At 42.7% G+C, this 106,134-nt stretch overlaps 1 long non-coding RNA gene across 2 annotated transcripts; it reads left to right on the top strand.

Annotated features, from left to right (window-relative positions):
• The first annotated feature begins 23,624 nt into the window (after positions 1–23,624).
• On the top strand, positions 23,625–68,255 carry LOC122933878. Of its 2 annotated transcripts, none has more exons than XR_006388564.1 (3): positions 23,625–23,703; positions 30,594–31,245; positions 67,702–68,255. It is a non-coding gene; the product is annotated as an uncharacterized LOC122933878 (long non-coding RNA). The 2 variants fall into 2 exon arrangements; XR_006388563.1 differs by lacking the exon at positions 67,702–68,255 and adding an exon at positions 48,026–49,334.
• The last annotated feature ends 37,879 nt before the right edge of the window (positions 68,256–106,134 follow it).

Genomic DNA, 106,134 nt, shown 5'->3' with positions numbered 1-106,134 from the left:
AAAGGGGGACCACTGAAAAGCTTCGAATAATCAACCCATCTGTACTTTGTTGAATGGGCTGTGTCGAAAACCAGCTGCTTGCTTATTCAACAAAGAATGCATGTCTATTATTCACCTTCTGCTGGAGCCTAGAGTTAAGTACCATCTGTGCTGCCATGGCAACATGGCGTTTACATCGAGGGATAGTAGGGACGTATTTAAAAAAAAAACTAAAAAAAAATAGCTTACGTAGAAATTCGTCTTTTCCTAATCAATTTGCCTTTAATTTTACCCATAGCATGAATATAAAATAAAATGAACCCAAGACGTGCATCTTTTCAAAATGTAATTATGTATATTTGTAATGGAAGCTTATTATTACTGTAAACATGTGGTTAGGTTTTTCCAAAACATCAATTCTAATAATTATACATTATTAATGCAGCACATTAAAATAATCACTTAGACTTAGCATTTTTATAACATTTTATTGTCGGGATTGATCAATAAAAGTGCAAGGCGTAATTTAATCTGAAATGTTTTTTGCACTACTTTCATGTCTTCAAGTAGCTTTTAGATGATCTATTTTCACCACCGGAGACGTATAAGCGAAGCAGCTACATGAGTGGTCGTATAGTAAGCAGGTGTCATATATACTAACATTAGATAAGAACTATAAGCCACACCTCACATTGTATGACTCCTGGATCTGTTTGGCTACATGCATATGACAGTGAAAAACGGACGTGTGATGGACGTTTTTTTTGTTGTTTTTTTTTTTTAGCAACCATCACATATCTGTTTGAAGACCAGTGGTAGTCTATGGGGTTATTCATACAGCAGTTTTTTTGATGGCCAGTGAATAACGGACGTAAAAAAAAATAGAACATGTTCTATCTTGTCCGTTTTTTGCCGACTGCCCCTATACAATTGAATGGGTCAGTTTTTACCATCCATTTTTAACTGACTTTTTTTCGCCGCCGTGTGCATGTAGCCTAAGTAAATCACGTTGTAAAACATTGATACTTATGGCATGCGTACTATTCTTACTATCCCATATTCTCCAATTTATTTTTTTATGGCCCTACAGCTACATGTTGTGTTCTGTTAAACATAACACTATTATATAGAAGGCGAAGATAATATATAGTATAAAAACCATGTCTATCCTCATGGAAAATTGAAGATTATTCTAGTATGTTATATATGTTAATGGAATTCGAGTACTCCACTTGATTTGGGGTTTTCAGTACTCGGTCACACATAAACCTGAATATCATCCAAAAGGATCTAATGTTACATTCAATTAAAATGTAACATAAACGCAGACCCACACTGTGACCCAAAAGTAACCTCTGTGTGGACGCAATGACAGCAGAAGCTACATGTAACATCTCACTTCTCGGTCCATAGGGAGAGCACAAAGCAGTGTCATCATCTAGGTTAAAACGCTGGAGTCTTTGGATAAGCACTGCAATGTTCAGTTGTGTTTCCTGACTGGTGATAGAAGCCATCATCTTGTTCAATACTCTAGATTCTTCATGGTTTCTAATGGTCTGGATGCTTATTTCTAAGTACAGATAGCGATACTGTACTGATGTTTCATAGGTGAAGCTCAAACTATTATGACGGCTGCTGATGGGTAATACAAAGTTGACAATATTTGCTCCTCTTCTTACGGACTACTATACATTGGGCCAACCATGTAGCCTCCAGAGAATGCAGAGGGAAGCTAGCAGGAGACAAAGTGGTTTTACACTCTTATCAGGTTTTTTTTACCCTGCAAGCAATTTATTCTAGTGATACACAGGATCTGAACTATTGGTTTCCTACTGATTAGTTGCCCTTCTCTTCTGCAAGAATTAGGAAATAAGTTACATTAGACATTCATTTCCTGAAATTGGAAGATGAAATGCTATAAAGCAGTGCAAGAGATGACATATTTGCAAATCTATTTTGAGTACTGTATGACCCCAACTACTAAAGCAGCTCTCACAAAGGCAGACATACCGTGCGCACAACTTGTGCAGATGCAGGGGGACCAAGAAGTTTGAGGTCCAAATGTCAACGTAAAACTTGCTTCATGCTGTCTATTAGATACGTGTGAGGGGCTACATTAAAGCATACTCAGGCCCACTGTGGGGGGGGGGGGGGGGGAGAGCACAAATACTGACTGTGTACAGGATAGGGCCATTTCTAGCAGTGGGCGAGGGGTGTGACTGCACTGGGAGCCACGTCACTACCCCAAGGGGGGGGGGGGGGGGGGGGCAACGGGCAGGCACTATTAACAAATGAGCACTTCCATTACATCTTTAAAGGACAGGACGTCCACTGAGCATATGAATTTGTGCTTTACTCACCGATCCCTGGTCCTCTTCTGCAAATGCCAGTGCTGCTTAGGTCCTAATAGTGTATATTGCCAGGACGTAGTTCACACTATAGTGCTGTATATGGCATCGAGAGACAGTTCTGCTATGCAGGAAAAGCCAAAGTGGTGGTCGTGGCACTTGGTGAATGGTGATTTTTTCCCCCCTGGTTTGAGGTCTGCAAGGGTGCCTTCACAAGTGGCAGAAAATTCTGTGACTGAAAATCAATTCAATTTACCTTAACGGGAATCTGTCACCTGCTTTTACCATTTTAAGCTGGCACCACCGCTATGTTCACTAAAGTACCTTATTTCCTGCAGTCTTCTTTTTACTTATTTTCGTTTGGTAGTTTTGATATAAAAGCAATTTTTATGTTATGCTAATTAGGGTCCAAGGTGCCCAGAGGGGCGTTTTTTTCACTCTCCGGTGCCCAGTGACGCCCCCCCTGCAGTGCCCAAGACAGCCTTCTGATCATCAAAACACCTCCCACAGCCCGGCAAACGGTTCCGCCCCCTCCCCACGTCATAATCTACCTTATAGAAATGCCCCATCCTTCTTCCTGTCTGTGGGCAGAAAACTCGCGCAGGCGCAGTACCGCCTGCGGCCTGCACCTGCGCAATCATCAACCTCCTGAGGGCAACAGCCTCAAAAGTCTCACCTGGCATGCGCCGAGCCCAGTGATGTGACCTGAGCGCTGTTGCCCTCAGGACATTGATGATCGCGCAGGCCGCAGGTGGTACTGCGCCTGCGCGAGTTTTCTGGCCGCAGATAGGAAGAAGGACGGGACATTTCTATAAGGTAGATTATGACGTGGGGAGGGGGCGGAACCGTTTGCCGGGTTGTGGGAGGTGTTTTGATGATCAGGAGGCTGTCTTGGGCACTGCAGGGGGGCGTCACTGAGCACCAGAGAGTGAGAAATACGCCCCTCTGGGCACCTTGGACCCTAATTAGCATAACATAAAAATCGCTTTTATATCAAAACTACCAAACAAAAATAAGTAAAAAGAAGACTGCTGGAAAGGTAGATTATGACGTGGGGAGGGGGCGGAACCGTTTGCCGGGCTGTGGGAGGTGTTTTGATGATCAGGAGGCTGTCTTGGGCACTGCAGGGGGGCGTCACTGGGCACTAGAGAGTGAAAAAAAACGCCCCTCTGGGCACCTTGGACCCTAATTAGCATAACATAAAAATCGCTTTTATATCTAAACTACCAAACGAAAATAAGTAAAAAGAAGACTGCTGGAAATAAGTTACTTTAGTCAACGGAGCGATGGTGCCAGCTTAAAATGCTAAAAGCAGGTGACAGATTCCCTTTAATGGGGCTTGCATAAATCCATGTGCTTGCTGCCCCATTTAAATGAATGGAATAGATTTTCAGTCACAGAAATTTCTGCCACAAAATCTGCCACGTGTGAAGGCACCCCAACTCTGCATTTAGGGGAAAGAGGGTTTGGGTAGTGGTTATGGGCAGCCAAGGGTCTGCATGACCTGGGCCCAGCCTAGGTTTGTATGAATTAGGGGTCTGTATAAACTTGGGGTCTGATCTGGGGTCTGTTTGATGCAGGGTAAACTGGTTGCATCAGGTTGCAGAACACCCTATGCCAGGGATGGCCAACCCGAGGCTCTCCAGATGTTGCAAAACTACAACTCCCAGCATGCCCAAACTGCCTACAGCTATCAGCCTATAGCAGGGCATGGTGGGGATTGCCTGCCCTATGCAATCTAAATGAAGATAAGCAGAGGTAAGACCAAACCATCCATTCATTGTGATTGTGTTGCAAGCTGATAAGACACAAGTTATGTTATATACATATGTAAATGGCTGGTGGGTCGAGTGTTCTGCTGATCTTTCCTTTGTTAGATGCATGGTATTTTACAAAATGAAGATCATCAGCTGCAGAGGTTAGAACATGCCATTAATTTACTTCTGTATATAACGCAGTCTGTATCTCATTGCAGGGCACTGCTGCAAGCTCCTGGACTAGTTACAGCCTCCAGTTGCCTGAAGGGAGACAGCCCCCAGAGCCAGGCAGCATTATTGTATGTTGTGAACCTGAACAATACCTGATTGTGGAAACACAGATTTAGGATGTGTCTTTGCAGTTGTAAACATGCACTGGGGGGTCAATGGATTGGTGCTGCTGAACCGATATCTACACTTGTGGCTATGACATCTCCCATACAGGGCACACAAAGATAAGAGGAGATTCTGGTTCACTGTAGCACACCCTCATAAGCAGTACATTGTAGGACCTTATATAGCAGTAATGAGCAGTGTAGCTGTGAATCCAACACTAGGGTAAGATAAGAAACTTACTAGCGCCTTCTGCAGTGTCTCTGCATTCCTGTGCCTCTGCCTCCTGCATCTCACTCTTCCTCTACAGGATGTCTATGGACAGCATGTAAGCAGATCCCTCAATAAAACCATATCTTATGATTTTTAGCAGTGGATTGAGGAAACATGATGAGTGCAGGAAAGAGGGAGAGGAGAAGTGGCTCTTTGGTGGAGAAAGAGGTATTTTCTCTAATAAAATGTATTATAAAGTTCCTTATATTCACTTGAACTATTAATTTATGCAAAGACGGTGAAAACATCAGTGCCTATTAAAGGAATGTAATAACTCAATTATTTAGTGGATTGATGGAGACACTTACCTAAGTGGGAGAATTGTATGATTTGCTTTTGGAGAGCAGAAGACAGAAATCCTCTGCTGTCTGTGTCTCATAACAAAATGCAAATAAAACATATAATAAAATATTCAATCCATGTATTAATCGGTTTGGTTGAATCTGTAGAGATCTCTAATTTAGCAGAATTTTAGTGTATGGCGTTTCAGCCTGAGATGTGATATGCAGAATAAACCATTATGCTTGCGTTGATTAGTGCTTTGTAAAGGGATGGCCTGCCATGGTTCCATTTTACTTTTCATCTTTTGTATTCTGAGAAGCATGCCATTTCACTTGCTTCACTATTATCTCAACAATTTCAATGCTGGAAAATATTGCTGAAAAACATGTTTAATTAAATTGTTTGAAAAACAAGAATGTAATTTAGTTGTGACTCTAGGGTCAGAGCCATTAACTTCATTTTTGAAGACAGCCACCATTTGTAGCTTTTGCAGTCACTTTTAAGTAGCGGTAGGCTGACGAGAATGATTAAGGGTCAGATGCTGTTTCTGTTTTTGCATACATTTTTTCTGATGGTGCATAGTGTAAGTATTTGTGCGTGGCATATTGTGAAATCAGCATGGGTGGTGTCTGCTAATTTAAACTTGCCTGATCAATACTTGAGTGGCACTTCTGACATCTAACATCTATGTCAGATAGAATTCTCACTGCACAGTAAGCTGTTTCTCCTTGTCTTGCTAAGGAACATGTCCAGCTAACATTAAGTAATTTGTTTCATTCAAAATGAAGTGACAGGTCCAAGTTATTTTAAAGAGGTTGTCCAAATGTTTTCTTACTGATGACCTATCCTCAGGATAGGTCATCAGTGTGTGATTGGTGAGGGTCTGACTCCTGGCACTCCAGCCAATCAGCTGCTTGAAGAGACCATAGCGCTCCAGTGAGCGTCACTGCTTCTTTTCATGTGATTGACATCATGTTCATTGGTTACATGACCTAGGCGCAGCTCAGTCCTATTCAAGTGAATAGGGCTAAGCTGTGATCCAAAGGACAGCCACTATCCAATGGGTGGCACTGTGCTTGGTAAACTACTAGGAGGCCGCGGCACTTACCAGAGAATTAAAGAGAATAAGGACTGACACAATTGGTGGATGTACTCTGTAGAGGTTATTTTACGGGTAATTAAGGATGGAATGGTATATCTATAGGATCTGTCTAGGGTTCCTCAAAACATTGTTTGCCATTGAAAATATTGCTGTTCTATTAGGTTACGGTGTGTGTGTGCATGTGGTGGGGGGCATTATCACTTAAAGGGATCAGCCCATCTCATACATTTAGGGAATATCGCTAGGATATGCCCCTAATGTCTGATAGGTGCTAGTCCCACCTCTGGGACCCACCTATCTCTAAAATAGCGCCCGCAAAAAAAAGGAGAGTGGACTGTGCTTGTGCAGCCTCCCTCTGTCAAATAGCCAAGCAGCGCATTTGGCTATTTTCAGAATTCCCATAAAAATGAATGGGAAGCACACTGTGCAGGTGCAGCCACCGCTCCATTCACTTCTAAGGGGCTGATGGAAATAGCTGGGCTAGCGCTCTGCAATTTTCACCGGTCCCACAGAAATGAATGCAAGACGGCCACGCATGTGTGGTCCTCTCTCCTTTTTGCAGGCTTCATTTTAGAGATAGGTCCCAGTCCCACCTATGGTACCCATACATATCAGACATTGGGGGCATATCCTACTGATATTCCCCGCAATGTATGAGGTAATACAACTCCTTTAAGCACCACAACCTTGGTGCAACTACAGCCTTGGCCTCTGTAAGAATGCCAATGATTATGGTATATAAACTATGTAATAATAAAGTGCCACTTTCTTGAGACAGGGTCACTTCTCATGTCATCTCGTGACCAGAGTCCTTTAAAAAAGAAAAACTCTAGTAGAAAATGTATTATAACAGCTTCTCTAAAGGAGTGAAAAGTTTACATTAAGAAAGTGCGTTTCAGTTCCATTTTGAAACTTGCTGCCTAGGAATAGAGTAATCAGAGACTGAAAAACACCCTGCCTTAAGCTGGACATAGACATTACATTAAAGGGGTTGTCCGAGTTATTTTTTTGTTCTTTCTATGTTCTTAACTAAGCAAATGTAACAGCTTTCCAATTCACTCCCTTTATCTCCAGTGGCTGGTTTCTCAGATTTCACAGAGGGTCACATGACCTGTGATGTCAGCTTCTCTCCCTGCTCTGATAAAGTTTCGTTTACAAGCCTGTAAACGAGACGTCACTGTGCTGGCCACGCCCCCTTCACTACCGTCTACTCTCTGCTAGGATTCTTAACCCCTTCAGCTGCACAGCAGTGAGGAGACAATGCTGGGCACTGGAGCTGATATACTAGAGAGAGAATTGCACAAGAAGGTAGGGGGAAGATTCTGTGTGTATTAGCAGTGTCATTATACAGCTGGGACTTGTAGTTCTACACATGCAACATGCTGCAGAGTCTCCCAGCACTCAGAGCAGCTCTTGTATCCACTCCCTTAGCAGTGTCATTATACAGCTGGGACTTGTAGTCGTACACATACAACATGCTGCAGAGTCTCCCAGCAGGAAGACATGTCACTGGGCAGCTCTTGTATTCACTCCCTTAGCAGCGTCATTATACAGCTGGGACTTGTAGTCCTACACATTCAACATGCTGCAGAGTCTCCCAGTAGGCAGACATGTCACTCAGGGCAGCTCATATATTTACTCCCTTAGCAGTTTCATTATACAGTTGGGACTTGTAGTACTACACATACAACATGCTGCAGAGTCTCCCAGCAGGCAGACATGTCACAGGGCAGCTCTTGTATTCACTCCCTTAGCAGTTTCATTATACAGTTGGGACTTGTAGTACTACACATACAACATGCTGCAGAGTCTCCCAGCAGGCAGACATGTCACAGGGCAGCTCTTGTATTCACTCCCTTAGCAGTGTCATTATACAGCTGAAACTTGCAGTCTTACACATACAACATGCTGCTGAGTCTCCCAGCAGGCAGATATGTCACTCAGGGCAGCTCTTATATTCACTCCCTTAGCAGAGCAGGGGGAGGGGCAGAGATAGTTTTTATTGCATGTAAACAAAGGGCCAGAAAAGAACCAGGGAAATAAGGAAAAATATATCAGATTTTCAGTGCTATATTATTTTTTTTCATAACTCTGACAACCCCTTTAATGTTGTCCGAACCCGTCAATTTTGAAAGAACCAGTTGATCATCCTATGTATATGGGGGCCTCCTGTCTCTCCACCAAGTTCAACTTGCCTGATCCTTTTCTTTCTAAAGAGAGATAAGTTAGTGTCTGTCAGTAGCTTACTTCAATTTCCCCATTTGGAACACATACATGCATGAGTATGGGGGGGGGGGGGGGGGGGGGGGGCGGGTTGGAAGGAATAACTGCTGGCCACAAAAGCATTGGTCATCATCTGCCTCATGTGCATGGCGATCCTTAGTCCTGCTAGTATAGGTAAGAAATGTCTGCCTCTGCCTGTGTTTTGCTTACAGAGGATTACCCAAACTGGATACATTACAGGACAACACCTTGAAGATTTCTTAGGATTAACATCAATTTTATTCAGCTCTACTTGATACCTGACTGTCCTGGCTTTCTAAGAAGTGAAAACATAAGAAGCAACAGGTCTGTAGAAGGCTATGTTAATACTTAAAGTGTCTCTACAACCCACTGACAATATTTAATATATGATGAAGAATAGGGTATAATATTATAGGTGCCCTCCTTTTACTGCCCTCTGCAATGGATCAACTGTGTTACAGTCCCCTCTGTTTAGGGTCACCAACATATTGGACTACTCATTTTCAGTCTGACATACTCCCCTTCCCTTTCTGCTCCTGGCTGGCTGAGTGTTGATTACCAGTGCTTTAGTTGCTCCTCTGTGTTCCCTGCAGGGTCCTGTCCACATTGGCGCTGGCAACACCTTCTGAGTCCCAGAACCAGCACTTACAGGACACTGCTGACGTCATCCAGAAGCAAAAGGGACCCCCTGTCCCTGCTTCCTGCACAGTGACTAAGTCTCTACCAGAGCGACCCCCCCCCCCCCCCCCCCCCACACACACACACAACCTAGTGGCTATTTTGTGATAACACTGGGGGTATCCAAGGCAGAGGGTACAAAAGGAAGACACCAAATATTATTCTTCATTCCTAATCATATGTCAAATCTTGTCCCTGGACGAGAAGGTAGCTTTACAACATTTCAGTAGTCAAATAGCACACATTCTTGTTCTTCCAATCATACTGTCATCTAGTGTGAGCAGTCTACTTAGGAGTATCTTAGGAGCATCATACTGCATGGGGGACACTAAGGGGCCAGAGCGCCCCACCAACACCCCCTCACGCCCCAAAGCTAGTAGCTATTTTGTAGTAAGACAGAGGGTATCCAAGGCAAAGGGTACAAAAGGAAGACACCAAATGTTATTCTCCATTCTTAATCATATGTCACATCTTGTCCCTGGACCAGAGGTTAGCTTTAAAACAATTCAATAGTCAAATAGCACACATTCCTGTTCTTCCAATTATCCCCAACGAGCACCTTTTGTCAGAGAAATACAGTGGGTGGAATTTTAATTACACACATATTGTTACAGGTCAAGGCTTTATTACTGCTTTGAGATATTACTAATTGACATACAGTAGCACTGTAAAAAACACTGTTATTAAATAAAAAAGAGGCAGGTTCCTATCTTTGTATATGCAACAGTTGTTGCTGCTGTGTACAGAGAATACGGTAGATCTTTTAACCACCTAACTGTTTTCCGGAGTCCAGCTCTGGCAGTGGGAAAAGTAGCGAACTGTTCTGCCTAAGCTGGGCTTGTGCAGTAATGGAGGGGGAAGGGCTGTTTTAGATGCTGCTATCTCCTGAATGGTAGCAGCTAGAAACATGCAACTGGTCTTGTTTGAAAGCTGACATTCCAGAGGAGAAATCACTTTTAGAAATAAAGTCAGGAATAATGGCAGGTTAAATCAGTTTTATTTATTTTTTTATTTCACTTTCAGCTGCATTCACAGCATCCTGATTTCTATCAGTGATATCTTCCCCTGTACCGAATGTATTGCTGTCATTCTGGTTTTGTCTGAAAGCTGGTACCAAACCAGAGATATGAGCAGTTAAAGCAGCCCCCCCCCCCCCTTCAGTCTAGAGGAGAATGAGGGAGCAGCTGCAGAGCTGATGGGCTGCAGGAGGACAGAAAAAAATGTAAAAAATATATATAGAAATGTGGTATTATCATCAATGTACTGACCCACATAGTAAAATTACATTATTTTTACCACACGGTGAACACCGTAAAAAAAAATTCCACATAAAAAGTCAAAATTGCTGTTTTTTTTATCCTTCCCCCTAAAAATAAAATAATAAAAGTTATTTAATACACTATATAACCCAAAATGGTTCCTAAAAAACCTACAACTAATCCCGATAAATAAAAAATATTTAGAAGAAAAAATTAAATAGTTATGACTGCTAGAACACAAAGGGGGAAAATATTATTGGTCCTTTAAGGCTAAACTTAATGATGTCACGCCAACAAGATTTACTGCAGACACACATTAGAAATCTACTATAAAAAAGTGACATTTTTCGGAGGGTTTTTCCAATTTTAACTTGACTATTAGGAGGTTAAAAGGGTTGTCCGAGATTTCAATATTGATGGCCTATCCTCAGGATAGGTCATCAATATCTGATTCACAGGGGTTCCATTCTCAACACCCCCCGATTAGCTGTTTGAAGAGGCTGTGGCACACTGGTTAGTGCTGAGCCCTATTCCTGGGCCAGTAATGTAACATTCATCAACACATGGCTTACGCGCAGGTCAGTTACAATAAAGTGGATGGGGCTAAGCTGCAATACCAAGCACAGCTGCTAAACAATGGACAGCACAGTGCTTGACAAGCTGCAAGGAGGCCACAATGCTCTGGCTTTGTCAAACAGCTGATCATCAGGGGTGCCCCCACCAATCTGATATTGGTGATGTATAGTGAAGATATACCATCAATTTTAAACACACACGAAACCCATTTAAATACCACATCAAAATGTTAACTAGCCACAACGTTAAATGGGTTTTCTTGTATCCAGCAACCTACCTTAATTAATCATATCTTGCAGAAGAAAGTTTCCAATATATTTACTGTCTCAAAGTGCCATGGATCAGTCACTCTGAAACTGTCATGGAATGCTCCTTTTTAGAAAATTGTACATCTTCTGACATCACGCCCTTTATCAGGTTTCCAGCTTGGTCTATGGTCCGGGACATTACTTCCACAGTCCAGGATGGAGGAGGTGCTCTGAATTGAGCCAGAACAAATTGTCTTCATGGTGCATGTGAAAACTTTTGAATCTTCCTCATCTGCACATGTTCCAGGGAGACAAATAGTTCTGGTCCTAGCCATAGCATCGTCCTCCTCCTGAACGTCAGAAGTGGCATCCTGTCACCACCAGACATCTGAGAAGCTCTGACAGACGTCCTTCAGAACCTCCTCCTTGAGGTTCCTTTTGTTTTGCTTTCATTTTCTCATCTTGTTAGCCTCTCTCAGCTGTCATGTAGTTGCACTGATTGCATGCCTTTAAATCCCTCCCCATACTGCATCACTTTGCAGTTTATATTTACTTCCTGAAGTGTGTGCATGCTGATGCTACTAGTGAGTCTTCTACAGATAAGTTTTGCTCGTTCATTTGTGTTGTGGATCCGTATCAAGTGTAGGGAGCCGGTGGTCATGTCCCCTCACTATTATAGGGTGTTCAGGTGTTATACAGTCGAGGTACGAGGATATGCGATCATCTACCATTGGGATTTTTGCATAGGCTGAGCAGTTAGGGAGAGAGCCAGGTCTGATGCAGAGCTCTCCCTTTTGTTCCTTAGTTTTGGATCCAGTCAGTCGGATCTTCATTTTGTGTCTTCTAGTTTTCTGTACACCTTCCGTGACATTATAAACCGCCAAAACCGTCTCAAGCATGGATCCGGTTTCACTTTTGACTGAACGCATGCAGGGTCTTTCATTGGAGGTAGCAGATCTCCGTAAGACTCTTTCTCAGTTTTAGGTGACCGGTTCAGCTGACGCTCATGGAATTTGTTCTGAGCCTAAAATCTCGCTTCCGGATACGTTCTCTGGGGGTAGTGAGAATTTTGTTTGTTTTAGAGAGGCTTGCAAACTCCATTTTCGCCTACTTCCCCATTCCTCATCACCAGGGTGGGGATCATCATCCCGCTGCTCAGGGATAACGCTCAGTCCTGGGCCTTTCCGCTGCCGGTGGGGGCACGGCCCCTCCGTTCAGTGGATGAATTATTTTTAGCCCTGGGTCAAATATATGATGATCTGGATCGTATTGCTCTGGCTGAGTCTAGACTACGTCTTTTATGTCAGGGTAAACAATCCGCAGAGATATACTGCTCAGAATTTCGGAGATGGGCAGCTGATACTGGTTGGAATGATGCTGCACTCCGAAGTCAATTTTGCCATGGTCTTTCAGAGGGATTGAATGATGCATTTGCCTTTCATGAGAGACCTACCTCCTTGGACTCTGCCATGTCTCGGGCCGTTCGTATTGACAGGCGTCTTAGAGAGAGAAGAGAGATCACTCCTTCGTGTCATACTCAGTCCAAGGACAGTGCGGCGGTCTCATTCAGTGCACAGGGGTCTCAGTCGCTCTCAATCCCTTCTGAGCAGGGGCCCATGCAGCTGGGTTTGCTTGCCTCTGACAATAGAGGATTCAGCTCTCATAGGAAGGTTTGTTTCTGTTGTGGAGGTATAAATCATTTGGCAAATGTTTGTCTCTCTAGGAGATTCAGGCAGTTTTTTGAGAGTAATAAAGAAACAAAAAGGAAAAAATCCTCTAAAAACGTTCCATCTGTTACTATTGGCAAGGTTGATGCGGAAATTGAAGGTTTTCCGTTTGCTTGTAGTTCCCATTTTGTCCTACCTGCCAGGGTAGCGCTAGAGAGCAAGAACATTTTTTATGAGATTTTTGTAGATAGTGGAGCAGCTGTCAATCTCATTGATAGTCAATTTGCTATAACTCGTGGTTTCCAGGTATGCACTTTGGGAAAGGATATACCTGTTTTTGCTATTGATTCCGTTCCACTTTCTCAGAAATCGTTAAAGGGCATAAATCACAATATCAGTTTGATTGTGAGTGATACTCATGTTGAGGATGTGTCATGTTTCGTCCTAAGCGGGTTGCCTACTCCTCTAGTGTTGGGGCTACCCTGGCTCACTAAACATAACCCCACCATTGATTGGCCAGCGAGGCAAATAAATGGTTGGAGTGACTTTTGAGAATTGCCTCACGACATCTGTTTCTGAGGTTTCTACTAAGACTGTACCATCTTTTCTCTCAGAATTTTTGGATGTGTTCTCTGAGAGTGGTGTTCAGGACTTGCCTCCGCACAGGGAGTACGATTGCCCTATTAATCTCACCTCAGGCGCCAAGCTGCCTAAATCTCATTTATACAATCTCTCCCAACCTGAAAGGGTCGCTATGCGTGCTTATATCTCTGAGAGTCTGAGAAAGGGACACATACGACCTTCGAAGTCACCTGTTGCCGCAGTTTTTTTCTTTGTTAAGAAAAAAGATGGTTCTTTAAGACCATGTCTGGATTTCAGGGAGCTGAACAGTATCACAATTCGCGACCCTTATCCGCTTCCTCTGATCCCGGACCTGTTTAACCAGATTGTTGGGGCTAAAGTTTTTTCCAAGTTGGATCTAAGAGGGGCATACAACCTGGTCAGGGTCAGAGAAGGAGACGAATGGAAGACGGCCTTCAATACCCCTGAGGGCCATTTTGAGAATTTGGTTATGCCTTTTGGTTTGATGAATGCTCCAGCTGTCTTTCAGCATTTTGTGAACAGCATTTTTTATCATTTAATGGGGAAATTTGTATTAGTGTATCTAGATGACATTTTGATTTTTTCTCCTGATTTCAAAACTCATAAGGAACACTTACGTCAGGTCTTGCTCATCCTGCGGGAGAATAAATTGTACGCTAAACTGGAAAAATGTGTGTTTGCAGTTCCAGAAATTCAATTTCTGGGGTTTCTTCTCTCCGCTTCTGGTTTTCGCATGGACCCTGAGAAGGTCCGCGCTGTGCTTGAGTGGGAGCTTCCTGAGAATCAGAAGGCGCTGATGCGTTTTTTGGGTTTTGCCAATTATTACAGGAAGTTTATTTTGAATTATTCCTCTGTTGTTAAACCACTCACTGATATGACTAGAAAGGGGGTAACTTTTTCCTCCTGGTCGGTAAAGGCGCGTAAGGCCTTTTCTAATATCAAGGAGAGTTTTGCTTCCGCTCCCATCTTGGTACATCCTGATATTTCTCTACCCTTCATAGTTGAGGTTGATGAGGTGGGTGTGGGTGCGGTCTTGTCTCAGGGTCCCTCTCCTGCCAAATGGCTACCGTGTGCCTTTTTCTCGAAGAAACTCTCCTCCGCAGAGAGAAATTACGATGTGGGAGATAGGGAGTTGTTGGCCATCAAGTTGGCTTTTGAGGAATGGCGCCATTGGCTAGAGGGAGCCAGACACCCTATTACCGTGTTTACTGACCATAAGAATCTGGCCTACTTGGAGTCAGCCAAGCGTCTGAACCCGAGACAGGCCAGATGGTCTTTGTTCTTTTCAAGGTTTAATTTTGTTGTCACATTCCGCCCTGGGGTTAAGAATGTCAAGGCGGATGCCCTGTCACGTTGTTTTCCGGGAGGTGGGAATTTTGAAGACCCGGGTCCCATTTTGGCTGAAGGTGTGGTGGTCTCTGCTCTTTATCCTGAATTGGAGGCAGAGGTTCAGGTAGCCCAGTCAGAGGCTCCTGATCTTTGTCCTCCTGGGAGGTTGTTTGTGCCTCTCGCTTTAAGACACAAGATTTTTAAGGAACACCACGATACTGTCCTTGCTGGGCACCCGGGGGCAAGAGCCACAGTGAATCTCATCGCTCGGAGATTCTGGTGGCCGGTGCTTCGTAAGTCGGTTGAGGGTTTTATGGCAGCCAGCGAGACCTGCGCTCGTGCCAAAGTCCCTCATTCATGGCCATCAGGTCCTCTCCTTCCGTTACCCATTCCTTCCCGTCCTTGGACACATCTGTCCATGAACTTCATTACGGACCTTCCTCGGGGAAGACTGTGATTCTGGTGGTGTTGGACCGTTTTAGCAAAATGGTGCATTTCATTCCTTTTCCTGGCTTGCCCAATGCTAAGACGCTGGCGCAGGCATTTATTGATCACATTGTCAAATTGCATGGTATTCCTTCAGACATAGTCTCTGATAGGGGCACACAGTTTGTTTCCAGATTCTGAAAGGCTTTCTGTTCTCGCTTGGGGGTTCGGTTGTCATTCTCTTCTGCTTTCCACCCGCAGTCGAATGGTCAGATAGAGCGCGTCAATCAGAATCTGGAGACATATCTGTGCTGTTTTGTGGTGGAGAATCAAGAGGATTGGTGTTCTTTTTTGTCCCTTGCTGAGTTTGCTTTAAATAACCGTCGTCAGGAGTCCTCTGATAAGTCACAATTTTTTGGTGCATATGGGTTTCATCCGCAGTTTGGGACATTCTCTGGAGAGGGGTCTTCTGGTTTACCTGATAAGGACAAATTCTCCTCGTCTTTGTCATCTATTTGGAAAAAGATTCAGGATAATCTAAAGAGCATGAGTGAGAGATATAAGCGTGTGGCGGATAAGAGACGTGTACCTGGTCCGGACCTGAATGTTGGTGATCTGGTGTGGTTGTCTACTAAGAATATCAAATTGAAGGTTCCCTCCTGGAAGTTGGGTCCTAAGTTTATTGGGCCTTACAAAATCTTGTTCGTCATCAATCCTGTTGCCTACCGTCTTGATCTTCCTCAGACTTGGAAGATCCATAATGTTTTTCATAAGTCCTTATTAAAACCTTATGTCCAACCCATTGTACCCTCGTCTTTGCCTCCTCCTCCGATTGTGGTCGATGGTAATCTTGAATTTCAGGTCTCTAGGATTGTGGATTCTCGTGTTGTCCGCGGTTCTCTCCAGTACCTCGTTAATTGGGAGGGTTATGGTCCTGAGGAGAGGATGTGGGTCCCAGTAATGGACATTAAGGTCACTCGTCTCATCAGGGCTTTCCATAGGTCCCATCCTGAGAAGGTGGGCTCTGAGTGTCCGGAGTCCACTCGTAGAAGGAGGGGTACTGTCACCACCAGACATCTGAGAAGCTCTGACAGACGTCCTTCAGAACCTCCTCCTTGAGGTTCCTTTTGTTTTGCTTTCATTTTCTCATCTCGTTAGCCTCTCTCAGCTGTCATGTAGTTGCACTGATTGCATGCCTTTAAATCCCTCCCCATACTGCATCACTTTGTGGTTTATATTACTTCCTGGAGTGTGTGCATGCTGATGCTACTACTGAGTCTTCTACAGATAAGTTTTGTTCGTTCATTTGTGTTTTCCTGTTTGCTGGATCCAAGGTGACCCTGACTCCCTCCGTATCAAGTGTAGGGAGCTGGTGGTCGTGTCCCCTCACTATTATAGGGTGTTCAGGTGTTATACAGTCGAGGTACGAGGATATGCGATCATCTACCATTGGGATTTTCGCATAGGCTGAGCAGTTAGGGAGTGAGCCAGGTCTGATGCAGGGCTCTCCCTTTTGTTCCTTAGTTTTGGATCTAGTCAGTCGGATCTTCATTTTGTGTCTTCTAGTTTTCTGTACACCTTCCGTGACACATCCCTGTTCATAGACCAGACTGGAAACCTGGTAAAGGACCTGATGCCAGTGAATGTACAGGTAGGATTGTCATGTGATCAGGTTCCAGAACAGCCAATCCATACAACTTTGAGATGGTAAGTATATTGGAAACTTTCTTCTGCAGTGAAGATATGAACATACCAGGGGTACTCAACTAGTGGACCTTGGTAGCCAGCTGTCCAGACTACTCCTTTCAAAAGTTGAATACAGTAGTGAAGCAGGGAGCTCCTGGCTCCCTGTTTGACTGTTACCCTACTGCTGAAGATTCAGCACTGGCAGGTGTGATGCAATGATGTCATTCCCATGCTGTACTGAGCCACAGAAAGCACAGAGTGAAGGTCTGCTCCACACAGCTGACAGTATTTAAATTAGAGGCAATGCGGGGCATCCCTTCATGGGCTGGTCACACTCTGCAGTCTTTGGGGGAAACTGAAGGGGCACTTAAGAGGGCATGTGAGGAGGCATTTAAGAGAGCATCATATTGTGTGGGGGCCACTTAAGGGGGCATGACAGTGATGGAGCACTTGAGAGGGCATCGTTGTGAGGGAGCCACTTAAGGGGACAGCACTGTGAGGAGATACAAAAAGGCATCATACTGTTTGGGGGGGCTACTTAAGGGGGTGTCACTTGAGGGGGCACTGAAGAGGGCATCTGTCACTACCAGAGCTTTGAGACGTTCTCAAAGCTCTGTGTCTCCACCCCTGTGATGATGTCACTTAGGGTTGGAGGTTTTCTCACTGTTCTGTTTCTCCGCCCCTGTGATTAGGTCTTACTCCCAGCTGTCTCTCCTGCGTTTGATTTCTCTGCCTTTAAATCACCCCTCCTCCTATTGCAGGGCGTGGATTATATTTCTCTTTTCAGTTGTAGCTCTGCCTTGAGTATCTTCACACCTTTAGCTACTAGTTCTCTGGACCTGTGTTCTGCTGCTGCAAGCACTCCGGATATTGCCAGCGGTCCTTGGATCCGTCTTCTCTGCGGCTGCAGCTCCATCAGCTAAGTGTGCAGACTTTGTTATGTACCTGGTGATTTCCTGACTGGATCCGAGGTGGCCCCGGTTCCCTCCATATTCTGTGCAGGGCATCGGTGGCCGTGCCCCTTCCACTATTGTAGGGGTTACAGGGCTCATCAGTCTAAGGTACGCGGGCATGCCTCGCTCCACCATTTGGATCCGGGCATGTGCTTTAGCAGCATAGGGAGAGTGTTGAGGGTCTGACAGGGGTCACCCTTTCTCTTCCCTAGTTTGGGGTCCGGTCAGTAGCTCTTTTTACTGTGTATACTCTTGTTACCCTTAAACAGCCGTGACATTATAATCCACCAAAACCGTCCTTGTTGACATGGATCCGCTTTCTGACCTGGTTGACCGCATGCAGGGTCTTTCTTTGGAAGTAGCGGATCTCCGTCAATCTCTGACTCAGCTACAAGCATTGGGCTCTGCTCCGGCTCATGGAGTCTGTTGCGAGCCAAAGGTCTCACTTCCGGAAACGTTCTCCGGGGGCAGTGAGCATTTTGTTCGCTTCAGAGAGGCATGTAAACTCCATTTTTGTTTGTGTCCCCACTCCTCTGGTAATGAGGAACAGAGGGTGAGGATTGTCATCTCCCTGCTCAGAGGTAATGCTCAGACTTGGGCTTTTTCGCTGCCATCAGGGGATCCTTCCCTGTGATCCGTGGAGAGGTTTTTTGTGGCCCTGGGGCAGATATATGATGACCCGGATCGTGTTGCTCTGGCAGAATCGAACTTACGTGTTCTATGCCAGAACAAACTGTCTGCGGAGCTTTATTGTTCTGAATTTCGGAGATGGGCAGCTGATTCAGGCTGGAATGATGCTGCACTCCGAAGTCAGTTCTGTCATGGTCTCTCAGAGGATTTGAAAGATGCCTTTGCTTTCCATGAGAGACCAACATCCTTAGAGTCTGCCATGTCATTGGCGGTACGCCTTGACAGGCGTCTAAGGGAAAGAAACAAGACCTCTCTGTCCAGTCATTGTCAGTCTAGGGGCAATGGTGCGGACTCATTCAGTATGCAGGGGTCTCATCCTGTCTCGCTCCCCTCTGAGGAGGAGCCCATGCAGCTAGGCCGACTTGCCCCTGATAAAAGAGGATTTAGTCCTCAGAATATGGTGTGTTTTTGTTGTGGGGGCATAGGTCATTTGGCAAATGTTTGTCCGTCTAGGAGATTCCTGAACTGTACTAAGAGCGATAATAAGAGAAAAACCTCAAGAGGTGGATCATCAAGTTCTGCTTCATCTGCTACTTTGGGCAAAGTTGATGTGGGAATTGATGCTTTTCCTCTGACCTGCAGTTCCCGTTTTCTCCTGTCTGCCAGGGTGGCGCTAGAGAGCAAGGTCATTCCTTGTGAGATTTTTGTCGATAGTGGAGCGGCCGTCAATCTTATTGACACTCAATTTGTAGCCTTGCATGGTTTTCAGGTTTGTACATTAGAAAAGGATATACCTGTTTTTGCTATTGACTCTGCCCCACTCTCGCAGAGATCTCTGAAAGGCATTGTTCACAATATCCGGCTAGCTGTAGGTGACACTCATGTGGAGGAGATATCTTGTTTTGTCCTTAACGGATTGCCTTCTCCTCTAGTTTTGGGGCTACCCTGGCTCACTAGACATAACCCCACTATTGATTGGCAAGGAAGGCAAATAAATGAGTGGAGTGACTTTTGTAGAGAGAATTGTCTCACAGCCACTCTTGCAGAGGTGTCTACTAAAACTCTGCCATCATTTCTCTCTGATTTCTCGGATGTGTTTTCCGAGAGCGGTGTTCAGGAGCTACCTCCTCACCGGGAGTTTGACTGTCCCATTAACCTCATTCCCGGCGCCAAGCTGCCAAAGGCACGCCTCTACAATCTCTCACAACCGGAGAGACTCGCAATGCGAACCTATATCTCTGAGAGTCTCGAGAAGGGGCATATTCGTCCCTCAAAGTCGCCTGTTGCCGCGGGTTTTTTTTTTGTTAAAAAAAAAGATGGCTCTCTGAGACCTTGCTTAGATTTTAGGGAGCTGAACCGTATCACGATTCGCGATCCCTATCCCCTTCCTCTGATCCCGGACCTCTTCAACCAAATTGTTGGGGCCAAGGTGTTTTCCAAATTGGATCTGAGAGGCGCGTACAACCTGGTCAGGGTCAGAGAGGGGGATGAATGGAAAACGGCCTTTAATACCCCTAACGGGCATTTCGAGAATCTCGTTATGCCTTTCGGCCTGATGAATGCTCCGGCCGTCTTTCAGCATTTTGTTAATAGTATTTTCTATCATTTAATGGGGAAATTTGTATTGGTGTATCTTGATGATATTTTGATTTTTTCCCCTGATGTTCAGACTCATCAGGATCATCTTTTTCAGGTCCTGCAGATACTGCGGGAAAATAAACTGTATGCCAAGCTGGAGAAATGTCTTTTTATGGTATCAGAGATTCAATTTCTGGGTTTTCTCCTCTCTGCTTCTGGTTTTCGCATGGATCCGGAGAAGGTCCGTGCTGTGCTGGAGTGGGAGCTTCCTGAAAATCAGAAGGCATTGATGCGCTTTCTGGGTTTTGCTAACTACTACAGAAAGTTCATTTTGAATTATTCCTCTATTGTCAAACCCCTTACTGACATGACAAAAAAGGGGACGGATTTTTCCTCTTGGTCGGAGGAGGCGCTTGCAGCCTTTTCTAAGATTAAAGAGAGTTTTGCGTCTGCTCCCATCTTGGTGCATCCCGATGTTTCCTTACCTTTTATTGTTGAGGTGGATGCTTCCGAGGTGGGTGTGGGTGCAGTTTTGTCCCAGGGCCCCTCTCCTGCCAAATGGCGACCATGTGCCTTTTTCTCTAGAAAACTCTCCCCGGCAGAGAGAAACTATGATGTGGGAGATAGGGAGTTGTTGGCCATCAAGTTGGCTTTCGAGGAATGGCGCCATTGGTTGGAGGGGGCCAGGCACCCTATCACCGTTTTTACCGACCATAAGAATCTGGCGTACCTGGAGTCGGCCAGGCGTATGAATCCGAGACAGGCCAGATGGTCTCTGTTCTTCTCCAGATTTAATTTTGTTGTTACTTTCCGCCCTGGGATCAAGAATGTGAAGGCTGATGCTCTCTCTCGCTGTTTTCCGGGAGGAGGAAACTCCGAAGACCCGGGTCCCATTTTGGCGGAGGGGGTAGTTGTTTCTGCTCTATATTCCGATTTGGAGGCCGAGGTCCAGGCTGCCCAGTCTGAGGCACCTGCCCGTTGTCCCTCCGGGAAGTTGTTCGTGCCTCCTGAGCTACGTCACAAACTCTTTAAGGAACATCATGATACAGTTCTTGCTGGTCACCCCGGGAGTAGAGCCACGGTAGATCTCATTGCTCGGAGATTTTGGTGGCCGGCTCTTCGTAAGTCTGTGGAGGGTTTTGTGGCGGCTTGTGAGACGTGCGCTCGCGCTAAGGTCCCTCGTTCACGACCGTCAGGTTCCCTTCTCCCGTTACCCATACCTTCCCGTCCTTGGACACACCTGTCCATGGACTTTATCACAGATCTTCCTCGTTCCTCGGGGAAGTCGGTGATCCTGGTGGTCGTGGACCGTTTTAGCAAGATGGCTCATTTCATTCCTTTCCCTGGTTTACCCAATGCTAAAACGTTGGCGCAAGCTTTTGTCGATCATATTGTTAAATTGCACGGCATTCCCTCTGAGATTGTTTCTGATAGAGGCACGCAGTTTGTGTCCAGGTTCTGGAAGGCTTTCTGTTCTCGCCTGGGGGTTCGGCTGTCCTTCTCTTCTGCTTTTCACCCGCAGTCGAATGGTCAGACTGAGCGCCTCAATCAGAATCTGGAGACATATTTGCGCTGTTTTGTGGCAGAGAACCAGGAGGATTGGTGTTCATTTCTCCCTCTTGCTGAGTTTGCTTTGAACAACCGTCGTCAGGAATCTTCTGATAAGTCACCATTTTTTGGTGCATATGGGTTCCATCCGCAGTTTGGGACATTCTCGGGAGGGGCTCTTTCTGGTTTACCTGAGGAGGAGAGATTTTCCTCGTCTTTGTCTACCATTTGGCAAAAGATTCAGAGTAATCTCAGAAAGATGAGTGAGAAGTATAAGCGTGTGGCTGATAAGAGACGTGTGCCTGGTCCGGACCTGAATGTGGGTGATCTGGTGTGGTTGTCTACAAGAAATATTAAACTGAAGGTTCCCTCCTGGAAATTGGGTCCCAAGTTTATTGGGCCTTATAAAATTTTGTCAGTCATCAATCCTGTTGCCTTCCGCCTTGATCTTCCACGGGTTTGGAAGATACATAATGTTTTTCACAGATCTCTCTTAAAACCATATGTCCAGCCCACGGTACCCTCCTCTTTGCCTCCTCCTCCGATTTTGGTTGATGGCAATCTGGAGTTTGAGGTTTCCAGAATTGTGGACTCTCGCATTGTCCGCGGTTCTCTTCAGTACCTCGTTCATTGGAAGGGTTATGGTCCTGAGGAGAGGATGTGGGTTCCGATGTCGGACATTAAAGCCACTCGCCTTATCAGGGCATTTCATAGGGCTCATCCTGGGAAGGTGGGTCCTGGGTGTCCGGAGTCCACCCGTAGAAGGGGGGGTACTGTCACTACCAGAGCTTTGAGACGTTCTCAAAGCTCTGTGTCTCCACCCCTGTGATGATGTCACTTAGGGTTGGAGGTTTTCTCACTGTTCTGTTTCTCCGCCCCTGTGATTAGGTCTTACTCCCAGCTGTCTCTCCTGCGTTTGATTTCTCTGCCTTTAAATCACCCCTCCTCCTATTGCAGGGCGTGGATTATATTTCTCTTTTCAGTTGTAGCTCTGCCTTGAGTATCTTCACACCTTTAGCTACTAGTTCTCTGGACCTGTGTTCTGCTGCTGCAAGCACTCCGGATATTGCCAGCGGTCCTTGGATCCGTCTTCTCTGCGGCTGCAGCTCCATCAGCTAAGTGTGCAGACTTTGTTATGTACCTGGTGATTTCCTGACTGGATCCGAGGTGGCCCCGGTTCCCTCCATATTCTGTGCAGGGCATCGGTGGCCGTGCCCCTTCCACTATTGTAGGGGTTACAGGGCTCATCAGTCTAAGGTACGCGGGCATGCCTCGCTCCACCATTTGGATCCGGGCATGTGCTTTAGCAGCATAGGGAGAGTGTTGAGGGTCTGACAGGATGCATCATTCTGGGGCCACTCTGGGTTACAACTCTATGAAGTGGGCACTCAAGGGGAAATCACTTTGTGTGGGCCCACTTAAGATGACATAATACTGTGTGGCAGGCACGTGGAGGGCATCACTTTATATGGGGCCCATTTAAAGGGGCCTAGTTCTGTGTGGGGGCACTTAAAGGGTATTCTAGTGTGAGCAGTGCTGCTCCTAAGATACTACTTAGATTCTTAGGAGCATAATACTGCATGGGGGACACTAAGGGGGCATCATACTGTGAGGGGAGGCAATATGGGGCATCATATTCTTTGGGGGCACTAAAGGAGCATCATGCTGCCTGAGGGGCACTAAGGGGCATCATTACTGTCTATGGGGGGCATTCTTATGTTATTGGGATCTTAATGGGATTGGGTTGGATTAGAGGCAGAGCACTGTCCTTCCATACATTTATTTTTGCGGCTCAGACCTTCACCCTGCTGCAGACACAGGTCTATGGACCTTTACAAAAAGTATGTGAGTACCCCTGCCGTATGTATATATGAGATTTCTGAAAATGCTAATATTTTACATAATTTTTGCATAACTTGTTCATTTAAATGTTAAGATTTTTTTAAATCCATTTTGGATAACACATAAATATCTAGTTGTGTAATTTGTTTTTGGAGCATTGTGAATTTGGCTGCTTTTTCACATTCCATCTCTTGCCAAAATTTCACAGTACGTAGGCAAGCCCTGAACATGAGCAATAACTTGCACATCCAGCAAACAGCTGCTGGAGATAACCACTCTTTGTGGAGATTAGCAGTGTTGACATGGTCTTTTCCAATCCTGAATCAGTCTTGAACTGTCTATGAATTAACACAAACATCGAGGTAGGTTAACCCTTTTTCTTTGGGTAAATGTGGTATATTCATTCCGCTTATATGGTTGTACAAAAACTGGTTTATATTTTCCAAATATATGTGTTTTCCTTGTCCACAGATTGTGAGTGCTTATTCACTTCAAAGGACCTGAGCTTTAAAACAAACTCAATTCATGGACAGGTGTGCTACAGTTTTTCAAATAAATCAGCCATCTTCTTCTAATTTGCTGTTACTCCTTTCATAATCATTATTTTTTATTGGATACTGTCAGACTGTGTGGGGACGCAGTCCCAACTGGTACTACCCAGTTAGCAATTATTTAATGACTTCTGAAAGTAATAATACAGGAAAGGTACAACACAGAGTTATAAGAATATATGTTCCGTATTACAAGGGGGAATGCAAGTACAAGTGTTTGCTCCAACGCATGCAAGGCATGTTAGGGGAGGTGACAAGCCCTCTTTTACAATATAGGAGCAGTTTACAAATATATTACATACAACAGCCTGTGTTCTAGAAATCTATACTCAGAAAGCCTGATGGGATGCAATTACATTGTCATGTGCGGTAAGTTTGATAGTCCCAACGGTCCTTGTAGCTTATTACCAGAATCCAATCCTTATAAATTACCGTACTACCATAGCACATGGTTGATTTTATCGTACTATACAATATTTAAAATTCAGCAACTAGAAAGAATGCAAAGGACAAATGTGATAGTGTATCAAGCATTGATATCCTCCTCAAGAAAATCAATGCTTCTCCTCTTAAAACAGATTGGGTAGATCACATGAAGGTCAAAACTGATCTGGTCTGGTTCTGTTCCCCTTTTAATGGAAGAGAATGGAATTTTTGAATAAAATGTGAAGATTATACAGATATAATAAATTCTAGGTAACAATAATGGTTTCTTAAAAATTATCAATTTAATAACCGTATTCATTCACAGTGGGTGTACAACCACTGTGTCAGTCTTTGGGCTACTCCTAAGGCTGTTATCCTGGCAGTTCCATGATTTTCACTCTTTACAGGGATTGCACATGAACATTGCCGCCAGGGGAATCACCAGACCCTATCTCCTGGAGAAACAGGTGCAGAGCACAAACTGTAGTCAGGGACAGGCTGAGGTCAGGGCAGGCAGAGTACGAGCAATCCGATAAACAGTCCAAGGTCAAGGCAGGCAGCTCAGGTTAAGTACAGAGATCAGGCAGATGTCCAATCAGGTACAGAAGGGTCAATTCCAAGACACAGTCAGAAGTCAGTATACAGTACATATAACAGCACACCTTAGCAGGACACTAGCCAGGCTCACTGGGAAGGAGAGAAGAGCGAGAGGAAGGTCTGTCACAAAAATATTTACTGTTAACCAGGCAATCCATTGTTTCATTCTGGAGGAATAGTACTTTTAATCCATATGCACACGAGGAAGGGGCTGGCAAATTAAGCAGGAGCAGCAAGGTACACAAAATGTCTTGAGTCCGGCCTTGATGCACTAAACTGCTCATTTGCATTTGCATTAAAAGAACTTATTCTCCAGAGTGAAGCAGCAGATAGCTAAGTGAAAGATATCATTACGTTCAGCTGAGCTAGCCCTACAAGGTATTGTGCCTGATTCAGAGGCATACCAAGGATGTATGGAGCCCAAAGAAGCATAATTATGAGAAACATATGATTTTTTTGTTTTTCCTAATGCCCCGGGATAATGCACACAGTGATGTCACAATGGTGGAATAACATACACAGTAAAGTTACAGCACAGACATAATGTTCACAATGATGTCACAGTACAGTAATAAGGCTCACAGTGATATTACTAGTGTGATAATATAGGCATGGTAATGTACAGAAATGAGTCAGTGATGCCACAACACAGAAATAATGCAAAAAGTAATGAACTCTTTATTGGTCATATACATCACAAAGTGCACATATGTCTGAGTGGAGATGGCCCTCTTAGTTATTGATGCCCCATAGCTGCTGCTATGCCTGCTACCCTGGAAGTTACGCCCATGGCCTGGTTTAACAGTGAACTTCCTGGTGCCAGATTCCATTTAAGGACCTTAGATTTGTGTTAAGTTGTACTACTTTAACACTACATATTATATTAAACAGTTGCAGGCAGGAGATTTTGTAATTACAGTGCCATTCATTACACAGCCTACACAATAAGCATAAAAAATATAGTCGGGGAAACAGATTTCCATGCTAGAAACGCTAACCTAACACATGTGGTGGGAGAAGCCTTTGGTTTTTGTGCTGTGTTTTCTGGGATTATTCTCAAGTGTTGCTTTCTGAAACTTTTTTTTGACACTTAATATCATGTGCAACTAGATGACTTGCCTGTAAAACAATGCATTTACCACCTCCCACAGAAAAAAGAAGTTATCTAATGAAAAATATGGAATATGAAAATATTTGTTTTAATAAAATAACGTTTAAGAGGTTGCCCACTCCACCAGTTGCTTCTGCTGACAATAACTGATCACCAGTGTTTCCAGTAGGCTGGATCTCTGGCTCACACAACTTAGTATAAATCAGCAGTACAGATGAATATAAGAAACTCTGTATTACTGTATATCTTAGAAAATAATGTCTTTTTCTATCAGTTCTTTTAATACCCCTTCATAAACTAATAATCTCCAAGATGGAGAAAACGACTGTCAATTTACAAATTGCATGCTGCCCATAGAAATCTATAGAGAAGGGGGTTGTGAGCTGAGAGCCCTTCTCGAGACAGTTTAGGAAGAGTGGGGAGAGCTGATATGTGGAAAAAGAGACATTTTCTCTGATATTTTACAAAGTCTTTTATATTTACCTGTAATATTAATTCATGTTAGATAAGTGTGTAAAGTTAGTGACCATTTAATGTCATGATCTTGCCTAACCATGATCTGGCGGTATCTGTCTCTGTACCCTGCTGAGTCCATGTAGTGCTGGGAGCTGGAAGTGCGCCAGTCATATGGTTGTTCCTGGATGGTTGTCATACCAACCAGTCTAGCCCTGGCTGGTCAGCCTATCAGAGAGCCCGGACCCTGACCATTCAGGGTTCTGGCTCATTGTCCAATCAGAGGGTTCGGTGGGGGATTTTTCTCAGGCACTGACTCTGGGTCATTGTTTTGTGATTTTGCATTTATCATGGCTCCTGTACTTAGTGCTCATACTCTATACCTCCTTAGATATCCTCTATATTCCAACTTGGGTTGGCTCCTGATTAACCTCTTGTTTACTAATTTGGCTTCTATTTTTTTGACTCTTGCTAGCTGACTGTTTTCCTTTTGATCATCCGGGTAGGTTGGCTACCTGTGAGTTTGCATCCATTTTCTGTCGCCATACTCCACAGATGTAACCTTGGTCCCTAAAAGCCAAGTACCTCCAGCCTCACAGCAGCCTCTGATGAACACCTAGGGGTATAGAAAGATGTGTAGCGTTTTTTTTTAGTTTGCTTTCAGTGGTTCTGGATGATGACCTTTAGCAGTTTAGTATTGTCTTTCTGGTAAACCCTCTGACGAGATGCTTCATAAGCTATAACTAAAAGGAATTGTCTAAGGGAACATCATATTCTTTGCCTTTAATCATTTGTAAGATTTGTCTAATTTGTTGCCTAATTTGTATATTTAAAATATTTTCCTGTAATTGTAACCATACACTCTGGTGCAGAAATATAGAAAAAAACTAATATACAACCTATTGTATGGCAACTGACCTGACTTTCTGGCCTGCACATCCCTGGCTGTATTTCTTAAACCATATGTGACATGGTGAGCAGCAGTATTAATTTTTCATGTGCTTTCTGCCCCTTTCAGTTCCAAGAATCATTAAGACCTAGAGAGTAGCCGCAAAAGTAACTGTATTCATAACGGAACTGCAGGGCATAGACTCTGGGTCATCCATCAACCACATCTGTTATAACTGTAGACAGCAACAATAGACAGACATTATACTGCTTAAGCTTCAGGGCATAGCAGCCACAATTTATTTTCTAATACACCATTGTGGTAACTTGAACTGTCCAAAGACAGAAGGCAAATGGGCAGCATACAATCAACTGCAACTTCCTTCTATACTATGTTTTAGATATATAGTATCTACACAGAGAGAGAACTGGAGTTTCCATTCAAGTTTTTCTTTCTCATTAAAACATGGCTATTAAAAATGCCTCCAATTATGAACTATTCTCCGAGTTGCCTTTTTCTGCTAATTTTATATTAATAAGTATCTTAACTGTAACAGATGCTGGATCGCCACTAATCACAACTATTCATGTGCCTATAGGGGTTGCCACCAAGCTTTACAACTACCCTATGAGGTCTGATCCCCTATGTTCCATGTCTCTTACTCTTGTTGTGGTGACAGTGGCACTAGTTATGGCAATATACAGTATTCATGAGCCAGGACTCTAGATTAATAAAATGACCCACAAAGAGGCAACTTAAATGGTAAGCTGTATGTTAACAAAGTATAAAAAATAATTATCATCGGTAATCCTAGTATGCTATATCTGTAAGTGGTTAAGCTATAGGGTTCATAGGTATATTTCAGACCCTTGTACATGATAGAGCCCAAGTGCCCCTCTACCTCATAAGATGACACCAGTGTTACAAATGGCACATGGTAAGTGGGATACCCTGTAACATATTTTGCATTGGGGTCCAGTAGTTACTCCATCTGTATGGCTTCTCCAGTTCGCCATAAAAAAGGCTATTAGACATGTAAAATTTAAGAAAAAGAACTGGATCGCACATCCTCAATACTCTGCTTTTATCTAATAACTGCTTCTCAGCATAATAAACATCGCTTCTCAGCACAATTGATCGTGTACCTACCCCTATTCTGCATGCTGTACATGAGGCATTAGTATGCAATTTGATCAAAAAGCATAGGCCCACTCACTGCGACAAGGTTACCTCTTTGAATGGGACCCTATTCTAAATTTGGTGCAGCGCTGCACGGCGACCACCGACGCGGCAGCACCGCACCAGCAGGCAGAGAGACCCAGCAGTCAAACAGTACCCTCAATGTCTTGCAAAGCCACCCTGGCACTGGGCCTCACCAATCCACCCCCACAGCACCAAAGCAATAATGGCCGCCGTGCAGCACTGCATACCCTTCCTGGTATCAGCACTCCTCCCCATTCGGCCCAGGTGCTTATAATTAGCAGGAGTCTGCATAAGGGTATACATTCCTACCTCTCAGTTGGAGTCCCTATGAGTATGTAATAAGGTGAGTTCCACACCTGTTCACATGATGCAGTACTGTACGGCAGCTATTGTTGCTTCAGTGCTGTGCTGGTGGGGCCCAGTGCCAGGGTGGCTTTGCCAGACAGTGGGTGTGCTATTTGACTGCTGGGTCCCTCTGCCTGCTGGTGCGGTGCTGTGGCGTCGGTGGTTGCCGTGCAGCGCTTGCGCCAAATTTAGAATAGGGTCCCATTCAAAGAGGCAACCTTGTCATGGTGAGCAGGCCTATACTTTTGATCAAATTGTATACTAATGCCTGATGTTAGCATGCAGCATAGGGGTAGAGTCACGGGGCGCCAAAGGCGCACTCGGTCTCCCATCAGCCGCAGACCTGCTGCTTAGCTTCGGGAGCAAGGATCTGTGTTTGGCCTCGTTCCCAGGGTGGCTTTGCTAGCTGGGAGGCTCCCTGCTCCTAGGTCTGCCTTGAGCGCCGAGCTGATCACTGAGCTCGTCTTGTCTGTCTGTCGGTCATGTGATGCTGACCATGTCACATGACCCTCAGACCCCACTATAAATACAGGCACCCTGCTGGCCACTAGTTGCCTATTAATTCTAGGTTCCTGGCTATTACTCACCTGATCCTGTTCCCTGACGATCCTTTGCCTGCTCCTCCTGTACTGCGCATCCCTCCTGGTATTGTGACCTCAGCTCCCTTCTGACTACTCTTTGCGGACTCCTCTGGTACTTCTCTACTCTCCTGGTATTTGACCCCGGCTTCTCCTGACCATTCTTTGCTTAACCCTTTGTACTGTGTAGCTCTCTTGGTTCTGACCCGGTCCGTTCACATTCCGTTATTTGTCTTGTCAGTCTTCCCAGCACGTATCCTAAGTTAGGGACTGTCGTCTAGTTGTCCCCTGTCATTAGGACTTGCGAGGCAAGCAGGCAGGGCCAGGGGTGAGGGTGGAGCGCAGTGGTCACTATCCTTCCCCCTGTGTGTAGTGTACGTGACCGTCACAGGTAGGTATACGATAAATTGCGCTGAGAAGCGATGTAAATTATGCTGAGAAGCAGTTATTAGATAAAAGCATAGTATTGAGGATGTGTGATCCAGTTCTTTTTCTTATATTTTACAAAAAAGGCTATTAGTCCTAGAAAAAGTAGAGGCTCTTCCAATGTTTTTTTTGAGTGGCATTGAATAGTCAAGATCACTATATTTGGACATTGTCTCCTGCACCAATTTAACATGATAATGTTTTAAGAGCATTAACATCAGTAGGAATCCGTTACTGCATTGTCAGCGGGGTGTAGGAAAATAACAGTTATTGTTACTATTTCTCAAGCGCTGCCTCTAGCCCTGACAGTATATGATTTATCTTTTGCACCGGAGGAAGGAGATTTATAAGAATATTGACCTGTTCACATATAAATTAATGGAGCATAACTTTTGGGTATTTATTTTTAGCTATACCACAGAAGCTGCCCTTTAAGATGATTCTAAAAAGACAGACATTTTATTATCTAAATAGCAGTCCTTAATTGAGCTATCATTAAAATATCACCATGACATATTGTCTTGTAGATTCTTTTTATCTACTTCAATTTTCTGTTACTTTGTATTCGCTAAGTTTATAACCTCTGCATAGACTCTTTGATCACAAATTAGTTGCAATATGCAGCAGTTATTCAGGCATTCGTGTTAAGACCTCTTTTACCTTTACATTGCAGAAGTCAGCTGGATTTGAAAGTCAAGTCCCGTAGAAGGACAAGTGTTTTCATGGTTGAGCATTAGCACACCCACCATAACAGAATAAACATCATAAGCAGCTGGGGCCTTTTGTGATGTCATCGTTCCCGGATGTTGAGGGGCCCTATTGTGACATGTGCAAATTTTCAAAGGGGATGCCATACTGATTTTCTAGAAGCTGCCACTTTGATTTGTGCTTGGACAGGCTTATCAATCCAATTTATTAGCATTGTGGTGAATGCAGTGGATGACAACAGCAGAAGCCAGCAAGGAAGCATCCTATTCTCCATACAAAATTGGTTGCAGTTTCACTGGAGCACCAGGCTGGATCCTGCTTTCGGAAACCTGAACCAGGTAGAGCAGGTGCAGTGGTCCTTGGAAAGTGTGATACAAGCACATCACAGGCAATGTACAGACAAGCTCGATCTCCATCTCCCTGGCCGGAAAATGTATAGCACATATGGTGTCCCATGGAAGGCTGGGCGGCCTAAACAGTAAACTGATGTGATGCAACAAGAAACAGCAAACTGAAATGTTTTACCACCATCAGAGGTCACTATAGCTCCCTCATGAAGCAATAAAGGGGTGTACTAGTTCACTCATCAAGTCCAGAGGGCATCCCATCAGAAACAGGTGAGGTGGCTTGTCTATTCTGCACTTGCCAAAATATGTTGCTACAGTATTCTAATCTACACAAAAGTGCCATTTCAGGCCAGGCCCCTGCCCCTGTGGATGTGTACCTTCTGCCAACACACACACAAATGTGCCCTAACATGTGGATGTGCATGGTTGCACTCTCTAGACCGACAAGTAAATCTGTCTTGTCTGCCTCCAGTGAGCTAAACAGCTGAGGCTCTTTGTAATATCATTGTCCATGATGCTGAAGGGCCCCATTATGACACGCACAGTGTACCGTATAGGCAAATTTTTTCATTGGGGTGCCATACTGATTTTCTAAAGCCGGACATTCTGATTTGCACTTGGACAAAATTGTCAATCTAATGAATTAGCACTGTGCTTAATGGGTTGGACTGCAACAGTGGCTCCAGCATTGAGGAACCCTAGTCTACATTAATGACTGGTGGCATCTGCACCAAAGTACTGGGATGGATTCTGCTTTTAGAAACCTGAACCAGGTAGGGTAGGTGCAGTGGTCCAGGGAAAGTGCAGGACCAGCACAGGAAGTGTATCAAACAGATAAGCTCATTTTCCATCTCATTGACTTACAGGTGAAACTCAAAAAATTAGAATATCTTGCAAAAGTCAATTTTTTTCAATAATGCAAATTAAAAGGAATTGCATTAAAGCAGCTTAAAATTAGAATTTTGTGAAAAGGTTCAATGTTCTAGGCTCAAAGTGTCACACTCTAGTCAGCTAATTAATCCATACCCCCTGAACAAAGGGTACCTCAAAATTGTGACTTTGGGGTTTCATAAGCTGTAAGCCATAGTTTTCCAACAAATAAAGGCTTGAAATATCTCACTTTGCATGTAATGAGTCTATCTCATATACAGTCCTGATCAAAAGTTTAAGACCACTTGAAAAATTGCAAAAAATAATATTTTACATTGTTGGATCTTAACAAGGTTCCAAGTAGAGCTTCAACATGCAACAAGAAGAAATGAGAGTGAGACAAAACATTTTTTGAACATTCAATTAATTGAAAATAACGATTAAACTGAAACAGGCTGTTTTTCAGCTGATCCAAATTTTAGGACCACATGCCTTTAATAGGCCAAATCTGTGCAAAGATGTGGATTCATTGTCATTTTCCTTCAGGTAGTCACACGTTGTGATGGCAAAGGCAAAAAATCTCTCCCTTTTTGAACGTGGTCGGGTTGTTGAACTGCATAAGCAGGGTCTCTCACAGCGCGCCATCGCTGCTGAGGTGGGACAAAGTAAGACAGTCATTTGGAATTTCTTAAATGATCCTGAGGCTTATAGAACAAAAAAGTCAAGTGGAAGACCCAAAAAAATGTCATCAGCACTGAGCCAGAGGATCCAATTGGCTGTCCGTCAAGACACTGGACGATCCTCGACCCAAATTAAGGCCCTTACTGGTGCTGACTGCAGCCCCATAACCATCAGACAGCATCTGAGAAAAACATCTTCAAAGACCTCGTCTCCTTGAACGCCACAGAACTTTTAAACAATTTTTGAAGTGATAAACAATAATTGTAGTGCTACTAATTACTGAGTTCATGTTTGGAATTTGAATTTCTGTTTTGGGGGGGTTTAGTTTTTTTTGGGAGGTGTGGTCCTAAACTTTTGATCAGCTGAAAAACAGCCTGTTTCAGTTTATTCGTTGTTTTCATTAAATTGAATGCTCAAAAAATGTTTTGTCTCACTCCCATTTCTTCTTGTTGCACGTTAAAGCTCTACTTGGAACCTTGTTAAGATCCAGCCATGCTAAATATGATTTTTGCCATTTTTCAAGTGGTCTTAAACTTTTGATCAGGACTGTATTAGTTTCACCTTTTACTTTGCATTACTGAAATAAATGAACTTTGCACGATATTCAAATTTTTCGAGTTTCACCTGTAAAAATCCAAAGAATATATGGTATCCCATAGAAGGGTGGCCAGCACAAACTCAATACTGATGTGAGCCTGAAACACATGAGCCAAGAAGCAACAAACATAAATGGTTCTCTAATGGCAGTGGCCCCTCAAGCTCTCTTCTTGATGCAATTGGGCTGCACCAATCCACTATTAAAGTCCAGAGGGCAATGCCTTCATAAATAGGTGAGGTGACTTGTCTGCTCTGCACTTGCCAAAATACACTGACTGACTGCAGCAGTATTCCAATCTGCACAAAAGTACCTTTTTGGTATATGTCCCTCCCCCTCCGGACAAGTAACCCCAGCTGACATACACACACACAAATGTGCCCTCACCTACTTTTTAGCATGGTTGCACACCTCAGCAATGTATAAAGCAATCATGGCTGCCACCAGGAGGTAGGCAACCAAGGCTTTTTGGGATTGCCAGCATCCCTGGATGCTGAGGGCCCCATTTTGACAAGCACAGTGTTCCATCTATGCCAGGTTTTCATGGGGGATGCCATACTGAGTTTCTAAAGACTGCCACTTTCATTTGCATTTGGAAAGACCTGTCAATCCAATAAATTAGTGTTGTGGTCAATAGTTTGAACTGCAATAGCGGCAACCAGCAAGGAGTCATCTTTGTTTTAATTTACAATTGCTTGCAGCTGCAGTGGAGCACTGGTCTGGAAACCTGGATCTGGTAGGATGATTGCTGAGGTCCTGCAGTATCACGTTGTCAGCACAGCATATGCCCTCTGGACTAAAAATCTAAAGAATGTATGGCATTTAGTGTTGGTCGAGCACCAAAGTGCTTGTGTGCTCGAGTAGAACACTTCCCAATGCTCGGGTGCTCTACACAGCACCCGAGCACAATAGAAGTCAATGGGAGAACCCAAGCATTAAACCAGGCACCCCCTTCTCTGAAAACGAGATGGTGTCGGGACTCTAGTTCGGCTTAGGAGTCCCTGCTCTGACTCCATATGTAGCTATGTTCATATATGGTGTCAGTGCTTGGGTACACCCAGGGTATGTAAATCTAATTTAGCCTCTATTTCTGAAAAGTTTCTGATGGGATTCAAACTCACAACCTTCTACATTACAGCCACTAATCTTAACCACTACACTATAGGGCTGCATTGCCAGTTACTTTATAATAATAATAATAATAATAATAATAATTAATTACTTCTGCTATATAGGAATACTTACTAGTAGTAAGTATTCCTATACAGCAGAAGTCTCATATATATAAAAAAAAAATTGTAACTGGCCATGTAGCTCTATACTGTAGTGGTTAACATTGTGGGCTGTAATGTAGAAGGTTGTGAGTTTAAATCCTGTCAGAAATAGAGGCTAGATTTAATTTAATATAAATATATTATGGCTAAAACATCAGTAGTAGTTTCCCACATATTATGCATTCATATATATCAGAAACCAAAACTAGGTTACATGAAAACACAAAAAGCAACAAGTGACATAAACCCCTCTAGCAAAGCTAGCTCAGCAACATGGAAAGACATATAACAAAACACTGAGACTAATTATCTATAAATATATTTATATACAGGGTGGGCCATTTATATGGATACACCTTAATAAAATGAGAATGGTTGGTGATATTAACTTCCTGTTTATGGCACATTAGTATATGTGAGGGGAAAACTTTTCAAGATGAGTGGTGACCATGGCGGCCATTTTGAATTTGGCTATTTTGAATCCAACTTTTGTTTTTCAATAGGAAGAGGGTCATGTGACACTTCAAACTTATTGGGAATTTCACAAGAAAAACAATGGTGTGCTTGGTTTTAACGTAACTTTATTCTTTCATGAGTTATTTACAAGTTTCTAACCACTTATAAAATGTGTTCAATGTGCTGCCCATTGTGTTGTATTGTCAATGCAACCCTTTTCTCCCACTCTTCACACACTGATAGCAACACCACAGGAGAAATGCTAGCACAGGCTTCCAGTATCCATAGTTTCAGGTGCTGCACATCTCGTATCTTCACAGCATATGCTGTGCAGCACCTGAAACTACGGATACTGGAAGCCTGTGCTAGCATTTCTCCTGTGGTGTTGCTATCAGTGTGTGAAGAGTGGGTGAAGAGGGTTGCATTGACAATCCAACACAATGGGCAGCACATTGAACACATTTTATAAGTGTTTAGAAACTTGTAAGTAACTCATGAAAGAATAAAGTTACGTTAAAAACAAGCACACCATTGTTTTTCTTGTGAAATTCCTAATAAGTTTGAAGTGTCACATGACCCTCTTCCTATTGAAAAAAACAAAAGTTGGATTCAAAATGGCCGACGTCAAAATGGCCACCATGGTCACCACCACCCATCTTGAAAAGTTTCCCCCCTCACATATACTAATGTGCCACAAACAGGAAGTTAATATCACCAACCATTCCCATTTTATTAAGGTGTATCCATATAAATGGCCCACCCTGTATTATTGAAATGCATGTTAAAAAACATCCAAAACGAGATGACAAACGTATCGATACAAAGTGTGGTACACCCCTGGGAGATATAAATTATGGGTATGGCATAAAGAGGAATGTATGAAGAGGATACTAAAATTGACCTACTGAATGGGCATCCAACCATATAAAGTGCAGAAGTATGAGAAGTATGATTTTATCGATAGATAGATTTTTTTTAAAAAGTAATTACTAGGGATGAGGGAACTCGAACTGTATAGTTCGGGTTCGTACCGAATTTTGGGGTGTCCGTGACACGGACCCGAACCCGGACATTTTCGTAAAAGTCCGGGTTCGGGTTCGGTGTTCGTCGCTTTCTTGGCGCTTTTGTGACGCTTTCTTGGCGCTTTTTGAAAGGCTGCAAAGCAGCCAATCAACAAGCGTCATACTACTTGCCCCAAGAGGCCATCACAGCCATGCCTACTATTGGCATGGCTGTGATTGGCCAGAGCACCATGTGACCCAGCCTCTATTTAAGCTGGAGTCACATAGCGCCGCCCGTCACTCTGCTCTGATTAGCGTAGGGAGAGGTTGCGGCTGCGACAGTAGGGCGAGATTAGGCAGATTAACTCCTCCAAAGGACTTGATTAATCGATCGATCTGCAGCTGTGCATCATTGAGCTGCTGAAATTCAATTGCTCACTGTTTTTAGGCTGCCCAGACCGTTTGTCAGTCACTTTTTTCTGGGGTGATCGGCGGCCATTTTGTGTCTTGTGCGGTGCTGCGACCAAGTGCATCCAAGCTGCGACCAAGTGCATTTAACCCTCAATGGTGTGGTTGTTTTTTGGCTAAAGCCTACATCAGGGTGAAGCTGTCACACCAAGTGCATTTAACCAGCAATAGTCTGTTTATTTTTTGGCCATATACTACATCAGGGGCAAGCTGCACCGGTCACCAAGTGCATTTAACCCTCAATGGTGTGGTTGTTTTTTGGCTAAAGCCTACATCAGGGTGAAGCTGTCACACCAAGTGCATTTAACCAGCAATAGTCTGTTCATTTTTTGGCCATATACTACATCAGGAGCAAGCTGCGCCCGTCACCAAGTGCATTTAACCCTCAGTAGTGTGGTTGGTCAAGCTGTCACACCAAGTGCATTTAACCAGCAATAGTGTGGTTATTTTTTGGCCATATCCCAGTCTAATTCTGTCACTAAATCCATACCGGTCACCCAGCGCCTAAATACTAGGCCTCAAATTTATATCCCGCTAAATCTGTCGTTACCGCTGTACTGTTGTGGCTGGGCAAGTTATTTAGTGTCCGTCAAAGCACATTTTTTGTTCAGGGTTGAAATACAATTCCCAATTTAGCAATTTCATTATTTAGTGGGTTCTGCTATATCAGAGCTATTTGAAATCTATCCCTAAAAGGGTATATAATATTCAAGGTGCACATAGGGTCATTCAGAATAACTTCACACACACACTACTGTGCATTTCCAAGTCTAATTCTGTCACTAAATCCATACCGGTCACCCAGCGCCTAAATACAAGGCCTCAAATTTATATCCCGCTAAATCTGTCGTTACCGCTGTCCTGTTGTGGATAAGCAAGTTATTTAGTGTCCGTCAAAGCACATTTTTTGTTCTGGGTTGAAATACAATTCCCAATTTAGCAATTTCATAATTTAGTGGTTTCTGCTATATCAGAGCTATTTGAAATCTATCCTTAAAAGGGTATATAATATTCAAGGTGCACATAGGGTCATTCAGAATAACTTCACACACACGCTACTGTGCATTTCCAAGTCTAATTCTGTTAGTAAATCCATACCGGTCACCCAGCGCCTAAATACTAGGCCTCAAATTTATATCCCGCTAAATCTGTCGTTACCGCTGTACTGTTGTGGCTGGGCAAGTTATTTAGTGTCCGTTAAAGCACATTTTTTGTTCAGGGTTGAAATACAATTCCCAATTTAGCAATTTCATAATTTAGTGGTTTCTGCTATATCAGAGCTATTTGAAATCTATCCCTAAAAGGGTATATAATATTCAAGGTGCACATAGGGTCATTCAGAATAACTTCACACACACGCTACTGTGCATTTCCAAGTCTAATTCTGTCAGTAAATCCATACCGGTCACCCAGCGCCTAAATACTAGGCCTCAAATTTATATCCCGCTGAATTTGAATACAATACATTGGGCCAAATAATATTTTTGTTGTTGTGGTGAACCATAACAATGAGGAAAACATCTAGTAAGGGACACGGACGTGGACATGGTCGTGGTGGTGTTAGTGGACCCTCTGGTGCTGGGAGAGGACGTGGCCGTTCTGCCACATCCACACGTCCTAGTGTACCAACTACCTCAGGTCCCAGTAGCCGCCAGAATTTACAGCGATATATGGTGGGGCCCAATGCCGTTCTAAGGATGGTAAGGCCTGAGCAGGTACAGGCATTAGTCAATTGGGTGGCCGACAGTGGATCCAGCACGTTCACATTATCTCCCACCCAGTCTTCTGCAGAAAGCGCACAGATGGCGCCTGAAAACCAACCCCATCAGTCTGTCACATCACCCCCATGCATATCAGGGAAACTGTCTGAGCCTCAAGTTATGCAGCAGTCTCTTATGCTGTTTGAAGACTCTGCTGGCAGGGTTTCCCAAGGGCATCCACCTAGCCCTTCCCCAGCGGTGGAAGACATAGACTGCACTGACGCACAACCACTTATGTTTCCTGATGATGAGGACATGGGAATACCACCTCAGCATGTCTCTGATGATGACGAAACACAGGTGCCAACTGCTGCGTCTTTCTGCAGTGTGCAGACTGAACAGGAGGTCAGGGATCAAGACTGGGTGGAAGACGATGCAGGGGACGATGAGGTCCTAGACCCCACATGGAATGAAGGTCGTGCCACTGACTTTCACAGTTCGGAGGAAGAGGCAGTGGTGAGACCGAGCCAACAGCGTAGCAAAAGAGGGAGCAGTGGGCAAAAGCAGAACACCCGCCGCCAAGAGACTCCGCCTGCTACTGACCGCCGCCATCTGGGACCGAGCACCCCAAAGGCAGCTTCAAGGAGTTCCCTGGCATGGCACTTCTTCAAACAATGTGCTGACTACAAGACCCGAGTGGTTTGCACGCTGTGCCATCAGAGCCTGAAGTGAGGCATTAACGTTCTGAACCTGAGCACAACCTGCATGACCAGGCACCTGCATGCAAAGCATGAACTGCAGTGGAGTAAACACCTTAAAACCAAGGAAGTCACTCAGGCTCCCCCTGCTACCTCTTCTGCTGCTGCCGCCTCGGCCTCTTCTGCTGCTGCCGCCTCGGCCTCTTCCTCCGCCTCTGGAGGAACGTTGGCACCTGCCGCCCAGCAAACAGGGGATGTACCACCAACACCACCACCACCTCCGTCACCAAGCGTCTCAACCATGTCACACGGCAGCATTCAGCTCTCCATCTCACAAACATTTGAGAGAAAGCGTAAATTCCCACCTAGCCACCCTCGATCCCTGGCCCTGAATGCCAGCATTTCTAAACTACTGGCCTATGAAATGCTGTCATTTAGGCTAGTGGACACAGACAGCTTCAAACAGCGTATGTCGCTTGCTGTCCCACAGTATGTTGTTCCCAGCCGCCACTACTTCTCCAAGAGAGCCGTGCCTTCCCTGCACAACCAAGTATCCGATAAAATCAAGTGTGCACTGCGCAACGCCATCTGTAGCAAGGTCCACCTAACCACAGATACGTGGACCAGTAAGCACGGCCAGGGACGCTATATCTCCCTAACTGCACACTGAGTAAATGTAGTGGCAGCTGGGCCCCAGGCGGAGAGCTGTTTGGCGCACGTCCTTCCACCGCCAAGGATCGCAGGGCAACATTCTTTGCCTCCTGTTGCCACCTCCTCCTTCTCGGCTTCCTCCTCCTCTTCTTCCACCTGCTCATCCAGTCAGCCACACACCTTCACCACCAACTTCAGCACAGCCCGGGGTAAACGTCAGCAGGCCATTCTGAAACTCATATGTTTGGGGGACAGGCCCCACACCGCACAGGAGTTGTGGCGGGGTATAGATCAACAGACCGACGAGTGGTTGCTGCCGGTGAGCCTTAAGCCCGGCCTGGTGGTGTGTGATAATGGGCGAAATCTCGTTGCAGCTCTGGGACTAGCCAATTTGACGCACATCCCTTGCTTGGCGCATGTGCTGAATTTGGTGGTGCAGAAGTTCATTCACAACTACCCCGACATGTCAGAGCTGCTGCATAAAGTGCGGGCCGTCTGTTCGCGCTTCCGGCGTTCACATCCTGCTGCTGCTCGCCTGTCTGCGCTACAGCGTAACTTCGGCCTTCCCGCTCACCGCCTCATATGCGACGTGCCCACCAGGTGGAACTCCACCTTGCACATGCTGGACAGACTGTGCGAGCAGCAGCAGGCCATAGTGGAGTTTCAGCTGCAGCACGCACGGGTCAGTCGTACTACAGAACAGCACCACTTCACCACCAATGACTGGGCCTCCATGCGAGACCTGTGTGCCCTGTTGCGCTGTTTCGAGTACTCCACCAACATGGCCAGTGGCGATGACGCCGTTATCAGCGTTACAATACCACTTCTATGTCTCCTTGAGAAAACACTTAGGGCGATGATGGAAGAGGAGGTGGCCCAGGAGGAGGAGGAGGAAGAGGGGTCATTTTTAGCACTTTCAGGCCAGTCTCTTTGAAGTGACTCAGAGGGAGGTTTTTGGCAACAGCAGAGGCCAGGTACAAATGTGGCCAGCCAGGGCCCACTACTGGAGGACGAGGAGGACGAGGATGAGGAGGAGGTGGAGGAGGATGAGGATGAAGCATGGTCACAGCGGGGTGGCACCCAACGCAGCTCGGGTCCATCACTGGTGCGTGGCTGGGGGGAAAGGCAGGACGATGACGATACGCCTCCCACAGAGGACAGCTTGTCCTTACCCCTGGGCAGCCTGGCACACATGAGCGACTACATGCTGCAGTGCCTGCGCAACGACAGCAGAGTTGCCCACATTTTAACCTGTGCGGACTACTGGGTTGCCACCCTGCTGGATCCACGCTACAAAGACAATGTGCCCACCTTACTTCCTGCACTGGAGCGTGATAGGAAGATGCGCGAGTACAAGCGCACGTTGGTAGACGCGCTACTGAGAGCATTCCCAAATGTCACAGGGGAACAAGTGGAAGGCCAAGGCAGAGGAGGAGCAAGAGGTCGCCAAGGCAGCTGTGTCACGGCCAGCTCCTCTGAGGGCAGGGTTAGCATGGCAGAGATGTGGAAAACTTTTGTCAACACGCCACAGCTAACTGCACCACCACCTGATACGCAACGTGTTAGCAGGAGGCAACATTTCACTAACATGGTGGAACAGTACATGTGCACACCCCTCCACGTACTGACTGATGGTTCGGCCCCATTCAACTTCTGGGTCTCTAAATTGTCCACGTGGCCAGAGCTAGCCTTTTATGCCTTGGAGGTGCTGGCCTGCCCGGCGGCCAGCGTTTTGTCTGAACGTGTATTCAGCACGGCAGGGGGCGTCATTACAGACAAACGCAGCCGCCTGTCTACAGCCAATGTGGACAAGCTGACGTTCATAAAAATTAACCAGGCATGGATCCCACAGGACCTGTCCGTCCCTTGTCCAGATTAGACATTAACTACCTCCCCTTAACAATATATTATTGGACTCCAGGGCACTTCCTCATTCAATCCTATTTTTATTTTCATTTTACCATTATATTGCGAGGCTACCCAAAGTTGAATGAACCTCTCCTCTGCCTGGGTGCTGGGCCTAAATTTATGAAAATGGACTGTTGCAGTGGTGGGTGACGTGAAGCCTGATTCTCTGCTATGACATGAAGACTGATTCTCTGCTGACATGAAGCCAGATTGTCTGTTACGGGACCTCTCTCCTCTGCCTGGGTGCTGGGCCTAAATTTATGAAAATGGACTGTTGCAGTGGTGGGTGACGTGAAGCCTGATTCTCTGCTATGACATGAAGACTGATTCTCTGCTGACATGAAGCCAGATTGTCTGTTACGGGACCTCTCTCCTCTGCCTGGGTGCTGGGCCTAAATTTATGAAAATGGACTCTTACAGTGGTGGGTGACGTGAAGCCTTATTCTCTGCTATGACATGAAGCCTGATTCTCTGCTATGACATGAAGACTGATTCTCTGCTGACATGAAGCCAGATTGTCTGTTACGGGACCTCTCTCCTCTGCCTGGGTGCTGGGCCTAAATTTATGAAAATGGACTCTTACAGTGGTGGGTGACGTGAAGCCTGATTCTCTGCTATGACATGAAGACTGATTCTCTACTATGACATGAAGACTGATTCTCTGCTGACATGAAGCCAGATTGTCTGTTACGGGACCTCTCTCCTCTGCCTGGGTGCTGGGCCTAAATTTATGACAATGGACTGTTGCAGTGGTGGCTGACGTGAAGCCTGATTCTCTGCTATGACATGCAGACTGATTCGCTGCTGACATGAAGCCAGATCCTCTGTTACGGGACCTCTCTCCTCTGCCTGGGTGCTGGGCCTAAATATCTGACAATGGACTGTTGCCTTGGTGCCTGACGTGAAGCCTGATTCTCTGCTATGACATGCAGACTAATTCTCTGCTGACATGAAGCCAGATTGTCTGTTACGGGACCTCTCTCCTCTGCCTGGGTGCTGGGCCTAAATTTATGAAAATGGACTCTTACAGTGGTGGGTGACGTGAAGCCTGATTCTCTGCTATGACATGAAGACTGATTCTCTGCTGACATGAAGCCAGATTGTCTGTTACGGGACCTCTCTCCTCTGCCTGGGTGCTGGGCCTAAATTTATGAAAATGGACTCTTACAGTGGTGGGTGACGTGAAGCCTGATTCTCTGCTATGACATGAAGACTGATTCTCTGCTATGACATGAAGACTGATTCTCTGTTACGGGACCTCTCTCCTCTGCCTGGGTGCCGGGGCCTAAATATCTGAGAATGGACTGTTCCAGTGGTGGGTGACGGGAAGCCAGATTCTCTGCTATGGGACCTCTCTCCAATTGATTTTGGTTAATTTTTATTTATTTAATTTTTATTTTAATTCATTTCCCTATCCACATTTGTTTGCAGGGGATTTACCTACATGTTGCTGCCTTTTGCAGCCCTCTAGCCCTTTCCTGGGCTGTTTTACAGCCGTTTTAGTGCCGAAAAGTTCGGGTCCCCATTGACTTCAATGGGGTTCGGGTTCGGGACAAAGTTCGGATCGGGTTCGGATCCCGAACCCGAACATTTTCGGGAAGTTCGGCCGAACTTCTCGAACCCGAACATCCAGGTGTTCGCTCAACTCTAGTAATTACAAATTTTTTACAATTACTAAAAAAATATAAAATATATAAATTTAATTTAGCCTCTATATTTTAAAAGTTTATGCTGTGATTTGAACTCAGAACCTTCTACATTACAGCCCAGAATGTTACCCACTACACTATAGAGCTGCATGGTCCATTACTTAAAAATGCTGACACACACAATGCAAATTGTCATGGGAGATTCCATACTAATTTTCTAGAGACTGGCACTCTGATTTTCACTTGGACAGACCTCTCAATCCAATGAATTAGTGCTGTGGTGAATAGGTTGGATTGCACAGCAGAAGCCAGCAAGGTGGAACTCTAGTCTTCACGCATAGAGTGGAGTACCAGCATAGTACATGGAATATACATACAGGCTCGTTCTCCATCTCACTGAACCAAAAATCCATAGATAGTATGTTATTTACACGGAAGGTGGATGGCACACACACTAAACTGAAACACAAGGACCAAGAAACAACAAATAGAAATGGTTCCCACTGGCAGTGGCCATGCTAGCTCCCCTCTTGAAGCAATGGGGGCTGCAGCGACTCTCCAAGTCCAGAAGATCAACCCATCAGAAATGGGCAAGGTGGCTTGTCTGTTCTGCACTTCACAAAATACACTGCAGCAGTATTCCAATCTGCAAAAATGTGCCTTTTTGAATTATGACCCTCCCCCTATGGACGCATACCATCAGCTGACATATACGCACCCAGAAATGTAAAATCATCTGATGTGCATGATTGCACACCCAGCCAACAAATGAAGCTGTAATGGCTGATGCCAGGGAGGTAAGCAGCCGGGGCCCTTTGTGATGTCATTGTTCCTGGATTCTAATGGGCCCCACTGTGATGCGTTCAATAATTTTCATGGGGGATGCCATACTGATTTCTAGACGCTGACACTATGATTTGCATTTGGACAAACAGGTAATCCAGTTAATTAGTGCTGTACAGAATGAGTTGGATTGCAATAATGGAATCCAGTAAGGATACACCCTAGTCTCCACACATAATTGCTTGTGGCTGCTCCAGTGTGCTCATTATTTATCTCCCTGGTCCAAAAATCCACAGAATACATGACATCCCATGGAATTGGACGCAGTGCAGACACTAAACTGATGTAAACCTACAACATAAGCCAAGATTGAAAGCCACAAATGGTTCTGCACTGGCAGTAGTTACACTGGTGCTTGCCTTGATGTGATAGGGGGAACAGGGTTAGAGTAGGGTTCCTGTGGATCACCAGAGGAATTTTTTCTTGAGGCCTAATCCCTTTATCATCGATAAAGTTTAATAGGTTTTGAATCAAAGAAATAGACCCTCGTGGCAATTGATGGACTCCAAAGGCAGACAAAAGTTTTTTGTTTTTTTTCCTGGATCATTGGGGCCCATTATGGAATTGGTGCCTGGGCCCACTGTAGGATCCTTGGGTCAGTTCAGCCCTGTTTTCTGGATTTGGGTGGTGCCTTTTGGTCTCTTTCACATGAGCAATACGGATTGTGTCAGGATCTGTTCAAGAAATAAAATAGTGCATGTTCAATCAGTTTTTTCTGCTTTCATTCTGTGTGTTTTTCCTGTCTGGATTATATCAGGATTGCATGCGTACAAGAAATGCAGTAGTTTGTTATTAAAGTAATGGTTAGGCCTCATGCACACGACCGTTGTGTGCATCCGTGTCCGTTGTTCCGTTTTCCGTGATTTTCTGCGGACCCATTGACTTTCAATGGGTCCGTTGAAAACTCAGAAAATGCACCGTTTGTCATCCGCGCCCGTGATCCGTGTTTCCTGTCCGTCAAAAAAATAGGACCTGTCCTATTTTTTTGACGGACAACAGTTCACAGACCCATTCAAGTCAATGGGTCCTTGAAAAAACACGGAGGCACATAAGATTGCCACCCGCGTCCGTGATCCATGTCAGTAGGCTACTTTAGCACAGACAGATCCGCAGATCCTTCTGCATACAGCTTGTTCAGAGCTGAGTTTTCACATTGTGAAAACTCAGATCCGACAGTATATTCTAACACAGAGGCGTTCCCATAGTGATGGGGACGCTTCAAGTTAGAATATACTAAGAAGTGTGTACATGACTGCCCCCTGCTGCCTGGCAGCACCCGATCTCTTACAGGGGGCTGTGATCTGCACAATTAACCCCTCAGGCCCCCCTCCCTCCCTCCCCAGTATTAAATTAATGCACTGGCCACCAATGAATTTAATACAGGGGAGGGAGGGGGGACCGCACTGGCCACCAATGAATTTAATACAGGGGAGGGGGGCCGGGGGGGTCCGCACTGGCCACCAATGAATTTAATACTGGGGAGGGAGGGGGCCACACTGGCCACCAATGAATTTAAAACTGGGGAGGGAGGGAGGGGGCCACACTGGCCACCAATGAATTTAAAACTGGGGAGGGAGGGGGGTCTGCCCCCTGCTGCCTGGCAGCACCTGATCTCTTACAGGGGGCTATGATATGCACAATTAACCCCTCAGGTGCGGCACCTGAGGGGTTAATTGTGCGGATCACAGCCCCCTGTAAGAGATCGGATGCTGCCAGGCAGCAGGGGGCAGTCATGTCCACAGTTATTAGTATATTCTAACTTGAAGCATCCCCATCACCATGGGAACGCCTCTGTGTTAGAATATACTCTCGGATCTGAGTTTTCACGATGTAACTCAAATCCGATGGTATAACATAGAGGCGTTCCCATGGTGATAGGGACGCTTCAAGTTAAAATATATCATCGGATTGGAGAAAACTCAGATAGGGACTCCTGACTTTACATTGAAAGTCAATGGGGGGCGAATCCGTTTGCAATTGCACCATATTGTGTCAACGTCAAATGGATCCGTCCCCATTGACTTGCATTGTAAGTCAGGATGGATCCGTTTGGCTCCGCACGGCCAGGCGGACACCAAAACGACTTTTTTTTAAACTTTCCTTCATGTCTGTTGATTCTCTAAAAATCACGGAAGACACACGGAAGAAAAAACGGACACGGATCACGAAACAACGGAACCCTGTTTTGCGGACCGTGAAAAAATACTGTCGTGTGCATGAGGCCTAAGGAAAAGGAAAATGGTAAGGAAAGGTAATGGTAAGAAATATGCCATAGAAATGCTTACTGCCTGTGGTTTTCACCTCTGGAATTCACCTATCAGAATAATCGGAGGTCTCTGTGAAGGCTGAGATTGCTCTGTATTGTACAAAATTGTATAGAAAGAGCCAAGCAAGCAACGTTCAGCTTAATTCTCATAAATTCCCACTCTCCAGATGGATTTGAGTCTCAAAAGAACCTCCCCAAGGCCAGTATTACATTAAGCGATTATCCAGGCGACTGTCAGGAGGAAAGTGCTCCTTCCTGGCAATCGCCTGCTCGTAAGTAGAGGAGACCACTGCTATTACATGCAGCCATCTCCTCCACAGTATAGGGATGAGCGATCATTATACCACGCTCATCCCCATGCTGACTATTTATTTGCAGGAAGCAGACTGTGATTACACAGCACGATATTCCGCCAGCAAACAATTCTTTTTAAACATGCCTAAAAATCTGGATTGCCCAATGAACGAGCATTTGCTCGTTGATCGGGTAATTGGTGGCTCATCGCTGCCAGATCATCGCTAAAGAGTGTTCCTACGAATGCTCGTTACCAATTGACTGGCTGTAGTAGTACTGCCTTAACCTATCAAGCATTTATGGCATATTCTGTTGATTTGCCATAAATGGTCAAGAAGAGAGTGCTTCTTTAAGACATGAGTGTCTTATTAGACGGTTATAATAGGGTCCACGTTTTCCTGCAGCTTGCTACTGTGTTCCAAAAGTAAAGTGCTTTTCATAAAGTTCAAATTAAGAGAGATAAAACTTTCAGGTAAGATACCTAAAAGTGTTAATAAGGGCCATTCTAATTTTAAAACAAGTATACAATTATTCTCATTTACATTGCAAAACATTAGCGGGTTTACAGCTCTACTTGGGCCAATTAAGTCATTGACGTATAATACAAAGCATCCTGATCTGAATCAGTCTCAGCTTAAAAGTCAATACATGTCATTGTGAAGTCAGTTATCAGCTGAAACCCAGCAAGTATAGATAGCATGAATAGTCCAAGGCCTGTATTTGTTAGATTAGTTATCCTACAACCGCAGTGAGTATCTGAAACCAAGGTACAGCAAACATATCATCTCATTAACCTCCAGATGCTTCTTAATAAATTAGTCACATCTCCAGCACTCCATGCACCAGAAACTGAAGTCTACGCCAGCTAGGGGCTGCTGTATGCTTCATCTAAAACTTATGCTAGTTTCTGGTGTAAATCAAAGTAAATCCAGCCTCACCCCCTCGCGCTAAGTCTACTTTCACACTCGCATTTTGTGCGCATCCATCATGAACGGATCCGTTCAGATAATGCAACCGTCTGCATCCTTTCAGAACGGATCCGTTTGTATTATCCTTAACATAGCCAAGACGGATCCGTCTAAAACACCATTGAAAGTCAATGGGGGACGAATCCGTTTTCTATTGTGCCAGATTGTGTCAGTGAAAACGTTTGGCTCAGTTTCATCAAAGCAAAATGGAGACTGAACTGATGCATTCTGAGCAGACCTTTTTCCATTCAGAACGCATTAGAATTCAAACTGATCCGTTTTGGACCGCTTGTGAGAGCCCTGAACGGATCTCACAAACGGAAAGCCAACACGCGAGTGTGAAAGTAGCCTAAGCCTGTCCCTTGTCTTACCCCTTTTCTAAAGCTTAAAAGCTTGGAAAGTTGCAAATTATGGTGCAAATCTGGCGTTCCCCATAATTTGGGACTTTTTTACGCCCCAATAGTGGCATAAATGCCTTAGCAAATGTCGCTCAGTAACTCAATTCTGTGAGTCAGTACGGTTACAGTGATACCAAATTTCTAGTTTTTATTTGCATATTCAAATTCTGATACCCATAACTTTTTTACATTTCCAGCTGTCTGAGGGAATAGCTATATAGATTTTATGTTACGGCATTTACTGTACTGGATAAATACTTTAATATTTTAATGAGGCAATAATAATGATGGTTTTTATTTTTATTTTTACTTATCTTTTTGCTTCCCTAGGGACTTGAGCCACTTCCACCATAGACTGCAATGGTTCTTAATAGAAAGAGACATTGTAACAATGGCAGTTGGCAGCCGCCAGCGTGCAGCACATCCTGCTATGTACCTCAGATGAACTGCACACAAGGCTCCTCCTCTCCGCTGCAGGCTCCGGACCCGCTTTCCTGCACTGTCGCAGGCGGCGACAGCTTCAGTTGCACCTTGCAGGAGCCGCACGCGTCCTGTTTCTTTAAGGGTTCGTGCACGTTCCTGATTCCGCCTTCTCTCTAATCCTGGCCAGGCACCACCTTTATAAGGGAGCTTTCCCCTTCCTTCCCCTTCCAGCTTGTAGTTCCTGTGCCTCCTGTACCTCGCTGCCCTGAAGTGTATGATTTGGATTGTCGACCATGCCTCTGTCTGCTGTTCAGCCTGTTACACCTGCTGCACCTGAGCTATTTAGCTCTGCTGTTCTATAAGCTCCAGCTCTGCTTAATCACTAACTTAGCTCTGCTTCATCTGACTCTGCTGTTGCGCTTCTTCCATCCAGCGACAGCTCGCTCCACCTGCCTGTATCCCCAGTGCTTGCATTGGGTCGTTCTGGCCTGCTCGGCCAGCTGCCACTTAACCGGGACCACTCTTGTGGTAACAACCTGGTGTCTCCCCTGCAGCTAAGACCAGCTTCTGCATCTTGGAGCGGGATAAAGGGTGAAGACCAGGGGAACACTTAGATTCCGCTCCCAAGTTTGGCACAAAGCCAAACCGGTAAGTGGCACAGCAGGTCCACCCCCGTTGGAGCATTACAGACATTTGGTAACCCACTCCCTGTAAATGACCACTTAGATAGCTATGGTGCCCGCTCATCTCCTGATTGGGTGCCAGCAGTCATGGCTTCATCACATAAAATCCATGTTTATTGCATATGTATATAAACATTCACAGTTTTAGGTGCTCCCTAAAAGCACATCTTTTTAGCTTAGCTATTCCCTGATCTAACTCTTCTCCATTAACTGTCCCCCACACCATCCTTCAGGATCATTCTTCTGAACCTGATCCATTGCCAAATATCTACAGCCCATGCACTCAGAAGCACTATAGATATTGTCTGGTGACTGGCTCATGCAACCTTATATCCACTCCCCTACTGTGTTAAGATGGCTGGACCATTTTAAAAATCAAGCACTTTTTGTGTCACCCCTATTCTCCCATAGATTGTAAGCTCTTGCGAGCAGGGCCCTCATTCCTCTTGTTATAACTGATGACCTGTTTGTTGCTATGTTATTTATGACTCTATTTGTAGATTAACCCCCTAATTCCAAAGAGCTGTGGAAAATATTAGCGCTATTGTAATAAAGAATATTATCATTTTTATTATTAGTATTATTATTATTATTAAAAAATTCCATAAAAGCAAAGCATAGCCCATAAATCTGAAGCATTTTGAAAAGTTATAGTTTTGTTATCATAGCATGAAAAAATACACTGGACATGGCCCATAAATACTTACATTGGGAGGAGATTTGTTCAAGTCTGAATTTACCCTTGTGATTGTGAATTTCACTGTCTGGCCCTGTCAATCAAAGTGCAGAGGGTGCGGCAGATGCAGAGAGAGAGCAGAGTCTCTAAGTGTAATGGCCAAGCCACTGTTGCTCCTAGGGGCTCATTTGCATATTTTAAAACAACATTTTATTTGGAAATGAAGACAAATGTGAACATGGGACCAACATAAACGCCTTCAGCTGCCACATGTAACAGGTCAGCCAGTTTCATAGGTACAAATCTGCTGACAAATGCCCTTTAAAACAATATAAATATGTGTACATTGGTGAAGCAATATGACTATGTATATACTAACAAAGATACATCAGATCTGTTTTTAAATGTAAGCCTAATGGAAATTGTGTATCTAGTGTGAGGATTCAGTATGACTCCCATGTCAAAAGTTTCTTTTTCCAATGCACTCCCAATCTAGAGTTGCAGACTCTCTCTATGCCCTTGAAAGAAAGGGATTTTAAACTGCCTGAATTATGATCTCTAAAATGTTTAGATACTTTAGGTAAGTCTTTAGTCTGTGATTTTAATTATTAACTCTCTGTATGCATTCTCATATTCTTATGGTACATCTGATACATTTGTAATTTCTATAGGCAAGGACAGACACAGACAGTGAGCCCTGACCTACAACCCAGCCCACTTTCCCTGCCTACTTGCAGTACAAGCCCTCGGTAGCAAGTACCGCACCTGGTTGACAGTGTTTATACCACTAAGGTGCAGAGACACACAAACACCAAGAGACAAAACGGCATTCAAACAGGGTCATATGTAAATAGATCAGAACCAGACAGGCTATGCATTACCAAACTAAAGAAAGAGAGGGGTCAAAAGACAAGTTGAGATCAGAACCAGAAGGATAATGCAATACTAAATGAGAGACAGAGAGTGGTCAGATGACAAGCTGAGGTCAGAGGAATCAGCAATCCAAAAAGCACAGGAACCAGGAACACAGCTAGTGAGTCAGAGACTATCACTGGCACTGGTGTATGGCCAGGAAGCACTGAGTCCCTGGATCAGAACCTGATAAGTCAATGACTTGGTGCTCCATTAGTCAGAAACACTAGCACATAGGAATAGAGCAGCTAAGCAATCAGCCCGACGCTAACTTCCCCAGCACACACCCGCTGCAGGGAGAAACAGAGCATTGCATCCTGTTGCTAAGGATTCTGTTGTGTCACAAGAGGGTGGGCAGATTGTGCTACTGGTGCCCGGACTGGTGAGTTTGTGACAACATTCTTAGCAGATTATCATTTGAATTACATAAGTGGATTTACAAGTTATATGAGTTTTAAGCTACATTTACACAAACATATTTGGTTTCCATGTCCATTACGTTTTTTTTTTGTGGATAGGATGCGGACCCATTCATTTCAATGGGTCTGCAAAAAATGAGGGCAGCACACCGTGTGCTATCTGCATCCTTATCCTCATTCCGTAGCCCCACAATAAAAGATAGAACATCTCCTATCCTTGTGCGTTTTGCTGACAAGGATAGGCATTGTTACAATGGATCCACAAAAAAACAGATGTCATAAGGAATGTCATTTTTGGGTGAATTTACAATTTGCGGACCGCAAAACACATACGGTCGTGTGAATGTAACCTTAATAGTATAAATTCTATATGATTAGTTGTAAACTCCTGCGTTTTTATTAGATACTTGTGTTTATCTAGTCACACCACATGGCTAACTTCCATGATATTTCATCCATGTCCCTGTGTGGTGTGTGTTTTGATATTCTCTTGGTGAGAGTGTGAGTCCTCGTTTGGTGGTAAAATGATAGCCTTTTTCTAAGATTTGTCATGTGATAGTATCTGGAAATATGATTGTCAAAGATTTGCATACTTTATTAACTATATTAACTAAGTCTTCACTATATTGGGTACTATCATCTGTTATTATGTTGACTTTTGTTTGAGGTGATATTCTGTGACCATAGCTACTCTTCACGTGTTCTAGAATTAGTTATGGTCTTGACTCTATGTAAAGCAGATGTGGGATATCCCTGTCGTATCATTCTATGTTTTATCTCCTTAAAGCCTCATGCACACGGCCATTGCCCTGCCATGGCCCTATTGCGGCCCCGCAAACAGCGGGTCCGCAATATGTGAGCACCTGCTGTGTGCTCCCCGCATTACGGATGCAGACCCATTCACTTCAATGGGTCCACAATCCAGGGCTGCAGTGCCCCACGGAGTGCTTCCATGGTGTTTCTGTCCGTGCCTCCGCATGTTCTATTTTTTTGCAGTGTGAACGGATCACGGACCCATTCAAGTTGAATGGTTCTCGATCTGTACAGGCCGCCGCACGGACATTGCCCATGCAATGGGGGCCGCAAATTACGGTCTCCAATGCACGGAACGGCCGCACAAGGGCCGTGTGCATCAGGCCTAAGCCTCATACACACGTCAGTGTTTTGGTCAGTGATTTCCATCAGTGATTGTGATCCAAAACCAGGATCAGACCCTCCACAGACATAAGATATAAAGAAAGATCTGCACATGTTCTGTGTTTAGAGCCGCACCTGGTTTTGGCAGAAAATCACTGACCAAATCACTGACGTGTGAATGAGGCATTACGCTGTTGATGGTATATTGTTTCCAATGTGCATGCACACTTAGCTGTAATAAACTCCCCTATTGGTAAATTGAACATCGTATGTTTAGGATCACAACTGGTAGTGTATAATATTGTATTACCCAAAATGGATTTTCCATGCAGACAAGTTATTACTTTATTTGTCTCGGAATTTCCTACAAAGTGACATTGAAAAAAGATATTTCTACTGCAAATGATAATATGTAAAACATATGCAAACCTTTATAGTTTAAGTAATCCACAACGTTAGGTATGTGATTGCCCCTGCCTTGCCTAATAATAAGGCAGCCGTCTATATACCTGCCATACAATTTAAATTAGTTGTAAAAAGGATTATCAATGTACATATGTTATTTCCAAAAATTACATTTTTGGCAATGATGGGGAAAGCTCAGTCCCTATTGGGGACCCTGTATTAGCAAGTAATAATCATTATCAAGCTTGAAATGGTTGTTAGTTAGAGTGGTTGTCTGGGTTCAGAGCTGAACCCGGACATATGCTCCCCTTCACACATTTAGTCTGTATCAGTGGAGCATCAGAGCATTTCTTGCTCCGACGCACCCCCCTTGCCCTGCTGTTTGTCTACTGCCGGTGATGTACCTGGCTTTTTTTCAATATGCTAGGGGCAGGTTATAGACAGTATACCGATACTACGACATGGAGAAGATCATGAGAAACTATTAAAGAGGAAGGAAATTGGATTGGAAAACTGGATACATTGGTCTCGAAGGGATTAAATCTGGATTGGAATTGATTACCTTTTGTTTAATGGTTAATGTACATTAATTGGGTGCAATAGGGCATATTCATTACCTCTCAGGTTATTAGCATTTGTATTAGTGTTTGTTGATTGCTTGTTTTTGCCTATTGTATAATCATGTGTATACCTGTTTGTCTAGATGTATTGATTTTAGGGAATAGTGAAAGGGAAGTTCTTTATTTTACAACTCCCTGATTTGCTTGCTTTTAAGTGTTTTTATGTGTTTTTGCTATACAGGTATGGATTTTTTTATATTTAAATAAAGGTGATTATTATACATTGTTGGTGTGCACACAATTTATTGTCTACCACCTTTTCTTGTGTGTTTGGTCTGATCAATACAATAACAAATTGCCAGAAGCCAAAAACAGTCACAATCCAGAATATCCAGGCCAGAGGAGTTTTTAATAACAGCAAGGGAACAGCAGGCAGATCCAGAGGACAAGAAGTTCACCAGCACCTGCACATGTAAGAGCCAGCCTTTTATAGTGAACAAGGAACAGCTCACACCGGTGTACCTGCACGCTGGATGGAGCTGCTGGCTGTGTGTCCTGACGATCTGGATCCCTGGCACGTCACATCATTGGCCCAGGGCTCCAACATCACAGCGGCCCACCCGGCTGATTTTACTCCCCCAGAGGGAACCGTAACAGTCTTGTTACCAAGGATTTGGAGTTAAATGGAGAACATTCTAAATGGAATGTGTGAGTGAGTGTATAGCACGGGACCTTGAACTTAATAGCACGGGACCGTGAACTTAACCCCTTAAGGACTCAACCCTATTTCACCTCAAGGACTTTTTTTGCAAATCTGACCAGTGTCACTTTAAGTTCTCATAACTTTAAAACGCTTTGACTTACCCAGGCCGTTCTGAGATTGTTTTTTCGTCACATATTGTACTTCATGACACTGCTAAAATTGGGTCAAAAAAGTTATTTTTGCATAAAAAATACCATATTTACCCAAAATTTTGACAAATTAGCAAATTTCAAAGTTTCAGTTTCTCTACTTCTGTAATATATAGTAATACCCCCAAAAATTGTGATGACTTTACATTCCCCATATGTCTACTTCATGTTTGTAGCATTTTGGGAATTATATTTTATTTTTTGGGGATGTTACAAGGCTTAGAAGTTTAGAAGCAAATTTTGAAATTTTTCAGAAATCTTCAAAATCCCACTTTCTATGGACCAGTTCAGGTTTGAAGTCATATAGTGAGGCTAAGATAATAGAAGCCTCCCAAAAACCCCATTCTAGAAACTACACCCCTCAAGGTATTCAAAACTGTTTCAAACTTTATTAACCCTTTAGTCTTCCACAAGAGTTAATGGCAGATTGAGAAACAATTTCGAAATTTCTATTTTTTGGAAAGATTTCCAATATAATAAATTTTTTCCAGGAATAAAACAAGGGTTAACTGCCAAACAAAACTCAAAATGGGTTGCCCTGATTCTGTAGTTTGCAAAAACACCCCATATGTGGTTGTAAACTACTGTTTGGCCAAACGGGAGCACATAGAAGGAGGGGAACACCATATGGGTTTTGAAAGGCAGATTTTGCAGCACTGGTTTTGTTTATACCATGTCCCATTTGAAGCCCCCCTGTTGCACCCCTAGAATAGAAATTTCAAAAAAGTGACTCCATCTAAGAAAGTACACCCCTCAAGGTATTCAAATTTGGGTTTACAAACTTTGTTAACCCTTTAGGTATTCCACAAGAGTTAATGGCAGATGGAGAAACAATTTCAAAATTTCTATTTTTTTGAAAGTTTTCCAATATAATCAATTTTTTCCAAGAGTAAAACAAGGGTTAACTGCCAAACAAAACTCAAAATGGGTTGCCCTGATTCTGTACTTTGCAGAAACACCCCATATGTGGTCGTAAACTAATTTTATTTTATTATTTGGCTAAACGGCAGGACATAGAAAAAGGGGAACGTCATATGGTTTTTGGAAGGCAGATTTTGCTGGACTGGTTTATTTACACCATGTACCCTTTCAAGCCCCCTGATGCCCCCCTAGTGTAGAAACTCCATAAAAGTGACCCTATCTAGGAAACTACAGGATAAGGTGGTTGTTGTTTTGGGACTATTTTAGGGGTAAATATGATTTTTGGTTGCTCTATATTACTCTTTTTTGAGGCAAGGTAACAAAAAATTTTAATTCTAAAATTGTTTCTATTTAGTTTTGTGGAACACCTAAAGGGTTAACATAGTTTGTAAAGTAACTTTTGAATACCTTGAGGGGTGTAGTTTCTTAGATGGAGTCACTTTTTTGGAGGGTCTGAGAGATGGAACAAAAAGATTTAGATAAAAGTTATTTTTTATTAATTTTTTCTAACTAACTTTTCCCTTCTTTCCCTGCCTAACGGTGCCTCTCCCTCACTGACCCTAACCTACCTGGATGGCGATGGGTGCAGGAGGGTGATGGATGCCGATTTTAGGGGGACGCAGGAGCTGGTGCTGGACGGTGCTGCACAGTGAGGGTGCTGGACAGGAAGAGGAGGGGAGAGAGGAGCGCAGGAAGTTTGAATCTCGCGCCTCTCTCCCCTGCACCAATCAGCACCCTGGACAGCGGTGTTCAGCACCAGGGCCAGCACCGCCTCTCCAAATCTTCGTACTGCGATTGGTGGTGTATAATCACGCCACCGATCGCAGTCTTTTTCCGGTTCATCGGGTCACAGGAGACCCGAATGGACCGGAAACGCAGAAAACCGCAGGTCTGAATTGACCTGCGGTTTTCTGCGATCGCCGATACGGGGGGGGGGGGGGTAAAATGACCCCCCCCCCCGCGTTGTTGCAGGGTGTCGGCTGAATGATTTCAGCCAGCATCCTGTTCCGATTAACCCCCGCGGTGCCGGGATCCCGATTTAAAGTTAGGACGTACCGCCCTGAGTCCTTAAGGACTCGGGAAATGGGGCATACCGGTACGCCCTGCGTCCTTAAGGGGTTAAAGGAAACCTGTCATCACTTTCTAAGCCTATTTATCCACTCACTTTTCTATAAATATGTTTTAATACATTAATAATGATATTAAAATCAATTCTGAACGAACTATGAGTTCAGAGAAAAACCTAAAAATAAATGTTCCCGCCATAAATGTAAATGCACCTTAGATGAGTTCTGTCTTCATGCTTCAGAGCAGGGCCGGCTCTATCATAAGGCAGCCCAATCGGCTGCTTGAGGGCGCAGAGAAGGGGCGGCGGCGCCGGGGCGGAAAACAATTAACTTGCTAACTTACATTTACCTCGCTGAGCCTGTGTGCTGAGCAGATACTGGCACATTAGGGGGAAGTGGGAGAGGATGACACTATGATATTGGCACATGGGGGGGCAAGAAATGGACATGAATCATGAGGGGCAGAAATGTGAAATGATGGGGGGCAAGAAATGGATATGAATCATGAGGGGCAGAAATGTGAAATGATGGTGGGGGCAAGAAATGGATATGAATCATGAGGGGCAGAAATGTGAAATGATGGGGGGGGCAAGAAATGGACATGAATCATAACGGGCAGAAATGTGAAATGATGGGGGGGGGGCAAGAAATGGATATGAATCATGACGGGCAGAAAAGTTAAATGATGGGGGGGGCGCCAAAATGTAGATTCGCTTGTGTTGACAAAAATCCTTGCACCGGCCCTGCTTCAGAGATAAGTCCTGTCTCCTCCATGCTTCAGAGTGCAGCCACGCCCACAAACGAATAAGACACACCCTCTACGATTGCTCATCTCCACCCCTTCTCTTCCAGTATACATTATATGATCAGTAGTGGTGTTGATCGCGAATATTCTAATCGCAAATTTTTATCGCGAATATCGGCACTTCATAAACGTGAATATTCTAGATTTTCATCAGAGAGTTAGGTGACTGGTTCTGCACATGCGTGGGATTTGGGACGTGAGTTCGGGAGGAGGGTAGGATCTTTAGATTCTGTCACTCTTATAATGGGAGGTGGGGTTAGGAATGGGAAGTGATGAGGTAAGCATTTAATTTACATAGCTTGAAAAAAGCAAAAGTGGACTGTAAAATAAGTTCTTTGAGGTGTTTAAAAAAAATTAAAATAGGATGGTTAGGGAGGGGGAGAACTATCTCAGGATGCCGATGAGACTTATGGTTAAAAACCGGTGACAGGTTCCCTTTAATATTTAAGAGGGTCTTGGTAAGTGTACTAGACGTTTTAGGGTAGTTTGACACTAGCGTTTTTCTTTTCCAGTGCTGAGATCCGTCACAGGAGCTCAATACCGGGAAAAAACTGATCAGTTTTATCCTAATGCATTCTGAATGGAGAGCCTTCCGTTCAGGATGCATCAGGATGTCTTCAGTTCAGTCCCTCTTACGTTTTTTGGCCGGAGAAAATACTGCAGCATGCTGCAGTTTTCTCTCCGGCCAAAAATCCTGAACAGTTGCCGGAATGCTGGATCTGGCATTAATTTCCATTGAAATGTATTAGTGCCGGATCCGGAATTAAGTGTTTTCCAGTCTGCGCATGCGCAGACCTTTAGAAATGCAAAAAAAAATAGCTGGCTTAAATGGAGACCAATTTCTATGCCTAAAACAGGTGTAGAAAATAATGAATGAGATGGGCCTGCCGGCCTGTCCCCTTCCCACACCACGCCCACTTCTTTAGACCCGCGTTAGCAGGAAAAAGTCACAGATTGTAGCGCAAATAACCTTTGCGCCCCAATCTGTACCAGAAATACCCCTAATATATATTTTTCCTGTGGGAAATTCTAACAGTGTAATAGATGAATACATGTAATATGCTTTTCTGCTATTAATGACTATTGCCAACTGTTGAATAATAGGATGAAACTGTATTGGATATTATGAAGGTATGTCTCTTTATTATAGTGGTCGTGTACAGGAACCTCCATGTCCCATACATGTATCATTCTAAACTATCGGAATATATCTTCTGACCTAGTGAGTTTGTGAGATTGTGCTTCCTGTAGCCTTGGCAACACAAATGCGAGGAGAATAGACGGGAAATATTATCATTTATACCAGGGAAGTGTATGAGGGATGCCTATTGGATCTATGGTATTACATTGATAACTACATCTAATAGTAATCATCACTATATCTAGTGATCAGTTGTTGGAACCCATTCTCCATATTGTAGGTAGAGGTATATTGTCAATGGTATACAGTGCCTTGCAAAAGTATTCAACCCCACCCCCCCCCCCCCCCTCCCCCACTTAATTTTTTTTGTGCTTTGGTGACTCACAACCTGGAATTAACATGGATTGTTTAAGGATTTTTTTATCATTTAGGCTACTTTCACACTTGCGTTCGGAGCGGATCCGTCTGGTATTTGTCCTATAATGCAAACGATGGTATCCGTTCAGACAGAACCGTTTGCATTATATTTCACTTAAAAAGTCTAAGTACAATTTGTATTCAGACGGATCCGTCCAGACTTTACATTGAAAATCAATGGGGGGCGGATCCGTTTGAAAAATGCACCATATTGTGTCACCTTCGAACGGATCCGTCCTCATTGACTTACATTATAACTCTGGACGGATCTGTTTGCCTCCGCACGGCCAGGCGGACACCCGAACGCTGCAAGCAGTGTTCAGGTGTCCGCCTGCTGAGCGGAGGACAGACGGTGTCAGACTGAGGCATTCTCAGCGGATCCGCATCCACTCAGAATGCATCAGTTCGGGGGGGCGCTTGTGAGAGCCTTCAAACGGAACTCACAAGCGGAGCCCCGAACGCTAATGTGAAAGTAGCCTAAATTTACAGAACATGTCCACAACTTTGAAGATGTTTGCTTTTTTTTTTTATTGTGAAGCAAACAACAAATAGGGCAAAATAACAGAAAAAAATAAATAAGCATAACTATTCACCCCCCTAAAGTCAATACTTTGTAGAGCCATCTTTTGCTGCAATCACCACAGCTCCTAGTCGCTTTGGATAAGTCTCTATGAGCTTGTCACATCTTACCACTGGGATTTTTGCCCATTCCTCCTTGCAAAACTGCTCCAGCTCCTTCAAGTTGGATGGTTTGCGCTCGTGAACAGCAATCTTTAAGTCTGACCACAGATTTTCTATTGGATTGAGATCTGGGCTTTGACTAGGCCATTCCAACACATTTACATGTTTCCCCTTAAACCACTCAAGCGTTGCTTTAGCAGTGTGTTTGGGGTCATTGTCCTGCTGGAAGGTGAACCTCCGTCCTAGCCTCAAATCAAGCACAGAGTGGTACAGTTTTTTTTTAAGAATATCCCTGTATTTAGCACCATCCATCTTTGCCTCAACTCTGACCAGTTTCCCAGTCCCGGCTGCTGAAAAACATCCCCACAGCATGATGCTGCCACCACCATGTTTCACTGTGGGGATGGTGTTCTTTGGGTGATGTGATGTGTTGGGTTTGCCCGAGACCTAGCATTTTCTTTGATGGCCGAAATTTTCAGACCAGAGCACCTTACTCCATACATTTTGGGAGTCTCCCACATGCCTTTACACAAACTCACAATCTGCCTTTTTGTTTTTTGCTGAAAGTAATGGCTTTCTTCTGGCCACGCTGCCATAAAGCCCAACTCTATGGAGCGTACGGCTTATTGTCGTCCTATGTACAGATACTCCAGTCTCTGCTGTGGAACTGCAGCTCTTCCAGGGTTACCTTAGGTCTCTGTGCTGCCTATCTGATTAATGCTCTCCTTGCCCGGTCCATGAGTTTTGGTGGGTGGCTGTCTATTGGCAGGTTTGCTGTTGTGCTATGTTCTTTCCATTTGGTTATGAAAGATTTGATGGTGCTCCTGGGGATCATCAAAGATTTGGATATTTTTTTATAACCTAACCCTGACTTGTACTTCTCAACAACATTGTCCCTTACTTGTTTGGAGAGTTCCTTGGTCTTCATGGCAGTGTTTGGTTAGTGATGCCTCTTGCTTAGGTGTTGCAGCCTCTGGGGCCTTTCAAAAAAAGGTGTGTATATGTAATGACAGATCATGTGACACTTAGATTGCATACAGGAGGACATCATTTCACAAATTATGTGACTTCTGAAGGTAAGTGGTTGCACCAGAGCTTTTTATGGCCTTCCTAACAAAGGGGGTGAATACATGCGCACATGCCTATTTTCTGTTTTCTATTTCTAAACAATAGTTTTATTTATATATTTTTCTCATTTCACTTCACCAACTTAGACTATTGTGTTCTGGTCCATCACATAAAATTCAGATTAACAAAACATTGAACTTAAGGCTGTAATGTAACAAAACACGAAAAAAGTCAAGGGGGTGAATACTTTTGCAAGGCACTGTACACTCACCTAAAGAATTATTAGGAACACCTGTTCTATTTCTCACTAATGCGATTATCTAGTCAACCAATCACATGGCAGTTGCTTCAATGCATGTAGGGTTGTGGTCCTGGTCAGAATGGGAAAGAAAGGTGATTAAGCAATTTTGAGCGTGGCATGGTTGTTGGTGCCAGACAGGCCGGTCTGAGTATTTCACAATCTGCTCAGTTACTGGGATTTTCACGCACAACCATTTCTAGGGTTTACAAAGAATGGTGTGAAAAGGTAAAAACATCCAGTATGCAGCAGTCCTGTGGGCGAAAATGCCTTGTTAATGCTAGAGGTCAGAGGAGAATAGGGCCGACTGATTCAAGCTGATAAAAGAGCAACGTTGACTGAAATAACCACTCGTTACAACCGAGGTATGCAGCAAAGCATTTGTGAAGCCACAACACGCACAACCTTGAGGCGGATGGGCAACAACAGCAGAAGACCCCACCGGGTACCACTCATCTCCACTACAAACAGGAAAAAGAGGCTACAATTGCACGAGCTCACCAAAATTGGACTGTTGAAGACTGGAATAATGTTGCCTGGTCTGATGAGTCTCGATTTCTGTTGAGACATTCAAATGGTAGAGTCCGAATTTGGCGTAAACAGAATGAGAACATGTATTCATCATGCCTTGTTACCACTGTGCAGGCTGGTGATGGTGGTGCAATGGTGTGGGGGATGTTTTCTGGGCACACTTTAGGCCCCTTAGTGCCAATTGGCCATTGTTTAAATGCCACGGGCTACCTGAGCATTGTTTCTGACCATGTCCATCCCTTCATGACCACCATGTAACCATCCTCTGATGGCTACTTCCAGCAGGATAATGCACCATGTCACAAAGCTCGAATCATTTCAAATTGGTTTCTTGAACATGACAATGAGTTCACTGTACTAAAATGGCCCCCACAGTCACCAGATCTCAACCCAATAGAGCATCTTTGGGATGTGGTGGAACGGGCGCTTCGTGCCTTGGATGTGCATCCCTCAAATCTCCATCAACTGCAAGATGATATCCTATCAATATGGGCCAACATTTCTAAAGAATGCTATCAGCACCTTGTTGAATCAATGCCATGTAGAATTAAGGCAGTTCTGAAGGCAAAAGGGGGTCCAACACAGTATTAGTATGGTGTTCCAAATAATTCTTTAGATAAGTGTATATGTTTTTATATGTATTGTAACACTGTGTCTGGAAAGGTACTGCAGAGGTACTTTTGACAGCTTCTGGAGAGTAGGCCAATATAAAGTGCACAGTGTAAATTTGAGTGTGCCATAGTATACAGATTTGGTTTAAAAAATAATCAGGCAAATTGGGGTTTATAATGTTAATTCTTTGAAAAGAAGAGTGTAAAGAAAATGTATTTACACATGTAGAGTTTGAAATCTCAGTTGCCAACAAATCCCCCTGAATGCTAATTTTCAGTACAGTATTTATTAGTTGCTTGGATTATCTTCCATCAGAAAGTAATATTTTATTAGACTTAGTAATTATAGAAAACAATTTTTATAAGTTTTGGTTGTTTTTCTTATTTATTTTGGCAGTACTATGTCATTGAAAATTAAAGGGTTTGTCCAGCCTTTACCGTGATAAATTATCCTTAGGTCTGGCCATCATTAGCTGATGGATGGGGATCTGACACCCCGCACTCCACCGATTAACTGTTCGGTGTAGATGCATCGCTGGAAATCAGCACTGGAAATATGCAGCAATAAGCCTTGTAGTGGAGGGAGTTTGTTACTACAGCACTGCTCCCCACTTCAGTTGGATGGCCATAACTTAGTAAAAGCTGGACAACCCCTTTATCCTTTTGAAGCAATCAGGATACTGTCACGGACGTCTGTTGTTTCTGGTGCTTGCCACACCTTCTTTCCCCAGGTGTGTCTATTATGGTCATTTAACCGTCTCTATTTATTGTTGTTTCTCCCACAATGATGATGTGCGGTTATAGCTTCTGCTGGAGTTGTGGATAGCTGGTGTGTGGATCTCGGCTGAGTTCCTGGTGCTGCCATAGCCACTTGAAGTCCAGTGTTTTCTTTCACTTTTGAATTTTGTTTGGGTCATTTTTGTTAAGGCCTCAGGGAGACTCCTGTTCGTCCTTTCTTTTGGAGGAACAGGTTTTCTCAGTACTGACATTAGTACCAGGGTCCTATAGGGTCCTAAAGGGTGAGTTAGGTATTAGGTATTCCTGTGTATGAACTCACCTACCTCTGGGGTCTGTTTATACTGGTAGTCAGTCAGGACTTTTTATTAGGGTTTTACTGGGAGGTGCCCATCTCTTTTCCCTAGTTTCCGGGCCTTATACCCCCCCCCCCTTCCTCTTTTGCTCCTATGTTGGTGTGGTGTTTCCCTCCCACACCTGAATGTGGCAGATACACGATAAGACCTCTTATAAATTGATAGAAATCCCACTGTCAATTTACAACTGCTAGCATGAAAGATGTCAACTGAAGGGTAATCTTCATGATAATAGTAGGTATAAAAGTGGGATTACAGTATAACAGCTCTATTGTTCTCTTGCATTGCATTGATTAGTGCAATGTGTGATGCTCCAAGGAAGGCATGCTAAAAGTCCAAACAAAGAGGAGGTTAAAGAGCCAGGGCAGGAAGTGGAATACAGAGAGTGACTTCAAAAAATATTTCCAGAAAACGTTCCACCCGTTTTTATTACATAGAATGTATATATAAAAGTCACATGCAGGCTGTAAATATGTGATAAAAAAAAACAACATTTTGATGGATGTGTCCATTTAAAGCATGTGCAGGATAATGAGGCAGTGCATCATATGGCAGCAAACACATCCTGTGATGCACCGTAGAAACAGTATATGTACTGAAACTGTGGTCTTGCAGTTTAACGTTTGCTATGGATGTGTACATATTATACCTCACAGCAGTAGTCTACAACCTATGGCTGTCCACCTGTTGTGAAACATAACCATAGCCAGAAAGCCACAGGTTGGAGACCACGTCCTTGAAGAAAGGGGAGGGGACTTGATGAATAGAAAATAATAAAAGTATTCTGGACAGGACTGTAATACCTTTCGCTTCAATCTTGTTTCAAAATTATACTAAAGGCAGATAGAGTCAAAGAGAACCAACCACTATATCTGGGAACTGAACAAGATACAGCTATCTCAATATTGCATAAGAGAGTGCATTTACTCAAGGGTAGTACTAGAAGAAATCACAATTTGAATCTAACATTTTCTGTTAATAGAATTCACCAAAACTAGCTCGGCCGCCAGTTGAGTGCTTCCTATCCTACTGTAGGTATAGATAAGTTCAGTAAATGAGATCATATAATAAGTAGATACAGTGGCCCCTCAAGTAACTATATTAATTCCAAGTCCATTGTAAGATGAAAATATTGTAACTTCTGAGCAAAGCATTATGGAAAACGTGTAATTGGTTCTGAAGCTGAACAAAATGTGAACCTAAAAGAAGATAAAATGAAGATCAACGAAAAATAAGCAGATAACTAATACAGATGAAGCAAGTCTATATTTATGAAGGTCATAAGGAACTGGTGAAAGCTGGGAGGGAGAGCACTTTCTAAACTGAGGAGAGGAGCATTGGAGTGTTCCAGAAAAATTTACTGTAGCTTAATTTGCAGTACCCCATAGGGTAACTGCTAATGTTTTTCTATATAATATGCTGTTATATATTGTATATTGTATAGCCATGTATGGATGGCACAGACAGGGTTAACAATCCTGGCTCAGCCCTTATAGGAGGTTAGATGTGGCCTGGCACCACTCCTAACTTTAGATCAGTCTAGACTGGAGTTCAGAGAGAGAGAGAGATAGAGAGAGAAAGAGAAAGACAGCTGTAACTTATGCTCCCTAATCATAGGACAAAGGATAGAAGTGGAGAACTTAGAGTCTGCATAGTGGAACATTGGAGTCAGTAAGGTAACCTGCTACCAAAAGCTGGACACAACCTGGCCTACTACTATTACCCACCATATATACTACTGGAAGAGACTTGAGACAGACAGACAGAGGGGGAATGGGGCCATAATTCCCATCTTTGCCTAAATCTATAAATTATTATCTGGGAAGAATTGCACTGTGTACAATTGGAATTGTGTTTTGCAATCCTTGGATGTACTGCAACTCTTGTTTTGCACTTCAGTAAAGAGAGACGTTTATTCTACTACATCTGGCCTGGTCATTGACTCCTGCACTATGCGCTGGCCAATGCACTCTACATGCCCTTCCTTACACCTATACAACACTTATTATAAAGGGCACCCAAACTACCATGAGGTAGGAGCCCCATAACCAAGGTGTGCCCCGAGGGAATAAAGAGTGTGCCCTCCTTTCACTGCACTGACTGTAGGGAGCAACGGTGTAAGGAAAGCCACTGGGATTCACTGTCACAGCTTAACCACTACTACTCCCATCCTCCAGTCCAGCTCCTTCTGGGTTAACGGCACCTTCAACTGGTGTCAAAAAATGTAGCTCAGAACTGTAAAGAGGAATTCATGGACAGAGAAACCTGTCATGTCACCAACATGGTAGCCATCTTGAATTCTGCTATGTTCAATTTTACTTCGGTTTTTCAAATGGGTGTGTGACACATAAAACTGGTTTAGTATTTCACCAGAAAAAAATAATAATGTTTAAAGGGGTTGTCCCACTTTGCTGTTTCAATCTTACCAGCAGTAAATGTCCTGATAACTTCCTGGTTCTCAGGCAGTTGAGTGAAGGCCACGCCTCCTCATGACTCACCCTCAGAGCTCAGTCCTTGCTCGTTCATGTGGATGAGTCATCCACATGGAGCCTGCAGAGTATGTGAAGCCCATCCCCCTGCTGGGGAATCACTCAGTGACCACTGACCAATGCTAGTGAACTAATGGAGTAACTTGTGGCTGTCCTGCATTCTAATACACTTTTACACATAAAACCTGTGTTACAAACCCATTCTGTGCAGCAAAAACAATAAATCACTACAGCCCAAATGCATGTTAGCTAGTAGCCATATGATCTGTGCTAGATATAGATAGATATATTCACTGACTTATTACCCAGCTTTCCCGGTGTACAATATTATTACAGACTTATTACCCAGCTTTCCCGGTATCAGATATTATCACTGACTTATTACCCAGCTTTCCCGGTGTACAATATTATCACTGACTTATTACCCAGCTTTCCCGGTATCAGATATTATCACTGACTTATTACCCAGCTTTCCCGGTATCAGATATTATCACTGACTTATTACCCAGCTTTCCCGGTGTACAATATTATCACTGACTTATTACCCAGCTTTCCCCGTATCAGATATTATCACTGACTTATTACCCAGCTTTCCCGGTATCAGATATTATCACTGACTTATTACCCAGCTTTCCCGGTGTACAATATTATCACTGACTTATTACCCAGCTTTCCCGGTGTACAATATTATTGTACACCGGGAAAGCTGGGTAATAAGTCAGTGATAATATTGTACATCGGGAAAGCTGGGTAATAAGTCTGTAATAATATTGTACACCGGGAAAGCTGGGTAATAAGTCAGAAGTCAGTGATAATATCTGATATCGGGAAAGCTGGGTAATAAGTCAGTGATAATATCTGATACCGGGAAAGCTGGGTAATAAGTCAGTGATAATATCTGATACCGGGAAAGCTGGGTAATAAGTCTTATAGACTTATTACCCAGCTTTCCCGGTGTCTGATATTATCACTGACCTATTACCCAGCTTATATGGAACTCGGCCACATATCAGTGTATTACCCTATCTCTTCACCATTCTTTATATGACATATATTGATAATCCCCACCTCACCAATCTGAGAATGTACCAGCGCATACCTAGCTCTGCTACATATCCATTTTATGTCAGTCCTACACCTGTACTATCTCTCCACCATTCTTTATATGCCATATATTGATAATCCCCACCTCACCAATCACTGAGAATGTACCAGCGCATACCTAGCTCTGCTACATATCCCTGTTATGTCAGTCCTACACCTGTAATATCTCTCCACCATTCTTTATATGACATATATTGATAATCCCCACCTCACCAATCACTGAGAATGTACCAGCGCATACCTAGCTCTGCTACATATCGATTTTATGTCAGTCCTACACCTGTAATATCTCTCCACCATTCTTTATATGACATATATTGATAATCATATAGTTGCCCCCCAGTGTCACTAAAATTCCTATATTGTTGCCCCCAGTGTCCCTAGAATTCATATAGTTGCCCCCTGTGTCCCTAAAATTCAGATAGTTGCCCCCAGTGTCACTAAAAACCCTATATTGTTGCCCCCAGTGTCCCTAGAATTCATAGAGTTGCCCCCTGTGTCCCTAAAATTCAGATAGTTGCCCCCAGTGTCACTAAAAACCCTATATTGTTGCCCCCAGTGTCCCTAGAATTCATAGAGTTGCCCCCTGTGTCCCTAAAATTCAGATAGTTGCCCCCAGTGTCACTAAAAACCCTATATTGTTGCCCCCAGTGTCCCTAGAATTCATATAGTTGCCCCCTGTGTCCCTAAAATTCAGATAGTTGCCCCCAGTGTCAGTAAAAACCCTATATTGTTGCCCCCAGTGTCCCTATAATTCATAGACTTGCCCCGTGTCCCTAAAATTCAGATAGTTGCCCCCAGTGTCACTAAAAACCCTATATTGTTGCCCCCAGTGTCCCTAGAATTCATAGAGTTGCCCCCTGTGTCCCTAAAATTCAGATAGTTGCCCCCAGTGTCACTAAAAACCCTATATTGTTGCCCACAGTGTCACTAAAAATGCCCCCTTTATTGTCCAATACTCAATATTCGGTGGTGAGTGGGCCACTAGATCTTATACTTACCTTTTATGAAATATCCGGAGCCTCCGACGTCCGTCCTCTCGCTCCGCAGACTCGCCCGAACTGTTCGGATGTTCGCGCATGCGCTGCGCTATCTCCGACACACAGGATAAACAGCGCATGCGCGAACGTGCGCGTACTCAGAGGAAGGGAGAGGCGGCACGATAATTTGTAGGGCCGTTGTGCGCAGGCGCGGCACAGCGATTCGGCCGGAGGAAAGTGGCTGTATCCCAGGGAGACAGAAAACAACAAAGGAATCGCTTTTCATGATTTTTTGCAGGAAAGGTAGCTTTTGGTTTATAACATGAATAGGAAGATTTGTTGTTTGGGGGTAAATAGATTAGATAAAAGCTATTTTATGAAGTGGGACAACCCCTTTAAGTAGTTATTACATGACTCTCTTTCTAACAAAACTGGAACCAGCCCTGTACCTCACATGGATCCAGAGTGGCAATTAATGAATATTACTGAACAGATGCCACCACCTCAGCAATGTTACTGAGGCGGACAGAGAAATATAGAAAGGTGGGGTTCTTCAGATGCATTTTAATAAATAACTAGCTATACTAAATTTATTAATGACATGCGTTACAAAGTGCAGGTTTGAAAAACAAAGAATATTTTTCATGGGAAATATGTGTTTTTTCTTCTGTACAGACAATGTGAAGGATGGACTTATTCCAAGCAAACCGTATTGGAATAGAAAAATTCCTGGTGAATGAAGCACACGTGTCATCACAGAAGAACCAACTCCACCCAAATAGTCCTCCCATTAACCAAAGCGCAATTGACAAACCTCTTGGTTTTACACCTATTCTGGAATAGAGCAATAGTTACGTTGGACTTTTCTTTCTATTTCTTACCAATCTATCTTACATCTAGCAGAGGCAAACCAGAAGACAATATTATACTTGATAAAATAGAAAATGATGTAGTTCCCTAATAGTTTAGCTCAGATACACTTTGATCATAAAAGATGTGTAGAAATACATATTTGTAAGTACTGCACCCTGCCTTATGTGCATTTAGGAAAGCTAGCTGCCTTTAGTAAGGGCTACATTTCCTAATGGGCAATTTTAGATGAAAAGGGATAAAAAGTAATCCATCCAGATGCTGTAGAAACATACATTGACGTCAAAAGGAAAGTCATAAATCGTACAAAATGTCCTTTGAGCTAGCGAGAGATTTGATTGAGCTAGTGAGAGATTTGAACAAGGGTTTAGAGGTATTTGGAAATTTCCTTAGTTATTCCCAGGTCAGTATATCTACCCTGTATTAACAAGTCATACACTCTTTGTGGTAGGTTTTGTTTACTGCTTCAACAGTAAGTAGCTCAAACCCAAGGTCACATACCAGTCAAATATAATGAAAGTTAGCAGTCTTGTTTGCTTTTAAAATTGGAAATCTATCATTTCACTGCTCACCCTAGAAATAAACCACTGAGGCTTTTAATAGCAGTTTGCTCAAAGTCGATCTTATTATGTCGGAGTGAGAAACCAAAAATAAAAAATAAACACCAGTTATTTTTTCAAATAACTCTCCTGTTATCTTATTTCTAGTGTTGGTCGAGCAGCAAAGTGCTCGGGTGCTCGAGTAGAACACCTCAGGATGCTCAATGGAAGTCAATGGGAGAACTTGAGTATTAAACCAGGCACCCCCTGCTCTGAAGAGGGGAGGGTGTGTGGTTCACAGGAAAAGGTCAGAAATTGATGGAAACGCCACCGAAATGGTTCAGGAACAGCATGGTGAGGATGTCTGGATGCATCTTGGACTCCCAGGTCGCTGCTGGGAAAGATGTTGTCCGAGTAGTACGCCACTTTTACAGACTGACAATAATACGCACAAAACCAAAGATAAAATCGATTTTAGAGGAACAATTGTTAGGAAACATTCTTTCCTGTATATTTACTTGTATATAAAGTGCAAGTGCTGCCAAAAATTACAAGGAAGAGGCCAGGGCTCGAGTCCTGCAGGAACGCGTGGGAACGGCGTTCCTGAACTTTTTTCTTAGCATAAACGCCGTTCCCTTTCAGCAGGGCAGCGCATTGTGCCCCTCAACACTGTCGGCGCCCCGCTCTGGCGCAGCATGAAGAGAGGGACTGACAGGAGGGAAGCGCCTCAAGTGTAGCGTGGCCGAGCTCTGTCCGGTCCGTGGTACAGGAGCTTTTGTTTCCTGTACCCAGCCGGACTGACAGGAAGTGCTCACTTAGTGTGCACTTCCTTTCAGTCTGGCCGGGTACAGAAAACAAATGCTCCTGTACCATGGATCGAACAGAGCTCGGCCACGCTACACCCAAGGTGTTTTTTTTTTTCAAAACTGCTATTATTGTGTTAAAGTGAAATAATAAAAAAAAAGTATACATATTTGGTATTTCCGTATACGTAACAACCAGCTCTATACAAATAACACATGACCTAACTGCTCAGGTGAACACAATATATTTTTATTTTATTTAAAACAGTGCCAAAAAATATGACTCTCAGACAATGGAGACACTAAAATATGTAGTTTTTTCCTAAAAAAAAAAGCTATTATTGTGTTAAAATTTAATTTAAAAAAGTAGACATATTAGGTATCTCCGCATCCGTAATAACCATCTCTTTAAAAATATCACATGAACTAACCCGTCAGGTGAACACCGTAAAAAAATAAAAAACTGTGCAAAAAAAAAAGCTATTTTTTGTCACCTTAAATCACAAAAATTGCAACACCAAGCAATCAAAAAGCTACATGCCCTTCAAAATAGTACCATTCAAACAGTCACCTCATCCCGCAAAAAATGAGACCCTACCTAAGACAATCGGTCAAAAAAAAAAAATAATGACTCTCAGACAATGGAGACACAAAAATATGTTTTTTTTCTTCAAAACTGCTATTATCGTGCTAAAGTGAAATAAATAAAAAAAGTTGTCATATTAGGTATATACGCATCCGTAACAACCAGCTTTCTAAAAATATCACATGACCTAACCCCTCAGATGAACACCGCAAAATAAATAAAATAAAAACAGTGCCAAAAAGAGCCTTTTTTTGTCACCTTACATCACAAAAATTGCAACACCAAGCAATCAAAAAGGCTTATGCCCCCAAAAATAGTATGTTTTTTTTCTTCAAAACTGCTAATATTTTGTTAAAGTGAAATAAATAAATAAAAATATTAGGTATCTCCACATCCGTAACAACCGGCTCTATAAAAATATCACATAACTTAACCCCTCAGGTGAACACCATAAAAAAAATTAAAAATAAAAACAGTGCCAAAAAAGCCACATTTTGTCACCTTACATCACAAAAATTGCAACACCAAGCAATCAAAAAGGCTTATGCCCCCAAAAATAGTATGTTTTTTTCTTCAAAACTGCTAATATTTTGTTAAAGTGAAATAAATAAATAAAAATATTAGGTATCTCCACATCCGTAACAACCGGCTCTATAAAAATATCACATAACTTAACCCCTCAGGTGAACACCATAAAAAAAATTAAAAATAAAAACAGTGCCAAAAAAGCCACATTTTGTCACCTTACATCACTAAAATTGCAACACCAAGCAATCAAAAAGGCATATGCCCCCCAAAATAGTACCAATCAAACATTTACCTCATTCCACAAAAAATGATACCTTACCTAAGACAATCGGTCAAAAAAAATAAATAAATGACTCTCAGACAATGGAGACACTAAAATAGTTTTTTTTTGTCAAAACTGCTATTATTGTGTTAAAGTAAAATAAATAAAAAAAGTAGACATATTAGGTATCGCCACATCAAAAAAAAAAACAGCTCTATAAAAATATCACATGATCTAACCCCTCAGGTGAACGCTGTAAAAAAAAAAAAAACGGTGCTAAAACAAACAATTTTTTGGTCACCTTGCCCCATAAAGTGATATAATGAATGATCAAAAATGGTACCAATAAAAACGTCAACTCTTCCTGCAAAAATTGAACCCCTGCAAAAGAAGATCGGCAGAAAAAGAAATAAAAAATGTGGCGTTCAGAAAATGGAGACACAAAAACATAATGTTTTTTTCTAAAATGCTTTATTATGTAAAACTGAAACAAAAAACAAAAAAAGTAGACATTTGATATCATTCCGTCCGTAACAACCTGCTCTATAAAAATCGCACATGATCTACCCTGTCAGATGAATGTTGTAAAAAATAAAAACAGCGCCAATTTTTGGGTTATTTTGCCTCACAATCAAATGTAATATAGAGCAATTCAAAATTATATGTCCTGTACCCCAAAATAGTACCAATAAAACTGTCACCTTATCCCCTAGTTTCCAAAATGGGGTCACTTTTTGGGAGTTTCTATTGTAAAGGTGCATCAGGGTGGCTTCAAATGGGACATGGCATCTAAAAACCAGTTCAGGTAAATCTGCCTTCCAAAAACCATACGTCTCTCCTTTTCTTCTGTGCCCTTACATCAGTTTATGACCATAGGCGGGGTGTTTCTATAAACAGCAGAATCAGGGTAATAAATATTGAGTTTTGTTTGGCTGCTAACCCTCGATGTGTTAAAGAAAAAAATGGATTAAAATTGAAAATCTGCCCAAAAAGTGAAATTTAGAAATGTCATCTCCATTTTCCTTTAATTCTTGTGGGTCTACAAAGTTTGTAAAATCGGTTTAGAGTAACTTGAGGGGTGTAGTTTCCACAATGAGGTAATTTATGGGGGGGGGGGGGGTTCCACTATGTAAGCCCCACAAAGTGACTTCAGACCTGAACTGGTCCTTAAAAAGTGGGTTTTGGAAATTTTCTTAAACATTTTAAGAATTGATTCGAAAATTCTAAGCCTTCTAACATCCTAAAAAATTAAATAAAATTTCCAAAATGATGACATATGGGAAACATATGGGGAATGTTAAGTAATAAATATTTTATGAGGTATCACTTTCTGTTTTATAAGCAAAGAGATTGAAATTTTGATAATTGCTAATTTTTTCTAAATGTTTGGTAAATTCTAGATTTTTTTCTATAAATAAAGGTGAAATATATTGACTCAAATTTACCACTTTAATAAAGTACAATGTGTCATGAGAAAACAATCTCAGAATGGCTCAGGGAGAGTCATGGCTCTGCTCGCAAGAGCTTACAATCTATGAGGAATTGGGGGTGACACATAAGGTAGTTTATTGTGAAAAGTAGGATTTGAGCCATTATTGAACTGACAGGAGTGGTGGTGGCCGATCTGCTTTGGGTTTGGGACTAATAGATGATCGGGTTCAGGCCAGAGCAGTTGGTGGGGGAGAGGTTTAGTCGGGGAATAGTCAGTTTAGGTAGCTTGACAAGCCTGCCTGAAAAGATGTGTTTTTAAGGCACGTTTGAAGGTGGAGAAGTTGTGAATTGACTTAGTAATCCTAGGCAGAGTATTCCAGAGAGTAGGTGCAGCTCGAGAAAAGTCTTGAAGACGGGAGTGAGAGGTACGAATTATGGAGGTTATTAATCTCAGGTCGCTAACAGAACGGAGAGGACGAGTAGGGTGGTAGATGGAGATGAAGGAGGAGATATATGGAGGTGCAGCACTGTAGAGAGCTTTGTGGGTGAGGGTGAGAAGTTTGAACTGTATTCTGTAGTGGATGGGCAACCAGTGAAGTGACTGGAACAGACTAGTAGCATCAGTGTAGCGGTTGGATGGATAGATGAGCCTGGCTGCAGCATTTAGGACAGACTGAAGGGGGGAGAGTTTAGTGAGAGGGAGACCGATTAGTAATGCGTTGCAGTAGTCAAGACGTAAATGAATCAGGGCAACAACAAGAGTTTTCGCCGTTTCCACCATAAGAAAAGGGCGGATTCTGGCGATATTCTTGAGGTGCGGACGACAAGAGCGTGTAAGTGATTGCATATGGGGAACAAAGGAAAGATAAGAGTCAAACGTGGCCCCAAGACAGCGGGCATGTTGCACAGGAGTTATAATAGTGCTGCAGACCGAAATTGAAATATCAAGTTTAGGTGAGTTAGTAGATGGGGGAAAAACAAGAAGTTCAGTTTTTGAGAGGTTCAGTTTTAGATACAGAGAGGACATGATGTTAGAGACAGCTGACAGACAATTACTGGTGTTTTGGAGTAAAGCAGGGGTGATGTCAGAAAATGGCCCGGATGTGAAGTGGTTAAACAGGAGATGTCGCACAGATAATGTTGCTGTCCGCAGCGTCTATGAAAAAGTACACTGAATGTCACAGATAATTTTAGGATGCGCAAACGTTATACAGGAGGTATAGCGCAAGTAATGTCGCTGTCACCACCGCCTAATAAAAAATTACACTGAATGAATGTCACTGATATTTAGGATGGGCAAACGTTATACAGAAGATGTAGCGCAGGTAATGTCGCTACCACCAGCCGCAAAATATTTAGACTGAATGTCACTGATATTTCGGATACGCAAACGTTTACAGGAGATGTAGCGCAGGCAATGTCGCTGCCACCAGCAGCAAAAAAATTAGACTGAATGTCACTGATATTTCAGAATCGCAAACATTATACAGGAGATGTAGCGCAGGTTATGTAACTGTCCCCAGCGGAAACCGTCTACGGAAAAAGTACACTGGATGTCACAGATATTTTTAGGCTGTGCACACGTTACACAGGAGATGTAGCGCAGATATTGTCGCTGTCTGCAGCGGCCAAACAATTGCAAGCTATTTAGTGCAGGTTGCGCTAAAAATATATATTGCTGCCAGATACAGCAATAGTCCTTAAAAGGACTTTTGGGTCTCTAACAAGTTTTTTCAATAAAATATTACTATTTCACTCCCTACACTATCAGTCCCTTCTTCAGCACAGCTCTCCCTGACTAAGACTGAGCCGAACACGTGCCATCTGGTGCTATACAGCAACATCTCTACAGCATTACAGTGAATGGCAGTACTTACATGCACGTTTATTTGCTGCATAGCAGCCAACAAACATACGGGGAGGAGACTCGAGCATCGCGCTTGAGCACACGTGGTGTTCGGCTCAGCATCGCGATGCTCGAGTAAAATTTGTGTTCGGAAGAGCATGCTCGCCCAACACTATTTATTTCCAGTTTTGCTGGAAATACATTGCATTTGAGTTAAAGGGGTTCTGTCATCAGATATGTTGCAATAAAATAGTCTCACCTGAGACTTGTGCGTTTGACATTTGAACATCATGGTCTTGTTCCCATCTTCCTAGGTGCCCAAATTCTTGAGAAAATTGATGTTTTTAATATGCAAATGAGCCACTAGAACCAACAAGGGTGGTGCCATTGCACCTCTTTGCTCCCAGAGGCTCCGCTCACTGCCCTTCATGTCCCGTCTTAACCACTTATGGACAGGCCCAAGCAGTGAAGACTTACACATGCCTGGCCTGAAGTCTCGCAGAAGCTTGTATACCACGTGCGCTAAACAAGCTCCCATGAGACTTCAGTGCCAGGCATGACTACATCTTTACTGCCTGGTCCTGTCAGTGGTGGGGTTGTGGCATAAAGGGCAGAGAGCGGAGCCTCTGGGAGCAACAGGGCTCTGTTGCGTGTTATGAAACAAAAATTTTCTCAAGAATGCAGTCACCTAGGAGGATTGGACTAAGAACATGATGTTCAACTGCCAAACGCACATGTCTCAGGCGAGACAGTTTTATTGCGACATATCTGATGACAGAACCTCTTTATTCTGAACCGTTATACACATAGAATAAAAACATACTACTAATACTACTACTATAGGGGGGTTTGCTAAGCTAGATTTGCCTTACTTGTCAAGTGGGCGTTACTTAGAGGGAAGGGGCATGGAATAGAGGAAAGTCGGCATTGCTTATAATACAACAATGTGCCCCAAAACTTTGCTGCAATTTTTTCTTGCAAAGTAAGCCAAGCTATGCGCTATGTAAAGTTAGCCTACCAAGGGGTTATCTGCTTCATTACTATTGATAGTCCAAGGCATTAATAGGATAGGCCATCCATATCTGATCAATGGGGCTCCAACACCCTGTGCCCCTGACGATCAGAGCAGGGGTGTAGCTAAAGGCTCATGGGCCCTAGTGCAAGAGTTTAGATTGGGCCCCCCTTCCCTCAGTGCTTTGTGGCCAGGGGCAGGGAAGCACATTGCCTTTGTGCTGCCTGAGGCAGAAATTAAAACTGCACCTCTGCCCCATGCCAAATACTTGACCTACCCCCTTACCTCCAGTCAGAGATCTAACTTGAACAACATGCACTTTCTATAATACTGGTGTCTTCATATGCAGCACAAGGGTCTTTGGGCCCCCTCAGGCTCCTGGGCCCGGTAGCGACTGCTACCTCTGCTACCTCTGCACCCCCTATAGCTACGCCCCTGCATCAGAGTAGATGACAGTGGAAGTATACAGCTTCATCCATTGTGCAGCACTGTTCCCATTCACTTTGATGAGTAGAGCATTGCAGTAACCAGCTCCATCCACTGCACAATAGAGAGCGCTGTGTCATTTCTGCACCAAGTTCCAATATCAGAGCTATGACAGCACAGTTGATTGCTGGGGGTATGGAGTATGGGAACGCAGCTAATCAGATATTAATGAGATATCCTGAGGACAGGCCATAAATAGCACAAAAGTGAATATCCCCTTTAAGATGCACCAAATTTCTAATATACCGTTAGACACTTTGATAAATTTGGCTCATTTTTAGACTGTCTAGTCAACATTTACACTGTCTAAAAACTAGACAGCATTTGCCCCATTAAGCTCAATTGTAATAGTGAATCCAAATAATAAGTTTTTAGTCTCTGTAAAGCTAGGTAGGTGCTTTCCTGCTCAAATTGTGGCCTTTAGTTTAGAATGACAACCTATGTATAGCATAATGGGTATACAGACGTAAAGGTGGCAAAATGGAACCCTTTAAAGTATGTCATTGGAGACTCGGTACAGAGTAGTGGAGTAATGTCTGAAGATGCATTATTAGCAACATTTTGAATTTAAGGATGAACATAAATATATATAATGTTATGTGCAATGTTACATGTGCTATATTTCATAAGCCATGTCTCATTGTTAGGCAAATGTTGTTCACACAGATTTATTGTCCATAAGATGGCCGCTGGTATAGGGTCATGTGATGTCTCCTTCGGTCTCACACTGTTCCTGCACTAAACACAACAGTACAGATGGCAGGTGCAGTGTATCTATATGGAGGTGATTTGCCTGGTCACATGACCCTCCATCAGCAGCCATTTTATGGACAGGAGCATTGTGTGGACACATAAAAGACTTGGGGCCAACAATGGGGCTTATCGTATAAAATATAAAAAATGGCACAGTATATTTACAACGGCTGTATTAGTAAGTGCCATATAGACATCTTACATACACATCAACAGTTGCCAGAAAGTGGCCAACACCTTTACTATTTTAGATTTTTATGACCTAAACAGTATCATTCAGCATATCTAATATTTCATTATTCTTCAAATCATTATATAATAAGGTAAAAAAAATCTACACTAAATAATGTTTTTTCTCATCTGTTTTATCTTCTAAACATTTGTAAATCTTTTTCCTCTGTACATGATTTTGGGAGATTGCCAAGATTTGCCTTACTGAAGGCACTTGGATGTAAAAAAATATATAACTTAGAAAACATCTGTACACAACATAAGCTGGAGTAACAGGAAGAGTTAGACATTTTTTCTGTTCTCATTGACTAATCCAAAAACTGAAATATTTCAGGATTGTATTTTTTATACAGGTAGCAACATAATTTTTTTTATATGTTTGTTATAAAGTTGCTAATCCATTGGTAATTTGGTAATTTTCTGATACATTTCCTATAATTTATAATAAAAGGGTTATGCCATGATTGGTGTAAAAAATGAAAATCGTACATGACATAGTACATTTGCAGGGAGTGGTAGTGGCCCTGATGGGCTCCCTGGGGTACGGTGCTGTGAAAAGGTGGGTTGAAGAAATTAGGCAAACATAAGAGAACAACAAATGGCTTTCTTTACTGGTACAAATGGTAACTTGCGGTACATCTAGCAATAATAAATGCAAGGTGCAGTCTCTGTCATCTGATGATGAGGTATGGTGGCTGGTTAGATGGCACTCTGGAATATACTAGATTACAAATTATCTCTTTCCTGATCCTCCTTTACTACTGACTATTATCCATTCCTGGGGTGGTGGCTGTCTTAACTTGTTATCCCACACCTTGTAGCAGTGTCTGTAAAGCAGCTTGAAGCTGATCACACTGCTATCTAGAACACTGTAGTTTGATGGGTTTCTGCAGCCCTTGGACTTTCCTGTTCCTCTGGAGCAGTGTTCACAGTGCAGATGGATGTCTGATCCTAGGGCCCTAAGGAGTAGGAGCTGATGGATGTGCTGACTGTATCCTCACTGGCCTAGCTAGTTCCCCCTCCTGACAGGAAGTCAGACCAGCCCACTTATGCCAAGGGGGAGGGGGATGCAGTGGTTAGCTCCAGTGCCACAGTGTAACAGTACATGACATAAGTAAAACTTTACAATATCACAATGTGCTTGAATCCTGTGGTAGTACTGCATCAAATACCCAAAGACACAATTCACGCTGACCCTCTCACTCCTATTACCGTGGAGAAACCAGGCTAAGGGCTTAAGTGCATACATGTCAAATATAAGCTAACAATACCACTACTACAGTGCCAAAAAAATGAAGTGCCTAAGTCCCAAGTGACAGTCGATGAGGATGGGTGTTGCCTATAAAGCTAGCTAAAAGAAAAAGTAAACAATAAAAGTCAATTTAAGGTGCAGATACAAATTAGTCCTGGACCTACAGCTCCTCCAAGAGTCCCAGAAACACAAATCCAAGTCGCACTGCCTCTCAGTTCCATTAGAGCCCATGACAGAGGGTACAGTCCTTTAAAACATTGCAGAAAACTGGTGAATCCCCAGCTATTTAGCAAAAGTCCCATATACATGGGTGGGGGGCACAAGGAGCCCAAGTGCGTCAAAATATTTCCTTGGGTAAAGCATTTTAAACATTACTAGAATATGTCTTACATGGTTTTTCTTAACCTGAAAATGTGAAGGGGGGAGAGGTGCAACAGACACAATTAGGAATTAGTTTTTTATTTGCTGTTTCAGGTGGAGTCTTGTAGGTATAGCAGGTCAATATTGGGTGGATCAGCTAAGGCCAACAGCAAAAAAAATCTAAAACTATAACAGCCCAATTTGTTTCACCCTTGCATTATGTCTTGGCTGATGGCTCCAGTATTTCTTCCTTTATATAATCGAGAAGTCCTCTTCATTCTCTGCTTCTTCTAGGTCAATTTAATGCTGAAGTTTTGGAATGTTGGTGACCACCAGTGACCATAGGTGGTACTGCAGGAATTCTGGCTGCCTGATTCTGTTTCTACCTCTGCCCAGATAATCCTGCAGGAGCAGAGGAGTGAAGAACCTCTGGCTCCGGTAGTGGTGGCAGATATGCTTTCGGGGGCAACCTGGTGCTATGGATCTCCTAACATTTGGGCTGTTGCTCCCGTGGTAGCTTTCAGGGCAATACGTAATGATACTGATCCCCATTGCTGATGGATATTTTTGAGTTCCCTAAGACTAAGCTGATGGCAGGAGCAGTAGCCATGGGGATTCTGACAACCCCCTATTTGCACTCCTGGTTGCAGTAGGGGCCTATATGTCACCACCAGACATCTGAGAAGCTCTGACAGAAGCCTTTCAGAACCTCCTCCTTGAGCTTCCTTTGTTTTGCTTTCAGTTCCTTATCTCGTTAGCCTCTCTCAGCTGTCATGTAGTTGTACTGATTGCATACCTTTAAATCCCTCCCCATAGTGCATCAGTTTGCAGTTTATATTACTTCCTGGAGTGTGTGTGCATGCTGATCCTACTTCTCAGTCTTCTACAAGATAGGTGTTGTGCATTAATTTGTGTTTTTCTGTTTGCTGGATCCCAGGTGACCCTGACTCCCTCCGTATCTAGTGTAGGGAGCCGGTGGTCGTGTCCCCTCACTATTATAGGGTGTTCAGGTGTTATACAGTCGAGGTACGAGGATATGCGATCATCTACCATTGGGATTTTTGCATAGGCTGAGCAGTCAGGGAGAGAGCCAGGTCTGATGCAGGGGTCTCCCTTTTTGCTCCTTAGTTTTGGATCCAGTCAGTGGTTTATTCATTTTGTGTTTCCTTGTTTCCTGTACACCTTCCGTGACACTATAGCGGAGAATCCCTTGAGTGGACTCCCACAGGCCATGAGTTGCGGATAGGCCTAGCTGATCATCGGGCCAAACCTCTGGTGACATGACTGGCACCACAGGTTTTGCCAGCAGGGTGACCCCAGTAGCGAAGCATCCATGGGAGCTCTTCATAAGAGTATGCTCCACGTGATCTTCCTTGTAAAGGCTTTGGTGGTCCTAGGGGAAGATAGCTACTATTGATGCATTCTGTTCTGTTTGGTTGCGCTTACATCGCGGACAGAATAACTCTGCAAGCAGCGTTTTTCTGTCCGCTATGTGGTGCGGAGCAATACGGATCCATCCTGCCACACAATGTAAGTCAATGGGGACGGAACCGTTTTCTCTGACACAATAGAAAACGGATCCTTCCCCCATTGACTTTCAATGGTGTTCATGACGGATCCGTCATGGCTATAGAAGACATAATACAACCGGATCCGTTCATGACAGATGCATGATGTTAGAATTATGGTAACGGAAGCGTTTTTGCAGAACCATGACAGATTCGCAAAAAACGCTAATGTAAAAGTAGCCTTATGTGACATGCTCCTCCAGCTCAGTACTTGGTCATTACTGTATAGGTTAAACACAGGTTAAACATTTGGGGGCGCCATTATAATGAATTATGGGAATATCTTGCAAATGGAGCATTTTTATAACAGAAATCAAATTAAAAAAGTAACTCGTTTTTCAAAATATATTATATTAAAATGGTATTCAATGTTGGCACAACTCCTTTAACCCACACAGTTGTACTTGGAGGATGACTGCTTCTGTGTGTTAATTGCTAATTATATTATTGTGGTGGTGGACTACAAAAATCAAATGATTTAAAGGGTGTTCAAGTGCCAGGAAACATTCTGGTCAAGTTACGCCCCATTGTAATTAGTATTTTAAAATATTTTCACTGCCTATTGTAGTTCTAGGCTCTTTTAATTGATTTAGAACATCCTATAGTTCAAATCTATAGATGAGAAATTCAGTTTGGCCTCATTTTGGAAGTACAGGAATCAGTACATGCAAACACAATACACATTTTCATTGCTATATTACATTTCCAACTACGATATAAAATTAAGATGAAGTATTTTGGATTGGCGCCATTATGTTATCTAAATAACATGTTTTCTATAGAGCACGTTCAACCCCGGAGTTCAGCTGTGACTGATAAGTCTACGCTCGACTTCTTAATTTCTTTTTATTTTCACATTGTTAGCTATGATCATGTTAGGCAAGCAGATTGCTTGATTTTCAGTATCATAGTACAAGCACGCACACCGCCTCACATATACTAATCTTGTCTGCAAGAGTGTGACAAACCTTTATCATATAATTTCACTAGTTGTCTAACCACATTAAAGCCTCCAAATTCAGAAAGCTGATCTGCCCCCAATGTCCCTATTTCTCTCGGATTTGTATCCTTGGCAACGCCTCTGCCAGAATCCAAACTGATTGCAATGGAAAGCCTCATCTAAATTAGAAGAGATTTCATCTCTCCTCGAGCCACTGCATCAGTAATGAGATTGTAATTGATTAACCACAGCAAGAAGAATCCGATTTTTATAAAATTGGTCATTTGTCTCCGAAGTGACGTTGGGTACAACATTAGAAAAATCTTTTCAATCCTTTAAAAGTGGTTTTCTCAGAAACAATGTCTAAATCCTTAAATGATAGATTTTCATAATGCACAATCACTTTACATGTTCATTGTACACGATTACTCAGTAGATAGTAACTCATTATGTGAACTTACTATCTGATAGTTTTTCCTTTTCTTTTGCCCTTAATATAACAAAATCCCAGATGCTCAAAATATCAATAAGAGATTTAGGAATGTCCCTTATTCCCCTTTCAAATTTCTGTAGTAGGTATATATCCATGCTGGCTTATATGTTACCACCTAAGGGACTGCACAAATAAAGCATAATTTATTAAAGAACTCCAAAATCAAAAGCAATACACTGCCTTACGCTTACCTTTACATTTCATCAAAGCCGAACTCCCCTGTGGAGTCCAAAATGTCATAAAAGTAAAATAAAATATCCTATTCATAACTGCATATACCGTACTTTACCATATACATATTCATTATTATAAATGTGTATATAATACTGTACCACATACATATTAATTATTATAAATGTGTGCATATACAACTCTACCACATACATGTTCATTATTATAAATGTGTATACAGTACTGTACCACATAAATGTTCATTATTATAAATGTATATAAAGTACTGTAACACATACATGTTCATTATTATAAATGTATATACAGTCGTGGCCAAAAGTTTTACATAAATATTGGAAATTGGAAAAGTTTCTGCTTAAGTATTTATAATAGCAATTTGCATATATGAAGAGTGATCAGATGAATTGCATAGTCCTTCTTTGCCATGAAAATTAACTTAACTTGTGAGAATGTTGACGAGCACAAGGCTGGAGATTATTATGTCAGGCTGATTGGGTTAAAATGGCAGACTTGACCTGATAAAAGGAGAGTGATGCTTGAAATGATTGTTCTTCCATTGTTAACCATGGTGACCTGCAAAGAAACGTGTGCAGCCATCATTGCGTTGCATAAAAATGGCTTCACAGGCAAGGATATTGTGGCTACTAAGATTGCACCTCAATCAACAATTTATAGGATCATCAAGAACTTCAAGGAAAGAGGTTCAATTCTTGTTAAGAAGGCTTCAGGGTGTCCAAGAAAGTCCAGCAAGCGCCAGGATCGTCTCCTAAAGAGGATTCAGCTGCGGGATCGGAGTGCCACCAGTGCAGAGCTTGCTCAGGAATGGCAGCAGGCAGGTGTGAGCACATCTGCACGCACAGTGAGGTGAAGACTTTTGGAAGATGGCCTGGTGTCAAGAAGGGCAGCAAAGAAGCCACTTCTCTCCAAAAAAAACATCAGGGACAGATTGATCTTCTGCAGAAAATATGGTAAATGGACTGCTGAGGACTGGGGCAAAGTCATATTCTCCGATGAAGCCTCTTTCCGATTGTTTGGGGCATCAGGAAAAAGGGTTGTCCGGAGAAATAAAGGTGAGCGCCAACAGTAAAGCATCCTGAGACCATTCATGTGTGGGGTTGCTTCTCATCCAAGGTAGTGGGCTCACTCACAATTTTGGCCAAAAACACAGCCATGATTAAAGAATGGTACCAAACCACCCTCTAACAGCAACTTCTTCCAACAATCCAACAACAGTTTGGTGAAGAACAATGCATTTTCCAGCACGATGGAGCACCGTGCCATAAGGCAAAAGTTATAACTAAGTGGCTTGGAGACCAAAACGTTGATATTTTGGGTCCATGGCCTGGAAACGTCCCAGATCTTAATCCCATTGAGAACTTGTGGTCAATCCTCAAGAAGCGGGTGGACAAACAAAAACCCACTAATTCTGACAAACTCCAAGAAGTGATTATGAAAGAATGGGTTGCTATCAGTCAGGAATTGGCCCAGAAGTTGATCGAGAGCATGCTCAGTCGAATTGCAGAGGTCCTGAAAAAGAAGGGCCAACATTGCAAATACTGACTCTTTGCATAAATCTCATGTAATTGTTGATAAAAGCCTTTGAAACGCATAAAGTGCGTGTAATTATATTTCACTACATCACTGAAACAAAGATCTAATAGCAGTTCAGCAGCAAACTTTGTGAAAACTAATATTTGTGTCATTCTCAAAACTTTTGGCCACGACTGTACAGTACTGTACCACATACATGTTCATTATTATAAATGTATATACAATACTGTACCACATGCATGTTCATTATTATACATGTATATACAGTACTGTACCACATACATGTTCATTTTTTGAAATGTATATACAGTACTGTACCACATACATGTTCATTATTTTAAATGTATACACAGTACTGTACCACATACATGTTCATTATTATAAATGTGTATACAAAACTTCACAACATACATGTTCCTTATTATAAATGTATATACAGTACTGTACCACATACATGTTCATTATAAATGTATATACAGTACTGTACCACATGCATGTTCATTATTATACATGTATACACAGTGCTGTACCACATACATGTTCATTTTTTTAAATGTATATACAGTACTGTACCACATACATGTTCATTATTTTAAATGTATACACAGTACTGTACCACATGCATGTTTATTAATATAAATGTGTATACAGTACAGTACCACATAAATGTTCATTATTATAAATGTATATACAGTACTGTACCATATACATGTTCATTATTATAAATGTATATACAGTACTGTACCACATGTTCATTATTTTAAATGTATATACAGTATTGTACCACATACATGTTCATTATTATAAATGTATATACAGTACTGTACTACATGCATGTTAATTATTATAAATGTATATAAAGTACTGTACCACATGTTCATTATTTTAAATGTATATACAGTGCTGTACTACATGCATGTTAATTATTATAAATTTATATACTGTACTGTACCACATACATGTTCATTATTATAAATGTGTATACAAAACTGCACCACATACATGTTCATTATTATTAGTGTTGAGCGCGAATATTCGAATTGCTAATTTTTTTCTCGAATATCGCAATTTCGAGATTTCGTGAATATTTAGAATATCGTTCTATATATTCGCGAAATCGAATATTCTTTTTTTTTTTAATTGTTATATTTTTTTCTTTCCCACTTCCCTAAAGTTGTTCTTACCTGTCCTTTGGATTCCTGGCTTCCTGGCTGCTCCAGTCAGTGCCCGTTGCCGCTTCTTAGCACTGCTATATTCCATATTAGCTAAATTACAATCTATATTGGTATTTTACTAAATTTCGTAATATTGCTCTAACTTCGTCTTTTACAGTAAAATAGCAGTACTGGAATATAGCAGTGCTAAGTTGAAATCGCCATGCGATTACTTCGAGTTATATTAATCGCATTGCAATTTCAACTTTTTACGTATATTCTTACTATTGCTCTAACTTCGTCTTTTAGAATATTACGATCCGAATATTCTAAAAGACGAAGTTAGAGCAATATTACGAAATTTTGTAAAATATCCATATAGATTGTAATTTAGCTAATATACTGCTATAGTAATTTTTTATAGTGTACATATTTTACAAAACTTAAGTTCAGAAGAGGCAAAAAAAAATTGAGAAAAAAAAAGGATTATAGCACTATATTAGCTAAATTACAATCTATATGTGTATTTTACGAAGTTTCGTAATATTGCTCTAACTTCGTCTTTTAGAATATTTGTAATATTCTAAAAGACGAAGTTAGAGCAATATTACGAAATTTCGTAAAATACACATATTAGCCTAGCCATATAGTCAATTAGTCATAGGAACGCTGCCTTATACTATCAAAGGAAAAATTCGCAAAAATTCGCAATACGTGATTAATTAAATCGCATATTATTCGTGATAATTCGTGATAATTGGAATAATTACGAATATTCGATTTCGACGAATATAACACGAATATTCAATCGAATATTCGCGAAATATCGCAAAATCGAATATGGCACCTCCTGCTCATCACTAAATATTATAAAGGTGTATACAGTACTATACCACATACATGTTCATTATTATAAATGTGTATACAGTATTGTACCACATACATGTTTATTATAAATTTATATACAGTACTGTACCACATGCATGTTCATTATTTTAAATGTATCTACAGTACTGTACAACATACACGTTCAGTATTATAAATGTATATACAGTAATGGACCAATACATGTTCATTATAAAGTGTGTATACAGTACTGTACCACATACATGTTCATTATTTTAAATGTATATACAGTAATGGACCACATACATGTCCATTATAAAGTGTGTATACAGTACTGTACCACATACATGTTCATTATTTTAAATGTATATACAGTACTATACTACATGCATGTTTATTATTATAATTGTATATACAATACTGTACCACATGCATGTACATTATTATAAATGTATAAACAGTGCTGTACCACATACATGTTTATTATAAAATGTGTATACTGTACTGCTCAACATCATTGTCATTATTATAAAAGGTCCATGGAGTATTGTACTACATACGTACATTATTATATAATAAATATTGTACCTGATACACATTCTTCATAACAAAATGCAGAGATAGTACTGTATTCCATATATGTTCAGTATAATAAAACATTTTGAAGTATCCCAGACTAGCGTACTTGAAAATATGTTTTGTTGTTTTATGTTATGTCATAAATTCCTTGTATGGTTATGTATGGAAGTGACAGAGTTAACCAATTCTGATACAGCTCCTGCAGGATGTTTAGGTGAGGATCTTGGAAACACCCCTAGCTCAATCATTGTGTGAGTTTGCAGACGAGGAAGAGATAGGAAGCTGCAAAATGTGCTCCACTCGTCGGGAATTGACCAAAGATCCAGAGAATCAACTTCCTTGAGGATTGTCTACTGAGAGAAAGATTTTACTATTTTTACAGTAAAGGATCACACACAGGATCAGTGAGGCACCACTATCGCATGTACATGGGCTGCTGCTGAATATGCGAGTGAATATACTGCGAACCGCATTAATAGCTCGGGGCCTCCTTGGTCTCATCCTGGCATGCAAGTAATATCTTGTTATTTTTATCTCACTGTTTATTATACATGTGATGGCACAGACTGTACCTAAGGTAACCTCTAATATACCCATTTGGGAGCCCGTACTTCATGCAATATATCCATCTTATATGCACCTATCTTGTGCTTTCCAATGATCCATGTACATATGGTCACAATATCAGACCTTTATAAGCTATTCAATGAATGAACTAAATTGACTAGTGAATAATTTGATCAAACAGTGTCATCACAATTGAGGGGCCTGCTGACTGTCTCGCCACCTCTCACCGATGCCAAATTAGAGCATTGCACTATAATATGTCCCCTGATGAACCCGACAATCTATTAGGGTGAAACGCGTTGGGACTCTGACACCTGATCCTACGCCACCAACTTAGGAGGCAGTATTTCGGGTGTTCAGTACATGTATTCATATTGATGGTACATTTGCATGTACAAATGTGTACGGCAAGTTTGATATTGTTGTTTTGATGATATTTAGACTCACAGGCAACCATACTTGGGGTCTTTTGTGACACCTGGCATAACATTATCCTTGTGAGTTATTGCCCACCCACAATACGCAGTTATTACGACTGTGGGGGATCAATCACTCAAGATACTGTAATTTTCCTTTTTTTTTTTGTTCTGTGTACCTAGAGTAGGTCCCGATTTAGGTAGTAACCTACATCATAGGGTAATCCAGGACTCAGTAGGAGGTTCCAGAACACGGGATCGTCCTTATCAGGACGGCTATTCCGTTTATAGGCAGGGGCTTGAGCCTAGGGTTGAGCATAGGGACAGATCAGAAGTCATGACTGTCCACCTCATCCATCACTGAGCCTGCCATCTGGACACCACAGTATCATCCCATGCCATCAAGGTTATATCTTTTCTTTGTTCTTTTTCTATGTATGTTTGTGGGAGTTCGTTATTTTATGTAAATTAGATTAAAGGCTACGTTTTAGAACAGGTTGTTCCCTGTGATTAATACTATTTTTACAGAAAAGAGATAGAGATAAAGCAAAGCGGCAAGAAGGTCTGGAGTCTGCATGACCAAGCATTGGAGTCAGACAGTGTGGTATTTGCTGATTAAAGCTGATGTTACTGCTGTGAAAGGGACATTGTTAAGACACCATTTACACTTGGACATGACCTGGCCAGTTGTATCTTAGTTTCGTAATGGCTGTGCTTCATTGTAGAAACATAACTGTGAAGTAATTGGTCTTTTTTGGGCTTCCCAAATTTTTTTCCCCATCCTAATAATTCCCCACTTCAGCTGTACAGCTAGATGCATATCTATCATAAGCAGGGTTTTTCTCCCTTCTTTGGAATCTGTCAGCACTGTACTGCTGACATCATTTTTCTTACTTGTCACTACGCTTGTTTTCAGCTCTGGAGCTCACAGAAAAGATAAGGAGGGGGAGATTACAATTAGAGAAAGGCAGGTGGCTCATGTGAATTCAGAAGCAGTGTAGAAGCAGTTTTATCAATCTCAGAATCTTAGCTAGCTCTGAAATGCCCCCACTTCCTCTTTTCTGTCTTTTCTGGACTGAAAATTAGATGGAAGTGAGACCCCAAGGGGCCATGCCTTCATAGCTTTTTTTTATTTATTTTTTAGGAGGATGCAGGCATATTTTTCAGTGATTTACAAATTAGCTATTTACACTAATATCTAGTAAATGAAACAAAATTGTACAACAGTACAGTGACTTTAAGTTCTGAGATTTTCTCCAATCCAGCCAGTCGATCCAAACTTTGCCTGCTAGGGTCCTGGCCACATCCCCCATTGTGCTGGACAAGGCCTGTGAAGGTATCCAGGGCTTGCTACATTTCCCCTGTCATGTAAATGCCGATGGGCTGGTAAAAAGTGGTGGCTGCATACAATATGATCCTGCAGAGGTTACAATAGCATGTCGTTTACAATACATGTTACTAATACTACTACAACTTGCTGGTTGTGTAGACCAGTCATGCTCAACCTGCGGCCCTCCAGCTGTTGCAAAACTACAACTCCTAGCATGCCCGAACAGCTTACAGCTATCAGCCTACAGCAGGGCATTGTGGGATTTGTAGTTTTAAAACAGCTGGAGGGCCGCATGTTGAACATGCCTGGTGTAGACCATAAGTAGTGCAGTAGACCACACGCTTTAATAGAACTAACCAAACCATGCAACAGTGAATCATTAGATTCCAATAAACACACTTTTTTTCCAGATCACCTTGTATCTGGCCATTATACCCGTATTCAGGAGCCTTTGGGTGAGTCCCCAGGTACGGTAAAGTAGAAAATAGTAGAAAAACGGCTCCAGAAAGCTATTTTCGTCCTCTTAAAAACTTCTCCTTTAATTCATAATATTCAACAGCAGATACAGTCACTTCATATGCAGTGCTTGTTTACGCATTTCAGACAATACGTCCTTAATCGTAACATGGTATCATGGTGGAAAGCATGATTTAAATGCTACACTTGTCCCACCTCCCTGCAAAGAGGGGGGGGGGGGAATCCTTCATTGGTTAATCCACCATGGTAACACCTGTTACCCATTTGCATATAGATTTCATGTTTCCTTCACACTGGGATTTCATCCTACGCCCTATTAACCTCTACCACTCTTGTTCCTCTGCATAACACATTAAGGGCTTGACATGCACACATTAGTGCATGACCAGGACCAGAAAACGCACAGTGTGAACGGTTACATGTTACATAAATAAAATCACAGGTAATAACAACCCACATTTGGTTTCTCACCACCTAATATTTAACTGCATTGGGACATGACATAAATATCTCAATACTGGATCCATAGCACACAATACAATCATTGATCTATATATATATATACATTAATCCCTTCTTCAGGTTCAAGCCCGCAGGAACCCTTGTGTTTAACCTAAAGATCCAGTATGCTTCATGGAGGAGAATTTTTTGATGGAAGTCTCCTCCGCGTAAGGGTGCACTCGCTTTTTCTATCCCATAGGAACAAAAGGATCTGGTTCGGCGAGCGTGAACCTGAACAAAGTGTTTGGCCGCATTGGAAATATTTATCAAAGCAGGGTTAGTAATATAATTGAGGTGTTCCAGTACCCTATTTTTTTATTTTCGTGTGCTGCTCCCCACATACATGAGATCACACTCTGTACATACAATGGCGTACACCACGCCCCTAGTATTGCAATTAATATAACTTGTTATAGCAAAAGTAAGGGAGTGATCAGAATTATCAAAATGCTTTTTGGGGACAACATAACTGCATGTCTTGCATGGGCTGCCCCCACTTTTGGTAAAACCAATGTAGCTCAACCAATTGCCTCCCCCATTTCTGACACCTAATCTTGAGGAAAAAAGGGATGGAGAAAGAGAATTAGACAGGGTGGGAGCCCTTGTTGGAACCACATGGCATCCAGATGTCAATGCATCATATAGAATTTGTAAACATTTATTCAATATATTGCATATTTTGCTAAATTGGTTGCTATATGTGAGTACCAAGGTAGGCATTCCATCCTGCTTTACACTTCCTCTTTTCTCCATTGCCTTTTGGGAACCCCTCCCAAGTTTGTCATTACCTCCAAACAGCATATTAAATCTTGTTTTCTGCATTGCTATACTTTTGCCTCTGGAAAGCATTCAGTCTGGATAATTCATGTTAGTCTGCTATCTATCAGAGCACATTCCTCCTTAAATGTTTTATCTGCCCAGCCCATGAGGGCCAACTAGTGGGACATCAATGTCTTTCCGGTGTCATCAATGCCATCATGATGTTTCCCTGTGTCACCTTCCCTTCCTATTATGTCTCTATGTGTAGTGTTGTTTGTTTGGGTTGGTGTTTGATGTCTAGTTGTTGTTACATGTCTGGTGGTGTTTGTTGTCCAGCATGTTTGCTAGACATCCCCCTGTCTATCTGTTGTCGCCTCCAGAAGGGGGTGTCAGGGTTCCCCGGAGGGGAAACCACTTGTCAGTGTGCAGCTCTGCTGGGATCACCATGCATCCTGTCCGCATGGGGCTCCAGTTGTCGTTGTTGCCGTGGCATGGTAAGTGCGTGTTATTTCTGGGCTCTTACCTGCTGATTCTGTAGCTGTGCACTGCCTGTCCCTTTCCTTGCAGCTTGGCCAAAAAGATTCCTGTTCATCCGTGTCTGGGATGAACAGATCGTCTCTGCCCTTTCTCTATTTGAGGGATTATCAGGGCGACTCAGGGTCCCAGGTTCCTGGGTATGAGCCGCCCTACCTTCCAGGTCCGCTCATACGGTTAGGAGTCAGGGTGAAGATTAAGGAAGCTCTAGGAGGTGCCCTGCTCCCTTTCTCAGCTCCCAGGCCTAGTTGCTACCCCGCCTGCTCCACATTGTACGCTATGCTAGGGAGGACAGCTTATGCCATGTGCTATGCTAGGGAGGACAGCTTATGCCATGTGCTATGCTAGGGGGCAGCTATGTACAGATTGGCCACTTATGCAAACTCTGGCCTTGACTATTCTCCCATATTGTTAAAAAGATCCTAGGCTATATCTAGCCTTGCAGTGTCTTTTTTGCACCAGTCGTGGTACTCCCTCGACCTGGTGTCGCAAAGATAGGGCCTCTCTTCCACAAGAATAATCATCCTCTTGACATCAATGGCTTTTTGGTGCCTTCCGCATCTTGAAAAAAATCACTCCGAAAGTGTGTCAATCTCTTCTCCCATGCACTGCCTTGAGCCACACTCTTGACAAACTGAACTTCCTTTCTTTTAAACCCTTCACAGTTGCTAAGTTACTTGCATTTTAAACGCAAAGCAGTGCATCCGGGTGCAATGCATTTTTCAGGCAGCCCCATTCACTTCTACGGGCCCGCGTTGTGTGAAAAATGCAGAATACAGAACATGCTGCGATTTTCACGCAACGCAAAAGTGATGCGTGAAAAAAACCGCTCATGTACATAGACCCGTTTGAAATGAATGGGTAAGGATTCAGTGCGGGTGCAAAGCGTTAACGTTACGCATTGCACGGAATACTCGCTAGTGGGAAAGGGGCCTTATTATTGTGAAGTATTTTGAGCATTTGTGGTCTCCACACTTTATGAAGGATTTTTACATTTCTAGTCTTTGTGTATGTCCTTAAACATTGGCTTTAGTGTAAATGTAAGCAGAGAAGCTTGATTTAATGCGTATTGCTGCTTTTGTTATTTCCAAGAACGAAATGAAAGTTCTAAAATAAAATATATTACTCCTGTGTACTTATTGAATCTTACTGATTCAACACAGATCTTTATCACACAATATTTAACTCACTGTATGATTGTTTATGCGCTGCTTTTTTCTCTGCCTACAAACTGCTGACGGTGTCTATAAGGAAACTCAGCACAAATGCGGGTAATTCTTTTTCCTCTTGTTATTTTTTTTCTTTGTGTTTATTACAAAAGTTTGTGGTTTATCTTTTTTATAGCTGCATTCAACTAAAAGTAGAATCCTATCAATAGATTTCATATGCCTTATTAGAACATGTTTTGTCATTAGCAGCGGTTCCCCACTGGTCTTGGTTTTCAACTAGTAGACTCATGGGGTAGTCACTGGAAAAAATAGATAAAATAATAGATAAAATTCACACTTTTCTAAGCCTCAGGAGGAGAAATGAGCATTAAAGGGACTATGCAGGATTTGAAAAATGTCAGCCAAGCCAGTTAAACCAGTCTTTTGCTTTTATCTGGCTGTTCCACTTGCTACTTCACCTACTTTTGGACTTCTGGTTTGTAGGCTTTGGTTCTCTTGGAAAGAGTTCCAGACAACAGATTCTACAATTCCTGGCCTCTGTTTTCCATGCCAAGCCCATGAGCTGTCTAACTCTGTGTGTCGGACTGGGTATATATGGTATCTTTAAGCCATGCATGTCTTGTGGCGATGCAGTGCTACAGCCAGACCATGTATGTGTCATCATTATGTATTAGGAGTGGGATCCGTCTGGAATAGATCACATTTCGGTTATATGACACATGGCCTACATCAAAACTGGAAGCTTACATATAGGGTTTATGTAAGCTGCAGACACATAAGAGTGGTAAATAAATGTATTTAGAGGGGGAATATAGTAATGCAGTATTAGGGGTTGCCTTAGGTAGCTATTTCACAGGTTTATCCTAAGAAACCCCTTTAAGGGGGTTTCAAACTTTCCAGATTGATGACCTATCCCCAAGATATGCAATTAATATGTCATGGGTATGGGTCCAGCTGCTGGAATTCCTACTTATAACAATAACAAAGTGGCCTCTTTGCAGATTTACCAGACATAGATCCACTGTCTATTGTGTGTCTATGTGCCATACATGAATACTGTGTGATACTGTGTCTTCAAAAAAATCATATTTGATAAAAGATATTTGCAAAGTTATGACTGTTAGCCGTTGCTGGAAGCAAGCTTGGAGATGGCAGAATGACTGGGTAACATGACTTTCAATGGGAATGATCTGCTGGAGACCCCGCAGGTTAGGCTACCTTCACACAAGCGTTTTTTGCGGATCTGTCATGGATCTGCAAAAACGCTTCCGTTATAGTCATGAGCAGCATAGGCAATATTCGTTTTCACGATATTTTGAAAATTTTTGGCCTAATATTCGGCATAAATTTGCAAATTCAAGAATTCATGATCTCCAGTCATTATTTTCTTGATTGTGAACATCAGCAATGTAATATGCGCATATTACGCGTGCAATACAGGCGTTGCTCACTTTTGATACATTTTCAAGCTGCTAGAAGTTCCCTGAGAATGGAGAAAATGGTTGGGGGCAACTTTCGTGACTGTGAGGAAGAACTCCTGATCACTGTAAGTAATTTTATTTTACAGCACTGTTTTTGATTACATTTCGCATGCATGGCAGAATAGCTTTATATGCAGATAGAGTGCTCCAATATATTTGCTATTGCGCAAATCGGCACTAATGATGAGCATATTTTTTGTGCAATACATGCAACTTCACATTTTACCAGGTCTGAGTAGATATTACTGATTGGTGCACTAAGTATTGTTGTGACATCACAGCACTATGTCTGCAGCATGTATGTATGGACAGCATAGAATTATCTCTCACATGCACATTGCACATCCATTTTCCTGCCGCACACTATATACCACACACACAGTCTAAAGATTAGAGTTTGTGTCCTGTTGGTCAGGAGAAGCTTTCTTTGTCTGACCGCCAGTATTTGCTGGTTGATTTAGAGTTACCAAGGGTGCACCAAGGGGAGGCGAACCAGCTTTACACCCCATTCCGTATCGTCACTTCACAGCAAATCAAAGACAAAAGACAAAGACACTAATGCTCATCGCAGCACAGTAATTCCTATCACACTACCTAACACCCTGCACTGGGACCTATCAGCTACACTATATCACTATCTAACCTACACTGAATATCTCCCACTAACTATCTGTATTATATATATGAGCTAATATTGGATAAGGATCCATATGACTCAGCAAAGCACAGAGCACAGCAATGACACTGCTCTCTCTCTCTCTCAGAACTGCAAAAAACTACAGAAAATGGCTGCTGGGGAGTAGTTTTAATCAAGAATATTCAAATTGCTAATTTTTATCACGAATATCGGCACTTTGAGAATTCGCAAATATTTAGAATATAGTGATATACATTTGTAATTTCGAGATTTTTTTTTCATCAGTACACATGATCCCTCCCTGCTTCTAGCTTGTGGGCCAATAAGAAGGCTGCAATATCTTTGACTTTAGGAGTAGTATTGATTGCGAATTTTCGTAATGTGAATTTTTATCGCAAATTTTCTTTAATAGCCGATTTCCGCAATCAAGAAAATAATGACTGAAGATAACGAATTCTCGAATATATGGCGAATATTCGCCCAAATATTCGCAAAATATCACTAATTTGAATATTGCCCGTGCCGCTCATCACTACTGGGGAGGTTCTTATATAGTAAGGGGTAGGCAACTTTCCTATTGGTTGCTAGGGATGTTGCTAAGTTCAGACAAGGTTACTGATGAAAACAAAATCTAGAATATTCGCGAGTACGAAGATATAGCACTATATTCTACATCTTTGCGATTTCTCAAAGTGCCGATATTCGCGATAAAAATTTGCGATCAGAATATTCGCCATCAACACTATTCCGTTACAATAACACAACCGCATGCATCCGTCATGAACGGATCCGGTTGTATTATGTCTTGTATAGCCATGACGGATCCGTCATGAACACCATTGAAAGTTAGAGAAAATTGATCCGTCCCCATTGACTTACATTGTGTGTCAGGACCAGTCCTGCTCCGCACCACATCGCAGACAGAAAAACTTAGCTTGCAACATTATTCTGTCCACAATGGGAGAGAAAACAAACGGAACGGAATGCATTCTGGTGCATTCCGTTTCGTTCAGTTCAGTTTTGTCCCCGTTGACAATGAATGGGGAAAAAAAAGGAAGCGTTTTCCGCCGCTATTGAGATCCTATGACGGATCTTAATAGCGGAAAGGGAAAACGCTAGTGTGAAAGTATTCTTAGACTACCACAAATCATACATTAGTGGTCTATCTTACTATAGCCCCCATGGACATTTATGGGGCCACACTATACCTACATATGCCTCTGATTTCATATTAAGGTTTTTTTGGGGGGTTTTAACACCAGAATCCAAGAGATAATTTGATGGGGTGTTCCTTCACATGTTCAATTATTGAGGGATTCTCCATTAGAAGCATTGTTCTTCTAGTGGAGAATATTGGACCATATAGTTGTACACTACAGCAGCACACAGAGTGCCTATGGTTTCAAAGAGAGTTCAAGTATAGCGTGACTTTGTAAGTGCAAGTCATTATGAAATATTCCCATTCTAAGTTTTATTAGAGGTAGGGGTCCCTGGGATGGGAAGAGATTTCAGTAATTTCCCAAGTGAAAAAGGTTAAGTATCCCTGTATCTACTGTAATGGTAGCCACAAATATCTTTAATAAAGAGTTGACCTATGGATGAGCAGAGGAGAAGACAGCATTAAGTCAAGAGAGGGTTGATTCTGAATGAAAATGATTGAGTATGGGTATGCAGAGAGGTGAGGGTATATAAAGAATTCATTCTAAAATCATTATACTGAGGTAGGAAGTAGATTAACATGTATAGGGCCAAAGACTAAGGTTATGATAGAGCATAATGAGATAAATCCAGGGTTTTAGTCTTAGTTATTAGCCAAAGAATTAGATGATGCTGGAAATTGGGTATTTATGTGTGGCAGACTACTTATACTGAAGAAATCTACAATGCTGTAGAGCACCAAAAATGCCATCCCTAAAGCCTTTCAAACATCTTCCTATATCAATATCATAGCATACTTATATTGAACAATATATTTCCATTCAGTCTTCATCAACAAAGGTTAAAGTTAAAGCATTAAGGCTCAGGGCATAATTATTATAGTCGCAAGCACAGTAGTTGCTATGGGGCCCAGTAGCTAAGGAAGTCACCTTCACCCTTAAAGGAGGTAAAGTTCAGTGAGATACAGATATCGAGGAAAGATACAATGAAAAGAGATGGTGGAATAACAAAATCATCACTAATAACAATCATAACCTATTTCCTGACACCTCTCATTATTTAGGACTGGCAGAACTACTGTAAATGGTGCATTCCACCTTTTTCTAAAGATTCCCATGACTACTTGTTATACCCTTAGGGCTCATTCAGACGGACGTATGCTGTCCGCGAAAATGCGGATCCGTTATTTTGCCGACAGCTCACTATGTCCGCAAAAAAACAGATTGCATTCCGCATTTTTGCGGACCCATAGATTTCAATGAGGCCACATCCTAATTTTCACTGACAAGTATAGGACATGTTTTATTTGTTTTGCAGAGCCATAGAACGAAAGAAAAGGGCCCCATAGAAGTGTATGGGTCCTCATCTAATCCACAAAAAAATGGACCCTCATTTTTGCAGACAGCATAAGGCCGTCTGAATGAGCCTTTAGTTCAGAGGCTTTTGTTACTTCCATCAACTTCAACGGTGAGCAGCCAAGAAACTGACCATGGCCACTGTGATTGACATTAAAAATATTTTGGGACAACAAAGATCATGGTATAAATACATAGCTAGCGGAGAAACAAATCTGAGTGTGCCCCAAGCCAGGTCATCCAGGACTATGACCACTACCAATACCACCAAATTGCAACTGAATATTATTACCATACAATTCCTAGTATACAATGATACAATGATCATGGTATAAATCAGATACATAGCTAGCGGAGAAACAAATCTGAGTGTGCCCCAAGCCAGGTCATCCAGGACTATGACCACTACCAATACCACCAAATTGCAACTGAATATTATTACCATACAATTCCTAGTATACAATGACCAGTATTACCACCAAACACTGACCGTAAAGTGGTAGATACTGTACATAGGTGTACACTGTAAGTGATTATAAGACAGTATTATCCAATGGTTTACAGATGACGCATGTGTTCTCCAGTTGGAGGACAACCGTTCCATCTGGCCCTGACCACATGGCAGCTTCTTCCAGCCATGATTTGTGAGTAACATCTGCAGAGACATCTTTGGCTCCTTACTTTGGCAGCACCATCCCTACCCTTCGCCAACCTACACAAACTTCCCATCCAGCTGACCCCTAATTCTGTGCTTGTTGCTGCCCCTATTATTGTATCTACTGTGTGGCACGATCTCGCCAACTATTGTACTTCATAATAGCGTCATAAATTCTGAAAACAATAGTGGAAAAATAATAGTGTCAAATACACAGTGCTTCGTATAGTGCCCTAAATGAATACAGTGTACAACACAGTCAAAGTGCCATCTTGTGTACTCCACTATAGTGATTCTCAATGCCCCCACAAACCAATAATGCCTGATGCTGCATCCTTTACAAAGAATGTAAGCCCTCTAGAAAGTAATAATGCCAAGTGTTTTTTTTTTTCTTTACAAGTGTTGCCTATGGGCAACATATCCAAATGTGTGACACCTGTCAGAGATGTACATCGAGAGTATTTTCTGATGTATGTCAGGTGGATGTCATAGATGTGAAAAGAGCCTAAATCAAGCCCAATTGAGATTTTTTTAACATCCCAGCATCATACTGGAACTACTGTTTATAAGACACTAGCTGATGAACCCGGCTTCGCTCAGGTATATTTAATCTACTTCTTTTTATGTTTGTATGTGTCGTTAAAATATCTCAACACTATCCACTATAACAGTGACATCTACAGCACCCCGCTCCCAAAACAGTGACCTCCACAGCCCCCCACCCCCACAGTGCCCCGTCCCTTAAAATTGGACCTCCACAGCAGCCCACCCACTTAACTTTGACCTTTACAGCAGCCTTCCCCTTTAACAGCGACTTTCACAGGGGCCCGCCCCCTTACCTGTGGCCTTTACTGGATCGGGGGCGTGTCCTTTTGAACAGCTCACTCTAAGACAGCAGCACTATATTGTCTGAGTGTAGGCTGCAGGGAGAAAGTCACCCTCCCTCCCACCCCTGCAGCTGACAGAAGTTGATTTTTACCTTCATTTTTTCAATCCCCATTGGCTCAGGAGTGGTCGGGGGCATGGCCTAACCATATCTGGGTGTGGCTTAGCGGGACATAGAAGTTGATTTTTAGCTTCATTTTTTTCAATATCATTCGGCTGAGGAGTGGGAGGGGGCATGGCCTAACCAGATTGGGGGTGTGTCCTTTTGAACAGCTCACTCTAAAACAGCAGTACTGTGCTATCTGAGTGTAAGCTGCAGGGAGAAAGTCACCCTCCCTCCCACCCCTGCAGCTGATAGAAGTTGATTTTTACCTTCATTTTTTCAATACCCGTTGGCTCAGAAGTGGGAGGGGGTGTGACCTAACCTGATCAGGGCGTGGCTTAGTGGGACCTGGACGCAGGGTTTTAAGTCTTTAGAGGGCGGACACATTGTGTCAGGGGGCGTGTCTGGGCTCCTTCCTGCATGAGTGATGCCCCTCTGGGCTCCTTACTGGCTCATTTGCATACCAAATAAACTGGATTTTCAGAGGATAAAAACATCTATTGCTAGAACATCTTAAAACAAGGTACTTGTAATAGTAAAGTGCTATTAGGCCATGGCTTTACTGAAATAGTGATTATCCTGGTGACAGATTTCCTTTAAAGCTCTCCTACAGCAGTGAAGATAAATGGTTGGGTTGTTATGGAAACCTGAAGTAAAACTGTGTATGTGGAGACTGGAGGACCTGCGAGCTTCTATTGGCTGATAAGGGTCATGTGACAAAGCTTCTATTGGCTAATGCAATAGACACCTGATGTACCTGTCTTCGTGATTGCAAATGTGACGGTACGGACTCCTTTAGCGGACATACACATACACTCAGCTTTATATATTAGATTTATATTTAGTATTGAGTAAATGTGGACTGGATAGAGAATATGGAGGACATTTATCAAGACGGGCATTTTCATTTCCAGTCTTGACGCAGCAAGATGATGCACCAAAGTTATGCTGTGGCACATGTCTCGACATAGATTTGGTTCATCCTCCCGCAGCCCTTGCTACAGACTAAAATATATGGGAGCCCCCTAGCTGTAGGAGATTTCTATCTCCGTCCATGCCAATAAACTGACGGGAATGAAGATAAATGTGCCGGCCCTGCTGCCCACGCTCACCACGCCTTTTTTCTCGCCACCTTTCTGAAGGAGAAAAAGTTGCATGTTATAATGCAAAAATTGTGTACAACATACCTGTAACTTGTGACTTTTTAACACTTTAATAGTGGTGCAAAAAGCATAATAAATGTCCCCCTATGTATCTTATCATGCTCTATCCATCCTGCATGTGCATTAGATAACTGTAATATACAATTGACAGTAGGATTACCAGCATATATCCGTTTTGCCTCTTCTATGTAATTGTAGGTGCAGCTTTACTCATCTTTCATGGTAACAAATATATTGGATTAAAAATAAATAATTTGTCAGTAAATGACTAAGAAAAGCTTCAATTACCAGCCTCGTATGGCCCAGTGGGAGAACATGTCGTCTTTTTGTCTGCCAGTGAAAATGATGCAGGCAGCCAGCAGTAACATTGCACTCGCTAGGAATATACTCTCCACAAGGTTCTGTGTTTTGAACATTGGAAATAAATTGTCTCCTGAGGCTCATTACCAGTTCTTTGGCCATCACTGACTGTCTGGCGACAATGTGTAAAACTACTGTACTGCTAAATGAGCTTCCATTTATTATCAAACACCAGCAGTAATCAGCAAAGAGGTTAGCGCGGCCTGAATGTGGCTTTCGATAGATCATCTATGCATTTCTGTGGTTGTTTAGAACTGCTGCTCCAATCTCCAAACGGATTCGCAATATGTGAACATTGCACTATGAATCAATAACGCATGGTCTAGGGATAGAGGCAGGGGCGTAAGTACCATAGCGGCAGACCATGCGACTGTTATGGGGCCCAGGGCAAGAGGGGGCCAGTCTTAGTTGGGATTATCTCCTCTTCTACTGAAGGTGAACTTAGTCAGGACTCTACCCTCTAAAGGAACAACTTTTAGAAAATAAAGCAGTGGACAAATGGCCCAATGGTCATTGGAAAGGGTTTAGGCAGAAACCCTTCTGCCCGTGGTGTAGCCTGGTTTAATCATTGCTATTGGGCCCTTACTTCTCTATATACGCCACTGGCTAGAGGAGTAATCTTACCCCAATTCATAATCTATAATAGTGCCTCAACCTACATACCGTATTCCAGTGATAATATGGATGTGCCTTTTTTCTGTGGTTGTGCACCATCAGGCTTAGGTCTTGGACATAAATACTACCTATGCATCCTCTATAGCCACTGCACCCATGTCCACTAGAGATAGAGTAAATTAAAGGCACCCAGAGTGCAGCGTAGAGGTAGGATAAAGGCCACTGTCAGTAAGTTATATAACTAGTCGCTAATATGATGTTCAGATACAAACCACTTGAAAAATCATATTTCATAGGCACATGTGAAGCTTACCAGGTAAACAAGTTTAATGATCCTAATGATCAGAGCTAGGACTCATTACTGTAGAATGACTCACAACGGCTTGCACACAATAAGAAGCATTTAGTCTGCCGCATTTCTAAAATTATTAAATTATTTTTAAATGTAACAGAAATATAATAGTGTGTGTGTGTCTATTTGTGTGTGTTGCATATAGCTATATTACAATGTTCATTTAAAGGGGAAAACAAACATACAATGTGTTTTGCAGGCTTCCTTCACACATATAGGGGAGTCCTTAGTGCGTGTTATGGACTTCAATTACTCATGAATAGGGATGAGCAAACCCGTGGAAGTTCAGGTTCGGCCGAGCTTCAGGTCAAAGTTCACTTTATTATTTTCCCTTATAACATGGTTATAGCGGAAAATAATATCATTCTTAAGACAGAATGCAAATGAACATGACCATTTAGGGGTAAAAAAACAACAACTCACCTCTGCAGTTCAGGTTCACTCAACCATACTCATTAAATAAGTTCAGTACAATATCGTAACACACTAGCCAAACCCTTGACAGACTGCAATTCATAGCATAATCTCTGGGTGCATATAGACACACATTGGATAGATATCTTGTGACAAAATATCAAAAGTCATGTTGTTATAAAAGTGCAGGTGGTGGATCTTCATATCTGAAATTTTTGTTTCTTTAAAAAAAAATATTAATAATAATCATGCGTTCTACATAGCGAGTTGCAGAACGAATCTGGTGTCACCGCCAGTTCTTTGTTTTGGTTTCACTTTCTCATCTCCTTTCCTTCTGCCAGGTGTCACTTATTTCGACTAATCGTCTTCCTTTATAATTCCTCCCATACTGCCTCACTTTGCGGTTTATACTACTTCCTAGATGAAGTGTTCACTGCTGGAGGCTGCTTCTGCTGTTTGTTCAGATAAGTCTTTTACTTTATTGTGTTTCCTTGCTGGCTTGATTCTAGGTGACCCTGACTCCATCCGTATTAAGTGCAGGGAGCCGGTGGTCGTGTCCCCTCACTATTATAGGGTTTTCAGGTGTCACACAGTATTAGGTACACGGGCATGTAATCGTCTACCATACAGGCCCTTGCATGTGCATAGCAGTCAGGGAGAGCTCTTAGGGTTTTATAGGGCTCACCTATAAGCTCCTTAGTTTGGGATCAAGCCAGTCGCTTGATTATTTATATGTTCCAACTATCTGCTAACTTCATCTGTGACAGCTGGTAGTTGGAGAGTCACATCTATAACAGACCTAAATGTAAAATTTATGATGTCCTGACTTTATGTGGAATATTATTCTACTCCCTGATATTAATTGGAATGCTTGATAGAGTTCGTATCTTCTGCCATTTTCCTCTGTATGGAGCTCCTCCAGCTGTGCACATTTCTCCTGTATTTTTATTCCAGCTAAAATATATAAAAATAAAATCTAAACTATTTGACACTGGCAGCCACTTTAATAATGCCCTGAGTGACTGTACTAACACCCATGCACTAGAGATGTTTTTGTAGCGACATTACAATTTATCAAGCAGTAGGCTTTATGAACTGACAAGGAACTTGTGATAATATCAGGAATCCACCAATACTGGTAAATTCTTGCCTTAATCCTGCTGCCGAGTTCATTAGTTGTGATGGCCTGTCATGCATCACAGTGAAAAGAAAAACCAGCATTATAAAAATAGGTGAATGTCACTACACTGGGGACTTTATAACCGGTATGTGCAGGAAACAGGACATAGACATGGAAGAAAATATGTATATAGTAGGAGATGTTACAATGTCTCCTTATGTACTGGTGAAAAGAATATCCACCTAATGAACTACACATATCAGACATGCACATTGGCATCACTGCTGTAGCAGTCCTTATCATGGACATCAGCATAAAGCATTGTACTGTATATTGTATGAGATAGATACTGTAGATAGACTTTATTGTAAGAATGTATATACAAATACATGTTACATGTTGCCCCTTTGTACATTGTGTGCAATAGATAGATAGATAGATAGATATGAGATAGATAGATAGATAGATAATAGATAGATACTCCCCAACGCCAGAGACCAACAGATCTTGAGCCAGTACAGACTGAGCACCCACAGCCGCTCATCGAATCCAAGCGGCGCTGACAGAGGTACATGCCCAGAGAGAGCAGCCTGTGCCAGCAGTGCAACTAGGATGTTGTGGAGGATGAGGCTCACTTTCTGCTGCGGTGCCCAAAATGCTCTGCAGTGAGGTACACCAACTTCAGGAGACTGTCTGACATCTACCCAGACTTCACTTCCATGGAGGAGGAAGAGAGACTCTCCATACTGCTGGGGGAAGAAGAGAACACAGCAGCCATTGCAGCAATATAATACATAACAATATATTACTGCCTACAATAGACTGAGAGGAGCCTGATATCTTATACCCTCACCCATCCCCAACCATGCCCAATTATTTTTCACTTGCTTTGGCAATGTTAAAATGTGTGTGTGTGTATATATGTGTGTGTATATATACACACTCACCTAAAGAATTATTAGGAACACCTGTTCTATTTCTCATTAATGCGATTATCTAGTCAACCAATCATATGGCAGTTGCTTCAATGCATGTAGGGTTGTGGTCCTGGTCAAGACAATCTCCTGAACTCCAAACTGAATGTCAGAATGGGAAAGAAGGGTGGGCTACAACAGCAGAAGACTCCACCGGGTACTACTCATCTCCACTACAAATAGGAAAAAGAGTCTACAATTTGCACAAGCTCACCAAAATTGGACTGTTGAAGACTGGAAAAATGTTGCCTGGTCTGATGAGTCTCGATTTCTACTGAGACATTCAAATGGTAGAGTCCGAATTTGGCATAAACAGAATGAGAACATGTATCCACCATACCACTCTGCAGGCTGGTGGTGGTGGTGTATGGTGTGGGGGATGTTTTCTGGGCACACTTTAGGCCCCTTAGTGCCAATTGGCCATGGTTTAAATACCACGGGCTACCTGAGCATTGTTTCTGACCATGTCCATCCCTTCATGACCACCATGTACCCATCCTCTGATGGCTACTTCCAGCAGGATAATGCACCATGTCACAAAGCTCAAATCATTTCAAATTGGTTTCTTGAACATGACAATGAGTTCACTGTACTAAAATGGCCCCCACAGTCACCGGATCTAAACCCAATAGAGCATCTTTGGGCTGTGGTGGAACGGGAGCTTCGTGCCCTGGATGTGCATCCCTCAAATCTCCATCAACTGCAAGATGCTATCCTATCAATATGGGCAAACATTTCTATTGAATGCTATCAGCACCTTGTTGAATCAATGCCACGTAGCATTAAGGCAGTTCTGAAGGCAAAAGGGGGTCCTGCGGGGAAGGGCGGGGGCTTGTCCGCCCTGGGTGCCGGCTCTCATGGGGGTGCCAGCAGGCCCATAAGCAATAAGCGCTTCCATCAATACAAATGGAAGCGCTCATTGCTGAAGCACTGACTCCCACATACTGCGGCAGGGCAGGGATCGGAGCGCATAGTTCCCTGCCCTGCCGCCGATCACCACCATAGGCTTCAGGCCTACTGTGTGGGGACAGTGTGGGGGACACTACTGTGTGGGGGACACTACTGTGTGGGTGAAATTACTGTGTGGGGGCAGTGTGGGGAAAATTACTGTGTGGGGGCAGCGTGGGGGACGTTGCTATTGGGGAGGCACTGTAGGGGCCATTCTATTATTTCTGGGGACACTATACAGGGATCATTACCTGGAGCACAATATAGGGTGTTATTATTACTGGGGGCACTATAGCTGGGGGCACTATAGCTGCTGTAGACACTATAGGGACATTTGGGGTAATTTATCAAACTGGTGTAAAGTAGAACTGGCTTAGTTGCCCATAGCAGCCAATCAGATTCCACCTTTTATATTTGACAACTCTTTTGGAAATCCAGTTCTACTTTACACCAGTTTGATAAATGACCCCAATTATGTCTATTAGGGTCACTATTTTTTCAGCAGTATAGTACCTGGGACATTGGGGAGCACAACGGGCACAGTATTGGGGGTGGAAGTAGGATGACATAGTGAGGACACCAGGATGGGGGATGTTGATGGAAAAATTTTGAAATCTAACGTGTCTGTGTTACAAACTCTGTAGAGACGTGGCTGAAATTATTTGTCATGGCTGTCTAAAGGAGTAGAAGACGAAAGAGAAGGTCTAAAGGACTGGATGTAAGAGGTACTGTATGTGGTCAAGTATTGGGGGGGATTGGGGTGCCAAAGAAATGACCCGCCCCCGGTGCCAAACACCCTGGGCACGCCACTGCCTGAACCATCAGATTCCAGGCTGTAAGCTGAAACATCTTCGGTGTGGATGCTGTAGGCTGTATCTCCAATAGTTTCCTCTGGAAGGTTGTAGCCAGTGAGGGATCATGCCCTCCTAGTTTGGATTGCACTGCATTACCTAATATTGCAATACAGTGGGATGCGAAAGTTTGGGCAACCTTGTTAATCGTCATGATTTTCCTGTATAAATCGTTGGTTGTTACGATAAAAAATGTCAGTTAAATATATCATATAGGAGACACACACAGTGATATTTGAGAAGTGAAATGAAGTTTATTGGATTTGCAGAAAGTGTGCTATAACTGTTTAAACAAAATTAGGCAGGAGCATAAATTTGGGCACTGTTGTCATTTTATTGATTCCAAAACCTTTAGAACTAATTATTGGAACTCAAATTGGCTTGGTAAGCTCAGTGACCCCTGACCTTGTAGGTCAGGGGTCACTGAGCTTACCAAGCACAGGTGAATCCAATTATGAGAGAGTATTTAAGGGGGTCAATTGTAACTTTCCCTCCTCTTTTAATTTTCTCTGAAGAGTAGCAACATGGGGGTCTCAAAACAACTTTCAAATGACCTGAAGACAAAGATTGTTCACCATCATGGTTTAGGGGAAGGATACAGAAAGCTGTCTCAGAGATTTCAGCTGTCTGTTTCCACAGTTAGGAACATATTGAGGAAATGGAAGACCACAGGCTCAGTTCAAGTTAAGGCTCGAAGTGGCAGACCAAGAAAAATCTCGGCTAGACGGAAGCGACGAATGGTCAGAGTCAACCCACAGACCAGCACCAAAGACCTACAACATCATCTTGCTGCAGATGGAGTCACTGTGCATCGTTCAACCATTCTGCGCACTTTACACAAGGAGATGCTGTATGCGAGAGTGATGCAGAGGAAGCTTTTCTCCGCCCACAGCACAAAAAGTGCCGCTTGAGGTGGGCTAAAGCACATTTGGACAAGCCAGCTTCATTTTGGAATAAGGTGCTGTGGACTGATGAAACTAAAATTGAGTTATTTGGCCATAACAAGGGGCGTTATGCATGGAGGAAAAAAGAACACAGCATTCCAAGAAAAACACCTGCTACCTACTGTAAAATATGGTGGTGGTTCCATCATGCTGTGGGGCTGTGTGGCCCGTGCAGGGACTGGGAATCTTGTCAAAGTTGAGGGACACATGGACTCCACTCAGTATCAGCAGATTCTGGAGACCAATGTCCAGGAATCAGTGACAAAGCTGAAGCTGCGCCGGGGCTGGATCTTTCAACAAGACAACGACCCTAAACACTGCTCAAAATCCAATTAGGCATTTATGCAGAGGAACAAGTACAACGTTCTGGAATGACCATCTCAGCCCAGACCTGAATATAATTGAAAATCTGTGGTGTGACTTAAAGAGAGCTCGGAAGCCATCAAACCTGAATGAACTAAAGATGTTTTGAAAAGAGGAATGGTCCAAAATACCTTCAACCAGAATCCAGACTCTCATTGGAACCTACAGAAAGCGTTTAGAGGCTGTAATTTCTGCAAAAGCAGGATCTACTAAATATTGATTTCATTTCTTTTTTGTGGTGCCCAAATTTATGCACCTGCCTAATTTTATTTAAACAATTATAGCACGCTTTCTGTAAATCCAATAAACTTCATTTCACTTCTCAAATATTTAACTGACATTTTTTATCGTAACAACCAACGATTTATACAGGAAAATCATGATGATTAACAAGGTTGCCTAAACTTTCGCATCCCACTGTATATGAGTACTGTTTGTTGTACTTAATTGCAAGATGTCTTTAGATGGGCCTGTGCTATATTGCACTGTATTGCAGTCTATTTCATCACTGTAAGTCCAGGAGTTGTAAACTAATATGGCGATATTAGTGGACATAGGAGTATAATGGATCCATTGTCAACAATAGCGTCTTTAATGTCCAATATCAAATATTAAAAACTTTGCCTTGTGACTAGTTCAGATTGTGGACTGTTAGGCTGCGATATCGCAATTCAACTTGTGCCTTCTTAATTGTC

This window comes from Bufo gargarizans, chromosome 1 (assembly GCF_014858855.1).
Source record: "Bufo gargarizans isolate SCDJY-AF-19 chromosome 1, ASM1485885v1, whole genome shotgun sequence".
NCBI lineage: Eukaryota > Metazoa > Chordata > Amphibia > Anura > Bufonidae > Bufo > Bufo gargarizans.
Note: the sequence above shows the minus strand (reverse complement) of the source record. Positions and strands in the feature narration are given on the sequence as shown.